This window comes from Clytia hemisphaerica, unplaced genomic scaffold (assembly GCF_902728285.1).
Source record: "Clytia hemisphaerica strain Z4C2 unplaced genomic scaffold, Clytia hemisphaerica genome assembly, whole genome shotgun sequence".
Classification (NCBI taxonomy): Eukaryota; Metazoa; Cnidaria; class Hydrozoa; order Leptothecata; family Clytiidae; genus Clytia; species Clytia hemisphaerica.
Window position 1 is genome coordinate 392,805 of NW_027104420.1, and position 142,571 is coordinate 535,375.

The following is a 142,571-nucleotide window of genomic DNA, read 5'->3' on the forward strand; positions in this document are numbered from 1 at the left end:
TTCTTCTCCATGGCTGTTAACTCTCACTAATTTTTGAGTGTGGGAGACTCTTCCAATGCTAAGAATGGGCAGTGACCCTGCTGGACACCACCGTACATTGTCCAGTGGGCAGAGTCTTGGTGTACAGTGGGATTTTTAGGTTAGAACCGAAACACCGTACATAATTCCACTTTTTTTCCACGCTTTTGTCTGCGTCTTCGAACGATCAGACATTGCCAATAGATAAAATCGATTATCGGAAATAGGCGTATATCAATAATATGTTCTTTTCGCGTCATAAAACATCCCAAAATCCAGTCGGTCGGTCGGTCGGTAGCAAATTTTGTCGGATTTTTCTAACTTAGTAAATCCCGAAGAATCCAGTCGGCAAAAAACAGAATCCCTTGCCACCCTGTTTAGATTCGCTAAAATAAATCCAGTGAAATGCGTTAACCTTAAAACCGGACCCAATTTTTGGCCCTCGGGGGTACCGGCTCTACAGTGTCACTGAACTTCAACTTGAAATTATTGAAATTATGAGGGTGCACGGAAAAAAACTAAAACGGGACTCAATGTGGGTAAAGTAAACAAAAACTTGAAGCGATAGGTGATGTAGAAAAGGGCTTTAGCTATCGAAAAAAATTCCCGACATTATTGCGACTGGGCTGACTCGGCTGACTCGGGATTTATGTTTTGAAGGTGAGTCGTTCGGGCGACGCGAACAGAACATATTATTGATGGTCGCCATAGACCTTTTGCAGATTGCGACGGTCTATTGAATAATTAAAATACTCCAGCATATATTTAAATACTCCAGCATAAATCAAACACTCCAGCGCGCCATCTTGAATTATATGCAACTTTCGCTTTCGATATCGCTGGATACGCGCACGCACGCTATCTATACTTTCGATATCGCCTACAGCGCGCGTGCGCGTATCCAGCGATATCGAAAGCGAAAGTTTGCATACAATTCAAGATGGCGCGCTGGAGTGTTTGATTTATGCTGGACATAGTGGGAACCCCCGTAACTTTAGGGGGGGTTGTAGGTTTTCAGAAAAATTTAAGCAGGCGGGGGTTAGCCTGCTCACAAATCTTAGGTGGGGGTTACCCTATACAGGTGGGGGGTGACTTTTTTCAGGTGGGGGTTGGAGAGTTTATTTACTAGTTTTCTTATTTTGACTCAAAAACTTTCTTTCAACCTAGCTCATCATAAACATATACATTGACAGTAAAAATCTATTTCTTCTCAAGTCTAATAATTATAACAAAAGATGTATGAAGTATAAAAAGCATAGAAATTATTTTCAAGTGATTAACCTTGCTTACCCTCAAAATTGTTAAAACAGTCAAAAACCTTTTTCAGGTGGGTGTTGGAAACTTTGGAAACTTTTCAGAATTTAGGTGGGGGTGGTTCAAGAAGGTGGGGGTTGGGATGGTAGCATTTTTTAGGTGGGGGTTACCCTATGCAGGTGGGGGTGACTTTATTCAGGTGGGGGTTGGAGGGGTGCTGCCCACTATGCTGGAGTATTTAAATTTATGCTGGAGTATTTTAATTATTCAATAGACCGTCGTGATCTGCAAAAGGTCTATAATCAATAATCGCTTGCTCCAGACGAAATTAATCGAACGAAATCGAATTCGATTTATTCATCGAATCTAATCCAATTTTATCATTTGATTAATGTTCGATTAATCGAAGCTATCGAATTTTCCAACTTTTTTCTCAACTTCAATCACTTGCGTTGACTTCGAATTTTTCGCTTGACATCCCCATTCAATACATAATTTTTTAATGTTCCTAAATAGGTCCCAATAGTTGTAGACAATTAGTATTATGTTGATCCTTTGAGGTATAGAGCAGATTTTATTTGTAATTTTATTCTCTTAGAAAATGGTAAAAAAGACTCTGATCTCCTGGAATGGACATATAAGGAATTCAAAGAATTTTTGATCACATTTCCAGTATTAGAAAGAGGAGAAATTTGGGATATCGTGCAGGTATGATACATTCAAATAGAGAGATTACTTAAAGGGAAGAAACTTTTGTGAATCGAACTTTTCAAATAATTTTTCGAGAAAAACTTTCACGATCACATTTCCAGTACTTTTACTTGTTATTCCAAATTTACACAAATTTTTGTGGGACAAAGGGCTAAAACCTGAGTTTTTTCATATCTCTTAGGTAGAATTTCAGGGAAACAGTTTTTGCCCAAAATTTGCAAAAATCGCGAAAGTTTCTTCCCCTAAAGTAGATTCAAGTACCTTAAGGGAACTTGACGAGTGGCCAAAATCGGAATTTTTTAAAATTTTGGCGAGCTGGCCAATATTTCTAATTTGGCGAGAACTAATTTTGGCGAAATACCCAAACGTCAAGTTGTAAAATGTGGACTCAAGTGAAGGAAAATGAAATTTGGCGAGAACTAATTTTGGTGAATGACTGATTTTTTTTTTATTTTGGCTCAAGAACTTTATAAAGCTTGCCAAAATAAGTTCCTTTAAGGTAAATCGTAAATTATTGGTACTATAGAAAGTTTTGTATTTGAGGAAGCCATTTTTTGAATTTTTTTGCAGATGAGGCCTTTTAATATTTTCAATGGGACTTGTGTGACACCCAAAACTGAAAAATCAAAACTTAATCACATTGAAGTAGACTGTTGAAAAACGAATTTCAATTCATGCAGCTATTTCAGGATTAATTTTCTTGAAAATTAACTGCCGTTACAGGAATGGGAGTTATATTGTGACACACCACCATTATCACCATCTGTGCAATCATGTCCTACCTCTCAGCTTCCAACCAATTTGCAATCTTTGACCAAGCTGCAAGCGTCAACCACCCTGCAATCCATGACCAAGCCACAACCGTCAAACACCCTGCAATCCATGACCAAGCCGCGACTGTCAATCACCCTACAATCCATGACCAAGCCGCAACCGTCAAACACCCTGCAATCCATGACCAAGCCGCAAACGTCCCCACAATCTGCAACTGAGGCTCGAGACCCACTAGAATCACATGAATCACCAAAATCAATCTTGAAAAAAGAAAGTGATGAGAACATTTGTAAGCTGACTTATCCAAATCAGCCTGATTTTCTCGTTATAAGACCACCAAAGTTCATCATATACAAGGATGTTGAACTTTTAAACACAGAAAGAGCTGGCGGGCTTAATTCTAATCAAGCCAAACGTCTCAGAAGAACAACCATTACCACTATGCAATCAGAGCTAACCCGTTGTGAACATGTTCGAACACCATCAGATGAAGAACTGACAGAAATGGCGAAGGCTTTGTGTATTCAGTACCCATCTTTGCTTGATGAGCGAGATTCTCATGTGAGTACTTCTATTGACATTTCCAATTTTTGGACCTACCTGGAGGCCCTATAAATTAACCGATGTCCATCCGTTCGTTCGTCTGTTACCAGCTTTTCTTGGGATCAGGCCGGCCCTAAAAATAGGTTCGTTTCTGGTCCACCGGCCGGGTGAATTTTTTTTTTTCATTGTCAGCCGGGCGCAAATGTTCTTGTACTTTTTTGTTCAGTCCACAATGGGCTTTCTTGCGTTAAACTTTTGTTTACTTGTTTACACCTTTGATTTTTCTTCTGAAACGTTCGATTCACGGTGAGTTTATAATCACGTTATTTTTGTTTACGAGATCAGTAGCGTTGGGATCAAAGTTTAGAAAAAAAGTTTTTGCGGTCGTCCGTGTGAGTTTTTTTTCGTCACCCGGTGGACTGGAAACAAAAACATTTTTAGGGCCGGCCTCAGCTCCTTAGTTCTTTCTGATTTTTTGCACAATGATGCAAAATGGTAACGCCCAAAATGTGACGGAGCCTGATTTTTGAAAAAGAAATTTTCTGGTCAATGTCAATGTCCCGAAGAAAGTTTTTGGATTTTCTCAAGATTTTGTCATTAATTTTTTCTGATTTTTGGCACATTGAAAAATTTCTGGCCTGTAGAACCGGAAATATGCTGGAAATCGCCGTTTTTTCCTATTTTCGTGACATTTTTTCAACTTATTTAATTGTTTATTTACAAAAAAGGTTCTTAATAGTGATGCCAAAATTTAGCATGACTTAATTTTTATTATATGAATTTGTTTATCCTGAACTGTGTCAAAATCGCATGAGAAGCCGGAAACTGCCATAAACCGAATTGTCGTCATTTTTACAAATTGCAGTCTGTATTTTATTACTATCGTTGTCATTTTTCCTACTTTCATCTAACCTTAACTATAAGGTAGGTCCATTCAGCATGTTGCTTGTTTTGTTTTATTTGTCTTACACCTTACCAAACATTTGAAGTTCTCTTTGTCTAGTGGTTATCACAGTGACTTTAGAAAGAAAGTTTTCCAAAATGGTTTACAAAAACATTGTTGTGTAGATAGAACAGCTAAATAACATAATCATTTTATTTTTTAGGACGATCTTCTTACGAAGCTTACAAAAAGAACCTATAACGATCCGAATTGCAAAGGTATTAATGTCTGTCCACGTTAAGTGTCTTATTAATAACCTCTAAAGGAAAATATTTCAATATATGCTGTTTTTGTAAGAATTAAGTGTTTTTTGCCAAGTGTAAAGTATTCTAAGGAATTTGCTACTAAAGGTTTTTTTGTTCTGATTTAATGTGTTGTTACATGGTCTTTACGTGAAATCCCGAAAACCGTGAAAATTTGTCCACTTCAATCTCACATTTGCTTATTTTAGCCATCAGTGAAATGGAAGCAGAAATAAAAAGGAAAAGGAAGGCAAATACAACCTTGGTATCCCCCCAAGCTCCAACCAAGAAAATCCGTTTTGCTCCTGAATCAGGTAATCTACTCTTCTGTGCTTAATTGTAGGGGAGGGGGTAATTTTCCATTTTTTCGATTTTTTCACCCCCAAAATCACTTTATTATGACCCCCCCCCCATTTTATGACTTTTGCCCCAAAAATGTCAAAAACCTTCATTTTCCTAGGCAAAATCACTCAAATATCACTTAATTATGACCCCCCCCCATTTTATGATTTTTTTCCGGAGTGTCGAACAGGGTAGAAACACTTCTCCAGGCCGAATAAAACATCTATGGAAAGCATTACTCTTCTGTGCTTAATTGTAGGGGCCATAAAATAAGCAGGGTGTGGACATTTGGAAGTTAAATCATAAAATGGGGGGGGGGGTCACAATAAGGGATATATCGAGTGATTTAGCAATTTTCCCTAGAAAATTTTTTGACACTTTTGGGGCCAAAGTCATAAATGGTGGGTCATTATAAAGCGATTTTGAAGTGAAAAAAATCGAAAGAATGTTATTTGCAATCTATATTTTAGGGAAAAGTGGAAGTGACTTGCCTTGGGGTGGGGTTAGACAACACTTCTCTCCAGGCCAAGTCGATTAAAAATTCACAAAAAGCATTAAGTTAATAATGCCTCTCGTTCATTTTAAAAGTTCGTTCATTATGCTAAATTTGATATAACTTTAGGAAACAAAGAAAACAAGCCTCAATCAGCCTCCAACAAGCCTCCAACAAGCCTCAATCAGCCTCCAACGAGCCTCCATCTCCATCAGAATCAAGTGATGCAGCAATGAGAGACGCAGCAATGAGTGACGCAGCAATGAGTGACGCAGCAATGAATGGCGCAACAATAAGTGATGCAGCAATAAGTCATGGAACTGATGGAGCAATTAGTGATGTAGCCCTCGATAATGAATCTGAATGTGAATCTGAATTAGTGTTACATAAACGATTCAAAACTCTGCTCGATAAAGAGCAAAAGAAAAACAAACCAAACTATTCAACCATCAACTTTTATCTCAACAAGACCTTTGAAGGAAGAAGATCATTTCTCCAGAAACTGAAAAAGAATAAAGTTATCAATTTCAATGAAACCTTCTTGAAAGAATATCCCTCGCTGAAAGACCCTATTGAGGTTGAAGAAATTTTGGCGAATGAGCCAATTCGCCAATTTGGCGAATGGCCTGTTATTTGTTAGATATTACCTGAAAAAAGAAGTAAAATGGTATTTTTAGATAAAATGGAGGCAAATGTCAGAAAATCAAATTTGGCAAGAATTAATTTTGGCAAATAACCTAGAAATTTAATTTCTTCTCTTAAGGACCAATGTTTTGTTTTGTATCCTCATAAAATGCTCTAATTTGGGAAATATGTACAGTATATCAAATTTTAGTCTCTGGGAAATTTTGCCCCATAGAGAATGCTACATCAATATTCTTCTTTTTTATGTTATAGATAACCAATGAGGTAAGAAGAGTAATTGTAAAATGCCATTGGACACTTACATGGGTTTATTAACAGTTGCAATTACAATCTTCTGAAAAAATCTAGATAGTATGCTGTTTTTTGGGGCCACCAAAAGCCTGAAGCCTCCAAAATCAAACACAACAAGTAAATTTATAGATTTTTGATATTGAATAGCAAACAATTCTTTCTCAGTTACCTCATCAAAAAGAGAGCCACTGTGTTCTTGGTGTGCACAAACTAACATTTTAATGATCAGTTGGGTCCTAAAGCAGGGTGGGCATGCAAGCTGGAAAAACTGGAATAACTATTTTCAAGATTTTCGTAGCTGAATTAGCTAGTTTGAGATTATTGAGTTTAAAAAATTGGTGGGTCCTCCAAAAATCACTTTGGATTGCTTTAAAGGTCAAAAATAACGAAAATTTTCAATAAAAAGGTACTTATTCCAACCAATTCCAACACGTTTTGGCAAAAATAGCTGGATTTTTACCTCAAAAAATGTGCGGCCACCATGTAAAGATCACAAAGTGATGGTGAACCCAATTCCCCAAATTTGGCCTGCCATCATGACATCATGACATCATCACTTTTGCTGGGAGTTAAAAATTAAAGTGAAAATTAGAAGATTGGATACTCTTCTGTGCGTAATTGTAGGGGGGGGTTATTTTGCATTTTTTCAATTTTTCACCCCAAAATCATTTTATAATGATCCCCTCCCCATTTTATGAATTTTTCCTGAAAACTTGCCAATAAAGGGGGGGGGGTTGGAGGTATTTTCAAAAGCTGATTGCTGGGGGCTTGCAATAAAAATGGAAAATCACTAAAAAAGGCACTGATATAGAAGAATTCAGACAAGAGAAAGAAGTTTTAAGAATATTCTTTGCAAAAGTTAATAAGCGGGGGAGGGTTGGAGTAGAAATGTCCCGGATGGAAAATTTTCAAAAAATTAATTAGCCAGGCGGCGTTTTTAGAGACCTAAGAATAAGGATTCAAAAACATCACAACATATATCTGATTATACGGCCATTATTAGTAAACGTCCCGGGGGGGCCACTCGATTTCGAAACGACAGTATGTGCCGCGCAAAATCTGCTTTTCAAAATCGTACCCTTATAGTGCAGTTCAATATGCCTGAAAAGGTACCCTTTCAGTGCATTTTCTCTTGATTTACCCAACCCTTATAGTACACTGTATTTCTCAGCTGTAAATCTGCGTGAAAGAAAAAGCTTGGGAAATTTTCTGTTTCTAAGAAAAACTGGGAAAATTATTCTTGTCAGTTGTAATTATCAGACAATAGAAGCTTTTTCAAACAAACGAGAAGTATAAACCTTTCTTTTTAACAATTATTTTGAATTTTTTTTTTAATTCGACCCTTGCAGTGCCATCTCACAGAAACACACCCTTACAGTGCATTTTGGGATGCTGAAAAACCCCACCCTTAAGCGTGGTACATGACGTAGGCCAGATCATATGAGTGCCCCCCCCCCCCGGGGTAAACGTCAACCAGAATTGGAACCGCCTCTATGGGTGCTATTAAATGGTGCATGGGTCGTGGCGTGACGTAACATAATTTATAAGACCATTTTTGATCAAACGTGTTTTGTCTGAAGTCTCATTATTTCTGGTTTCTGGGCCTGCCTGGGGCTCCAAGCTTATTGGCAAATTTTATAAGGAACAATTTTAGTTTCCAGGGGCTAATACCCACAGATTCAAGATTTTCCATAGTAAAACTTGTTCAAATAAACCAAAATTTTTTGGTTTAGACAATTTTTTAATTACTTAAGACGTCATTTTTGGATCTTTTATCTGCTTTGGCGCTTAAAAATTGATTTTTAGATATATGTCGTGGTGTTTTTTGAATCCTTAGGTGAAAAATCTTTTATTTTGAACCATATCTGAGCTTTTAATTTTCACTTTCATTTTCAAGTCCCAGCAAAAGTGATGACGTCACTTGGGGAAAACCCAGTTCACCATCTTCAGGATCCAATTGATCTTTTGAAATAGTTTGCTTCTAACAAATCTGTGCACACGAAGGATGTTTTTTGAACAGTAGGTCATAACTAAAGGAAATTTAAAATTTTGAAGAAGACAAGAAACTCCTATAATGAATAGAATGAAGCATTTGAAAATTGTCACCCTCAGAGCTTTGTAGTGAATTGAGATAAAAGAATCTCAATGTTCAGGGTTCTATTTCCTTAACACTATTCGGATTAAACTTATATCTATACCTTATTCGTACAAATTTTGATGGGAAGAAGATGTGGTCGTTGTGGCAAAATTACCTAATTGCAGATCTGCCAAATTAAATCTTCGCCAAGATTTTTACGAATAAGGTCATATGATGTTTAAAAGCAGATTATTCAGACGATGACTTTGTTTAAGACTTATTATTACTTTTCTTTTTCCACAGATGAAAAAATCCTGTTCCTGTTGCAAAATGCCCCAAAGATTTTCCAACAAAAAAAAGACAGCTAAGAAGCAGCTTTACCTAGACATCGATGTAAGTTAATCACTCATTTTTTCTTCTAGATTCAACATAGTCCCATTTCAAAAGTGTAGAGTCCATTTATTTAAGTAAGGCTTTTTATAGGTTAGAGAATCATAAAATATATGCCTTTTCCTTTATAAGAATAACGTCTACTCTCTGGTCTCTAATAGACGCTAATTAATTTTTCGAAAATTTTCCACCCAGGACATTCTTATTCCAACCCCCCCCCCCCCCCCCTTATTAATTTTTGGGAAAATGTTTTTGAAAGTTCCTTCTTTTGCCCTAATTCTTCTGTATAGCCTTTTCTTTTCCACCCAGGACATTTTTATTCCAACCACCCCGGCAATTAAGTTTTACATTTTTTTCCAACCCCCACGGCAATTCCAACCCCCCCTTCTATTAGAGACCAGAGAGTAAGAATATCAGGGTGAAAATTCAGGTTAAAAACAACAGGCTTATTGTTTCAGCATTTCTGATGCTTGTCAAAATAAGTTCCCTTAGGCGAGATCATTTTAATTTGATTCAGATTCAGATTCAGATTTGAATCAGATTCTCATAAAATGTGGGCCGGTCGGGATAATAAATAAAATATTTTTTTGATTTTTTGATTTTCTTGAGCTGTTTCAGACGGTCCAGCTTCCTGACTGATAAGACTGCTATGTGACATGCCAAGTGATATATATTCTTTATTGCAAATTTTCTCATTTACAGACCCAGGAAGATCCAGAAAAGGCGGTAGCCAAGACATCGTCGTCTTTTCCGATACTCCTCGTGGAGAAAAGTATGTTTACACTATACTACAACAAAGCAATGATTTATACAGAAAAAGACATTGGTAATGCTGTGATTGGAATGCTGGCATCTTACTATGTCTTCAATCTCGACTACCCATCAGATCTGGAGTTGCCGTTGACCATCTTGCAATTTTTGGTGTTTGAGCACTTCGAGGCTGCACCCAAACTTGTAAAGTCAGTAAACGCCATGCTGCAGCAATACAGGGACTATGCTGATTAATGTCAGAAGCAGCCACCGAGGCAAAACACGAAAAAGCCGTTCCTTTTTGCCAGCCAGGAGAAAATTTCTATAAAATGAACATAATCGGGTTGTCCGGAACGGCTCCAAATTTCCAGCTGGAAAAGAAAAATATGCCAGGAAAATGGAACAAATTGCACGGGAACAGCTCTCAAAAAAAAAGTTTCGAACTTTTCCTTAAAATAGCCGTTCACATTTGCCAGGAGGAGATATACAAATTTATAGGAACGGCTCTTTATTTCCAGCTGGAGATGAAAAAGGAAAATAAATGTAGCAAACGTCAGAGCAATATAGATATTTTATGGGAACGGCTCTCTATTTCCAGCTGGAGATAAAAAAGGAAAAATGCTAGAGCAATATAGATATTTTATGGGAACGGCTCTCTATTTCCAGCTGGAAATAAAAATGCAAAAATAACTGTCCCAAAATTGCCTAGAATGATTACAGTATTTAATGGGAACGGCACTGTATTTCCAGCTGAAAAGAGGTGAAAATGTAGCACTTTTAGCTCAGGCATTTGGCAGTCCTTCAAGTGACGATAGGCCGGGGTGGGGGGTACTTAGGCAAAAATGGATGATGGGTATGTGCGAACGGTAAGGGTCGGTTTTTTCACCTTTCAAAGTCTCTTTAAGGGTCGGAAAAATCAGAAAGTTTTAAATTAGTCTCTCTAAGGGTTGGAAAATTCAAGATTTTTAGGAAATTTTTTGATTTCCAGAGAAAAAATTGTAATAAAGTCTCTCTAAGGGTATCACTTTTTTCAAAAATCTAAAAAAAAGCAAAAATCAGTCTCTCTAAGGGTCGGTTTTCGGAGGTCCCGTCCGCACATACCCCTCGTTCACCAACCCTAGTACCCTCCCCCCCGGGACGATAGTTGCAGAGTATAACGCCATGATAATCTATCACAGGCGTATACTTATTCAAAGGTCGAAAATCAAATAGAAAGTTCGCAAAAGGCCCTTCTGCGGAGAAAACACTACTTTAAAAGTCTATTTAAATTCTCCAAATCCGAATGTTCTGGATATTGGGAATTTTGAAGGCACTATTCGAACATTTTGATAGCATAGCAAAAGAGCCCACCGGGTACACTTGATCAAAACAGGAGACGGGTATGTGCGAGCCATAAGGATATCTTTTTTCACGCCTCAAAAGTCTCTCGAATGGGGTGTAGATTTAAAAGTTAGTCTCTGAAAGAGAAGTTCCAAAATCACGAAAATCGGGTTCCCAAAAAAGAAAATTTTACCTCTCTAAGGGTTTATTTTCGGTTAGACTAATTAAGGTTTATCTTTTCCATGTATTGGGCTCTTCCAGAAAAAAATTGTACATTAGGGGGTGGAGGATATAACAATTTTTAGTGATTTATCCCCCGAACAGGGTGACTTTTGGCCTTCCGGACAATAGGTTTTACCCCCCGGACAAGCATCTGCTGACCCCCCGGACACCCCAAATTACCCCCGGACAGAGCAAATTTACCCCCCAGACAAGGCAAATTTTGATGATTTTTTGCTACCCCCGGACAAAATATCCTCCACCCCCCATGTACAATTTTTTTCTGGGAGAGCCCATTTTTACAAAATAATCATAGAATTATATTGATCTAATAAGAGTACAATAAATTGAAAAATATCTAGGCGTCGAGAGTTTATGATGCATTACTTCCTTCATGAAATAGTCTGCATTGAATCAGGGGGGGGGGCACGCAGTTACTACAAGACATGATGTGTAGTAAGTGCTTTTTCAACATATTTTTTCAGGACCACAACCCTTTGCAGTTACTACACCCTGGTAGTAACTGTTTTCAGAAAAGATTTCCAGGTACCACCCCTGTTTTTGAGTGATATCATCAAAAACATGCTCGAAATTACCCTAAATTGCGATTATTTTTCAACCTAAAGCCATTTTTGTGCTAGATTTTCTTTTAATTTACTTGGTTAACAGCTGTTGAGAACATTTTAATGATAATTAGGGAAAGCATGATTTCAAAGTTGGGTCTGAGAAAAATTTCAAATTTTTTTTCGTCCATTTATAACAAAAATATTTTTTTTAACAAAGAATTTTTTCACAAAAAAATTCATTTTTTGTGAAAAATTTTGAAAGTTCTTTAAAAAGAATTAAAATATAAGCACTTACTACACCAAAAGTGCTAGTTTTAGTGTTTGGCACCACCCCCAAACAGCAGTTACTACACTGTGTAGTAACTGTTTTCATAACTTCTGAATACAGTACCACCACGGTAGTAAGTGTCATACTGTCTTGTAGTAACTGCGTGCCCCCCCCTGCTTACAGTTTGTTAAGTTGGCAAAAATGTAGCTTAAGCAAGGGAAATAGAGGTAAATAGGTGAATAAAGGCGAATAGGTGAAATATTGGTAAAATTCTATGTTTCACATTTTTTAAGTTTTTGGCACTCAATCATTGAAGTATAACACCAGTAGGTGTAAAAATTACAAAAATTTTGTTGTAAGTACAATTTTGTGGCTTACAAAGTCACATTAAAAATTATCGAAAAGTAAGCCTTAAAAAAGTACATTTTTAAAAGCTAGAAAGTAGGTACATTTAACATTTTTCAAAAAATTCAACCTTTCCTCTGTCAAGTTAAGAAAGTCCCATTCTAAGACCTCTTATCTAATTTGTGTGGCTTACAATTCTAAAAAAGATACAAATTTTGAGTTGAAGCCACATTTTTAGCCCAATTAACGAAAAAAATTCTTATTCATAATATCTTAGTATTTCCAACAACGTTGTAAAATTTCAAGACTTATCAATTAGGACTTCATCAGCTATGACAAAAAGTTGTTTTTGGGCATTTTTCAAAATGTCACACTATTTTTGATTGGGATCTACCATTCAAAATCAGGATATTCTAGAAGGTCTAAAAGGCTGATCTAAAACTGATTTTCAAGTACTTTAAATTGCTTGAGGAGTCACACGGTTTTATTTCACCGCTACTACCGTAGATTCATCTAATATCAACATGCCTCCTCTAAAATCTTGCAACTGGATCTATAAAATAGTCTGTAATCAACCTTTAATGAAATTCTTGGTATTATCCATCAAACAAGAAGTTCAGTTAACATTTGCAATTCTTTCAATAAAAAAGCATTAAAATGGAAAAAATAGGAAATGTATGTAATGTGAAATATAGAAACACTATTCCATCTACAATATTCATATAATCTAGGTCCCAAATTTTGGTTTGTAAACGTTTTTTTATAAGAAACAAACGACTAATTTTAATAGATCGTCACTATTTGTGTTCTGAATGATTGTTTAATGCATAATGGTTACGTCACGTAGATATTAATTATAAATGGAAAGATGGTCAAAGGACTGGCTACTCAGATTCCACCCAGATAAATGCCACGTGCTAACACTAGGAAAATTTTGGAACATCAAACATGCCCATCCATACAACATAGACGGGTTAATCCTGGAGCATGTGGATCAAGAAAAAGATCTCGGAGTGATTATCGTTGGGGAACTGAATTTTGAAGAACACATCTTTGGTAAAATCAAGAAAGCTAACTCAATCGTTGGTCTGATCAGCAGAAGTTTTGACTTTCTTTCACCAGAAATGCTCCGCACTCTTTTTATAGCGTTCGTCCGACCTCATCTTGAGTACGCTCAAGCCGTTTGGTCTCCACGACTCATCAAACACATCGATGTCATCGAGAGTGTTCAGCGAAGGGCCACGAGACTGGTTAGCGGGTACAAGAACAAATCTTACGAATACCGTCTCCGTAAGATTAACCTTCCGACACTGAAAATCAGACGTAAAATTGGCGATATGGTTGAAGTATATAAACATCTTCACGTTTATGATAAATCATCGGCCTGTCAAAAGTTTGTCCTTCGCGAACGCCCGAAACGTCAGCACGATTACGAACTACAAAGAAACTTTGCAAATGATGGTGTCAGAGGGTATCAAACAAATTCGTTGTTCTACAGAAGTATTGACATATGGAATGGTCTTGGAGTTGATGTTGTAGCTGCAACATCTGTCGCCAACTTCAAAGAAAAATTGCTCGCAGAATGGGAAAAAGATCTCCATAAATTGTAAAATGTTAAGCATGATTATTTCATAGAGGTCGATAGACCTGGGAAATATATTACTGTAAATAAATAAATAAAAAAAATGTGTTAAATGCATAACCAGGTAGGTCAATAAAAGTATCACTTGTTTTAATTACAATTAATCTATATATTAATAGCCGTAGTCTGTATGTGTGTTTGTTTGTGTGTCACTTTCGTTTTCGAACGCAATGTTTTGTTCTTTTAAAAGATGACTTTTGCTTCTTGCTCCACAAATGTGTTAAATCAGATTCGCGCCGTTTTATAAAGACTTTGAGTTGTTCGATAAGTTTGTTTTGATTGATAGATTATAATTTCTGCCCAGACGTGCCCGAGGCCGCCTCTTATGTTTTTTTCTTTTTTTCTCTCTATTCTTTTGTTTTGTGTTTTCGAATGTAATTAACGACCTTATTTGATTTGAGACATTCAAATTCGTTTCAAAACAAAACAAAACAAAACAAAACAAAACAAAAGAAAATCTTTCAAACAAAATCTGTTTTAGAAAAGAACAAATTTAAAACATTTAAAACATAAGAATCACAAGACAAGTTTGTTGGAACAACTAAACAGCAACATTAACAATACATTCGAAAGGCGGTAAAAACAAGAGATCTATCTTCGTAAAAAGGGACTTATAAACATCTATGTCGATAATTATATTGCTGTAAATCTAAGTCATTTATTGTTGAATTCGAAAAGTTATGACGAAGGTGCCTAGCTGCCTGACTTTCGGCCCTCGGACCCTTAGCGAGACTAGAGAGAAGAAGAAACAAGCGAAATTTTGTGAAGTTTACTTCCCTTATTGGGACTAATTTGATTAAATTTCTATCTTTCTGGGGGTAAAAAGTTGAATTTTTTTCCCTATTTTTTCCGACTCTTAGTGGGACTGAAGTTTGATTTTCTGATTTTTCCAACCCTTACAGGGACTGCCATTTTTAAAAAGGCATCCTTAAGAACGGCTCATGCCCGTATCCTTCTCTTACCTAAGTACCCACGGGCTGCCTTTTTTCGACGAATCTCGTGTCATGTCTATAATTTCACTCCTCTTATCTTAACATCAAAGTTTTCCTAATTCATCAACAAGTACGGCAAATGTAAAGCAAGCGAAGCGAGAAAAAAATCTAATTGCAAAGCCTTTCCGGACGTTGCAGGTTGCCGGTATGGTATAGTTTGAATAACGTCCTTTCTGATCATTTTTGCAACAATTTAAAAATCTTTTTCAAAATATGGTTAAAAGATACGTGACCTGGGAGGGATAGAGTCAAACTTTGAAGAGAATTTTTTCCCTTTAATTTTGACTTCATCGTATTTTAAGCCAGCTTCCCAACATCCAAAGGACTTTAAAATGCGTTCAGCAACAGCTAAACCGGCGTGCGACGCCGGGTACCGGCTAGTTTGTTTATAATAATATAGTGAAAGTCATAAAGCTACAAAGTCACAAAGTGAATAAAGACATTCAATCAAATGGTTGAAAAAGACCAAAAATGACATAATACTCTTAAATTAAACACTTTCCCTTTTCTCTAGTGAATAGATGGTTTTGTCTATTTCAAAAATAAGTGACTAAAAGCCACACACATCTTAAAAATATGATTTATAGCTTTTTTTGTTTAAAGTGATAATGTACATCTTTATATAACAAGAGGGATCTTTATCAGATCTTGAATTAATGAATGGGTAATGATTTTTTCATTATTTTTTTATATCTGTCCAATTTTTGCAATTTTGTGATAAAGTAACAAGCATTAGATAAAGGTTGTCATATTCTGACATGTATTTGAGTTTCCAAGCTATTATGTGTACACTATTTTGAAGGTAATTAATCCCTCAATATTGTAATTGTTTTTGAAAGCTTTTTAATTAGTCTCATTTAGCACCAAAATGCCCGGAAATTAAAGAAAGAGACATACAAGCATTTTTTCGGTTCCAAATTTCAAAATTATATTGGTTGCGACTGTTATTTGACTGTTGAGCTATTAAAATGCTATGAGAAAGAAGGCTGTTTTATGATTAAAAAGTTTTGTACATTTTTTTGGTTGTGATATTTATTTACAAATGAATATGTTTTGATTCAAGGTAAAGTTTTTGCTTGTGCTTTTTAAAAGCACTGGTTTGGTTTCAATAACGTCATGTATTTTAACCAAACGCTTCATTGAACTGGCTATAAAGGTATGGTTTGGAGGGAGGGGATCCTATCTCTTATAACCTGTGTAACTAAATTCTATATGTGTGAAATCAAGTGCATATTACTTATAGGTAATGAATCAACGGATCCTGCACTAATGTACTTCCCAGTTTTCTCAAATTCAATGATGTGTCTTAAGTATTATTTCTCTCTTTTATTACTATTCAAAACAAACTTTCTTTGTATTCATAAAAGAAGTCTTGGAATTTGTCAAATAGTTTTGTTTCAAAGGAATGTTTTGGAGATTATGTCTTGTAGACTTTGTTTTGAGTAGCACCTGAGAGTTGTATTTTTATGTCTCTTTTGATATTGAATTAAAAAGATCGTTTAATAGTAACAAGATATCAGAAAAAAGTGTATGTCCGTCTATGTACATAAAAAAATTTTTTACTAATAGTTATAAGCTAATGTAATTGTGCATTTAATCACTTGATGAGAGGCTGTTAAGCCACTGCTTTCTTTCTATTTAGTAGAGCTTGTCATCTTATTAGTTACGTGTTTTTGAATGGAGTTTTGAAAATTTTCAAAACAAAAGGAAAAAAATGATGATCTAAAACACACAACACACATACAATGATAAGACTGACTTTAAGGCTATCTTCAGTAGAGAGCTTTAACAACTCATTCTTTTTTTAAATTTTGTTATGAAATTTTGTTTGAAAAGTTATCTGACAGTTTTTCCCATAATAATAATAAAAACTTCTTTTAATAAAGAGTAGTTTGGAATGTGCAGTTTTCTCAATAAAATATCTATAAATATTAGCTAACTTTTAAATATACCATTTAGTGTTTTCAGCTTGAAACAGTTTTGACCATGTCTAGAACAACTTTATAATAGGCATTCTATATATATTAGTGTATATAGCACGAACTCTTAGACATATGTTTTGACTTTCCTTTTATGTATTGAGCTCTTGTTTCATCATGGCTATTTTTCTATTGCATTTGCTATTTGAATTTGTACTATCATTTTTATAGTTGATTTATTATAGTAAAACTTGTCTGGCTGTATATTCTAACAGCAACTTTGTTAACATAATCAATGTTTACTATATCATTTCGTATTGAAAAAAAGAATAAGTTTCGTTACATTTTTTTCCGCAAAACTGTCTTATGAGTTTAGTCCTTTACAGTATCAGATCTAAGAAAAAACTCAAAAAAATTTTTTTTTCATAAACTCTTTTAAATCTCTTTTTATTAATGTATTATCTTTTTTTTTTAGTAAATAAAATAAAGTCTTTAAAAACATGAGAAGGAGTGATGGCAAGTGTAACAGAAACTACAGTGGATACAACAAATCTGGATGATCATATACGTTCACCGTTCCAACTTTCAACAAAATCAAAAGACAAATCTGTCAAGCTCGTATCATTACCACAGAATTTGGCAACATCCCCAACTCAGAATAATAATGAATCTGGCAGTGGCAGTCGTGACCTGCTTAGCTCTGTCTCTTCCACAGATAGCCTTGAAGCTGGATCACCAAGAACATCATCCTTTGGCGCAAGTCCATTTTCCTTGAACATTAAAAAAGTGTCAAAGTCAAGCGTGGGTTCTACTACACCACTCAGTCCAATACTTTCACCGTCAAGTCTATCTTCAGCAACTACCCTAACAAATTCACAAGACAAAATTATAGAAATACAAAAAGAAGTCAACTCCTTAAAAAAGGAAAATGAAGCAAAAGACGCTAAACTGAGTTCAAGTCTCAAAAGTATAAAACAATTTTGGAGCCCTGAACTGAAAAAGGAAAGAGCAGCTCGTAAAGAAGAGACTGAGAAATGTTTAATCTTGAAAGAAAAATATCAAATTGCAAACTCACAAATTGAAGTAAGTCTTTAAACATATACTGGAACTGGGCTTTGAAAACAAGATCATGTTTTTATTAAAACCTTAGTTATGGAGATTTTATTGCTGGAATATTTGAGTTTTTTCTTGGTCTCTTGTGTCTTGATTCAACTTTTCAATGATTCATGAAAGTATCAAGCTGGTCAAAATCAGGATTGTTTTTTGGAATTCATGCTATTTTTGCATTTGAACTTGTATTTTGTCATCTATTTCACAGCTAAGGCTTATATTTGTTTACAAGTTGAGTTGTTGTTAAGGTTTTTCTGGACCTCTGTTGTTGTTCACAGATATTTAAAAACAGATTTAAGTTTTTTTTGATCTTGATAAAGATTTTTGATTGTTCCAGAATTACTGGTCACCGGTCAAATTAGTTTGTTCTAAACATGTTCAGCTTTAGCTCGCACAAGATGTATAACGTATGACACTCTCGGGTTGACAACTTGGAAGACTTATTACATTACAATAAATTGCAATAAAATGAGTTTTTAAAGGCAAAATAAAACTCATTGAATGATATTTTGTAAAAAATCAATTAGTAGCATAATAATAGCAAATAACAAAAAGTCTCATAATTTTAAACATAATTGCCAAAAGTCAATCTTATCCTGACCATAGTGCTTCTGTGATGAGCTTAGATAATGTTTTCTTTTTACGATTCTTCAGTGTTGGTGTTTGAAAACAGCTTTAAGGCCACACCAGAGTAGGTTGTTTTATACTAGCATATTTACTTAAGAAACATAAAAACAGTTAGCCTGATCATTACTAAATTTACAGTAGACTGATAATAATCAACACTGTTTTAAAAGTTTGTTTATATTGTGATGAGTTTGACTGTCCATTATCAATAGAGACGTTCTATATGAAAGAAGTTATTATTTATTTAATGACTTTTGGCCAATTCATTAGCTCCTTGATGACACCTTTTATTATGATGGTGACGATGATATAACAATGTCTGAAGAGGATTTTTATAGGTTTTTGTATGAGGAACAGGAATATCAAATTACGAAACAAATTTTTTGAGAGCTAGTTACTTTTGTCTTTGAGTTCATATCAAAATTGAAAAAAAATATTCTTGATTCATTGGGAAAGTGAAAAAAAAAAAATTCTTGGGTGGTATAGTTAATGAATTTTGTTTGGTTTGTTAGTGATCATTGCTTTATTGTTGTCGCTGAAAAATATATTTTGGGTGTTATATAGTTGATGAAAGATTGTTTGGTTTTATTGACATTTTCTTGTTTAATTTGCTGTTCCTTTTTGGATTATTTGAAAGTTGATAAGAATGACTAGATCCAGTGTTCGAATCACCATCAAAAAACCACTTTCTGCTGATGAAGTATGGAGTAGTTAATTATATTCTATCTAATTTTCTTTGAGATATTTTTGAATAATTAAATTTGATTTTTAGAGACCTAACCCTTTGTTTCAGGTAGCTTTTCCTTTATAGTGAAGGACCTTTTCCTCATAACACGCAAGTTGAATCTTTGACGTTAGCTTAGCTTATTACCATTGATATGGCTTCATATTTTGACCAATTTTATTTTCATTCTTATAACTTCAGGAATACAAGAACGCACTAGAAGATTTGGAATCCGAATTCAAATCACAACAGAAAAACATACAAGACCTCAACGAAAAAGTGAAAAACAATCATGAGGAAACAACGAAAGACCATCAAGACCAATTAGAAAAACTACGGACGGAAGTCAGGACGAAAGAAGATGAAATTTTCGTATTAACCAAAACATTAGAAGACCTTGAAAATGAGTATAATTCACAGGAGGACCAATTGAAAGAGAAAAATAAATGTGTAGCAGAGCTAGAACATATTTTAACAGACTATGAACAGAAATTGGAGGATTATGATCATTGTAAGAGAGACTTGGAGAAAGCTGTCAATGCAGTTCAAGAACAAGAAATTGATTACCAAATGCTCAAGAAGGAGTATGATGAAATGAAATCGGTATATTGTGAACGCATGTTTAAAAAAAATGATGTCACCCCGTCAAGAACGGAAAGACCGGCCTTTCACCTTTTTCTATAACACCAAACCATACCTTTTCTCGTGATTTCTTTTTTGAGGCAATAAATTGGTTTCAGGGCGCCTCATTGCACAGTGACAAAAAAGATCTTAAAAAAGACCTAGTTTGCTAGTCTATACAAAAACTTTATTTGGGTTTTCTTGTAACACGGGTGACTTGAGTCAGTTTTCTTTTCAATTTAGTGCAACTTTTCTATGCAACCAATAAAAGCTGATGGTGGCTATTTTCCCATTGTTCAAATTTTAATCCCTAGCTCATTTTGTTTTAACAACTAAATTTGTTTTCTTTTTATATTGAAGGTGCATTCTGAATCACAAGCTAACGAAGAAGAAGTGCAACGCCTTCAAATAAAGGTATCTAATGTCATTAAAACCCTAAAATTTGTGATTCTTTTTATTGCATTTAATAGGGTAACAGAATAAATCGTAATTGTTTGGAGTAATGATTAATGGCTTAATGAAAACCTGCCTAACCTACCTATCATGATATCTTCACCAAGATTTTGACCTTTAAAAACTTCTCCGAAACTCTTTATTTTATACAGTAATAACTATGAATATGGAATCTTAACACTTAGTTTTTGGAATAAATTTTGAAATAGAGCAATTATTATGAACATCAAACCTGATGATTAAAAACCTTCCTATCAAATACATTTTCAAAATCACTCTCACGTCTAAACTACCTTAAGTGGATAAATTTCTGCGTGTACTAATTTTTGCGAGAAGAGAATTTAAAGATTTCGCGTGGATTAAATTTTGCGAAAATGGCCTTCTTTATTTAATTTCGCGACTATATAAATTGTAACTAGAAAAGAGATGTGTTTTTTAATCGAACAAAGACAAAGACAAAGTCACTCAAAAACTTTCAAAAAACTTAAAAAATTTTATTTTCGCGATTGTAAAATTCAAATAATTTCGCGTGGACTAATTTTCGCGAATCAAAGGCCTTCAAAATTTTTGCGTGGACTAAATTTCGCGAAAATGGCCAAAATTCGCGAAAACCGCGAAAATTTATCCACTTAAGGTATAATGTATTTCTTAAGATCGACGAACTGGAGCGAGACTTGACAGATCAAACCAAACTGGTGGACGCTTCTGACGAGGAATTGAAAAGGCTGGAGAAAGTTAATGAAGAAAAAGAGGTGCGGATTCATAGACTCGAAGAAGAACTGAATAAAAATGAAAAAGAATACGATGATGTCAAAGAACAAGTACTTACGTTTCTTCATTCACTATTTTTGGTCCCCATTTAACTTTAGTTTGTCATAAATCAAAAGGTGGCATTAATGATACTAATGATAACATAGCCCGAAGGGTCTCTTCATGGTAGAAAAGTGAAGGTAATTCTTGGTAGGATTTCCTACTAAGAAAGTAACGCCCCATCATCTAGAAATTAGAAGACGCGTTCGTAGCCTACTTTTCTTAATTTGTAAGCTTTAAAATGCTAAATTCAATCCATATCGTCTCGAAATCTTTTGTATCAAATTGTCTTCACTTCATTTGGCAAGGAAAGCTTCAAAACTGCTGTTTCTTCGAGTTTCACAGATATCTTTGCTTTATCCATGTTTGTTACCTTTTGAACTCGAACCAAAAAGTTCCCCTACATTTAATGAGTTTTCGCTGATTGTATTTTCTCATTTTTAGTTATCGACGCTTCAAACGGCACTTGAAGAAATTGAGACGGAAAACAAAACGCTGCAAGAAAAGATACAAGAAGGAACGATATCATCCGATTCTCTCGAGCAAAAAGATCGCGAAATACGAAACCTCAACACAAAGGTTTGACTTTGTTCTAAAATTTTATTAATCAACTTTCTCTGCGTCTAGTAGTTCTGGAAAACCAATTTCTCTCTTAATTGACCTGACTGATTCGATTATAAGTGCTCTCGATAAAAAAATGTTTAAATGATTTTTTGATTGGTTGTTAAGCTTGGAGATCCTACCTGTTTATGGATCTTGTAGTTTGTTTGGTTCTTTGTCAGACTTTTGGTCGCATTTCATTGTGTTGATAGTTTAAAAGTTTTGTCAGTTGTTTTGTGTTCTGGAAAGCATTCAATTCATGACTTATTGGGTTGGACGGAGCTAAAATTCAGCATGTTCTTTGCATTTTCTATTAAAAAAATTTGAAACTGACCTGGAAAAAAATCATACTTTCATGTATATCATTAATATCATAAAATCTTGTAGACGAAAGAAATGTTCTGTTGGAAGACTTCTCCAAAACTATATTCACTCAGTTTACCTACCTTTCTCGTCGCGCTCGTTCTCAAAATACTTTGACCATCCTTGCAATGATGTTTCTTCAACAACTACATTAACACCGGACAGATTGGCCTATTTAACTTTATGCTCCCCGAAACCTTTGACGGAAACTCGAAACACAATGGAATGAGCATAAAACATTACAAGATGATAGATAACAATCCATCTTGATCAGGAACGTACCAACATGTTAAGTCGATTATAAATTCATGTTTTCCTTAGTTTCTCAAGAGAAACAAATCATACACCGCTAATCGGATCTGCTGAAAAAATTGATAAAATTTCTGCTCGTGTACCCACCAAACTTAATTTTTCGTCGTTGAACATCAATAAAAATCGAAAGTAATGTGTTTCATTTTGTTAGTACACAAACCATTTACCTTTGTCTCTTGTAGAGAAACATGCTAACGAGGTGGCAATTTAGTAAATTATATGATGCACGCTATTTAATGGTCCTTTTAATTTGGTATTCGAAAATTGTTTGGTATTCTCTGGTATATTATATCACTGTCGTTTATGCTTCATTCAAGTAGATTATGGAGATATAGCGTAGTTGAATTGATGATAGCAAGTGTATAAAATATTAATCATGGCGGGATAATTTTATTTGACTGATACATACTTCCACATTATAATAGACATTCTTTTATGATTTAAAGTCTCCTTTTGCGCTGTCTTTAATCGTGTAGATTAGCTTTGAGATAAATGGTTTACATCACTTAAAGAACGACAACATCACCATTTTTAAATATCAAAATCATATACAATTTTGTTATTATAAATCATCATATAAAATTCATCATGCCGATTTTATACTATCATCGTTTTACTCGACATTAATTTGTTTTTTCCTATCCGCAATACATATGGCATTCGATGAGTCTTTTAGCTACACTTGTACGTGTTTTCAGGTGTATTTGATGGAGCGGAGTGGATTTTTTGTCGGGTCTCTATTATATTTGGTATTTTATGGAAGTGTGAATTGAAGGCTTGCCTCTCTTACCTCAAGATTGGATGACTCGCTGATCTCACAAAGTTGTTACTAAAGCTTTTTACCTTATAAAAATTTAGTGTGTTAGACAAAAATAGTTGTTGTAAAAATGCCATATCGTGGTTTGTTGTTCAACAGTTGTCAGTCGCCGAGAAGCAGATATAAAACTTGTTGCCAACAGATCGTTGACAGGGTACTGACCACTGAATTCATTATTTTGACAGTACTAGCACTATATGTTCATGTTGAATTGCACGAAAGTGTTTGATCCATCACCCTTCAACCCTAGAAAATCTCTTAAAAACTCTATGATATGAATCTCGCTAAACTTGGACGAGTTTCAATCCCTTCATCGAGCGTTCAAATTATAGTAGAGTGTATAAAAAGTTTCATTTTTCTCACTTTATAGTCGTTATGCAATTTGGTCTTATGCTAGGATATTTCAAGATAAATATATTTCCTCTAAAAAAGCTAAAAAGGTACTAAAAAAATCGTTCTCACAAAAATTGTTGAAGTACTACTTACGAATGCTTGTAATCACAGGAATTTTGCAAGGGGTTGACACCAAATATGAATGTTCTCTTTCTTCCTTCAGTACGAGAAGCTGGACAAGTATCTTACCGAACGTGAAAACGCATTAGAGTTATGTCGTGATGAACTGAAAGGGGTGAAGAACGCCAACCGTGATCTGAGGATGGAAAAAGATAATTTAGAGAATCAACTGTTCGAACACAAGTCAACTGTGGACCGATTGGAAAAACAGAAGGACAGGTTTACGAGACCGAAAGAAGACGTTGCTTTAGTTTCTGCACATAACGAACTGAAAGCTAAACACGAGGAAACGACCAAACAGATTCAAGAATTAAGGGTATGTTGAAATGTTTTTGATTTGTTGTTGAATATGCAACACACATTAATTACCCTTTTCCTTAACAAGTTTTTGAATCGTTCGCTGAATGATCTTAAACGCGTAGCTTTTTAAACTTCAACTGAATCTTCTGCCCTAAGATACTTTACTTTTTTATTCATTCAGAATTTCCTTTTAAACTGCAGATTGCTTTCACAATAAGCGGGTTGGGTAGAGTAGGAATAAATTATACATTTTCTCCACTCAGTCACGCTTGTGCGTATGTCTGTACGAGATTTTCGGTGCAGCTAGAAGACTTAAAAGAATTTCTTCACACTAACTTCTTTACTCGAGAAAACAAAATAGTGAAAGCCTTTTAATATTGCTCCCTAAAAATTTATTTAAAGTCGATTTAATATTTCCAGGGAAAACTCTCTCAATACGATGATACGATGAAAACGAAAGACAATTCCATATCAGCACTCGAGAGTAGTCAATCCGAACAAAATGAAATTATATTTGGCCTTGAAAAACAACTCGAAGAAAGCAACGCCAAAACAGAACAAAATCAAAAGAATATCGAAGAGGTATTAGATATTGGAAATTTTTGATATGCTTACTGCTTGCTCATGGGAAAATAAAGATAGTAGGAATAGGGGTTACCTATCAGAAAATAAAGTACAATCACCATACGAAGTTGAAAGTTTCGAGGCCCTATTTCCAAAAGTTTATTTCCCAAATTTTCAAAGGAATTAGAGTGGAGGTAGCAAATACAAGCTCTTTATATGAAATTTCACTTTTTTCCTCTACGCAACACTTTCCTTTTTGGACCTACCCCGGTGTAGGTCCTATAAATTAACCTCTGTCCGTTTGTTCGTCCATCCGTTCGTTACCAACTTTTCTCGAGATTGGCTAAATAGTTTTTTCGGATTTTTTGCACAAAGATGTGTAACTATAAACCCTTGAATGTGACGGAGCCCGATTTTCGAAAGAAAATCTTTTTGGGCAAATTTGGGCCAAAAAACGGCTAAAAAACGGGTTTCTTGGACTTTGAAAAATTGGATCATTAATTTTTTCTGATTTTTTGCATGAAAGTAGGGTACCATCATAGGTAAAAGATGGCTCAAAAAACGCATGTTTATCTATAAGAATCACTATTAATAAGCATACATCAATGTTCTTAGTCAAATCACTCAATTTTTTTATGAGATAGATGATTTTTTTGCTCATGAGGGCTTACTTTTGAAGAATATGTGTGTTTAGACAGGAAATTTTGGTTGCTTGGCGTGTTTTTTTTATAGAAAAACTGGCCAAATTCGATATTTTTTTATAAGAACATTATCAATTACTTAGGTATATATTAGTTTTTCTCGATATTGGCTCTTTTATTCTTTATGACTTTTTGCACAAAGATGTATAACTGTAAACCCTCGAATGTGACGGAGCTTAAGGGACTTTGTGAAGTATTGGATCATCGTTTTTCTCTGATTTTTTGCATGAAAGTAGGTAAAAGATGGCTCAAGCAGATTTTTGTAAAAGCTCAAAAAACGTATCTTTATCTATAAGAACCACTATTAATAAGCATATATCAATGTTCTTAGCCAAATTACTCATTTTTTTGATGAGAAAGATGTTTTTTTTGCTCACGAAGTCTTGAATATGAAAGAATATTTCAAGAGCATGGAATTTTGGTTTCTAAACGTTTTTTTATAAGAAACAAATGACTAATTTTAATAGATCGTCACTATTTGTGTTCTGAATGATTGTTTAATGGTCACGTCATGTAGATATCAATTATAATTGTGTTAAATGCATAACCAGGTAGGTCCATAAAAGTATCACTTGTTGCAACATGGATTTGACTTTTCTCAACTTAATTTCTTCAGCTGGAGAAAGAGAAAACAACGTTAAATGATGAACTGACAAAACTGAAGCAACAAAATGTCACGTTGAAGAAACCGGTAGAAGATATTGCTGCGTCAGCACTTTCAAAGAATGGTAAACAAGGTAAAAAGATGTGGGATGAAATGGCGAAGAAAGATGAAAGGATAGAAGAACTTGAAAGGTATATGACAAAGCCAGTTTTAAGCTAATAATAATTACATCTCTCCCAGCTAAGGAAAATCTTCCTCATAGCTTCTTTGATGCAAGTAACCATTGAAATAGTATTTATTTGACATATTTTGAGTTTTGTTTAGAAATATTTCGCGGATGAGGCCGTTCCAAATTTCCATTGGGACTTAATTTCGCGGATTTTCGCGGATGACACCCAAATCCGCGAAATCCGCGAAATTTAATCCCCACGAAAGTTTATCCCATTAAAGTAAATACACCTATAATTTTCCAGAAAAGCCTATTGCTTAGTTTCCCTGTAATAAGTCAAATGGTGAAATGGTTTTGTTTAGAAATATTTCTCTCATTTGATTCTCAGACAATTGAAAGAGAAGACGAAACAACTTGGTTTGTTGAAGAAGAATCAAACAGCTGAGCGAGAAAAACAACATCAGCTCGTCAACGAGTCCAAAAAAGTTGAACAAGAAATACAACAGCTGGAGGTATAACTTATTTCTTTTAGAGTACTGCGACGTACAGACAACGCAACACGTGAGCCTTGTCAAGCTAAACAAAATCCGTTGAGACTCAATTTGTTACGTTATGCTTTTATGTAATTGAGTTACAAAATAAATGTATTTTTTATAATTTGAGATCTATTGAAATTTGATCAACTAAGGCTCAACATGAATGTGTTGTATGCTTTTTTCAACATTTGAGCCTGGCTATGGTTCTAAGTTTCATGCTTACTGCTTGCTGTACCCTTACTAGTTACTTCGCTCAACATGAATGTGTTGTATGCTTTTTTCAACATTTGAGCCTGGCTATGGTTCTAAGTTTCATGCTTACTGCTTGCTGTACCCTTACTAGTTACTTCGCTCAACATGAATGTGTTGTATGCTTTTTTCAACATTTGAGCCTGGTTATGGTTCTAAGTTTCATGCTTACTGCTTGCTGTACCCTTACTAGTTACTTCGCAATACCAGAAATTATGGCTCGTTTACAGTAGTTTCGATGCAATCATTTTCAAACTGTTGGTACTAAATTGAAATTGTCATATTTTTTGAATCACTTGGTTGACTTGTTTAACCATGCAAATTCACTTTTGTATAATCTCCAATAGGACGAAAAAGATAAGCGAGACAAACGTATCATCATGTTAGAAGATGCATTACGTGAAAGCGTCACTATAGCTGTTGAACGTGAAGATCTTCTGGCAAGTCACAAAGAAATGTACGAAAACGCTGTCAATAAGATGAACTCAACCAATAGCGAATATGAGAGAGTTGAACTGGAAAAGAAAATCACAAACATCAAGAATGCATTCCTTATTTTATCTCTCAGTGAGAAAGACGCACTGATTGCATCGATGGAAGCGACCAGGAAAAGACAGAACGAAGAACTGTTTAATATCAAGTATGTCTATATTATACACCTTTAAGTCTTACGCCTCTGCCGGTGATCGGGCTCAAGATTACGTGGGTTGAATAATGTCAAATGTTTTTATCCTCAATGCAATGACTTCAATCCTTATCTCTAACCCCCTCTCATGCAGCTTTTAGAAGCAAGAATTGATTGATGTATTGTATAAATTCCAGTCTTTGGTTTAAGGAACGACCCTCTACCAAACCGGGGAAATACAAGGTTATGGTGTGAAGAATTTATGATTAAAAGTTTTAACTGAAATTCAAGCTCGTTCATGCATTCAAACTTTCCACCTGTACTTAACTTATTGCCTTTCTTTCAGACAAGAAACCTTACTAGCATCTATTAGTGAGAAAGACAATCAAATCGCACACTTGGAATTACAATCGTCAAAAACCAAGAAACAAGATATCAAACAATTGAAACTTGAAAAAGAAAAATTCGTTGAACAATTAAAAGCACAGGTAAAGCTTTGACCACCATTCAAATATTTGAGCAGTACCTTCCTACTATCACCTATCTTCACCTAAATCGCACTAATGAGCCTCACGAAGTAACAAAAAACACAAATCATTAGAGGATACAAGCAGCCTAACAATCATCATTTATTTACCATTACTTTATGGAATTGATCATCCGAAATTCCTAGGTTTTAACTGAAATATCTAAGTCTTAACCTTAGTAAGCTTATAGACATGACCTCTTTTTCCTCTCTTCTACAGAATAACAATCGAATGACGATCTTAAGTAACGGTGAAAATGAGAACAATCTGTTAATCAACGAACTTGAAAGTGCTCCGCCAGAACAGGTACAATATCTTGCAATTCTTTTGCTGTTCTTTTTTGACTTCTCATATCAACACATTATACTTATGTTGTTCAATCAAGCTGAATCTTTTATTTTAAAAGGGTAAAAAACATCTCCCAGGGTCGGGTTTTTCTTATCAGTGAGTCAAAAAAAGCCAGCAATGCTAGAAGGTATTTCAGTCGCTCTAAGGGTCATCTTTTTTTAGCAAAAAATCGTCTCCCTAAGGAGACCCAGAATCCCCAAAATCTAGTACCCCGGGGTCTAATCTTTGAACCACTCTTTTTTTTGTGTTTTCATGGACTATAAACCGAACTTATCTTTTGATAACCAACAGTTTCACTTTACGTTCTTCCATCTTCAGGTTTACGAAGCTATCCGTCATCTCCACAATAGTACAAGTAAACTAGAGTTCTACATTGAAGAATTTCTATCCTATTCTAATGAACAATACAAAAAGGTTTTAGATGACCTGCCAACTATACCGAAAACCAAATGCAAATCCATAGACTCGTTAAAGAAACTGTCGAAACCAGAGGTACGATTTGATCCGATTTAGTTTTGGTTTTTTTAAGTGGTGACACCGATGTTTTCACGGAGGCTTTCCTTGGTCTTACCATGTTTTCTTTCACTCGTCCAATTGAGGGGAGAAAGGTCAGGCATTCGTATTTTATCTTCAACCATCTGGTTCTGGAAAACAAGCTTCAAACTTTAAAATATGAAGATTCTTGAATCAAATCAGTTTTCTTTTTAAAGAAACCGTGACATATCTAGGGGTTCGTTTAGGTGCTGTTAGACTTAAAATATCCATTAAGTTTATTTATATCTGACCTCTCAGTTTCATACTCACTAATTTCCATTTTCACTTTTAGTTATTGAAAGAACTGAAAGTCGTGGATGTGGATTGTAACCAATTAAAAGGTTTCGTTCATTCATTACTTGATAAGCTGGAAGGTGTTGCTTAACATTGGTTCACAAAAAGTGATTTGATTAGTTGGTGAAAACGAATCTTTCGTTTGGAGAAATCAAGATATAGAGGGATAGTTAGGCATTCCCTCAAGCTTTTAAAAGTGGCGTTATGTTCTGATCTAGGCTGGCAAAAACATCAAAAGAATCTTCATATGAACGTAAATTTATAATGTTAGATGGTGTTCCAGCTGGATTAAAAGGTTGCTTTGGTTGGTTTCGACCCCATTGAATATGCAAGTGTCACAATTGATAGAAAATGGAAAATCTTCATTTCGTGGATTCGACGGATTTTAGTTTTTATCAGTTAGAATTGCAATGACAGAAGAAGTATTCATTTTGGATATTCATTTTTAAAGGAAAAGTGACATTTTTGACGTTGCGTTTTGTTCAATATTTTTCAGTTTTGTTGCGTTCATATGTGCAGAAAAAAAAGAATTTTATATTAATGTTTTGTCGTGTTAAAATTGTACAATTTGTATAAAAATGATTTTTTCTAAGTTACGAAAATAATTTTTCTTTACTACTCTCCCTTTTAATGAAGATTATATCGTCCATATAAACAATCTATTGTATTATTCAGAAAAAAACACAGCAATGACTTTTATCAACTTCCTTGATAAAAAAACGAGGTTACAGACATTCATTCTACAGTGACGAAAGCCCTACCTACATTCCAATTTAAAAATTATTCTTTACAGTGGGTACGAAAAATGAACGGAAACTTTTTGTTGGTATGAAGTAAAAATCATAGCACATAATTGTGTAAATTCGTCCTTCTTTTTTCCGGACACACTGTAGTGATCCCGTTACCGGGTTGACTTTTAGTTAGATCCTTCCACAAACATTTTAAGAAAATGCATTATTAATGACAAAAAATATTTTTTTCAATTTTCATTTATTTCTATTTCTTTGTACTTTTTCTTTAAATATTACTTTTTAGAAATATTTTTTTCATGCATTTTTTTATATTATACAAACAAGACTGAAGAAAGATTAGCCTTTTTTATTTATATAATTTTGTTTCAGATGCGTTATTTAAGGTCAAAAGGTATAAATCATTACTCTTGAAGGGTATAATTTCATACCCAAACGAGTTTCGATACTTCATTATGATTGTGATCATTGCGTTTTGCCTTTGTAGTGAAAATAAACTAACTTGAAACATATTGAGTCCTTTTTTCGATAGTACAACCTGCTATAAATATTCTATTTTTTTAGCAGATTCAGTCGCGAAATTGAAGCATTTTATCTAAAGTTCGTTTTATTGACCTTTAGCTTTCAGAAATGTTGTAAAATACTTTTTTAGTAACTTTATATTCAAAATTTGTAAAAAGATATCAAATGATGAACAATGAAAAGTAGAAAACTATGTTCCATTTTTGGATCACTTGACCCCTGGTCTATTTCAAATTTGTTGGAAGTATTTTATTAAGTGTCATAACTTTTGAACCAGTTGAAAAAATCTCCACCTTTATTATTCTCTCTAAAGTATAATGTATAACTTTCTTAAAATGTTCGTTACAGCAGTCCGGTCGGTAAATTATCAAATAAACAAATGAAAATCTTGAACACTAAAGACTTAGGAACACGAGAAGTTTTTTTCGCGTTGGTGCAAATGCAACATGCTCCATCCCACCAACCTGAAACGCTTTCTCGTGTCTCCACCCCATTTTTCTTTCTACTAATAAAAGTGAAATCTCACTTTTGTCCTTGGAACAATTTTGCTCCATTGTCCAAGGGGGGTTGTATGAAAATTTAATGGAAGGGCCCAATGCCAAATTATTTTCGTTTTCTATTTGGACATAAAAGAAGGTCTTTTACTATTCCTTCGTGGTTGTTTTTAAGCAAATTTAGAAATCATTAACAAGTTGGTTTAGAAATGTTTAAAGATTATTTCGATATTTCTCAATTTAAGTATGATAATTATTTTTGTACACTATTTACAATATAAGATTTCTTTAAAATCTGGTAGATTTATATGTGGCTAATTTGAATTCTTTTCTCATGTTATCAGCATCGATTTGTCGAAAACTTAATGTATCCTGCTCGTTTATTAATTGCTCTTGGATGGTTTGAATATCACCTTCCATCTTCTTTCGCATATCGTTCCGCATTTTATGGAGAAGCTGTAAAAATAAAAGATTAAATTCGTGATTTTTATGATGTAATGTTTTAAAGGAAGTGCACAAAATAATTTTGAGTTTAATCAATAAAACTATTAGTGGGAAACGTCCGGCCTATTCAGGGTGCTTCCGTATAAAACATTACGTCAAAATAGCTTGAATAGGAGAGCACATGTAGCGATCATAAATTTGTCTCCTTGATAGGGCTTCAACTTTTTCAGTTGTTGAAGCACGGACCCTTGAAAATAAACTCGATGCATTAAATCACAATTAATCTTCCAGGTTCAATTTTCCCTCCGTTTAAACACGCTCGCTGCCAACTTCGAGTATTCTCGCGGTAGAGGGTTTAAAATATCGATGGTACTTCTTTCACATGCGTCTGTCTGATTTGACACCACTCCCCGAACGTTATCCTTAAATTTCAATTTGAAAGAAAAACAAATTACACAATCACCTGGTTCTGAGCTTTCTGTCGGATTTGAATTTCACTTTTCTCCTGAGCGATCGTGTCTGCAAGCAAAGAAAACTGTCCGCGATAACTGTTAGTGTTAAAAGACGGTCAAGGAAAATCCGAAAATCGGTTAAATTCTCGACATAAGCACTTAACAGTACAGAAGTACAAAGCACAGTATTTTCTAAAAGTTAACAAAAATGATCCTTGAATCCACTTGAACCCTCTCGAATATTCAACAATATAGAGAACTTATAAAGCCGATTCGTCGGCGTTGCTTTGTAGCAGTGCATTGCCGCGCTTTTCAAATAAGGTCAAAAGAGAGGACTTTCACTTTATGTCTTAGAGATTTTTAAAGATAAGAACATCAGCATGCTTAAAATGTGATAGATCTTATCGGAGTTTTTGATTTTTCTAAAAAAGCGATGCATCGTGGGATTGTTTCGGGGGTATTACAATAGAAATCTCTTAGGAATTCCTCGAGGGAATTCTATTGTAACACCCCCGAAATAATCCCACAATGCATCGCTGTTTTAGAAATATCAAAAACTCCGATAAGGTCTATTGAATCTTGAGATCATTTTTCTGAAAAGGATACTAGTTTTCCATGGATTCAATTTCGTTTCGTTGTTTGGTATCATTCTTCTCTCGTTGCTCATGAGCATATTTCTTCAACTCTCGCAAACGTTCACGCTGGATTTCCAAACCATCCTCGAAAAGTTGCTTGAATATCTAAAAAGAACGAAATGATATTTGAGAAAAAGTAGTTTTGTGACAATTAGTTTTTCGAATATAGTGGAAAAATAAATGGTTTTAGCAACCACCAGTTAACTGGTGTACAAACGACATTTACTTCAGTGACTACAATAGTTTGAAATTAAGTACGATCGAATTCTTGTATCGAAAACAGAGACATCATTCAGTATATATCAAGCTCATCTTTCATATAATGTGCAAAGCGCTGCGCGTCATTATATTGAATTGCGACGAAAAGAAAACGCGGAGTTTTTCACCTATTTCCACATTATTAAAACCATTTAGAACATTCGAAAAAGATTTATTCACATTACCTTTTCTTCTTTAGATTTCTTGTTCAACATTCTCGACTTGTTTCGGACAGCATATTCGTTGTAATATTTGCGCGCGCAGGCGGACCGTTGACGTCTCTCAGCCAATTTCTTCTTTACTAAACCTTCTTGAAATTTCTGGTCCTTGTAGTCTTTCTAAAAAACAATAACATTTGAAGAATACAAATTATGAAAGTCATTTTTATAAAGCAGTGAAGTCGCAAAGAAAAATTCGGGGTAGGAGTATATATAAAGCAAAGATAAAAACTGGGGGCGTATCAACAGACTCCAAAGATCCTGCTCTCGGACATCGATCAAATTAACTTTTAGAGAATGCTCTTTTAAACTTCGTGACCTATGTTCTCCTATTGAAAGACAGCATGATTGGCTTGCTTTCGGTTTTACAGCACAGAATTTCATTGAATGTGAAAGTATTGCAGATCTACTAACTTAAAATTACAAATCTCCAGCTCATCAGGATTACATGCACCCCTTTTGAGCAAAAAAAAAGTGACGTTTCAAAAAATTTGTAACGTCAAATAATAGCTGAAATAATTGACGTCAAATATACAATGTTTTGAAGTGAAAGGAGATTTAATTTCGATTGAGAATTCATCCGGTATAGAGAGTTTCTTTGTATCGGAATCGAAATATTGTGAATTGTGCGATTATTTTATTGTCAAAATGATAAAGTAAGTGTTCAAAACTTTAAACATCTTATTCAGTACGTTCGGTTTTATCACTGTATAACTTTTTGTGAAGAATCGCGCGAAAGGAAGTCAGATATGAATGTTTTCCGTGGTAATGAAAATAACAACGTTTGTTGCTTGTGTAGACTTGAATATTGAACGATAACATTATCCAGAACTTACCATAGTGTGGCAACATACGTATATGCGTGCGCATTGGCTCTCAGTTTGGTAGCTTAATAGTGAACTGAGGACTGGAGTGAGATTCGAACTCGCAAATTTCGTATTACAAGTGCAACTGCTGTTACGTGTTGGTACTAGACTTGAAAACATACTCAAACTAGAAACAAAAAATGCTAAGGAAGACTGTCTACTAGTCTGCCGATATACTTAAATAGTGTTTCGTGTACTTTCCGTTGTTTTGTAGCAATTTGAATTCAGAATAGCCCAGTAGTCTACATAAAAGAATTTGCAGACATTCGGCCTGGTACAGACTACTTCATTTAAGTAGATTAAATGTTTAGAATTCGAATTAAGAATATTAGTTTTTCGACAGATTAGTTAAAAGTATTTCATATGTAAGTGTACAAACTCAGGGAAATTTAAACCAGTGACATTACGACTCACAAGTTTTTACGGCTAAGAGATCCACTCAACGAGTCCAATTGCAACCAATATTTCACAACAGTTTTCTTATTTCCTATCTCTCTCTCTTTTTCTTCAGTTGTTTCAAGTTAAAACCTTCAGAAATGAAGAAACCCGTATTGAATCAAGCAACGTTGAATGTTGCTCTCAAATCAATACAAACACTCATCAACGAACTTCATGGAAAACGGCTCGATCTTGAGAAAACCAAAATCGAATTACGCGTCTTCAAAGATGATTACGAATCTACATCAAAGAAGAATGTCGAAATTGAAGAGAAGATTCAAGTGTTGGAAAAAAAGCTCGGTGAACGAGATCAACAGATTCAACAGCTTGATCAAAATCTACAAACGATGCTCAGAGATGACCAGAAAAGTTTTGAAGAAGTTGAAGAAGCAAAAGTGAAAGTCCGATTCATGGAAAGTGAAGTTGAAAGTTTGAAAGAAGAATGTAGACAGAAAGAACATTCGAATGATATAAATCGTAGTGAGTTGATGATTAGTGCTCAAGAGAAGAGATCCTTACAGAAAAAGTATCGACAGATTGAAGAACTAATTGCTAAGAAAGACGAAAAGAATGTCGAATTAAATAAAACCCTGGCTTTAAAAATCGAACATGAAGGACAAATGGAAAGTTTATTGGCAAGACAAGACCAACATTGCCATGCGCTTAAATCCAAGATTGGAGAATTGAACGATGAAATTCTCCGTAAGGAGAACACTATTGAAGAAATGGACTTGCAGTATACTGAACTCAGAAATCATAAATTGGTAGATACTGAAACCAGCACTCTGTTCTTGGATCAAGAAAATCGAGCATTGAAATTTAAAGTCCAAGAGTACGAGGAAAGTTATAATGAGTTGAGATTACGTTGTGAAAAACGTGAAGAAAAGCTTCACGAGAAAATCGAGTATTTACAAGATGAACTACAAAGACTAGATGGTGCTTATGAGGAATTATCTCAGAAACCTGTTCATGAGACGGTTGAAAAGTCTTGCCAGAGCGATATTTACGATGCTCAAATGGTCAAAGGATTTTCACCAGTAGATGAGCCTTTGGTTATCGATGAATTAGAAATTTCTCGAAAAGAGTTCCAAGAAAGCCTCCGAGGTTTGTCGAAGCGATCGAAACAAGAACGTCAAATGACTGAATGTCTAAAATCTAAGAAAATGTCTCGAACTGAAGAATTGCTTCAAGCTAAATACGATATCAACAGCGAGTCGGCGAGGACGGATCGAAAATTAAATAAAATGGTGATTGCAAATGATAATCGAAAAAATCTACTTACTCGATTGGAAAGACTGCAGGAAGAAAATAAACAACTTTTAGCTGATAGTAAAGATTCATACGAAATAAGAATTTGCAAAGGTGAAAATACAAAGTTGGCGGAGAAGGTTCGAACTTACGAAGAAGAGATTCGGTTCTTGACTAAGAAGTTGGCAGATGGAGCTACTTGCCGTGAAGAAAATACAAAACTGGTCGAACGCATGAAAAATTACGATCAAAAACTGAAAACCTTCAACGTGGAAGCTACAGCTATGGAAAAGCTAAACCAACAAAATAAAACACTTCAAACTGATTTAATGGAATCAGAATTCAAATCTAAGAGTTTGACAAAGGAGAATGAATCATTGGAAAGAATGGTTGACAAGTTGACACAAGATGTGGAGTATTTTCGTACAAATTCCATGAAGTTTGGAACCACGTCCTGTTGTATGGAGCTTAAAGTCAATATTGCATATCTTGAGAAGCAAGTTGGCCATTTAGAAAAGACGAACGAACTCTTAGATGAGAAAATGAAAGCTTCTATTGGAGCTGAAGAAAAATTGAAAGTGATTGAACAAGCTCTTGTTGATAAAGAACGTGATTTGAAAGATACCCGACGTGAGTTAAACGAATCGAAAGCGAGGCTACAAAAAGTGGAAGCGAAGTATATTGAGAAAAAAGCTGAAGATGAGAGACGTCCTCAACAACAGGTGGCAGAGCAACCAAACGTCAATGTTCATGTTCATCTAGATCCGCAACAGTACTTATCGAATGAAAAGTGTGCAAATGAAGCTCCTCTGGTCACCAGAGAACAAGCCAGCTCTGGTGAAGCCTCCACTAAGACAGGTTCTAAAAACTCCGAACAAGTGATTAGACAATTGCAACGCGAGATTCGCTCGTTGGATAGTCAGAATAAGAAATTGAAAACTCAGCTTCTTAATGTAGTCAATAACAGATCTAAAATTGAGGCTGGATCAACGGTTGACAGGAATTCCGATGAAAAAGCATCGATTGCTTCTGAAGAATTGCAGACTTTGAAGACTTTGAATCAAGATCTAGATGAAAGGAATTCAGACTTGGATGAAAGAAATTCAGAGCTAGAATCCATGAACATGGATTTAGAATCCAAACTCGAAGAATCCAACAGGCTCATTACTACTCTAAAGCAATCTGAAAATTCGATGAAGAAAACGATCGAAGAGTTGAAATCTTCATCAAAGAGTTTACGAGAAGAATCGAAGTTGAAAGATGACGAACACAAAAAGACCGTTCGCGATTTCAAGAAACAAATCCAGTCTCTTTCAGAGTTGGAGAATGATGACGTCATATCGCTTCGTCGTCGCATCCAAGATTTGACCAGTAAGAAAGAAAAACATGAAGACATAATTGACAAAATGAAAGAAGAAAAATCAGATCTGAAGATGAATATTCAACGCTTGGAAAGAGAACTGGAAAAATGTAAAGATGCATTATTGCAATCTTACGATGCTGTTGCAGAAAGGTATATACGATTCTATTGGATTACTATATAACTTCATTTAAATTCCTTTTTTAAGTACATAGAGGTCGAGTCCTCCACATTTCGAAATAAAAATATCCATAGTAAAATTCAATAACAAGTTGATTTTTGGACAATTTAACTGAATTTAGAGCTTAGTAGAGCTGCTTTCTTAAAATACTGTTTAAATCAAATTCAAATTAAAGAACTTGATTCAAAGGCTAATTCAAATCAAAATGTCGAGATTTGATGCTTCGTATATAAATGTTACTTATCAATGTTCACCTATTTAATTTTAAAATATTCATTTAAATAAACATTTTTCAATTCAGCAAACAAAAAGCAGTATTGAAGAAGACCAAAAAAAGTAAACCAGTACAACCTGTTGTGGAAAGTGAAAGTGAAAGTGGATCAGAGAAAGAAGAAGAGGAGGCACTACCTTCACCGCCCCAACCAAAGCAAAAAGTGACCAAAAAATCAGCTAAATCCACCAAAGCTACTGGTTTGCAATGGTTAAACGACGCTGATACCACCACCAATACCAATACAAAGACCGAGGAGGTGGGTACATAATTTTTATGCGCTCTTTGCTGAAGACCTGCTATGCTTATAAAACATGTATAATTTTTGTGTTTGTGTGTTCGTTATAATCGATATCAAAGTGATTTATTTTGTAAGGTCTTGCACTGATGATGCCAAAGAGTTTTGGCTGGACAAAGAAGATTATTGTTGACTTTCTTTAAATTTAAAGTGATTTGTCATCAAATTGACGCATTACACGCTTGCTTTTTTATAAGAATTGGATTGTGAAATGGGATTGTGCTTAAATTTCTATTGTTCCATAACAAAAGAGCTATTGTTCTGGGGGCCTAAATTATCGCATGATGCATCGCTACTTTACTCCTTTTCGCTTCATTGTAGAGACTTTATTCAAATTTATTCATTGTTTCTTTTATTTAAATATAGGTTGAGACCAAGCAGAAATCACCACCAAAACAAAAAGGAAAATCAAAACCTCTTTGGCTCGACAACAGTTCTGATACTGATGAAGATGAACCGCAAATACCATCACCACAAAATAAAAAATCATCAAAACCTCTCTGGTTGAAAAGTGAGGCATCTGCTAACAACGATGGTTCAAACACATCATCTTCATCAAAGAAATCAACACCACAAAACAAGAAATCATCAGGACCTATTTGGTTGAGCAATGCAGCCGCTGATGACAATGATGGTTCAAAAACATATGCCCCATCAAAGAAATCACCACAAAACAAAAAATCGTCAGGCCCTGTTTGGTTGAGCAAAGCAGCTGCTAATGACAATGATGGTTTAAAAACATCTACCTCATCAAAGAAATCACCACAAAACAAAGAATCGTCAGAACCCATCTGGCTGACCAATAATAGTGGATCGAAAACATCGTCACAAAACACATCGACATCACAAAATAAAAAGTTGTCAGGCCCTGCCTGGTTAACATCCTCATCAACATCATCGAGACGTAACAACCAAGCAGAAGCTGCCAGCGATGCGAGTGACTCTGAAGACGATTTCTTGGGCATCAAAGCTGCATCTAAAAAACGGAACGCTGTTGACCGAAAACAAAACAAAGAGCAAACCGTGTTCGGTAGTTTAGACATCTCCAACAGACGCCACGTTGCTAAGCGCTCAAACACACCAGACGCTAACAACGATGGTAATATGAAAAATGCTGTGTCAGCATCTGAAGACGGATTTGATGCTATTTTCGGACGCCGTGGTCCACCAGTCCGTAAACAACAACCATCGGAACCACCTGCAAAGGTGAAACCGGCACCTGTTGTCCGAAAAACGTCCGAGGAGCAAATGCTTGATAACTTCTTCAAAAAACCACAAAAGAAGAAGGAAAATGATGAAGATCTCAGCTTTTTAACGCTTGATGATATCTAAATGTAAACAAACATTCGTAACGTATGTCATCATACCATACTGAACACCGAACCTCATGTAATATGGAACAATTGAACACAAAATATAAATACTTGTATGCTTTATAATAAAAACAATAGTGTCAGTTTTTTTCTGGAGGTCTTGGACAAAGGCTTTTCGACGATCAAACTCGAAGTTTTGTCGTATAAGATGGGCTTCAAGTGATGAAACTAGAGTTGCCATAGACACAACAATGTCCTAATTTCTAATTGTTAACCCTATTCGGCCTGGGGGGGGCTGTTTCTGTTCGGAGGTCAAATTATTAGTAATATCTCCTGAAATATTAGAGCTTTTGCCATGAAATTTTCTGTAAATTCCTAACTTTTATTTTGCTTCAAAAAAAAATAATTTTGACACCTAAAAATTTTCACACCTTGAACATGATGACATTTTTTCAAATTTATTTTTTATGTTAAATATATCGTTTAAACCGTAATTTATTGAATATTTAGGATAAAATAAGCAATTTAAACTCAGGCAACTTTTTTCTATAAAGCCTTTGTTAGAATACAATAGCTATTATATATAAGAACAAAGGAAATTTTCGGTGTTTGCTCACTTTGCGCATGATAAGTGACGCCATCAGAAAACATTTTTGTCAAAAGTTACCTTACGTGACAAGGATCTTGTGTGCCAAATTTCTTCCAAAAAAAACCACTAGATCAAAAGTTAGGGGTTGTTCCGGAAAAGCCCCCTCTAGTTCTGAACCGCCCCTAAAAGCCTAGGTAGAATAGAGTTAAATGAAGATTTTCGGAAAATATCTGAAAAAGAAAATTAAGAACCTCATAAATGGTTAGGAAAATACTAATGTGTCAGAATGCTTGATTGTAGAGAGTAAGCATAATTAGAAACATATGACTGACGATCACGATAAAATAAGAACAGCTGGGAGCTCAACCATGATTTCCTGGTTTACCCCCAGTACATTTAACATTTAACAATAATCTTAGTTAAGTTGGCTACGTTACTCGGCATATTCGGTGGTTTTAAATAGAAATGAGTCAAAGTAAGACATGATAACGCAGGATCAAACTAGGAATGTAAGCATGTCTACAGAGGGGTCTCCATTTAACTCAAACACTCACGGGAAACTGAAATTTGTCCAGGTTGTGGATAATTTGAGTCCTTAAAACCTCTCGGACCTCTTTAAGGGCGTTACCTAAATGAGCCCAGAAAACTTACAGGAGGAGATATTCAAGTTAAAGAGACTCCTTCACTGAGACTGTTAATCAAGGATGTTTCACTGTCAAAATGAGTATCTTGGGTGATCAAGACCACCACAATATGGTAACGACTGTTCGTCTAAAGCTTGGAGGTTTTATTGCGTCCAACAAACGGAAGCCATTATGTGGGAACAATCAGTCCTGACTAACCACGATTCATTTCGACCGTGAAATGGCTTATGCTGTATAAGACTTACCATTCTTTGGTTATGGCTGATTTCCTTTTGAATGATTCTCGCTAACATCTCCTGTTTCTTTTGGGCGTCTTCAATTTGTTGTTGCGCCTTAGAAGGGCGGTTTAAACGGGCGGATTTGCAAAGGGTGTTGACTTGTCTCATTTGTTTTTGCCACATTAGTTTAGCAGTGTGAGGTGAGAGTTGTAGGAAGGGGAATTCCTCTTGCATCACGGGTAGTATCTCATCTTCATATAGTACAACTATTTGAGAAAAATAAAAGGAATTCTTTCATTTATTGTAAGTAATGAAGTAAAACAGAAGGAAAGGAGAATAAGGCTGCACGATCAATAATTTTGAGAAAATTATATAATCATTTGCAAGGACGTTGAAGAACTGGGATTTGAATCTTACGCCTTGATTTCAATCTTCTCCGACCAACAGGACTTGACGATGCGCTTCTTTTTCGACATTTCTTTGTGATTTCACTACGACCTCTGCTTGGAACGTTGTGATTGTTCGTTTTGTAAATGTTGGCTAGGCGTAAAGCGTAATCTTTGTCCGGTGTCATTTTTCGTTGCAAACCCTTCTTGGATTTACTCTGTAAGCAAGAAGATAAATATGACAGTATTTAAGTCACTAATGGGTTGAAAAGTGTTGCTTTCAGGTTTTATTAGCAAATTTATTTATGTGTTTGTTTTTCTGCGAAGGAGACGGTTAGCTTCTGATTTGTGTAGATCTTGACTGACTGAGGACGACGGTAAATCAGCACTTTTATATTGTCCTCTATTTTGCAGGTTAAAACTGCGTGTTATTGCAAATCGCTTCAATCCGGCGGGGACCGTCCTCAAAAGTGCAATTATACATAAACTCGCTAGCGTTAAATGGAGCACGAAAAAGAAAGGTTGTCGGGGAATCTTTTAAAAATGGAAAACCGATAAAAATAATTTTTCAAAAGCTAAAAGGGAAAGGGTTACACATATCAATTTCATAAGTTAAGGATTAAGATTTCAATCCCGTTCAGCGGGAAATTAAATAACACAAATTCTAACCCTTGTTTCGTAACGTTTTTTAGATAGGTTGCTCTGTTTTTCTTTCTCTACGGTCGCTTTACGTTGAACTAACAAGTTTCTTTGCTGTGAATAATCTTGCCGTAAGTTTTTTAACTGACGTTCTTCGTTAAGTCTATTGCATTCGTTTTCGAGTTGAAGTTCTCTTAGCCGTTGATCACTGTGGAGCCAATGGACATCCTTCTTTTTGGGTATTGCTTGTGATTTGGATACAGGTTTGGTCGAAGAAAAACAATGACCTATTGATAAGATAGATATTGTTGATATTTTTAGTTACGTTGATAGCCTAGTACTTTAGGAATTTCAAAGGGACTTTAATTATTTTCATGGGGTTCAATGCCAACCGGCTGGACTAAGAAGAACAGGGGTTCGAGTCGGTAATTCTTGGATATTGGCGCTGCCGCCTTTATCAGAAAGCTTATGGAATTTATAATTTCGCGAATCGAAAAATAAATAACCTAAACGGGGATTAGGAAGCGAGTTTTCGTTTCACTATCGAAAACCCAAAAATATATCCAAAAAGGAGAAAAATGACTGATTCGAATCAATTATTTAATTATTTCGAAATTACTTATTCTCAGAATAAATATATTCAACATTAAAGTACTGTCTCCCCAAACCACAAAAAAGCTTCCGTAAAATGTTTGATGCTTGAATAATCTATCATTTACTGGTGGCCGAATGCCCTTTTTCTCGTCACGATATCAGGTTCTTTTTTTCCCGCTTTACCGGGGGACCTAAATGGGTAAACGTGTCTCCCTAAAAAAATTCTTTTGAAGAAGAAAAAAACACAAAGTATTAATACTATGAGCGATTCATAGAGGTCCATGTGTCCGCACGGTGGCCTACGAATTTGTAAAACTATATTATTATTTAATACCGAACCCCCTTATAAAGGTTTTTGTTAGTGAAAATAAAACAAAAATATCTTGTTGCTTACGTGCAAGGCGTTCAAATTGATTATCCTTCTTTGATGTATTGGTTGTCGTTGGTCGTGTTTTCCGTTTGGTAATCTTCACTCGCATTGGAGAAGAATAATCTGTTTCAAAAATGAACCATTAAAATGAAGCTGTGAAAACTGCGACCAAATCAGAATTCTAAATATTATTTGGGTAGAAATGCTACAGAATATAACTTGAAAAGAAAATAGAAGAATATCCTCTGTAGACATGCTGATTAATGTTTCTCGTGTACGTTATAGTTGAATGTGCGAGTAACTTCACTATTAAGCTTAATCTCCTTTTACGTTGACTTTTCACTGAGTTCGTCCACAGATCCAGAAATATCGAAATTATCAAGAAAAATAAAAAAATAAAGCCATATTTATCACTGAAATCTGACAACTGTTGGAGTCCCAAGGCCTAAAATGTTTTGAAAATTTTGAAACGGGTATCAAATAAAGAGCTCACACTTACGATGTTCCGAATCATTGTGCATACATACATACTTTACAAGACTCTGGAAATTCACTAAGCTTAATTTAGCCCTTAAACAAACGAAGATATACTATTACCTATTTCGGTGTCACTGGAACAGCTCGGTATAAGAGGGCGTCTCGAGTATACATCAGAAGCAAAAGAGACTTTAGTATGATGATCCTTTGTTTTTCTACTTTTGCCATTTTCCTTGTCACCGTATGCATGGGAAGGAGTAGTTTGTGTCATGGTTTCATTTGTTGATCGTGATGGGCGAAGCTCTTGACGCAAATTCTATATTTGAAAAGTTAAAGTAGAAAGTAATACTTTTTCTTGTACCTTGGGATAGTAAAGTCCAATTTTCTATTCTCTACAGTAAAGAAAATAACGAGCTTGACGAAAAGGTTATAGTTACAATCCTTTATAGATAGAGTTTAAAGTTTAGTTTAGCTATAATTTTATAGTTTAACTATATTTCAAATTTTCAATATTTTCGTTCAAAAAGATATTACAAAAACAAATTGATAATTAGGGTTTCTTTAGATCGAACACTGACGGGGACTTTGTTTAAACCATACAAAGGTTCTTCAGTACTTGTTAGGGTCTGTAAACGGTAAGGAAAAAGATTTTACCAATTGCTATGATTACCTGCAAACGTGAATTCAACTCTGACAATTGCCGGGAACGGGTTAGTGTACTATCTGAAATGAAACACAACAAGAAGGTTGATTATGTAGAACAGGTTCAATCACTCTCAAGTAAAAATTTAGGGTTAGGTTGTGGATACGGAGCATCCGGTGCTTGGGCTCCGGTGTTGTTTAGAGATTGACAATAACCATGATAATTTCTTTCCATAGAGTCATTGTTTCAGAGCATCACGTGGTTCATTCAACCAGAGAACTCAATCTCTTCATTAATTGTCATATCATCAAATTTTGTCTAATTATTAGAAAGCCGGATACACACCTGTCATTGAGGAGTCGTGTAGAGATTTGAGGAATTCTTTATGAGAAGGTAACGTTGTATCGGCGCCTACGTCCGTCTGAACCCACGAATCAACGTAATTTGTATCCCTACTGTAATATTTTGACAAAACAAAAACTGTTTTAAGTTAATTAACATGCTTGCATTAGGATAATGACTATTGAACCCATCCGCTCGACAATGAGCGGTTATATGGTACCAGATGTGTAAAAATGCTACGACAGGCTTTGCTCTGAAGGTCGGGCATATTTTAACATCTGGAAGGTTAGGGTAACGGAATTTGACTTGCATCACTAAGGACCCATACGATACGAGAGATATAAGTAAATAATATGACTTACCCGACTTTTTTGTTTTTCTTCTCATAATCGAATTTGAAAGAAGAAGAAGATGAGGATGTAGTTGGTTGCCCTTTGTCATCATGTAATGTTTTATTATAGTTTTTGTCTTCCGTATTAATTTTGTTGGATGATTTTGTGGAATCGTTTGATGAACTTGTTGAAGATGGAGATTTGGATGTTGCAGAAGAAACATCAGCTGTTGATGATGAGTTGCCTGAATATGAATTATCATTTTTGAAGATATTCTTTGTTATGATATAGAAAGGAGGCTGACAAAGCAATATAAAAAAAGTATTTCTCAAAATGCTGAGTAAGCAAATGGTAGGATATACGTTAAATGGTGTCCTTTAAACAAAATAAAATTAGATTGGTTCATTATCGATTCAAATATGATAAGAAGAAGTGATAGCATCCAAACCATTACATATACCTTACTTTGAAAAGTAGTTGTTCTCGAAAAAAAAATTTAAACTCAAGCCTTATTATCCCAATTTTGAAAATAAGTGACCAATAGCAATAAACTTCAGAGTTTACAGTTTTCAGTTTTGTTTACTGGTTATCGATGAAGTTTCTTTAAATGAAAACATTATCATCCGTTGATTTTTATCCGTTGAGTTTTATCCGTTAAATATGTCACCCTTACTATTGAACTTATGATGATAATGATGATGGGTGTGTTTATGTTGGATAACACTCCCTCCTCCTTGGTTCTCTTTACTCTCTTCTTCGTGTTGTTTCTTCTCTACATCTAATTGACGGCGTGGTCGTTTCCCAATCTCTTGAGCATCAGCAAACGAGTCAACAGCTGAATTGGTTTGGACTAAAATATCTGACCAATTATTGACTTCACTGTCATTTCCAGCTTTTTCATCGTTGGTTGTCGTAGTATTGCTGCGTCCTTCTCTCCTCCTGAAAAGAAAATTAATGATAAAATGGCCGAATGGTTGATTATGGCTTGGTTAAATCAGATTCAGAAGTTTTTGCGAGATGCAGTATACGTTTTAACTTTTAAAGCTTGAGGAGATTTAGTTTGAGTCTATCAGGAAGAAACGACATCAAAATCTCTGCATTTGTAGAAACCAATCAAACGACTTTATACATTTAACGCCAATTCTTCCTGCGAAATTTTAGCCCAGTCCATTAAAATTTTAAGATTTAATAGGTGATAACCCATGTCTATGTTACTTAAAAATTTTGTCTTAAGGATGGCACAAAAGTTCCAACAGTAGAACGAAGATTAGTCTTCTGAATAAGCAGAAATTTACCTCTTTTCGATGAGTTCAGCTTCATGTATGAGTTCATTGGTGGAATTCCCTTCGCGAGTGGAATCCATCAAGAACATTTTACCATTGCGATGTACATATTTTTCTGTGACGAAGGCTCTTTTGTCTGGTGATAAAGGCTTCTCTGCAACACCTTGATCAGCCTAAAAATCATTCATATTTACTTCTTGATTTACACTTTTTGATTTAATTAAAAGGGTTCGAATATACTTCTGAAACTAGAGTTAAATTACCAAAGCGAGAGCATATCTCGCTCTGAATGGTCGATCTGTATGGTGCGTGAACAACGTACAAATAGCTTGTTCTTGAGCACCATTTCCCATTGACTAAAATTTTGCTGATTTTTTCAGCAATTAAAAATTTCTCTAAAATTGCCCTCGTCAATGTGTAATAGCTGCTACAATGTCAGTTCTAACATTTTATAAATTTGAAAAATATTAAAATCAATAGAACTGTGAATATACCTACAATATATTTTGATGAAGTTGCACCACCAAACTCTTCTTGGAAAACATCCGATAGAACTTCATGATCGTCAGCAATGACGTTCGAATCATCCAAATCTGAGAAGGGATAACAAAGAAATATTAGATGAAAATACCATATACATCTTCACTAAAAATACCTATTCATCCAAAGTTTTCTTCGCGATTTGCCGAAAATAGTCTTCCAATATTCTAATTTTAGTGAGGGACGGATATTGTTAAGTGTATTTAGATTTAAACCATCAAAATTATAGGAATTTAGTGGAACAACTTTTCTAGGTTAATCACTGAAATTACTAAACTAAAACTCAAAGTTATTTAACTATTAACTATCGCTTTCTGATAAATTAGTTGGCTTTTTCGATTGTTTGACTGGAAGTTTAGGGTAGGCGGAAAACTTAATGATCTGTGACATTTTTTGTAGGAGAACCACATGAATTTTTTTGCAAAAGTTTAATATATTTGTAGTTATTTTCCCGAGAGAAAGTTTCTGCTACTAGGGACTGGTTTTTTTAAAGGGTCGAAGACAGGCAAATTGTAAAGGCTTAAAAATTGAAAATCGTATTCAACGGAAACGATTGATACAAACGGATAACGCAAGATATATTGGTTATAAATTTATCGTACTGAAAAAATCACGTACTTAAAACACACAAAGACATGCGTGGCCGTTTGAAGTTCCAAATACAGGATTTAAAGGTAAATTTGACGTCAATAATGTCAATCGTATTCAAACAGGCTTCCTGTAATTTATTATTAATTTGTGTGACTACGTTGTGATGATCCAAATAACATTCAAACACAAATATGGGCTATGTTACTGAGGTTTTCCTGCCTCATTGTAATATTTCAGGAAAAGAATTAACTTTCATCATGATGAGAAAGTCGTTTCGGAAAGATCAACTAGATTTTCACCGAAATTTCAGACACCTTCATGGATTATTAAAATATTGTTTGTTTGTTTCCATGTTTTTTAAGAAACGTCCCTGGATTTTTCACTTAAGTTACCACAAACTCGCCACAGGGGGTAGAATTTTTGTATTTAGTTATACTATATATAGTATCATAAAAAATGCATATTTTTCGGCTATTCATAAAAAATGACAGAAAAGGTTTATTCATCAATTGTTAAAAAAAAAATTCGATTAAAAAATTTTCAAAATAAAGTTTGAATTAAAAAACAACCACTACAAAATCTTTATCACGAATTTTCGATTTCTTTGACAGAGGGTCAAACACTTAAACATGGCGCCAGTGTACAGTTTGTCTTGAAAAAATCAAAAGTAAAAATGATGTTGACAATTATACTGTTTCATCTCATCTTTACCATCAATGGGAACAATGCTGTTCAATTTGACCAATGTAGTCAGAAAGATTCATACTTTGCCAAATCAACAGAAAGCTGGGAAGTAGAGGTAGAATCGTGGAGTGATTCGTTCCAAGTCAACACTGAAATACAATGCCCAAAAGCATGTCATGACAATACAAAATGCCAATCAGCTGCTTTTTACTTGGACACAAACAAGTGTCTATTGAAGGATACCAGCCGAATGACTGTCAATGCTACTTTGAGGCGTATCCCTGACAGAGTGTCATTTTACGAGAGAAAACAGTGTCCAGTTAAATGGCATTACATCGCTTTCGTACCGAAAGTCAATGATTGTAAAGGGATCCAAGAGGCTGGTTGGGGAAGGAGTGGTGTGTATACTATCGAAGGTGCAAATGGTGAAATTTCATCAATCTTATGCGACATGACACTACTTGGTGGTGGTTGGACTACCATACAACAAAGAGTGGATGGATCAGTGAGTTTTGCACGAAATTGGACCGCCTATAAAGAAGGCTTTGGATCTACTGCTGGCAATTTTTGGTATGGAAATGAAAGAATCCATAACTTGACATGGGCATCCGAGAATAATAATGAAATCATTTTGGAGATGGGACTCACTAATGGCAACACTTATTACCTTTCCTACAATGAATTCAAAATTGGTGACGAAGAAGATTTTTACCAACTTCATATCGGTCAATATCAAGCATTAGGTATTGGAGCGTCACTGACTGGTTCACCTGATTACAGGGGTTTGTTAGAACTTAACGGGAAGAAATTCAGCACCATGGATAACGATCAGGATGGTTCAAGCGGAAATTGTGCAGATGACTTCCAAAGTGGTTTTTGGCTTCATTCTTGTGGTCCTATGAATCCAAATGGAAAATTCGGCGAAGAATATGTTAGATCATACCAAGGCTTAGTATGGGATCAATTTTATGATGAATACCACCCTATCAAATATACAGCATATATGATTTCATCAAGATGGCTTGTGCGAAGAAAATAAGCAATATGATTTTTCTTTAGTTCAGATCCTTGGATTTGGGTATTATCAACACTAAAGTAAGAATACTAAGTGGATAAATTTTTGAAAATTTGGCCGGGATTTAATTTGGCGAAAGACAAAAAAAGGTTTTTTATCAAGGTGTTTTGTTGAAGCTCAGAATAGAAAAAATAATACGTAACACAAGATCGGTTATAAAGGTAAAAATAGTTTGTTAAAATGTATACGGTTAATACACGATCGGCTTAAGAAACGCAAAAATAGTTTTCTGAAATTTCTCGATAAAAAACATGATTTTCTTTTAATTTTTGCAGGGATTCAATTTGGCGAAAGGGAAATTTCGAAAAATTTGGCGAACTACCGAATTTGGAAATTTTGGCGAGGATTTAATTTCCCCCGCCAAAATTTATCCACTTAAGGTATTCTGAAAGAAAATCGTCCCAGACAACCTCTGGATTTGAGTTACAATGTGGAAGGTTTTCTTTGCCTTGTGACTGGAAGACATTCTATAGTTATAAAAGTATAATGCAATGACATTTTTTAAAACTTTTTTTTTCAACTTTTAAAATGTAAGAAATTTTTTTTGTGTTGGACCTAAAAATAGAATATCAATTTTTCCATGGGTACGCATTAACAACTCATGTTTGAATAGCATTGAACATTTTAACAGTCTTGAAAGAAAGCAAAAACAATGAATCGGTTAATGCCATGACAACATTTTGGAAAATATCGCCGTTGTCAATGTACAATATTAAAAATACTTTCTTATAAATCAAACACCTCACCATGAATACTTGCGGTTATAAAAAGTTGACGAAAAGGGAAACTTTAGAGACATGCATTTATCTAAAATTACTTGGTAACTTATTGTAAAGTTTTGATTTAAAATATATTATTACAGAAACTTTTGTTAAAAAATAAATACCTTAATGTAGTTGATTTTATACTTTTTTGTGAACTACTTTCCTCATTTTTTTCACAAATTTTAATCACTTTAACAAAGAAATCACATCTGTAATAAAACATTCACTCTTGAGAATTATACTTCTTTTATGCTACTTAAGGAATTGTGTCTATTGAACGAATCTCAAAATAATCAACACAATTTTACTATGCGGTGTACAACAAAGGAACTTAAATTTGTTATCCATTCTGTTCCAAAGTGAACTGTTTGAGAACGTTTTCTCTAGGGGAGTACGTTCTGTTCACTTTCGTTCTCTTTTTGAGAACAAACAAGTCCTCTATAAAGAGAACAAAGCGAGTTTTATTAATTACCCTATTTGTTTCCTTTGCGCGTAACATAAACTGTTCATATTGATCAGGGAACAGTTTATTATCACCGCGGAGAAAGATTTGTTCTTCTTAATGAGCAGAATAAATCGTTCCTTTTGGCATGGGTCGCATTTGTACACTTTTATCAAGGAATAATTAATACCTTAATGCGGGTTTCGATATGTACAATAGAAAAATGATCAAATTTGTTATTGCCGTTGGGAAAAGAGTATTCTTTTCATGTAAGGTATAATTTGATTCCTTGGGCATTGGAAGATTATGTACCTAATTTAATTGTTATCAAAAGAACAGTTTTATCGTTTATTTTTACTACAGTTTAATGTATTTGTAGGAACAAAAAGTTTTTATTTTAAGGAATCATTTTCTTTCTTACTAAAAGGTCCTTTTCGACACTAACAGTCTAAATCATAGTAATCCTTTATTGTTCGTAAATACTCCAAAGTTTAAGAACAAAAAGGGTTATGGTTCACATTATGTTGAATTCCTTAGAGAAGGAAAAGGCGGTAAAATGATAAAATGCTTACTTCCCCCGGTTAATGAAAGAGCCAATGAAAAAGCAAATTTTCTAAAGGTTCCAAAATAATTTGGATCGAATATAAAAGATGACCCCCTGCATTTAGTAATCAAAGCAAAATCTAAATGATATAAAAAGGTCCTCTTATTAAACTTATTCATCAAGGGCGAGAATGGCTCGCAGAAGAGTGCTCTTCGTAGACTGGCATTCGATCAATGGTTCAGCTAACGGGAAAAGAAAGTTGTCATTCGATGAAAACGAAAAAGGTAAATTCACTTGTCCAGCAAAGCTATGCCTACATTCAGACTTTGAAAGTAAAAGAGGTTTACGAAAACATATAGACAACAAACATCCCTGGTACTATTATTTTGACGAGCAACCAGAGGTGAAAAGGGAAGAAGTTGAACTAAACCAGCCTGCTGTCCAGAGAAAGGCTTCAACCAGTTCAAAGCCATACTATTCAATTGACGAAGGAATAGGAAATGCGTTTTATAAATGGCTAACCACTACTTGTGGAGGAGGTAAAAATGATAGAGAAGCGAAACAGGTAGCTAAACGCGCTATGAAGTTTTTGATGAACAGTACTGGTGACAACGAGTCACTAGCTCCTTTATCTTATGAACTTGTTGATTGTTGTTTAGGCTCGACAACTATAATACTAAAGTTTTTGACTGTTTTAGAAGAAGAATGGAAAATGTCTTCTTCAGGAGCATTGAACTACGTAAAAGCTCTTTCTGATTTAATGGATTATAGAAAAGCATTTGGGATCAACGATAACAAATTGAGATGTTTCACAATCACCGAAGTCTACTTAAGAAGAGCTAAAGAGAACTTGAGAAAGAAAAAACGACTCGACAGCACCCGAAACTTTGATTTGGAAAATTTGATTGGTCGAGATAGTTGGGCGAGCCTTGAAGAAATGGAAAGAGTAATCCCGTATCACATCATGCACTACAGAGATATCATCAATAAATGCAAAGTCCAAGAACCCCTACCAAACAAGCAGGACTTGACATTTTGTACTCGTTTCATCACTACGTTTTTTGTTCCTGAGAGTGAAGTGCAGCCGACCTATGACATTTCAGTATTTAACCTTGCAAATGATCGAAAAAGCCAAGAAAACAGACGGGTTTGTTGATCAAAGAGAATTCAAGACTGCAGGTAAATACCTTTTTGACACCCTCATCTTAACCGAGGACGTATTCACCGTACTCGACACGTATATAGACTTCGTACGACCCCTAATGAGTCCAACTTGTGATTATCTGCTAGTATCTACGACAGGACACCAATACAAATCTTTAACTACTGCCATGACTCTACTTGTACATAAAGCTATAGGAAAGTACATTCATCCAACTCGATATCGACAGATCGTTGAGACTGCAAGTGCAGATAGATTATCGAAATCAGAACAAGAAATCATTTCTGAAGACCAAAAACACAGTTCAGATGTTGCGAAGGTACACTACAAAAAGAAGCAATCGAGAATAGTGGCAACACAAGGACAAAAGTGCATGGAGAAAATGCTAGGAGCAGCACGAACAGATCAACAAGAGGCAATTTCTGAGGTAATTAGAGATTTAACATCAATATCGAAATCTTCTTCCCCTATGAATCCCAACCAAATGGCCGGACCTTCTTCTTCGAACAATGCTAATAGTAGTGCTACCCCTTTCATTGTTGAAACGGACGAAGAAAACTTTGAATCCAACAACTTAGATGCCCAATGTAGAGAGGTAAACAATATTATGCAGCGTGTACAAAATATGTGTTCTTCAGTTGGTAATTCAAACGCCAGTCCTGATGATTCTACTGACGTTCAAATGGAAATTATTAGCTCAGTTAAAGCATCGACACCTGTTCGCTCTCAAAAACGACCCATGTATGACAAGACAAAGATTAGCAATAGTGTCACTGTCAAAAGGGAGATCGCCTCGAAGGAGGCTGGTAACAAGAAAGTTAAGTTCTCGCCAATGGAAGATAATATGCTTTTAAAAGGTATCAAAAGACATGGTGACAAGAACTGGGCTGCCATTATTCGAGATAAGGCTTTTGATTTCCACCAATCAAGAACCCGTGATTCGTTGAGGGTACGTGCTGATTCTGCTGCTTTTAAAAAACTCCTCAAAAAATGAATTTTTTCATTTTTGTTTTAATTTATGAATTTTTATGGTTGCTTCACTCTTGTATTGTATAATAGCGTTCTTTGTAGTACGTAAAACATTGTAAAAAAATATTTTGAGGTCAAAATCTTATATGTTTTCAATTCGATATTAAATTTTCAAACACTAGGAATCAATGCTGTGTTAAATTCATTTCTGCATTTTTTTTTTAAGAAAACTAAATAAAAATGGAATACAGTTCTACGTCGTCTAGTGAGTCTGACTCGACTTTGTGTGAAAAGTTAAATAGAGGTGACAAACGGAAAAGAAAATTTAGAAGAGCAATTTTGAAAAGGGATCCACGAGAGGGAATGTGTCTTTTATCAAGTGACGAAAAATCTTCGACAGAAAACAAAAATACAAACATTATTGAAATTAGCACTGACAATGAATTGGAAAATATTTCAATTGAAGTCTTATCGACTTCAACCACAAGCTTGGTACCATTGGATAACAATGAGGATGAGCTTGAAAAGTCGATGTTGGAAATAGATTTGGAAAAGATATTAAATGATATTGCAAAATCGAAAAAGAAAAAAAAATGAAAAGCCAACCATGACCTATTTATATTCTTCTTTTTTTCCTTTTGCATTATGAAAGTGGGCGTTTTCATTTTTAAATTTAGCTACTTCTAATTCTTCTTACCCGTTGTTACTTGTTATTTCCTGTTGTTACATTTTTTCTCGAACTAAGTCAAATAAGCCGAAAAAGTTTAAGTCCAGAATCGAAAGTGGCTCTTGTTACTCGTTGTTACCCGTTGTTACTCGTTGTTACCTGTTGTTACACTTTTTCTCGAACTAAGTCGAATAGGTCTAAAAAGTTTAAGTCCAGAATCGAAAGTGCCTCTTGTTACTCGTTGTTACCCGTTGTTACTCGTTGTTACCTGTTGTTACACTTTTTCTCGAACTAAGTCGAATAGGTCTAAAAATATTAAGTCCAGAATCGAAAGTGCCTCTTGTTACTCGTTGTTACCCGTTGTTACCCGTTATTACCTGTTGTTACACTTTTTCTCGAACTAAGTCAAAAAGGCCGAAAAAGTTTAAGTCCAGAATCGAAAGTGCCTCTTGTTACTCGTTGTTACCCGTTGTTACTCGTTGTTACCTGTTGTTACACTTTTTCTCGAACTAAGTCGAATAGGTCTAAAAAGTTTAAGTCCAGAATCGAAAGTGCCTCTTGTTACTCGTTGTTACCCGTTGTTACTCGTTGTTACCTGTTGTTACACTTTTTCTCGAAACTAAGTCGAATAGGTCTAAAAAGTTTAAGTCCAGAATCGAAAGTGCCTCTTGTTACTCGTTGTTACCCGTTGTTACCCGTTATTACCTGTTGTTACACTTTTTCTCGAACTAAGTCGAAAAGGCCGAAAAAGTTTAAGTCCAGAATCGAAAGTGCCTCTTGTTACTCGTTGTTACCCGTTGTTACTCGTTGTTACCTGTTGTTACACTTTTTCTCGAACTAAGTCGAATAGGCCTAAAAAGTTTAAGTCCAGAATCGAAAGTGCCTCTTGTTACTCGTTGTTACCCGTTGTTACTCGTTGTTACCTGTTGTTACACTTTTTCTCGAACTAAGTCGAATAGGTCTAAAAAGTTTAAGTCCAGAATCGAAAGTGCCTCTTGTTACTCGTTGTTACCCGTTGTTACCCGTTATTACCTGTTGTTACACTTTTTCTCGAACTAAGTCAAAAAGGCCGAAAAAGTTTAAGTCCAGAATCGAAAGTGCCTCTTGTTACTCGTTGTTACCCGTTGTTACTCGTTGTTACCTGTTGTTACACTTTTTCTCGAACTAAGTCGAATAGGTCTAAAAAGTTTAAGTCCAGAATCGAAAGTGCCTCTTGTTACTCGTTGTTACCCGTTGTTACTCGTTGTTACCTGTTGTTACACTTTTTCTCGAACTAAGTCGAATAGGCCGAAAAAGTTTAAGTCCAGAATCGAAAGTGCCTCTTGTTACTCGTTGTTACCCGTTGTTACTCGTTGTTACCTGTTGTTACACTTTTTTACAATCAATTTGACTTAGTTCGAGAAAAAGTGTAACAACAGGTAATAACGGGTAACAACGGGTAACAACGAGTAACAAGAGGCACTTTCGATTCTGGACTTAAACTTTTTCGGCCTTTTTGACTTAGTTCGAGAAAAAGTGTAACAACAGGTAATAACGGGTAACAACGGGTAACAACGAGTAACAAGAGGCACTTTCGATTCTGGACTTAAACTTTTTCGGCCTTTTTGACTTAGTTCGAGAAAAAGTGTAACAACAGGTAATAACGGGTAACAACGGGTAACAACGAGTAACAAGAGGCACTTTCGATTCTGGACTTAAACTTTTTCGGCCTTTTTGACTTAGTTCGAGAAAAAGTGTAACAACAGGTAATAACGGGTAACAACGGGTAACAACGAGTAACAAGAGGCACTTTCGATTCTGGACTTAAACTTTTTCGGCCTTTTTCACTTAGTTCGAGAAAAAGTGTAACAACAGGTAATAACGGGTAACAACGGGTAACAACGAGTAACAAGAGGCACTTTCGATTCTGGACTTAAACTTTTTCGGCCTTTTTGACTTAGTTCGAGAAAAAGTGTAACAACAGGTAATAACGGGTAACAACGGGTAACAACGAGTAACAAGAGGCACTTTCGATTCTGGACTTAAACTTTTTCGGCCTTTTTCACTTAGTTCGAGAAAAAGTGTAACAACAGGTAATAACGGGTAACAACGGGTAACAACGAGTAACAAGAGGCACTTTCGATTCTGGACTTAAACTTTTTCGGCCTTTTTGACTTAGTTCGAGAAAAAGTGTAACAACAGGTAATAACGGGTAACAACGGGTAACAACGAGTAACAAGAGGCACTTTCGATTCTGGACTTAAACTTTTTCGGCCTTTTGACTTAGTTCGAGAAAAAAGTGTAACAACAGTAATAACGGGTAACACGGGTAACAACGAGTAACAAGAGGCACTTTCGACTTAAACTTTTCGGCCTTTTTCACTTAGTTCGAGAAAAAGTGTAACAACAGGTAACAACGGGTGACAACGGGTAACAACGAGTAACAACTGTAGAAATTGACAAAGCCTATCGTTAAAGTCAGTTGGGAAAAGGGAAAAAAGAATTAAGCGAACACTGAATTTTTCAATTAGTATTTTCTTCGTCAGAGGATGATATAAGCAGAGCCTCTTCATATGGTACGCTAACGTTAGCACTGAACAATTTTGGAACTTTGGATTTATCATCTTCTTCATCTGTAGATATTGTTACCACTTCTTTGTCCATATTTGCTTGTTTGAATCGTAGAAGAGGCTTTACATCAATTGAATCGTGTGATGAACTATCAGTAAAGTCACTGAGCTCGACGCTAGGTCGGTCCAATATTTCTGCTAAATAGCGTTTGGTTATTGCGTTTGGTGTTTCGCTCTCAGAATCGGTGATTTGAATCGCTGTTGGCGATTTTCAATCTCTTTTTCTTTGGTTGTGTGAGTGCTTCTTCGAGGTCACTGCTATCAGAAGAACGGTGCTGGTCTAGTATTCCATCTTCTTGAAGACGACGCTTGAGTGGACAATCTTTATCATTACGTTTGTCAGTTGATGTGGTTTTTGACGATCCTCCGGCACTCTGACGTCTGAGCCATTCAGTGTAAAAGCTGTCGATTCCATCCCAATTGTTGGCTTTTCTGATATTGTAGCTAAAAGTGAAAATGGTAAAGTCTTTTAGAATGTTTATTCTTTTGATATTCTAGGTATTTACCAGGGCCATAGCAGAATCCCGGAATACGGGCTGTCCGTTTTTATCTATTAAATGTAATTAGCTATTTTGTCAAACACGGTGGCTCGATTTTGTATTGTGAAAAAATTCCTGAGATTAATTGAAGCCATCTTACCGTGTTAAATCTTGACAATTTATTGGAATTTTTTTCCACTCCTCCTCAGACAGCTTTCGAAGTTGGTATAGTGCTTCGTCAATGCGATCTGGATGTGTGGTGAAAAGTGGATGTTTCTTTTCCCATCTCTGAGGGTCGTTTTCATCAGCTCCCAAGAAATACAAATCCATCTCGTGTTCTGTGAATGTCAACTCAGCTTCAGACGTCGTTTCAGATGAAGTTGATTCGCCGGCACTCTCACTTTCGAAGTCGGAATCTGCCAGTAATTGATCGACTAAACCATCGTAATCGTTGAAGACGGCGCCTGTGCGAAGTTCCTCTCGCTTTAATCTAAATAGCTCTTCGTTCGTGCACGATTCGAAAAGAGGCATTTCTTTTAGGACTTCTGCACAGTAATGGAATACTTCCATACAGTTATTTCTCAGCCAGGCTAGAAAAAATAAAGGAAAATGCATTTTAGAATTAAACAAACGATTATGTAAAGCTGAAGTCACCATTGCACTAGACCTATCCAACCGTTCAATATTCAGAAATAATCTATTACAAACCAAAAAAGTTCTGAATGCATAATTCAAAATGACTCAAACATATGAATAATATTTTTGAGTTCAATTTTACTTACTGGCAACACTGGAATCCTTCACTGGGAGTGGTTTTGTTTTAAAACAACGGAGACGATTATACACTGCATCGTGATCTTTGTTGCGTCTAACGTTGTCATCGTTTTCATCTTCAGAAGAAGAACTGGATGACGACGATGATGAATCGGAATTCGGGTTGTTCGTATTCGTACCAAATTTTGGCCTCTTGTTTGTTGTGATGTAAAAGCCTGACATATATTTCACTTTTCTTGCATCCTTGTGCTTCTGTGATAGCATTACAAGTCCGCCTGAATAGACAAATAATACAATGTCAACAGACAGCAAAACCTTGATAAACAACCTCGTTTTGCCATGAAAAGTCAATAGTTCAATAAATAAATACAGTCAACGAAAAATATATTAATTTGATTGATACCTTGTAAAACTCTCTTGGCGTCTTCACAGCTTAGAGAGTTGGATGTCCACTCATCCATGAACACTACTTCTGTTGAATCTTTTATCATGTGGCCAGCGAATCGGCCTTCTTGCGTGACACCTGCAATGTGTTCAGTTGAAATCAGCCCTAGAAGGTAACGAGTACATCATATGTAATAAATTCTACCACGTATTGTGAAAAATGATTTTACGACATTCGAGAAAACATCTTTAGTTCATGCATTAAAAGGAAAATTTGGTGTTTCTTACCTTGTAATGTGTAGAACCAGGTGGTTTTTCCTGAATTTGATTTTCCGTGTAGTAACAGTTTTCGTTCTTTGATAGGGAACATCTTATGTAACAACAATTGGTAGAATTTTTGAAGAAAGTGCACTCTCGTCTTCTGCTTGGGAAAACTGTTAAATATACCTGAAAAGTCAAGAGATTTGGTTAGAAAAATGACATTCAATTCATCTAATAAAAATTTTATCTTATGAAAGACATTTTCACTTGAGATCGCTTTAGCAAAGAAAAAATGTTGAACCTAGCTTGAAAAAAGGGTTACCTTGGATGAACGGAATTGGATAGGGACAACGGTCAGCCTTATACTCGTATCGAATAAACGTTCTCGGTGTGTGATCTGGTGCAAATTTCTTTATTTTTACAAAACGCTTTTCTGTTATCAAAAAACATGTACCATGTGGCAAAACTTCAATCACGTTGAACAGTCGTGTCATTGGTGTTATCAGTCCGCAATCTGGATCAGACAGCAATTCCGTAACTCTCTCAATATGTGGAGTCAACAGCTCGGCAATCTTTGTAATTTTCAGACATCTCATCAGATACTTCTTGATTTTCGAACACATCACATAAGTAAACTTGCACTCCTTGGGCTTTTTGTAAACCATACCTTCACATATAGCGTATCCCTTTTTCTTCATATGCCTATCGATTTCTGCAATGGCTTGACAAATCTTGTTCTGTGGCTTAGGTTTTGATGGTACAGCGGCTAAAATTTAGTTTTTGAAAGCTTTCAGTTATAAATAACACATAACGTTGTTTCGAAGTCCATCTAACGTTTTTAGGACATTAAGAACGTTCTAAAATTTAGCACTAAATTTGATCTAATTCTAAGGTCCTGGAAATAGTATTTTTGAGCATTTTATTCTTAAATTATGTTATAAAAATATATGTCAAATTCAAAAAAAAACATACCTCTATCAGAAGAATCGTCAACTATAGTGATGGCAAGACGTGTAAATTTGATGTCGTCCATTCCTTTTAACAGCTTCATCTTCACGTCTATGGGTATCGTTGGCCGAATGGTTAGGGATGCTGGTACCTTGTCTTCTCCGACAACGTTCACGTCCACCGGTAGAGAGGACTAAAAATATGAAACAAACATTATAAAAATCTTGAACTTTGAAAACTTGATTGTTTGGAATCAAAGACACAGTGAAATATAGAATTATAGGATTTATTTATAATCAATCAATTGGTTTTAAGATAAATATTTCTTATTAAGGAGAGCCGTGTTGTTTTAGAGTGATGATAAGTTTGAAATTACGTACCTTATGACGCTTCATAGTTGCCTCAGAGAGCTTTAGATTGTAGAATTTGCATGCTTGCTCGATCATCTCTCTACGGTTGTAATCTTTCAATGTCTGAAAGAGCGCTGCGGAGTAATATTCGTTACTTCTGGTTTTGTCTGAAGAGTAAGAATTCAAATGAATACAGTTTTTGAGAATTTATTCACAACCCTACTTTGAAAGAGGTATTTCAATGTTTTTTATAAGAGCAAATAAAGAACATTTTAAAAGCTTTGCAGACTCTAAAAAAACCCAAATGTTTAGAAAAATTGGTAAATATACTCAAAAAATGTGAAAATAAGAAAATTCTTAGGCTCAAAATCAAAAGGTTAAGAACATTTGAATAAGGCTTCAAAAATATTTTTGATGTTCTTATAAAAAAAATGTAAACGGAAATTTCTTTTAAAAAAGAATTTCAATCTGTTAATTGAAAGCAAAATATTTCAAACTACTGGGAAACGAGAAAATAAATCTATATTCTTACTTCTAGGAGTGATAGGCTTGCACGTTGTGACGTCTAGTCCAGCCTTCATGATTTTTTTCTTCAAAGCGAGCTCAATCTTCTCAACTTCGGTTTGCGCACAAACAACACCAATCCAAAAAGAAATTCCTATGAAAAACAATAAATTGTGTAATTCAGAAATCAATTTTTTACATATGATATCTTATATCTAACTCAATTATAAGTATCCTTGTTGAAAAATAGTTTAAAAAACACTCACCAGGAATCAAACATTCGTCTTTGTAATCATCTCCACTATTTTCTGGATCCTCCCTGATAAGCTCTTTTCTCAGCACGGTAGACTCCATTGCACAAAGACAACTAAAATACATCACAATATCCTCGAATTCATTTATTTTGGCTTCGATTTCTTCTTTCTTTTTCATGATGTTGAAACTAGCCTCGGGTAAGTCCTCTTCATTGACATCCCAAACGCAACGCAAAGAGATGATATGGCAGTATTTGATGATAGGAGTAACAACAAAATTTGATAGAGCATCTTTTAATGTCTTACTTCTTATGGTTCTCTGGATGTTCATTTTTCACAAATATTAGCAGCAAACCTCTCGATATCTCTCTTTACGCGAAGAGAACACTATTTGATGATATGCCTTAAGGGAAGAAATTTTCGCGGAATTTAATTTCATGCTTAAAAATCAATTGTGTCCATCAGATGAAAAAAGATTAAATTCCGCGAAACACCAAAATGGCTAAATCGCGAAATTAAATTCCGCGAAATTCGATTTTTTTTCTTAAACCTAGTCAATAACAACAAAATGAAAGAAGAAGTAGACTGGAGTCGTTTATAATGCGTGTAATACTAATAATACCAATACTAATAATAATACGGGATTTAGTTTGTATAAACTAAAATTGTTTCATTCATTACTTTTTGCTTCATTTCTACTATGTATAAATTAGTCGTCTAGCTTGCTAGACTAAAGAAGAAGAGAAAATACGAATTTCGCGGAATTTAATTTCGCGATTTAGCCATTTTGGTGTGTTTCGCGGAATTTAATTTCGCGAATTACGCCCAAATTCGCGAAATTAATCTTCTCGCGATAATTTCTTCCCTTAAGGTAAGCAAGTGTCCTTAGCAGCTCCAGAGCGACACCTGAAATTAGGGATTGCTTGTAAAAACATTGATCCTTAATTTTGAATTTCTAGAACAATCTTTGTTTTTTACTGCTCAAACACATCTAAAAAAACTATAAGATAAAATATCTTCACATTCAGAGCGATCACCATTTCACACAGTCTAGTGAGTGAAAATTAATAAGTTTAAGGATTTATAATAAATATGATATATAATTATAATTTGGAAGTAATCTGTGTATTGTTTAAAGTAATTTGAAAAGATAATTTCAATTCTCAATCATTTTAAACTGACTTTAGCTCCTCGACCCCTCCTGTTTATTGAAAAACCTAACCATAACCAAAAAGTTCGTATTTGTACAATTAGTACTTGATGCTTCTTTGTTGGATTCCCGGTGAGTAAAGAGAAAGATCAAGGGCAAGTGGAGCAATCAAGGAGAAAGAGTAGCGACCTCCCCTACCTTCGGGTAGATAGCTATCGAAAGAGGAACCTTCGTCTTTGACTGCGATCGCAGACTTGCTTGCTTACTTATTAAAAAAATCAATCCTACAAAAAAATCCTTTGTTTACCTTGATTCAAACTGCATTGTTGCTCATCATCTGTCTCTTCCAGAACTAACTCTAACAAGCCATCAAAGATTTCCAACAAATGTTGAATATGTATAGGATTCCTTTGTACTATACTTTGTGCTTCAATATGTGAAAGATCAGTCTCCAGAATTTCCGTAGCTAACTGATCAATAACAACTTGGACGTTATGAATTTGTTCCTCCATTTCGTTTGCGTTACTGATCAAACCTAAAAAAAATAAAACGTTCCCGAATGATAAAATACTGTCTATCTTTTTACACAAGGAGGATGTAAAATTTCAGTTAGTTTTAAAAGCTTAGGCTTGACAAGTTTATAATTTATAGCCTCGTTTTGGTTCAAAAATCTGCTCTCTAGTTTCGAAAACTCCCGGGACATCAGCAGGCGCGTTGGTTTGAAAGCCTTCAACGGATACAAACTACAAAGAGCAACTACACATAGTCAATTGCCAATCAGTTATTGTTGGGAATAAGGAATGACATTGTCTTTGTCTATCACAATCATACCTGGTAGTTTCTCACTGAGCATGTGTTCATACATCTGTACAAAGAATTCATGATCGCAATCACCAAGCTCTTTGATTCGACGTTTATAGCCCAAATGTTTACATAACTTCTCAGCAAGATGGAAAATCATCTCTGAAAAATAGAGAAGATGACATGTACTTACTACAAAGAAGATTTAGTAGGGGAAATTTATTCGTTTTTTTGAGGTCGCTCCATTCTTTTAGTCAAAGCACTTGTTAAATACATTTTTGGAAAGCTAAGGGATAGGGGAATCAAAATAACTTGGGTGCCAATTTTTTTTCGGACACTTTGGTGCGATGTTCGTACAAATACGACTGGCAAAAATCATAGGGTCAAAAATAAATGAAAATTTTAGCTGGAGAAAAGAGAGACCTGTTGTATACTTTTGGAAAGCTCTTAAAAAAATTAAGATTAGAGATATATTGCAAGTATAGGTGATTTCTGTACCTAACTCTGTATAAAACTGTATTTTTCAAATCTCATGCAAGAATGGTGTAAATCATGTAATGGTCAGTATTTTGGCTAGAAACTTCAATGGGTCAAGGACTAACATGGAAAACTAAAAGCCGGTACAGTAGATTGTATTATTATTATTGAGCTTAAAAATAATTGGTAATATATTGATAACTTCGAAAACAACATAATTTGAAACTTGTCAAATTGTAATTCCTGCCTTCTTTAGTTATATTCGAAATTCGAAATAACAAGAGTCGTATATAAGCAGATATAAGTCGTTTACATTTCATATTTTCTTTATTTCATTGACTTTGTTTAAAACAGTAAAGTTCAGAAAGTTTTCTTTTTAATTTTAAGAGTAACTGTAAATAATATCTCCTAATGCTTTTAGACCGTACCATGTACATAATCGAATTCAAAGTAGTATTTGCGACTACTAGAATTCCGAACAACTTGCTCAACGAACTGTGGATAGTTGGTTTATCTAAAATCACTTGGATTGATTTTGGTAACAAACAAATCATATAAAAGAACGTAATTAACAGCAGAGTGTTGACACTTTGAATTTTCTTTTGTTTTGATTTGCTTTCTTCGTTTCTCTGTGAAGTAGATTGATACCAAGATGATCTTGGGTTCTGCCCAGTTCTTTCAGAAAGTTTTCTCATACGGTTATCATATCTTAAAGAATTGCATCTAGTTCCAGGATTTTCGTCAGTTTTTCTTAAATTCCAAAAAGACATGAAATTAATAACCACAATGAAAACAATTACACTGAAATGAAATACACCTCCAAGAGCTGTAAAAAGCCTTTTTTTAAACACATAAACATGTGATAAAATCCAACTAGTCGACAATAAAACAGTAAACACTCCAGCAGCCAAAATTAATTTGTACACAAAGCTAGTTTTCAGTGGTGCTAAAGGTTTAATTAAAGACCTGTACCTCAATACAGTTATTAATAAAAATACCAAGGTATCAAAAACCTGTGAAATATTCCCAATTGTCAAAATCACAAGTCTCAATGCCACGGAATGATATCCAGAATTCGAAGGCTTAGGTGGAATAGATGGAAATACTTGAATAATGAAGTAAAACAGAAGCGATATGATGTCTGCAACACATAAAATCACAAATAACTTTTCAATAATTTTCTTGCTTCGTCTGGTCTGAACTAAAGCAACAATCATGAAAATATTTGGAATTTCCATTAGAGTACAGAGAACAATATAGGAGAAATGAAATCGACGTTGTTCATTTGACAAGTCAGCTGATATGTTATTTCTCTGATGAATTTCGAAAGTGAAATTTTCCATAATAGTAAGGAGCGATAAACAAGTGGCAGAACTAAGGAGTTCTAGTTCGAATTGCCTTGCATCCCAAGTGCCGTTCAGTTCATAAATAGCCGGTGGTGGACCCCGTGGGACAATTGCACGACAGGCTGTTTAAAAGAACTAAGATTACTATGGACTTTCCAGTATTTGAATATATCGTTCAATTCTTAAATCTATATTTCTTACATATTCATGTCTCATCGATCTTGGTTTTCGAGACAAAAACTTTATAAGAGTGCAGAACGGTAATTTCAGAATCCCTAATTTCGAACGTTTTACAAGACTATGTGACAATTGAAATTTACAAAGCGAAAAGCAGAGTAGAAAAAGGTGTGAAAACTTGGTTGTTTACTTAAGGTTTTAGGGAAACATGACTAGGAAATGAGGAGTTTGTTAAGTAATCATGAAAATTCAAAATAAGGCTTCATTCTTTATTAAAACTTTGTAAAAGAGTGGTATCCCAATTATAATGTAAGATTTTTAAACTTTTAATTGGATTTTATTTTTATTTTCTGATTTATATTTAATGTTGATTTTTTAACAAATGTGTCAAATTTTAGTCAAATCCGACCATTCCAAGTCTCCAGGCTGCCCTAAAGTTTGTGACACACAGACGGACAGACACACATAGTCACATTGTCAGATTCTAGCTCAACTGAAGTTGAGAAAATTGCAATTGACTAGAATTTTGAGTAGTGTTATTGTGGCTGACTGGATAAATACGGTTAATTTTTCAAAAGGAAAATGGTTTCTTCAGAATTTTCATCATTGTTATGCCACTTGACTCATGACAATCAAGCTTGTGATAATGTTTTTTAGATGCAGGTGAAAATGAGCGGTTTACATGATAGATAAAGAAATAACTTCTTCACCCCTGGTGACCAATAAAGAAACTAATTGGAAAAATATGAATGTTTTTATTTAGAAACTTTAGAATAGCTGAAGTGAAAGACTGTATGACATTTGTAATTACTGAGATCCAATTGCAAGTAAGCCAGAGATAGTCACTTGCAACATGTGCTTAAACTGCTACAGCCTGAGATTTTTAAGGGTTGAACTCAAATTTCAGTCTATAAAATCAATGCAACCACAATTATCACCCATTATGTAAAAAATTTGAAACAAGTCAAACTATTTTTGACCAAAAAAAACTGAAATGGTGGAAACCATTTCAGTTATTTTTTGAAAAAGTATAGGTGACCCCTAGCTGAGTAGGTGACCCCTAGCTGAGTAGGTGACCCCTAGCTGAATAGGTGACCCCTAGCTGAGTAGGTGACCCCTAGCTGAGTAGGTGACCCCTAGCTGAGTGGGTGACCCCTAGCTGAGTAGGTGACCCCTAGCTGAGTAGGTGGCCCCTAGCTGAGTAGGTGGCCTCTAGCTAGGTGGCCCCTAGCTGAGTAGGTGACCCTAAGCTGAGTAGGTGACCCCTAGCTGAGTAGGTGACCCCTAGCTGAGTAGGTGACCCCTAGCTGAGTAGGTAGCTTCTAGCTGAATAGGTGGCCCCTAGCTGAGTAGGTGACCCTTAGCTGAGTAGGTGACCCCTAGCTGAAAAGGTGACCCCTAGCTGAATAGGTGACCCATAGCTGAGTGGGTGACCCCTAGCTGAGTAGGTGGCCTCTAGCTGAATAGGTGGCCCCTAGCTGAGTAGGTGACCCTTAGCTGAGTAGTTGACCCTTAGCTGAGTAGGTGACCCCTAGCTGAATAGGTGACCACTAGCTGAATAGGTGACCCCTAGCTGAGTGGATGGCCCCTAGCTGAGTAGGTGACCCCTAGATGAATAGGTGACCCCTAGCTGAATAGGTGACCCCTAGCTGAGTGGGTGACCCCTAGCTGAGTAGGTGACCCCTAGCTGAGTAGGTGATCCCTAGCTGAATAGGTGACCCCTAGATGAGTAGGTGACCCCTAGCTGAGTAGGTGACCCCTAGCTGAGTAGGTGACCCCTAGCTGAGTAGGTGACCCCTAGCTGAATAGGTGGCCCCTAGCTGAATAGGTGGCCCCTAGCTGAGTAGGTGGCCCCTAGCCCGGTAGGTGGCCCCTATCTGAATAGGTGGCCCTTGAGTTATGGTTATTTCGAGGTATCAGCTACCATGGAAGCTTTCAGCCATCCCCCTATGGCCAGATGGGGGTGAACAATTTTTCACCATGATTTACAACAACTTCCTTAAAAAATGTTTTGTTTTGTGGAGTATCTATCTACGTCAACCATTGTTGAATTGCTACACTTTTGAAATAGTAGGGGGCCAAGCCTTGGGTCCCGTGACATCTTTTCTAGGACCTAGCCATTTTTAGTCTATTCAAAAGAACAGTATATTACAAGAAATTATTGAGAGGGAGGGCGTGGATTAGGCCCAGGAAAACTTTTTATGACCAAAATAGTGACGCCATAGGCAAAACTGCAAGGGAAAATAGGGGTAGAGAAATAGCTCATTTTCAAAAGTCAAAATAAACGAAAATGATTCGTACCACATCTGAAAGAGCATGAAATTCTGAGCAAAAAAATGTATTACAACAACTCTCTGACTAAAACACACAAAGAAGTACAGCTACTTGAAGTTCAAAAACATACCGACGTCAGTACGATCAAGGTAAGATTTTACATCAAATCACAGTAGAGCTGACAGTTAGTTGGTCTTAAAGCGGCAGTATTCCTTTGTGAGTTTTAGTCAGAGAGTTGTTGTAATACAAGAAAAACACTTGCAGCAAAAAGAATACCCTCACGGCAAAAAAAGGCAAAAAGAACTTTCATGGCAAAAAGAGAACTTTCATGGCAAAAGAAAACTTTCACGGCAAAAAGAAAGTAAGAAGAATCTTACCAAAAGTATACACTCAAAAAAAATAAAAGAAAAAAGAAACAAGTGAAACTTTTAGGGACCTACCTGGTTATCAAACTAATCAATGAACACTTTGCACCTTTATGCCAAAAATCAAAAGATTCCTATGATTCAATCCTGAGAAAAGTTGGAGACGAACGAACGAACGAACGAACAAACGAACAAACCAACGAAAAATCACCCTGCTTTTTTATCCCAACACCCCTCCCAATTGAAACAAAGATTTTGTCCAATTTAATTAGTTTTGGAATAAAGCACTGAATTTGTGTGCAACAATAAAGTATTTATTTCTTCTGAAATTAACGAAAACTACCAGATTTGTTTGGCAATGGTTTGTTTCAATTTGGGTTATCTATTGAGGCAAGCAGCTTGGGAAAAACTGTATGTTTCCATTTTAAGAAATAATGCGCAATCATTTTTTTTATTTTGTCCAATCAAAAAATTGCTGTGTTATTGTTTAAAAAGAAGTATAATCCAATTAAATGAAGGTAAAGCGCTTTTATCCAATCAGGGAGGATACTTTGAAAAAATAACGCTCGCATCAAATTCCCACTTTGGTTTGAGAACTAAAGATTAAAAAGATTCAACCCTTAGAATCAACAATTGAAAAAAATAAAGTTATATGACTGCTTGTCATCCAAGGCAAAGAAAACCCATAAGCACTGAAAATTAGGGCCAGTCGTTAACTTTCAACATTTCAACATGTGTGGCAATCTCATTGGTTGAAATCTAAAAAGACTTTCTGATGGAGCGTCTTACGGAAGCCACTGGGAAGAAGAGACCACTTTCGTTTTTATTGCAGATTTCGATATAAAAATTGCATGGGAAATACGTGTATAATGTGTCAACTATTAATTAAGTATTGTATTATTGTTGGATTAGAACAGAGAAAAGAGGTAAGTCTAGAGTAGCCTAATTTTCGGCTGCCAGCAGGCGTTAAAAGAATATGAGAGCTTCAAGGTGAAGTGTGATACTGCAAATCAAATCTAGTGTTTTGACTAGACTCACCAACCTTTATGATTATAATGGTACAGTCTGTTAATGGCAGCAACTCTTTTCATCTTTTTAAATTCAAAATCCCATGAGTGTGTCAGTGTCATGAAAAAAGGATGGTTCACTCTCATTCTTCATTCTTTTGAAAGACAAGCTATCAATATCATCTTTTGAAGAAAAGGGGTACTGTCAACACTACTCTAAATTGTGACGATTGGTCGAAACATGGCACTGTTTGATATCTGGCCTGTATTTTCACTTACTTTCAAATCTCTTTGACAACAAATTTGTTTTGATAACTCCACCAAGTTTGTCAATCATACATAACATGTCACGATAACTTTCACTGATAGCGCGCCCTTATTAATATTTTTGTTTTCATTCAAAATGACCGGATGCTGATTGAAGAATTAGAGAACACCCGCCGCCTAAAACAGCCTATCACAAACAAGTGTGTAACTTGCTGCGCGAGTGACGTCAAACGCTCCATCGTTTTGCCACTAATTTGGTCTTCTTCGTTCCAGACATTCGCGTGTGTTCCACTACAAATTTTTTTCATATTTCCATATAAAAGCCTTCTCAGTGCAAAAGAGAAATCATGTATTTTTTTAATACGCCGTTCATTAACTCAAATCAAATGACTTTGGAGGTTCGGTGAAATGGTGGCCAAATTGCCTTCCCATGTTTTTGAATATTGAATATTGAATATATTTTCGCTGCAAAGCAGCAGGATAACCCCATACAAAAAAGAAGAAGATAGATTTCTCTAATCAATGGGGAACCTAGAAGAAACTGAAAAAATTGTTACAGAACTAAAGAAAAAAGGAATAAACCAGCTGCGCTGGAAGCTCCGGCTTAAGAGATCAAAAGATGTGAAAGATGAGTTTATTGAGTTAGTTGTGTTAGAACGTTGCCCACAAACTACTAATCAGAACAGATCAGAAAGCAAGAAGTCAATATTTCCAAGTTCTTATAAATTTATTTTTTTCTAAACTTGCCAATAGCAAAGCCATGATGCGCCGTTGATTTGATTGTCCGGATAAAATTTCGGGAGAAAAATACCTTAAGGGAAGAAATTTTCGCAAGAAGAAATTTTCGCGGAATTTAATTTCGCGAATCAGAGTTTCAAAATGGTGAATTTCGCGGAATTTAATTTCGTGAATGAGCCGATTTTAAAAGTTTCACGGAATTTAATTTCGCGATTGGGAAGAATTTATCAACTTAGATTAACTTTTAAGCATCACGGAGTTGTTTATATTTGATAAAAAATACACGTTATAATGCTTAAAAATCAATTGTGTCCATCTTTTTTTGGTAATGCCTGGTCAAAAACAACAAAATAAAAGAAGAAGAATAAAAGAAGAAGAAAAAAAATCGAATTTCGGGGAATTTAATTTCGCGATTTAACAATTTTGGTGTGTTTCGCGGAATTTAATTTCGCGAATTACGCCCAAAGAAGAGGGAATTAAAGGCTCCTAGGCAGGAGCAATAAACGATTATCATAATATTAATAGTAACAACAAATGAATATAAGAAATAAGAAATATTTTTACTTTTGTTTTATGACAATTTCTTTGAGTAGTTTTATTTGAAAAGTTCTTCCTGTTACACCACCCACCCCCTCCCACCCTGGGAAAACACACTAAGTTCACGCACACACATTCGAACAGAAACACACGCACACACACACAAAGATTATTCCTCTTCAGCTTTGTATTTGTCTAAATAGAATTGTGTAGCTTAAGATTATAGTTCATCAGTATCAAGGTTGTGAAAATCAGTATCAGGATGATTTATTAGCAACTCATTCCATTGTTTTGACGAAAGACGAGAGAAAGAGTTAATTCCAAAATTAGCGGTTTTGACCGTTGAAAGTTTTAGACACACTCGGGACACACAGCACACAGGTCAGACAGAGAATAAAGGGGATGGAAGAAACTTATACAAATAAAACTGACACAAAAATAAAATTAAAAAATCTAGATTTTTAAAGAAGAATGAAAAAAAAAACCTCTGACAGGACCGCAAAAAAACCATGGAATTTGAAAAAGCACTGGCTTTGAATGAGAAAAACAACACGAGTGTACAGACCATAGCTAGCACACCATGTTGAATAATCGTATTCGACAAAAAGTGCTTAGCAACTGATTTGTTATGAAAAAATTGTAAACAAGTATGGCGGAGAAGTAAGTAAATTGTTCGAAGATCCGAAGACATGCAAGAAATGTGAAATAAGCTACTCAGTAGTTTCAATATTATTATCTGGGTTGAAAATTTGTTGTAATACTTTAGAAGATGGTCCATGTGAAACTTTGATTTTTGCATTGCTGTTTTCCTTGGCTGTGACAACCAAGGATTCATTTTGAAATTTGTAAGAATAAATAAGGTTTTCTCTTTATAACGAACGACACATCCAAGAGAGTTCTCTAAAATGGTCGTTGAGATTTTCACTGATATAGATTGGCAAATTCGGTAGTTCAAGTTCAGTAAAGTTGACATTTCCATGTTTATTTTTATTTTTTAAACATTTTTCTGAGTTTTTTCTGTTCACAAACCTGACAATTGTTCTTTTTGTTTTGTTGTTTCTTTTCGGTGGAAGTCTGTGGCATGCCTCTATATCGTTCTTTGTTACTTTCACATCAATCTTTTCCAAAATCTTAATTACTTTATCCAGCTTTATCTTCCAGTTTTTCATCTCTTACATCATTGCATGTGCCACTGACTTCCACATTATTTGGCCTTCCATATTGATTTTGCTTTTCTATGAAAAGGATTGTCAGATAGTCCCAAGTTAGAGCAGTTGACGGTATAAAATGATGAGCTTATTTTCTATTTTGTTTTGCTGAAAACAACCTGATATTTCGGGGTAATTTTTGTCTTCATAAGGAATGAAAATGTTATCAAAAGGGATCCCAAAGGGGTGAAACACTGAACACACTTATCTGTACTTGTACATCACGTTTGTTTTTTAGCTGCTCTAGAAAACTCCAGAAGTTTCCGGAGCGCTGGGAGGGTCCTTCTCAGGATTTCCAAGTGAAAAAAAAAAATTCAAAAAACCCTGTCGAATTGAACCCCTGTCTAGGTCCGCAAATTTAAAAATTTCACTTGAATCTTGGAGTATGATATCGCCTGCCAACCAATTGTCAGCTGTCAAGGGGTGTTAAAAGAACATGAGAGCGTCTTAAAGGGTTACTTTTAATAATAGGCAAAACCAAAACATCTAAAGATGATACCACCTTGATATCGTCAACTGCTCTAACTTGGGACAAAAGGTCGAAACATGGGACTGTTGATATTCTGGCCTTTATTTTCACTTACTGTTAAATCTCATTGACAACAAATTTGTTTTAATAACTCCACCAAGTTTATCAACCATACTTTCTGTCATAACAGGTCAAAATAACTAGCGTGTGCTCCACTACTCCACTACGGAACAACTTTCTTATTTCGATTTAAAAGCCTACTCGGTGCCTTGATGAAAACAAGCTCTCAGTATTTGAAAACAATTGTATTCGCTCCATACTGGGGATTAGGGGTGTCTTCTCCTATTCAAAGCAGAATTTTTCTGGATCGTTTTTTGTACTGTTATACAACTTTGTGAATCAAACTGGTATTTGGAACTTTGAATTTGTCTAATGAAAATATTTAACAATGGATGATGATCAGTCAGGACCTCTTTGGTCTTTTTTAACATTAGTTCGGATAGAATAAAAACATACCTGATCAACACAACCGAACCTTCTGTCTTGCGTTTACTCTTTCCTTCACAACAACTTTTGTTTTTGCTTATGTAGGTTTTAAAATCCACAAGTAATGAACCTCTTATAGCTTTATCTGAATAAATCTGGTTGAAAACCTTCTGTCAGGTTTCATTCCGTACGTTTTTTATCCACGGGGTGAACTGGTTTCCCCAATTTCCCGATAACTAAAAATTGGAACTTTCCCGTGGGCGCGATTGGGCGTACCGCCATCGCGAAATATTTTTCGTGAAAATTTACCGTATTCTAACGCTAATATAATCTAGATAGGAAACAAATATTAAATTTGATCTTTTTTTGCTCGTATTACTAAATTTCAAGATAAAAAGAACTATCTACGAATTATTTTCTTTAACGGGCGTTGAATCGACATTGACATATTTAATGATGTCATAATCAATGCCGTGCATATTTTGTCAGCGCCGTGCATATTTTGTCAACATCTTTTTCATTGGATAAATACCACTAAAATATACAAGATAAGTAAACATAAATTTATCGCCCGCGAGCACGGCTTACCTAAGCGCACCTCTCTTATTCATTATCTAAGAATTGAATCGGGCAAAGACATAGTAAGGGGGTATTTTTTAGTGCTTTATACGATGATCGATATTTTTTTTAAATTCTATGTTTAGATTTTTCTACCCAGCCCCGTTGCTATGTATGCGCGCCCTGTTGCTAAGACCTTTGCTTGAAATTGAAAGCGAAACCAAGATTATTTAGCGCACACTACTGTTTGCGTAATATCGATAAAGTGAAATGAGGTCCTGACTGATGATGATAAACCAGGAAAGGTAAATAAAATTAAATTCAATTGTAAATACATGGCCCAAACATGGAGGACCCTCCCGGCGCTCCGGAAACGTCCGGAGCAAAAAGTGCCGTTTTTCTTGTGCTCCGAAATACCGGAAGATTCCGGAGCACTTCCGGTGTTCCGGAGAACGATTTTTAGCAATTGATCTGCACCGGAACTCTGGAGCTGTGTTTAGAATCACTTGCTCCGGAAGCACCGAAGAGGTCCGAAACTTTCCGGAGATAAAAATAGTGTTTTTTTAGCTGCTCTGGAAAACTCTGGAAGTTTCCGGAGCGCCGGGAGAGTCCTGAACATGGTCCGAACAAAATGTTCGGGACGATTCAATAATACTTTTTTGTGGCCAAAGCATGGTCCGAACAGGCCCGAACATGTTCGGGCCATGCTGTGGGTCGTTGTCGATATTAAACGACTCTACGGTATGTTGTTTACCTGTTTTTCTGACTTTTTTTGTGCTGGGAAACGGATCTTAGGGGTAGAGTTTTATGTTCGAAATTTTCCTTGGGGACAACCATGACATGCTCTGAAAACTGGGAGAAGAGGTAGAGACCTGCAAAAAGATGGCATGGCAAGATAAAATCAGAGGGATGGAAGACACAGGTCTTCCTTTCCTTTAGCAACGGCAACGGCCGAACGATACGCACGTGATAGAATCAGATGGCGAGAGAAACTGAGAAAGTACACAAGTGGGCGAAGCCTCAACCAGAGGTGTGTTGATCAACTCAAGTAGTCAAGGCAAAACACCAAAACACTCAATTTCGCCCTGCCCTGGTGAAACTGTGTGGTGGAAGAAAAATACTTAAAATACAAAAAATCTAAAAAAACATTGTCATACCATTTGCATTCATTGGATCAGTCTATCTTCGCATCTTGCAAAGGTTTTGGAAACCAATAATGGTGTACAGTTTGTGGATGAAATTACTGAACTCTAGAAAACCGACTTTACGCTGCTTTTGCCGCCATTTATTTTGACTTTTTCAAAATAGTGCGATTAAAAGTAAATACGATATAGTACCAAAAAAAAGATGTAAAAGAAACATTTGATTGTGAAAAAAGCTTCATTTTAGAGCCTTAGACTTTTTTTAAAGTTATTTTTTGAAAATGAATTTCAAATTTAAAAACAATTAAACCAATTTTTTTTTAAAGAGATCACCCTCTAGAGACCCCTTAGAATACGCCCAAACTATCGGGCGGTTTTAAAAATGAAGGGAACTGGCACCAGTTTCATTTCGCGAAGAAAACATTCAATCCAACATGGCCGCCGCAAGCTGGGCTAGTCTTGTGACTTTGCTTACTCTTTCCATCTCATTTTCCTGCTCGTCTTTTGTTCCAGTGATCAGTTGGTGGGATAACAATGGGTAAGATCTTTTCATATCATTTTAACTCTTTAATCACCGACAAATTCTAGAAGCTTGAAAGTTAGTCTTTTAAATGGTTCCCTTTTAAATAAATAGATCTCCTTTTTGAAAATCTGTAGCGTATCAGTCTGTTCCTCTAAAGGATCCTGCATTGTAACACGCATGCGTAATTTGTCGTTCTTTTAGACCACATGTAGTTATTTCCCGTGATAAACAAAGAGGAATGAATCTCTAGGGGTGGTACAGTCACTTTCGGTCGGGGTTGTGGACGGCGAAATATGTCGTTTTTTATGAAATTTGTCGTTCTTTTTGTCTATTTTTAGAAATGCAGGATTCTTTAGTTAAACCCCCTCTATAGTCCCATGCCCAGGCCAGTTGGCGATTGAACGTCTTTGAACCCAGAAAAGTCATACAAAAACAAACCTCTGGAGGATTTCTTTTGGTAGTTATCTGCCTATTCTAGAAAAGAACGAGTAGAATCTGAAAGATCCAACTCTTTGCACAGAAGCACACTTTTAATACGACCCTGCCTATGCCCCGGACAGTCCGGGGCAAATGTCTGGGGTCTGAAAAAAATAACTTTTTCCCCGGACCTATGTCCGGGGCTCCAATTTTTGCGCCATAAATTTACCCCGGAAGTATATCGTCGAGCACACTTTAAACCCCCGGACATAAACTAGGCAAGGTTAATAAATTAATTAAAAATAAAAAAACTAACTTTACTTACCTTTCTCTGTCTGATCAGGATCCATTTTTCAGCTTTCGGTTAGATTTTAGAGTTTGATTGCTGAACAAACCACGCTTGAGATTTAAGGTTCAAATACAGGCCTCACACACGAAACGCCAAAATCAGGACATTACAAGATCTTTTGGAAGACGGCGTTTGTCCACGGAAGAATATTTCAATGAATTAGAAAAAAGCCCGCTCGGTCAGCGATTCTATAAAAAGCGACCGCGCGGGCTGTCTGGGGCGTCTGGGGTAGTCTCTCAAAAACAAATAATACGGACCCCGGGAACGCATCAAAAAAACCCCGGACTGTCCGGGGCATAGGCAGGGTCGTCTTTTAATACGAAAAAACCGGATTTTTCTAAAAGAAATAAAAAATAGCTACTGTGGACAAAAAAACCTCGTTAGAAAAACACTTCAACTGCCGCTCCAAAAAATACTTGTTCAAAACGATGAGTATGTTAGAAAGCATTTCTATGAAAATCAGCTCATACAGTTTCCTTTGTCCAGACGATCTCAATTGAACGCACATGCGTTTGGTTTGGGAACGCGAAACACCAACGCGAACTACCCATGTATTAACTTTTCAATATATCTCCAGAGCTAACAGATTTTCTGAAATTCTGTAAAAAGGTCGAAGTTCCTGAATAGTTTTACTATGTTCTGTGAAAAAATCATAATCATCAGTCAAATACTTGTTCATCTATTGAATACAAAAATTTGCGAAGAAAAATCAACCTTGAGCACAAAAAATGCTTTTTTAAACACTTTTTTCTATCTACCGAAAAACAAATAACTTTTATAGACTCGCCTTCCCCAAACATTGAAGAAGCCGCTATAAGGTGGTTGTTAACAAACTTTTTTTAAAAGTCCAAAAAATTTCAAAATGGAATATCTCAAAAACTATTCAATATATATTGTGGAAACTTTGTATGATGGTACTTCATTATTATGTTGTTCTAAAAATAGTAAAAATATTTAAAAATATCAAAGACGGGGGTCATGACGTCACTTCTAAAAATAGATTCGAAAATCTCTTGGCAGAAAAATCTCAGCAACCAGAAGGATTTAGCTTTTGATATTTGGCAGATATGTTAACCTAGTGACCTTCTGTGATCTGAGTGAAAAAAAAAATTTGAAAAAATTAAATCAGGGGGTAACAACCCAAAAAACTGTTTTTTATAATTATGAAATCAACAAATCATTTTTTTTAAGAACTGTTTCACTCAGATCACGCCTTTCCATGAGGGGAAGCTGTGTTGAAAATTTCATGCCAATCGGACCATCCAATCCTGAGATATTTCCGCCAAGAGATCCAAAACCCCCGGTTTTGCTGTTTTGCGTAAACTGGCCTTAAAACTATTTATTGCTGTAAAAAGAGGAAAAAAAAGCTTTTAATATGGGATTTTTGACATATTTCAGTTGAACTTGATGCACTAATCCAATTTTCAATATAAAAAAGAAAGTAAAGCCATTTTTTTGCATGTGTCAGCAAATTCATGGCTTCGCGTAGAACCCTGAGATTTACCGCAAACATGCAAAAAAGTTGCGTAAACCGTTGCAAACCTTACTTTTGCCTGCGAAAAAGCTAAAAGTTGGTGAAAAGTGATTGAAAGTATTCCCTGACCTTTTCATTTGTTAAAGTAACACATTTTATTGTAGAAAAGCAAACTTCCATCCCTGTTACTTGAAATACAAGCTGCGCTCAAGTCTAGTAAAGAGCACTTTTTCTTTCACTTTTGCAAAAACCCCGAAATGCACCAAAATCAACTATATCACTATCAAAGCCCAACTAAAGGTGTATGGATAGTTTCAAGAAGATATTATGGACGTTTTTAGAAGTAAATTATTAATTAAATAACTTAAAAAGAGAGAGAAAACCTGGGAAAACAGAAGAAACGTTTCACGTACCAGTCACACATTTGTGGTGCTGAAATTTGATGTTTTTGGTTTATGTTTTTACATAAAGCGTGCAAAATATTTTATTTTAAACTTAGGACTGAACACAATTCACATTGTTTTTACTGGATCAATTTTTTTAAAGTGTCTAGGGTGGCTAACAAAAAATTCATAAATCTTTTAAGTCCCCTTAAAACTCAGGGGTGACCTAATTTTTGCCTGGGACCTAAACCCAGGCTGACGATATTCTACATTTGAGATCAAAACATTCAAGGGGCATGTCCGCAGTCTTCAACTTGACAGCTCCAATGTGAAGTTTCTAGCACCGGTTTGAAATAACAAAGGAAACCGGTATATTAAAATCCACCTCTCAAAATTTCATTTCCGGGGAAGATAGGCCCAAAATCTGGAAAGATCATTTCCAAAAACTTTTAAACAACACTCCCGATGTGGCAGAGAACATCGAAATCGTAAGAGTCTTTGATAGTCTGGGAGCAAAATTACAAAATAGCAATTTTGCTTAACCCAGAAGGTGAATGGGGTTGTTATACATCGTTGGAACGGAAATTTTATGCTGATTATGGAAACCCGGGTCTTAAAAAGTCTATCCTGGACAAAATTGCAAACGAGGCTGGAGTTTGCACTCCGTCGTGGTGTTTTTTCGATTTTACCTGTTCTAGAAAATTACTTACTGTCAGCAAAGTTAAAGGTTTTAGAATTTCATTTTTCATGCAAAATGCTGTCAATAGAATGGGTTAATAGAAAAAAATTCAAAAATGTCGAAAAAAATTTTTTCTGCACTCCATCTTGGAGGATTTTGGCGAAAAATCAATGTTTTTTCTTAAAATTCGTCAAAAACTAGTCTATAAACCACTGAAATTATGTCAAAATAAGTCCAAAAATACTTTCCTGCTAAAAATACTATAAAAGAATAAGAAAGTATAAAAATAAGGAAAAATCGGCTCAAAACGCTATTTTGCACTCCATCGTTGGTGTTTTTAATGAAAAAACGTGATTTTTGGTGTTTTTGAAAAAAATATAACATTTTCTAGCTTTTTCTTTGATCAACGACTGGAAATCCTTTCTTTCTCTTAGAATCATTTTTATCCAACACAAAATGCTAAAATATTCTGAAAAATGACCCTCCTTCGCTGGGGTTTTAAGTCAAATTCAGTATTTTGTAAGCGAAAATTCAGTATTTTTACCTACAATTCGTCAAAAACTAGTCTATAAACCACTGAAATTGTGTCAAAGTAAGTCCAAAAATACTTTCCTGCAAAAAATACTATAAAAGAATAAGAAATTATAACAAAATAAAGAAAAATCGGCTTAAAACGCTATTTTGCACTCCCCCGTTGGTGTTTTTATTGAAAAAATGAGATTTTTGGTGTTTTTGAAAAAAATATAACATTTTCTAGCTTTTCCTTTGATCTACGACTGGAAATCCTATCTTTCTCCTATCTTTCTCTTGGCATCATTTTTATCCAACTCAAAATGCTAAAATTTTCTGAAAAATGACCCTCCTTCGCTGGGGTTTTAAGTAAAAATTCAGTAATTTTAAGTCAAAATTCAGTAATTTTAAATCAAATTTCAGTATTTTTACTAAAAAATTCATCAAAAACTAGTCCACTGAAATTGTCTCAAAATAAGTCCAAAAATACTTCCCTGTTAAATGTTTATAAACGAATGAAGTATAGGAAATAGAAAAGAGGGCTCCAAACGCTATTTTGCACTCCTCCGTTGGCGTTTTCATTGAAAAACAGGATTTTTGGTGTTTTTGAAGAAAATATAACATTATTATTTAGGTTTTCCTTTGATTTACGAAGCTGGAAATCCTGTGTTTTCTCCTAGAATCATTTTTTCCAAAACATATGCAAAAAGAATCTGAATAAATCACCCTCCTTCGCTGGGTGCTAGGCCAAAGTTTAGTATCTTTGCTTAAATTTCATTAAAAACTAGTTATTATCCATTGAAATCGTGCTTAAGTGAGCTTTTTAAAGTCACAGAGGTTCAAAATGTTCCAACTTGGACCGGCTGCCGGAAAATTTTGCCACTGAAACTGTCTTCTCCAACAATCATCGGGAATAGTCGTTCACTCCCTGCATCACTGACTGATGCTGATGAAGTCTACAATATCTTGATCAATGTGGGGAAGATCCTACGTAATCTAGGACAACAAGATCAATGTGTTACCGTTGACCGTTGACGAGCTCTTGTAAAATATGTATGGTATTTATATTCAAAATGCTGCTAGTGATGGTAATATACCCATAAAACTTCAGCCTTTCGGTATTTTACCTATGGAATCTAGGTATTATTTCGGTAACACTTTCTGAACTATATTCTTCATGAAGAGTTTTCCAAAAATAGCCTGCGGCGCTAAACTATCTTCAAATTTAAAAATTTACTAGTACACCCCTGTTTCAAATACATTTGGCACTTGCCCGCACGTCCCCGTTGTATACTTATCCAACCGTCATAGTCCTTAAACACGTGAAAGCTTTGTTGTTTTGCCAAGTTTTTGTACTAACTTTAACGAAGGTGATGGCATGCGTAATGCCTCATTTCCCCCAATAAACTTAACTGAGAACTTAGGCATAGATATCCATAAAAAGTAGCGTTTGAGGTACTTAGTTTTCATAAAAAAATCAGTCCAAAACATGGTGTAAAAATCGAAATTTTCTCCTGTCCCCGAAAACTACGGTTGCGACTCCTCTGTCACGAAAACCTCAGTTCCTCGATACTAATTGTACGTCGAAATTAAGTCATTCTTTTACTATATGCTGTGATCGGAAAATGTAAACTAAAACTACTACTACTACGTTTGAGTTACGACATTACGTCATTCAGATCCCGCATTCATTCGTTTTGAAAGTCTCAGCAGTTAATAATGCTCAAAACTTATTTCAACAATATTTTTTGCAGCTTAAACGCCTTATTTCCTCCATTAAGCGCCACCATACCACCCTCTTGTAAGCACCGTAACTAAGGTTTAAGTTTCGAAATAAGCGTCGCACCTCCCAATGCGGCTGGAAAGTGAAGAATCTTCAATAGCAATTTCGTCCTAAAAACCCAGGCGAAGGAGAGCAATTTTTCATGGAGGAGTGCAAAATAGCGTTTTGGGCCCACGTTTCTTTTTTCTATACTTCATTCTTTTAAAAACATTTAACAGGGAAATATTTTTGGACTTACTTTGACACAATTTCAGTGGTTTATAGACTAGTTTTTGATGAATTTTAAGTAAAAACACTGAATTTTGACTTAAAACCCCAGCAAAGGAGGGTCATTTTTCAGAATATTTTAGCATTTTGTGTTGGATAAAAATGATTCTAAGAGAAAGAAAGGATTTCCAGTCGTAGATCAAAGGAAAAGCTAGAAAATTTTATATATTTTTCAAAAGCACCAAAAATCTCGTTTTTTCAATAAAAACATTAACGGGGGAGTGCAAAATAGCGTTTTAAGCCGATTTTTCTTTATTTTGTTATACTTTCTTATTCTTTTATAGTATTTTTAGCAGGAAAGTATTTTTGGACTTATTTTGACATAATTTCAGTGGTTTATAGACTAGTTTTTGATGAATTTTTTAGTAAAAATACTGAAATTTGACTTAAAATTACTGAATTTTGACTTAAAACCCCAGCGAAGGAGGGTCATTTTTCAGAATATTTTAGCATTTTGTGTTGGATAAAAATGATTCCAAGAGAAAGATAGGATTTCCAGTCGTATCAAAGGAAAAGCTAGAAAATGTTATATCTTTTTCAAAAAAAACAAAAATCTCGTTTTTTCAATAAAAACACCAACGGGGGAGTGCAAAATAGCGTTTTAAGCCAATTTTTCTTTATTTTGTTATACTTTCTTATTCTTTTATAGTATTTTTAGCAGGAAAGTATTTTTGGACTTATTTTGACATAATTTCAGTGGTTTATACTTATAGACTAGTTTTTGATGAATTTTAAGAAAAAGCATCGATTTTTCGCCAAAATCCTTCAAGATGGAGTGCAAAAAAAATGTTTTTCGACATTTTAGAATTTTTTTCTATTAACCCATTCTATTGACAGCATTTTGCACAAAAAATGAAATTCTAAAACCCTTTACTTTGCTGAGAGTAAGCATTTTTCTAAAACAGGTAAAATCGAAAAAACACCACGACTGAGTGCAAACTCCAGCCTCGTTTGCAATTTTGTCCAGGATAGACTTTTTAAGACCCGGGTTTCCATAATCAGCATAAAATTTCCGTTCCAACGATGTATAACAATCCCATTCACCTGCTGGGTTAAGCAAAGTCTTCTATAACTCGACATATTGAATTCTGCTCCCAGACTATGAAGAATTGAAAGATATACGGAAAGGTGACTTTGATATTAACAAGCTAACAAAAGCAATAAAACAAATGAATTCCTGTTGAATTCTGGAAAATTGAGAACCTCAATCAAATCATGTTACAGTTTTGCAATTCTGCTTTACCACAGTGACAGACCAACTGAATGGGGACTTCTTAAACTGATTCCTGTACCAAAAAGGTGATTTATCTAAACCCGACAATTATCGCGGAATCTCTCTTGCACAGACAGCATCAAAGATTTTTAATCGACTTATTCTAAATCGTATAAGTTTTGAGACCCAACCAAAACGGGTTTCGTGAAAATCGATCGACTTCATCCCATCTACTCGCCCTTCGTAGACTTATAGAAGAACTAAAAAATCGCAAACAAGAAGCTGTCCTTATATTCATCGATTTATAAAAAAAGGTTTTTGATTCGATCATTAGAGATAAGATGTTCTCTATATTAGAGGCCTATGGTATACCACTTGAAACTGTCAACGCAATAAGGACTTCTTACAGAGATACATCATGTTACGTTTCCACCCCTGAGGCCAAAAAAAAAAGTAGTCTTGTTTCCGGAAATCGGCCGGGTGAACTTTTTTTTGGAAAAAAATATATCTCACCCGGCCGCAAATAGAAAAAAACTTTTTTTTTTGTGCAATCGAAGAAATTCAGACTAGTAAGCTAAAGAACGCAAAACGTTTTCTCAACATTATTTAGTTCTTCGTAGTAACAATATGTATTAGTTGTGCACGTGCGTTTGTGTATATCACTTGTGTTTTGAAAAAGAAAATCTTCTGTCACAAATGTTTTCTACTTTCCTGTTTTATGTTGTTGTGAATAGAATTACCTTAGAGTACAGCTTCTTCTTAAAATTTTGTTTTTTCAAGTAAAGAGACATCGAACCTGGATTATTTTTTCGTACACGTCAATTAGAGTTTTTCTAGGAAAATTAAAAAAAAAAAAATATTTTCTGGCCGCCCGGGTGAGATTTTTTTTCGTCACCCGCATTTCCGGAAACAAAACTACTTTTTTTTTTGGCCTGATGGCGACTCAGATCCTTTTAAAATGGTGACTGGAGTTTTGCAAGGTAATCCATTGGCACCCTTTTTATTCATCATTTGTCTGGACTACGCTATGAGATCTGCAATCCTTGATGCAGACAGAATAGTTTTGAAACGTAGGAGAAGCAGAAGACATCCTCCACTACTTCTTAGTGATTTAGACTTCACTGACAACATCGCATTGATCGAAGAAAATATCAAAAAGGCAGAAGATCTCCTACACCGAGTTGAAACTGATTGCCAGCGGGTTGGTCTTTATCTGAGTCCAAAGAAAACAAAGTATATGCTTGTGAACTCGAATGATTCTACCCCTTTAAAAAACTTCAACCGATAGTATCATTGAAAAAGTCAATGATTTTACCTACCTGGGTGGTCTGACAAACACTGCTAACGACATGAATGTACGAATTGGAAAAGCTTGGGGCGCAGTAAATGCCCTGACTAAAGTATGGAAGTCTCCAGTTAAAAAGAAAACACAAATAAAGGTTTTCAGACAAACAGCTGAATCAATATTGCTCTATGGATCTGATTCTTGGACCTTGACAAAGACCCTTGCAAAATCCCTTGACGGAAAATACACAAAAATGCTGAGAGTTGTCTGCAACATACCTCCAACGACACGTATGTCTAACAAAGTTCTTTATGGAAACATTCCTCCAATCTCTGCAACAATACGAAAACGTCGACTTGCTCTCGCCGGTCACATAGCACGTCGAGAAGAGCCCGACTCACAGCTATTGATGTGGTCACCCGACTCGAAGAGAAAGGCTGGAAGACCTTTCACTACCTTGAAAAGTGTCATACTTGAGGATACTGGATTAACAAAGGAAGAAGCAATCAACATCATGAAAGACAGAGAAGCTTGGAGAAAATTTGTCGTAGCTTCACCCTCTCGCTGAGAGGGATGAAGTTATGTATGTATGTAGGGGATACAGCCATTCTAATTTGCTTGGGCATTTGCATAGTGTCCTTCAGGGTCTCTTCCCCCCCCCATACCTAGAATGAAAATTTTCCATTCCCTCCCTCATTTTTCCCCACCCTGCCTCCAAAAATTTCTCTGTCACCCCCCCCCCTCAAGCATAAAAAGCTGTAATTTGATGAATTTAACGCTTATTGTTTTCCCTAAGGTAGTTCTAATTCAAGAATAAATGGAAAGGATGGTTGTTTTTAAACCGTAATATTGCTGGTTGAAATAAATGAAAGAAAAACTAAGCATATGCTATACACCCAATTGAGTGATAGTAAAACCACGGATGTTTTTCAATTTTGAATTGATTTTGGTGAGTCCCCCCCCCCCCACAATGCCTAGAATGAAAATTTTCCATTCCCCCCCCCTCGTTTTCCCCCACCTTTGCTTCAAAAAAATTCTTTCCCCCCTATACGTCCTTTTGACCTCAAAACCCATTCCCCCTGAATCCAGGGGGGGAGGACACTATGATTGGCTGCTGTTGACGCAAAATGCCAAAGTAAATTTGGCTTTTTTGCCGCATAATAGTGCTTACTGTATCTTAGAACCCAGATTTTTTGGTGCGGCAAATTAATCTGGATTAGCAAGGCTGTTTAAAAATATTGAAATTATTAAAAGCTTGAAATTAACGAAAGCTTTTACAAAAACAGGGAACAAAACAAAGAACGAAGCTAGGAATAGTAATAGCTTCCCTTTTCATTGAAGTATTTGTGATTTGATATAAAAAATCCAAAATTGCAACACTCAAGAACTGAAGAAGCTACCACTCAAAATTAAGTTCCATAGTAATTTTGAAGGGTTTTTGGTTTGCGCTGAGGTGTGTGTAGCATCGTATTACACTAGCTTTAATTCAAATCTATTGTCTTTTTTAGAATCAAAGCACCAAGTGTTTATGCTGGACACTCAATCTACAAAAAGGAATTTCAATCTCTTATTCAGCCAATTTTGTCAAAGACTAATGTGTTAGTTCTGTTTCTCCAAGATGAGGTATACTTAAAAAATGATAGTCATTTTATTATTCTTTGTCTTAGTTTATGTTTACTTATGAAACGCTGTTCTGTTTTTATTTTAAAATATTCTTTTAACATTTAAAATTCTTGCCTTTTAGTTAAGCATTGATGACTTCACCAGACACAGCCAATCTTTTGTATTTGTCAAGAGAAGTTTGGCTAATAGCAACCATGTGACTCTTCCATCTGTCAATATAGAAGATGAATCAGTTCTTGACTACATCAAAACTTTGAGGGATGTAAACATTATTGATATTCCTCTGGGAAGTGACAATGATTTTGAAGTCTTGAAGAAACAATTCAAAGACAACACTCTTAATATTGTTGTTGTCAAATTAGAACCTTTGAGGGATGGAAATATGGAATCTAAAGATGTCATTTTGAAAAGAAATGATGCAACTATGGATTCAATGACTCAAGCATTTTCAAAACTCTCCAAAAAAATTACCTATTTATACACATCTGAAGATCTATCAATGGTAAGGATTTACTTCTTTACATTTTAGGGTTGATACTAGTTGTGTTATTATAATATTGCAGAATAAAAAAGTTAAGCATGGTTTCTCTTTGAAAATGCATAGTATGTAGCAAACAGCTTATTATTTTGTTTTATCCCAATTTTTAGGACATTCAAAACATCTTGGTCAATGAAGAATTAGACAATAGTCATAACATTAAATCAAGACATATCTTGGAAGATGACAAAAGCAAAGTAGATAATTCGTCAAAATTCATACAATCTAATTGTGTTATGATGAACCTTTATGGATTAAGTGCTAGAAATGCTGATGGCAAAAACTTTACTAATCTTTTGGATGCTTTTCCTACAAATGCTAGTGGAAAATGCCAAAACGGATCATCAGAGTATGTTTTTTTCTTTGATGGTTGAGAAATTTGAATGTTACAGTAACTGTAGTCTACACAATAGACAGATCCAGGCTTTTAGGCCTTACTCTTGGCCTATAGGCACTGCTATAGGCGGACACTAGTGACCCCCGTCGGGAATTGCTTATTAATAGGTTTAAACATATAGACAACATTCACAAAAGATGTTTATCAATAGAGATTTTAAATAAAAGAATGTTTAAAACACAGCTGATTGGCTTAGGTTTCGAAACTCTCTATTGTTCCATTATAACCTCAGTGCGCATGCGGTTTATCTGGAGAATTTCAATATTCAAAACAAGAGCAGTGCTCATAGCCCGAAGAGTAGGAGTTTTACGCTCGAAACGAAGGAAGATATGACGTAACCTACAGTAACTGCAACCCTTGCACATTTTGGCATTCTTTTGTCTCAGTTTTTTTTTTTTTTTTAACACCATAATTTGTATAATCATTTTATTCTTTTGACAGAATTGTTATGAAGTTTACTAGAAAAGCTGTGAATGTGACTGGAATAGATTTGATTGTGACGTAAGTAACCCTTTATTAATGCAATCATAGGTCAATACTAAGATTCAAGATAACATGGCGTTCAGTTACATAATGGAATATCAAGGATCTCAAAAATTATCTTAGGAGCCATGAAGTATTGGTCTCAAATTGGTGACAAAATGTCCCAAAATTTCATCAGTTCTCATATGTCAGAGATTGTATTACTGACCCCCCCCCCAATGATGCAACTTATTTCGCTATGTGTGCCAAGTTTTTCTTTGCTGTGATATGATATGACACGTTAAGTGGGGGAAACTAATCACTTCCAAAACATAAATTATATGTAAACCTGATTTAACCAAATCATTATCGAGATCAACTAGATAGTATTTTCCCTTCCCATTCGAAATAATTCAATCCCATTGTTAGAAAGTATATCAATTTTAAAACTTCTAGGGAAAAATACCATATCTGAACAAAATGCAATATTGAATTTTCTTTTGCATAAATACCTATTTATACAGAGAGAGAAAACAAGATTTTTCTATTTCCATGTCAAATCTAAACAATCCTCAACAAGCTCAGGCCTTTACCCGGCATCTGAAAGAGGCTTCAAAGAATAAAAGGAGAAGAAAATGTCTGCCTTTTTTTACCATAAAGAATAAAGCAGTTGGATCAAATCATGTTGATTTATCTTTTACAGAGTGACATTAGTTACTATCAATGGCACTGGAGAGTGGGCTTGTGATTCGATTAAAGCAAATGGTTCAATCGGAAAATCATCAATCAATTCTAGCTTTACTTGTGGTAACCACAAAGTGCCATGGATTGGAACAACCCAGAATACCATTATGGCACCTCATCAATTTTCTTTTGCATGCAACGATATGGTGTTTACTGACGGAAATTTCACTGTTATGTTCCAGGGTTTACAGCTACAGGTACTTTTAACTTAAGAGAGATATTATTTTGCAACATAGGTGTACAGTCTTACCTTAGCTCATTTGTCTTTGGGTATAAAGTAATTTCAAATATTTATAACTTAGTTATAATTTTGGAGGCAATAAGGCAACCTTTTTTTCAGTGTGCATGCCCTTTTTATTTTAAAACTAGTAAATTATACTAGTTTTGAAGGCTTGGAAGTTGTTTTTACTTGATTTATTATTGAAAAATGGGCTCAAAATAAGTTAATATTGCTTAATCAATATTACTTTACTTATTACTCTCTGAAATCTCAGGGACAGTTTATTCTTAAATTGCACTAAGGTTTTGGTGAAGAAAAGAATTGTTAAGTATTAAAATTGTGTATTATTATGATTCTATAGATTCGACCATTTAATTCATCCTCGGCCAGATTCTTAGACGCTTACCACTGTGAAGGATTCTTTACGTTGGAAATTCTTACTGGATTATTGGTGGGTGCTTTATTGATTGCCAGTTTGTATCTTGGTACCATGATGATGATGAATATCCAAACACAAGATCGCTTCGATGATCCTAAAGGAAAAACCATTCAGGTAGCAGTCCAGGAGTAATACGCTTCCTGTTAGATTGTGTGAAGAAGAATCCAACCTATTTCATCATAGAGACACCTATATATTTTTACGATATTCTCACATTAGACAATTTTTCAAATACCATATTCTTGGAGCATGATTTCAAGAAGCAACAGATTCAACTTACTAGCTTTGCGGGTATTATATTATTTACAGCAGATTTTTTTTACATTTAACTTAATTATTTTTTAATGAATTTCATGACTTGTTTTTATGACTCTCTCTTTTTTTGGATTATTTTGTTTTGTGAGGGTTTCTTACGTCAACTTTGCTTACCTTTTTATTGTTAAATCTAATGTCAAAATATCTCTAATGTCAACCTTGAAAGATTTGTTGAATAGTTTTTGGGATAGCCTTTAACCCTAGATAGAGACACAACTAACCAAAAACGCAACATTGCACATTTACCGAAAACATTATTACATAGATTATTAAATTATTTTGATTTTATAGTGCATGTCATTTAAAAATTGCATAATTATTGTTAAAATTGAAATATTTTTTCTGTTACCATTTCAAAAAATTGTCTTTTTAATCTTTTTAACCACCAGACCACATCTTTTGGAAACTCAATATGAATTATGATATAAAACTCACCAAAGGACAAACACTTTCTAACTAGTTGTTGACATATTTTCAACAGTTTGCTAACTAATCTTTCTCAAATAGCCTGTGAAACGTGAACACTTGTAAATGCCTTCCTACTTTGTCAAATTTTGTTAAGCTTACTTTCATTGTTGCCTTATACAAGACAACCTTTTTATTTAGATCAAAAATATTGAAAATTTGAAAAGAAAATCTAAAAATAAATGGTTTGATGAAATTGCATTGGATTGATTTTGCTGGAACAATCTTATGTTATTTTGAAAAGAGTTAAATGATACATGGAAGAGGGTAGTAAGGTACAGGTTGGTAAAATGTCACATAGCTTCAGCCAGGTTTCAGCTCCCCCCAACAAAGTAAGGTCCCCCCAACAACTTAGCTCCCCCCAAAAAATTGCCTTGTGCTAGGTCCCCTAATACTTAGTCAGCAAGATAAACAAAAACAAAAACATTGTTCTCCCGCCCCGTAGAGAGAAGTCAATAAAAAATATATGCGGGTACAGTACTGATAAATGAAAACTAAATTTTACTTGTATTAATATTTATGTTTACAAATCTTTTGCTTTTTATATTTGATTTAATAGTAAGATAAGAGATCTTTTGAAATTAGCTGAACAGCCCCCAAGTCTCAGTCAGATCATCTATGCCCCCCCCCCAACAATCTAGGTCCCCCCAAATATTTTGGTAATTTTAGCCCCCAGGCTCTTTAAAGGCCAAAATATTTCTTAGCCCCCCCCCCAAAAAAAAAGTAAGGGGGGCTGAAGCTATGATGTCATATTTATTTTTGTTATTATTTGCTTTTTCTTAAATGTTTTGTTTTTAAATAAGTTGATATCGTTTGCTAACTCATCAATTTTGCTTTTTCACATTGAATTGACACGAATGTGGAGCAAGATTTGTCAGAAAGAGGGGAATAGAAACAATTTTTTGCTTATTCAGCACAACACAATATAACAATAGGGAACACTGGCCTGATACATTATGAAATAGGAACACTAATATAAAAACCAAAACCTTTAACCATGAACTCTTCTTAGAACTTACTTTAATAATGCTTAAAAATTAAAATGGTATAAGTTCATATAAAGTACTCTAACTGCATCTTTTTAGGAGAAAGTAGATGTATCATTACAGTGGTTGGATTTCATACATGCATTCAAAGATGTTCAATATAATTATACACATAAAAAACAAGACAGGTTTGATCTTCATCTCAATTTTACTTTGAGACTTTGGGAAGGTTTTTAGAAATTATTTTGGAAATATTCAGAATAAACTTTTTCTACTACAAGAGATTGAGGCCTGATACACTATATGTTAGGCTATACAGTTACTCCACCTCGCTAACAAGAGTAACTGTCATTTTACTGTTAAATTTTAACTGAAAATTCGTCTACTATGGAAGAACTGTTTTGATTGTTGTGTTTTTTCACCACTTTACCCCTAACCCAAGCTAACTCATTTAAAGGAAATCATTTAAAATATCTTCTATTATTTGCTATTTTATACCCACTCCTGTGAGCACAAATTTTGGAACAAAATGAAAAATTGTACAGATTGTACACGTAACCCCACGCTACTACTTTATTAAATGTACTCTTCTATGATATATAATCTTTTCCGCCTCTACGCTGACAAAGCTGAAAAAGTTGCTCTTTCTTTTGTGTAAAAATTCTGTGTAAGCAAATCAATAGTAAGAGATACATTATTTAAGTAATTAAGCGTTCGTTCTATGTTACGTATTTTATTTCTCAGAGATTGGTTTCGGTTGAATTCAATTGATATTTTTCTTCTGGGATGTGAGACGTTAGTTGACAATGAGCAGCGAAAATCCAAGGTAAGTAAGTCTGTGGCCGCATTCTTTCTCCCTGGACTGCTCCACTTTTCCTTGATTATCTTCTATTCAATTGCTGACAACCAAAACATGGAGGGTCAAGTACCATTTTGTCCTTAGTACTAAGTCTTTTACATGACTAGGTCGAGGTGACCTTGTGCACCGTAGCCAAATACTCTACCTACCTTTGCACTCTAGTGCAAACTATCGTTCACTTTCGTCCAATTTCTTTTTGGACCTACCCCGGTGGGGTAGAGGTCCTATAAATTAACCGATGTCCGTCCGTCCGTCCGTTCGTTCGTCCGTCCGTCTGTTACCAGCTTTTCTCAGGATTGGCTCATTAGTTTTTTCTGATTTTTGGCACAATGATGCAAAATGGTAATGCCCAAAATGTGACGGAGCCCGATTTTCGAAAAAAAATCATTTCCGGCCGAAAATGCCGGAAATATGCCGGAAAAACCGGTTTTTTGGCATTTTCTCAAGATTTCATCATTAGTTTTTTCAGATTTTTTGCACAAAGATGCGTATTAGCAATGCCTAAAAAACATGGCAGAGTCCGATTTTTGAGAAAAATTCTTTTCCGCCGGCCGAAAATGCCGGAAATATGCCGGAAATCGCCGTTTTTGCAGATTTTCATCGGACTTTTTCCTTATATTTCGTTGTTTTTTTCACACAAAAACATTATTAATAGCAATGTCCACGATCAAGCATGGTTCAATTGTCGATAAAACTGATTTTTGAAGCCGGAACTTTCTAAAAATCGCCGGAACAGCTGATTTTCTCCGGAAAAACGGTATTTCTTGAATTTCTCGAGCTGTACTTTATATTTTTTTATGAAATTTTTCACACTAATGTAAAATGACAATACCTAAAAAGTGACGGAGCCCGATTTTCGAAAAACATTTTTTTCCGGCCGAAAGTGCCGGAAATATGCCGGAAAAACTGGTTTTTTGGCATTTTCTCGAGATTTTATCATTAGTTTTTTCTGATTTTTTGCTCTAAGATGCGTATTAATATTGCCCAAAACATGGCTGAGTTCGATTTTTGAGAAATTTTTTTTTTTCCGGTTGAAAATGCCGGAAATCGCCGTTTTTGCAGATTTTCATTAGATTTTTTCCTTGTATTTCTATGTTTTTGACACAAAAACATTATTGATAACAATGCTCACCATCAAGCATGATTCAATTGTCAATAAAACTGATTTTTGCGACCAGAACTTTCTATTAATTTTTTCCCTACAACCCTTCCCTCTCCCCTTATCAACAATCAATGATGAATTTATTGCTTTATGCATTTTCGCTAAACGCTATGTTTACTGACTGATTTTTTTTCATTTTTCTCCTTGCATTGCTATCTAAGTTTCATCATCAGGTAGGTCCATTCAGCATCTAGCTTGTTTTTTTTTATTTCTTTTATTTTTTATAAAAAAAATACTTATCATTCCACAACTCAGAGTTCAGACTATTTTATTAATTTCCAAGTTTTACTGTCCATAGCTTAATAATATTATCATTTCGATGGTGAATTTGCAACCACTGCTTCTGGAGAAACCATCCATGTTAGAAGACGTTACCATCTGTTTGTTTGATCTCATTCAATTCGAAAGTCATGTCAATTCTAAAACAGCGAATTTTAAGGTATTTTGGTAAAGTATTCTCTTTTTTCACTCAAAGTCACTTTAAATCAAATTTGATAGATTTCATAAACGTGTTTTTTAAGCATCATTTCTATTCCTTTCACTCTAACAAAGGGGTTCACTGTACTTTTTTTACTCAGATATGATTCTTTGCTAAATGAACAAGTTTTTTCTTTAACAGAGACTTTCCACTTTGATTTCTGGCATCATTGGTACAAGCAGAGACAGGTACACTTATTTTTCAGTTGTACAATTTGGTTGATTTGGTAAAATTTGCTAATTTCAATATTTTCATGCCTCTAATTTGAAATAACATTGTGGCTTTTTAGCCGACATTTGAAAAATCTTCTTTATTTTCTATTCATCGATTTTATAGGCTGCAGCTTTTGATACATCCATTGGTTTACAGACTTCTGAAAAATAACCAAGAATTCGTTCAGTTGTAAGGTTCATTTCATAATTGGCATACATGATACTAGAATAGCATATCGAGTGTCTTCCACCGGCATGTATTGACACTGCATAGACTGTGGTTTAGATTATTCTTAACGCAATAAACGTGGTTTTTGTAAATTAGACTGAATGAGATTTTTCTATGCTAAGGCTACCATGAAAATGAGGAAATTATTAAACTAACTATTACTATAATGAGGAAATACTAGGCAAGTTTTCGTCTGCGAAAAACCTTGCTGGTCAACTTTAAGGGAGTTATGACGATTATTTTCACAAAAGTGTTTTGCCGAGGAAAAGTTTTCCCATCTAAGGTATTTCATATCATTATCTCGCATGATAATTGAACTTTCATCATCTTTCTATACTCTTCAGAGAATGCATCGCAAAATGGCTCAAAGAAGTTGGCCAGTCACTTACGAAAGGTTTTCCTAGCAAAAGCAGCCCTGATCCTGCATTAGTAGAAGTCAACTATCTACGATATTTGTTTCAAAGACTCCATAGTAACGAATCACAGATTCTGAAATATGATTGGGTAGAGGAACTCTTGACTTCAAATGTATCTGCCGAAAGTTTGAAATATTTGTTCAGACTCATTGACACAATAGTAATTTTTCATGAAAAGATTGACGAAGAATCCAGTGAAACACCTGAATTAGACGATGACTTTCTTTTTGCATACGGTGAATGGTTGCTGGCGCTGGTAAAAGATTCTGTTGATGATGATTCTAGTTTTGAGTGGCTACTCAAATTCCTATACATGGATTTGACAAGTCGAATTCGGAAAGTTGAATCAATGGAAGGATTTTTAGATCTAGAAAATACTAAAATGGTCATTGAAATCTTATTTGATTATGCGAAAGGTATTTTAAGCAATACTACCATATGTTTTTTGTTTTGCGTAACAATAACCGATACTGCATTTCCACGATATAGACTCGACCTCCAATACACCCCTTCTCACAGACCTACCCTTTCTTACTGGAAAAATTGACTAAAATATCCTCCTCGGTGGAAAATTATCTTCAATTTTTTTACCCACTATCCACGCAACTCCAATAAATGTTCTGACTTGAAAACAAAAGCATCGAAATCTTCAGCCATAAAAGATATGGGAATAACAATCGAGTTTCAGTCTGAGTTATTTTTAGCCCCACTGGCTGAAAAAATGCTATCAGGTTTGTGATAAGGGGATGTTCTAATCGAACTGAAAAGAGTACGGCGGATTACAAACTTGCTAATCTACCAAAATTTGATGTATTAATAATAGAAATTTCACCATTTCGATCTTTTGGCAAGAAAATCGACGCTCTAAAGAGCGGCACATATAAAATCTAGAAAATTTGACTAGCGCCACTGCATTAGTTTAGAAAACTTCCTAACCCTACCTTTCTATGTTATTTTGTTTCAGTTTTTGAAGATGGAATGAAGAGCAAAGTATTGCAAGAGATCTTTAACTTTCTATGTAGTGGACTTGAAACGAACGTGGAAAGAAATATTCTACTTAGTGTCCATTTACCAAATATCACTGCTATGGGTACGTACGTTCACATCACTGATTTTTATATATCCCCGGACCAAGCTATATCCGCCATCTTTGATTGAAGTTTTTATTTTAAGTACCCGCAAAGAAGCCATTGTAGTGTTGTTGTTTTTTTTGTTTTTTTATTGAAACAAAGACACGTGTACACTACTAGTGCAGTCTAAATGTGCCAAAAGTCATTAACATTGTGCACAAAGACGTACAAGCATGAGACTTTGCACAATTGTAGCTTAGGGGTCAAAAATGGATTTAAATCTCAGACCCAAAAAATTGGCACCTGTTTGTGTATTTTACAGACCAGAACAGGTTCCCAGGCTAAAATGAACTCTTTTTTTTCTCCAAAGTATGTCATATTACATACCGTTGGAAAGCATTTTTCATGCTCATTTAGAAAAAACATTACAACCCATATCTGAAAATGAAGCCAAAAAAGTTATTGTGGAAGGCTTTTTGAAAAATGCAGAAAAATAACGTAATTGCTGACGTCATCAAAAACTCCAGGACCACTCAAAGACATTTGTTTTTGTGAAATTCGATAATGCACCTCTCGGGTACTAAATACGATTAATAAGATGCAAACTTATTTTACAATAACTTTTCGAGTATGGTTAGGGTGGGAAATTTTGCCTTAGAAGTGCTTATCATGGGCATGCCCGATGCAACCCATTTAGCCTAAGGCTTGTGAAGGGTCATAAAAACGCGATATTCAATGTCAAGTAAGTCTAACTCTCAACCAAAGCTATCCATTTAGACATTGAAAGGTCCTCTATTTAATTTGATAGAAATAAACTTTTTCGGGGGGTCCTTGAATTTTTGCTGACGTCAGCAATTACGTAATTTTTCTGCGTCTTTTGAAAAGCTTTCCTCAATAACTTTTTTTGGCTTCATTTTCAGATATGGGTTGTACTGTTTTTCTTAATGAGCATGAAAAATGCTTTCCAACGGTATGAAACATGACATACTGGTCGCTATATTAGAATTATTAAAGGAGATTACTGGAGCATTAGGAGGAGTGAGTCTACAGGTAAAATAAACTTCAATGGCTTGCTTAGATGGGTCAGGTTTAAAAGACATCTTCCATCGATGAGCCCAGTCAGTTATCCTGGAGAGATCTCTGTACATCAAGTACATCAAGGCTCAAGAGTTGATCAGTCACAAGAGAGAATAAAGAGGTATCGTCAGCAAAGATCTTGGGTTTTGACTCAAGGTTTTTTGGAAGATCATTAATATAAATCAAGAAAAACAAGAAGCCGAAGCGGCGTGAAGGCCCAGCTGACGTGGCAATAACCAAATGTCGTTTTTATCGGGTAACTTAAGAGAATCAATGTTTGCGGAATCGTATTTTTGCAATTTTAGGGTTTAAAGGAAACATCGAGTCTTAGAATCCTAATGCACATTTTCGGCAGAGATTGAAATACGGAACATTCAAAAAGTTAAAAAAGTTCGAAAATTGGCTGGATGAAAAAAAAGGAAAGAAACCAGCTGGGCTGGAAGGTCAGGGGAAGGTCAGCAATGATAAATGATACGCAATATATGTATATAATAGATTTGCTTTATGTTTTTGTTACTATACACAAACTTCAAATGTCAAATGTTGACCGTCAAAGTTCAGAAATATCCATTTAACCCGTAGCATCATGAAAAACATTCCAAACTTATTCAAATTTACACATGAGCTGTATTTTAGTATCATTTAATGATTACAACATAAGTTTACTTGAAAAAATTCTCTGTCAGGTTTGAAAAATCAACCACCGACCGTTTAGAGCGATAGATCCAAAATTGTCCATTTTCACGGGTTGCACCATGAAAAACATTCCAAACTTATTCAAATTTACACATGAGCTGTATTCTATTATCGTTTAATGAGTTACAGCATAAGTTTACTTGAAAAAATTCTCTGTCAGGTTTGAAAATTCAACCACCGACCGTTTTAGTTTAGAGTAATAAATCCAAAATTGACCATTTTCACGGGTAGCATCATGAAAAACATTCCAAACTTATTCAAATTTACACTTGAGCTGCATTTTAGCATCCTTTAATGAGTTGCAGCATAAATTTACTTGAAAAAAATTCTCTGTCAGGTTTAAAAAATCCAGCCACCGACTGTTTAGAGCGATAAATCCAAAACTGACCATCTTCACGGGTAGCATCATGAAAAACATTCCAAACTTATTCAAATTTACACATTAGCTGCATTCTATTATCGTTTAATGAATTACAACATAAGTTTACTTGAAAAAATTCTCTGTCAGGTTTGAAAAATCCAGCCACCGGCCGTTTAGAGCGATAGATCCAAAATTGTCCATTTTCACGGGTTGCACCATGAAAAACATTCCAAACTTATTCAAATTTACACATGAGCTGTATTTTAGTATCCTTTAATGAGTTGCAGCATAAGTTTACTTGAAAAAATTCTCTGTCAGGTTTGAAAAATCCAACCACCGTCCGTTTTAGTGTAGAGTAATAAATCCAAAATTGACCATTTTCACGGGTAGCATCATGAAAAACATTCCAAACTTATTCAAATTTACACTTGAGCTGCATTTTAGCATCCTTTAATGAGTTGCAGCATAAATTTACTTGAAAAAAATTCTCTGTCAGGTTTAAAAAATCCAGCCACCGACTGTTTAGAGCGATAAATCCAAAACTGACCATCTTCACGGGTAGCATCATGAAAAACATTCCAAACTTATTCAAATTTACACATTAGCTGCATTCTATTATCGTTTAATGAATTACAACATAAGTTTACTTGAAAAAAGTCTCTGTCAAGCTTGAAATATAAAACTCCAACAATCAAATGCTCCCACTTGTCCCTGACCTGACTCCATCCATCTTGATAACCTTAAAAAATACTTTGCCATAAAGAGAATGAAATTTGACTTTACTACCAATTCTATCCAATATATAAGAGTAGGTCAAACATCGTGCGGGTAGGCGAGGCAAAAATTCTAAATCGGCCGCTGGTTTAGCCTGGACTACTGGACTTGTTAATCTATTGCGCGCACAGGCCCCGACAAAACCAAAATCTTTTCGTTCAGTTGCTTTTTAAAGGCCCACTTGCGCTGCGTGGTTGGGCCAACAAGCTTTGAGGTATCCCAGCATTGAATCGCTACCACTCAGATGTTTTCCCATTCAACACAACTCTCTGATGCCTATCGTCAAGAAAGCTGCGAATTAAGGAAAACAACGGTCCAGTCACCCTGTGAGATTTGAGTTTAAAGAGTAAGCCATCATGCCACACCCGATTGAATGCCTTTGAAATATCTAGAAACATCCCCTGGTATCTAGAGAAGGATCTTTTTCAAACCCTGTATAAATATCATGCGTTATGGATAACAACTGAGAAATGCAGGAATCCCCCTCCCGAAAACCAGACTGACAAGGAGAAAATAAGTTATTGTTTTCAAAATACCTGTAAAGTGTATCGTAAATACCTGTAAAGTGTATCGTAAATACACTTTTCATATATTTTTCCAAACACAGGAAGAAGAGACACTGATCTGTAGTTTTTGGCTATGCTCCTGTCTCCCTTTTTATAGACAGGAACCACGTTTCCTTTCTTCCACTGTGATGGGAAGATGCAAGAGTTGATCGAAAGATTGAATATGCTAAGCAAAGGTTTTACTAGAGACTTACCACAGATTCTGACCATACGAGTAGAAATATTATCCCACCCAATAGACTCGATTTTTTCTTCTTCAAAGACAAGATTATTCAGTCTAGAGTTAGTAAGAAATTGTTCAGGTGGCAAATAATTCGAATAGGTGGAAATTTCGGGGTTTTACGTACGTTCAGAAACTGCTTCAGAGTAGACCAGTATTTCTTACTTCCTATGTTTGGACTATTAAAGAGTTGCCAAGACGAGAAAAATAGTTATCCTTGGCAGTCTTGATGGCCACAAACTGCACCTGTCAACCATGTCATCAAGTGTCTAACTATCTGAAAGATTTCCCTATTTTCTCCAACGACGATATATCTTAGCCTTATCCAAAAGCATCTGCTAAAATCTCAGGAGTCATCCATAACGCTTCTTTGTCTCTGATGGTGATAGTAGTGTTTGAAACTTTATCTAACGACAAACGCCACTACATCATTAGTGTACAAGCGAAACTAGATATAGTTCTCTTTCCGTGGGTACCAATTTCAAAAAAACTCCGATGAAATATTTTGCTTGACCGGCATTGAGTAAGTTGGTCCAGGGATATATAAAGGTCAGTGGTTCACATATATTTAAGATGTCGGTCTTAGATGGTCGATCCGGTAGAATTTCAACAAAAGGTGCTCTTTACTTTTTAAACGCCTTTTTCTTCTTTTTTAGGTGTTGAAAAAATGATGGGGTTTTACTATAGTCGTACAAACTTTCGCGAGCAAAAACTTTCGCGATTTTTGCGAATTTTGGCCCTTTTCAAGAATATAAATGTATTTAAAAGTTCTAGGGAGGGCCATTCGCGAAAGTTTATGCTCGCGAAAAATGCTTGACAAAATAGAAAATCTGTAAAACTTCAAACTTTGAATAAAATGTAACATTTATGGCACTTTTTAGGCTGCTAAAAGACTAATAAGTCGAAGGACAAAAGTTTCAAGCCAATCCAAAAAATATTTGTCCTTCTAAGTCATTTTTTTAATGTGAAAATTCTCATCTTTACGTCTTGACTCGCGAAAGTTTAGGCTCGCGAAAAAGATTTTTCCGTCAAATTCGCGAAAGTAAATGTCGTAAATTTCGTGATTTTTCGTCTTCGTGAAAGTTTGTACGCCTAAAGTATTCCTTTCTCTTCCCTTATGAAATTGTAAGGAAAATTCTACTTTCGAATTTTATAGGTTTTGGTTTCAAAGATGGAGAGCTAACTTGTCTTCTATTGCAATATGGAGCGCTTTCGTTTTCTTCCAAACATCAGAAAAATCTTCTTAAATCGAGCTTATCATTTATCAAATCGGTACATAGTTTATTTGAAACTGAGGATAAAATCAGGTAGGTATCAGTTCACATTTATAAAAATATTGTGTCTGAATAGATTCTAGTCTCGTGGTTATTGAATCGTAGCTTCTACATGGAGAAAAAGGAACTTTACCTAAAGCAGCAGCAACAGGGATATCATCTTGCGTTTAAACAGTACGGCTTCCACAAAAAAAGGGATATTTTTTTCTTACAAGTTACACAGAATTAAAGCAATCAACTAATTCCAGATATGTGTTTTAATTAGAAAGAAGCGGCTGTTGGAGAGAAATTACCCGATAGCATAGTTTCATTTTTCGAAAAGTAGAAAACGGTTTAGATGCAAACTTAAAATTCTTTCATTCTATTTTAGAAAGGAGAACGATCTCATCAAGACACGGATGGAGTCAATATCAGTTGTTTTACAAAGCTGCGATCAAATCATTATGAATGTTCTTTCGAAGGATAAAGGGCAATACCTCGAGGCACCAAGACTCACTGAAGTTACCGAAGATGAAAAACTTACATCGAACGTTGAAAGTTTATCGACAAAGATTACAACTGATTCTACAGCTATCACATCGTCACTAGTTAATTCAAATTCTTCAAGTATTACCCATGAATCATCAGCAGATACCCTTAATTCAACACGGGAGATGTATTCAGATTCCAAGGATTACTTAACACTACTCAAACTATTGGTCAATCTTGCTTGTATCATGATCAAGAGAGGAGAAAATATAAATTACTGTTTTGCCAGCATTTTACCAAAGCTGTTTTATCGGTCGGACTTTCCAGTCATACCAGCTCATCTCCCATTAAAATATTTCCCGAGATCGGTAACTAGAAGCACGACGTTACCTTGGAAAGTACCAAAACACATGCTGGCTTTAGATACGTTACGACTATGCGTATTGTGTTATGATCGCCAACTCGGTGGTTCGAATATGGTTTTTCAAATTTGCAGTGTTATGATTCCAAAACTGATCAGAAATTTGGACCGAACAGGGCTGAAAGACGATGTCAAGTTTTCCATACTAAAAGGTTAGTTACTCTGCTAAATTTTTTTATTTTGACTTCTATTGTTTCTTTGAACTTTAGTAGTTATGCTAATTACGAAGCTTGATTCCTTATACAAGGTACAAGTAAGTGAATATAGTAGCCTACTATATTTTGATATTTTGAGGCTAACCTAAGATAGTATCTATCATGTTATTTTCTTGATCACAGACGCAAGGTCAATTAATGGGTCTATTTATATTAAATTTGGTACTCTAAAATGGGGATTCGCCAATAACATCCCTTGATTGATTCATTTCTTAGAGTTTATCGTGTTTTGTAAAGAGCGAATGGAAACCAGTCAGCAACCAAACATAAGCACTCTCGTCACACATGGCTTGGACCTGGTTTCTATGTTGATGCCTGATGAAAAAGCTGAGAAGAAGACGTTGAAACAATTTTTAATTTCTGTTTCACAATCTGTTGAGAAACTCAGTGGATCATCAAGTTTGTTGCTGTTGAAAACCTCATGTGAATTGTTGATGCAACATTTACCTTCAGAGAGTCAACAAATCAAGGTTTGTCGTTTAGTTAACAGTCTTAATATCCAAATACCGTTTTAGTATGATTTGCAATCGATAATTCTCCCATAGCAAACTTTGTTTATGCGAGAATATCTTGATAATCTCAGTCCATTTTTTGTGTTTTATTTCAGAGTTTCTTCCTGTTCCTGGTGAAACGTTGCAACCGTAATGACATCCGAAACGTCTTTCTGATGTCACGTGACTGGCTTGCTCAACAACCATTGGCTCATATCCGACAGCTGATGTACTCGTATTGTGACAAGAAAATCAATGCTAAAGCGTTGCAAACACTTTCAGAGGTATTGTATGGTCGCTTTATAAAAAAATTTATGACGACATTTTAGTACTTTAGGTTTGCTCTTTCCGAGGTCCCACTGCAACGCTAAACCCAGGTTTTTTTTTAGAGGAAATCCGGAGTAGAAGTAGAAGCCCTTTTTCTAGCAATGAAGTATAAGCCCGAAGGGCTAGAAGCGAATCCCCTTGGTAGGATTTGAAGCCAATAAATCATACAAATCATACAAAAGTTGCGTGCCCTAGCGCGCGGCCCGCCTAGTTCTTGCACAAATGCCAGATTGAAGCTAACATATACCGGTAAATTTCGAAAAAATAATTTGAGGCTTCACTTTTTCTTGCCTGAGAAAGGTTAAAGATTCGTTTCTAGCCCTTCCGGCTTAATACTTAATTGACACAGAGGCATTGAGCATCATAGACCTAATGAGACAGTTTATCGATCCCGGCTAATCTGACTACACTGATGGTACCACTACTTAATGTAGTATTGAACCAAGTTGCCAAGTTGATGAGTACCTTTAGCATACCACTTTTCAACTTCGATCAAAGTGACGGATATAGCTTACCTTAAGGGTTTTTGCGGATTTGGCCCGAAACCGCAAAATTTAGTTCCTGCAAAAATTTTGTCGCCCTACGGACCGCAAAAATTAATTCCCGCAAAATTTTTCAAAATTGGTCATCCGCAAAAATAAATTTAACGATAAATAAGCACAACTGCTCTTACTTTCTCTCTTTGAGCCTTTCTTCTGTACTGAACGACTCAAGATCTATTTTTGTTGAAGCTCTTTTGGTGAAATTTAAAAGGAAAATTAATTTTTCATTGAAAACTAACAAGAATTTTAGACCCATTTAATGAATTTCTTTCGAAGCACACTAATCGATGTCTGCCATTCTTGTAAAAACGTATCAACAGAATTTTGGTTCATGAAAATTTTTATTTCATGCTAGCTGACCGCAAAATTTAATTCCCGTAAATATTAAGATAATTTAACGACCGCAAAAATTAATTCCGCAAAAGAAATTTTTTTGATGGTCCGCAAAAGTTAGTTCCCGCAAAAATTAGTTCCCTTAAGATAGTTCAGGGTTTGGAATGCAGGTCAGTGGATTTGGGGCCAACATTTAAATAAAAAAATCAATACTATGATCTTGTGATATTTTTTTATAACAGGTGATGACAACATTAATATCGGTCGAAAACTTGTTAAAGACAGCATATCCACAGCTAAAGGATCATATCTCATTGCTGCCGATTGTTTCAGACTTTGATCATTCTAATACCAAAACACGGAATCAAGCTTTGAAGAAAATTCTCAGAATATCGCTATACCAATCCTTAGTACCAGAGAAGCTGGAGAAATGTTTGGGTGTTGATAGTAGTTCAGTGTTTTGTTTGATGGATGATCTAGAATGTGAATTTCCTGGTGAAATTGCCAGAGATGATGGGACGATGTCTTGGCTTCAGATGTGCACCAGAAGAATTAACCAAATGCAAATTCCAAGGTATTTACTTCAGAGCCAGTGGCGGATCTAAGGGGAGTTCAAAATATATGACGGAAAATGTTTCTTTTATTAATACTCCTTTTAAGACTTTCTGTCATAGTTTTATTTTAGAATTATATCATTTCTTTAGATATATCAAGTTGCAAGAACTCCTAAACGATCTAATGAAAAAGTTCATATCCAAAGATTTGACTGTATCACTGGATAAAATAGAAATATCATATGAATCTGACCAGGATTTGAAAGAACTTCTCAACCAACGTCATCAAATCTTCCAAGACCATATCGACAATCTACCGTGGAATGTTGAGAAACGAAACAATCTAATTGAAAAATATGAGTACCATAACTCGTTTTGGGATACGGAAAATCACCATGAGCTAGAAGTATCAACGGATGGTGAGTTAAACTTGGAAGAGAATCTAAGACAATCGTTGCTATCATGTTATACTGAATATGTAGAGATATTGAATTCGCTGGATATTGCATCGATCGTTGTGGATGGTGAAACAGTCAAATGTAGCGACATCTTTTCGGATGAATTGTCATTGGTGAATTTGAAAGGGCGACGCTCTATTGTGGTAAAGGTGCGACCTTCAACTTTACTCTGCTTTATCGCCTGCACCAGTAACTCGGTTAGACACATTTTTAGGATAGATGTCATCCACGAAATTAAGTCCCCCGTTCTTAGAATATCGTAGTTAAGCTAGACTGGGGTCGTTCAATCAGCTTAAAACAATATATATTGGTGTTATATAATGATATAATAATTGTAAGTAAGTCTGCGACCGCTGTCGGAAGCAACCCGAAGATAGGGGAGGGCGCCACTATTTCTCCCTTAATTGCTCCACTTACCCTTGACTAGAGTCTACTTCTGACTTTGCTTTTTGATGATTTTGTTGGCGCTGAGTCCAGTGAAGTAGACTAGAGGATTTCGCCATCTTGAAATTTTTCACTTTATTCGTTTTTAAAAATTAAATGAAAACAGCAAAACAATAAACTATGTTCAAAAATCCCGTCAAAGTTTATGAAACGATAATACAGAAATGATAATAAAAATACCAAAATTCCCCTCCAAACTTTGAAAACAGTTGATCCCTTGGTTATAGTTTTCAATTTGTTTTTCGCCAAAGGGGACTGGATCTTGTGGTCTGGATTTGGTACCACCAAAAAATCAAGTTGGCCAAATTACACCGGGTCACTTAGCAGCGCTATCCAGTCTATCAAAAAGCTATAAGTGGCCTCCGGGTTACACTTACCCTTGATCCTTCTCTTGATTGCTAAGCATCAATTAGAGAGACATCAAGTACCATTTTTGTAATAAGTACGAAGTCGTTGGTATGACCTGGCTGAGGTTTGAACCCACGACCTCACGCACTACGGTCGCTGATTGTAACGAGATAATTTTGAATCAGTTTGTATAAACATATAGACTACATGTTAGATATCCCTTCACTTTTTTATAATCTGAATTAGTCGTCTAGTATGCTTGACTACTTGGTGTCCTTAGAAATTTGATGCCGTTATGCTATACCCCTTTCACTCATTCATACTACACACTTTTTTCCGACCAATAGACTATCGACAAACAGATTAACGGTATGCGACGAAACTTGTTGGACAAGAAATTCGCTCTTCAAATGCAAGAAGAGAAAATCGAAGAAGACCTAAAGACAATGGCGAGTAAACCAAAAACGAAGCAGCTTTTTCAAATCCAATTACAAACCTCTTTCTTTGATTGTTCCAAATGCTGTGGAGCGAACATTATTGGATGTTATTCGCCCGCTGGTGGTGAACATTGTGAACGACCTCTTGAAATAGGTAAGTTTGTTTGAAAGATTTTATAGTTACGTTCATGAATGAGCGTTTCGTTTTGGACTTTTCATACAAAAGAACGACATTTACGAAATTTATTCTCTTAATCAAGACTTATGTCACCAACCCTTATTGACCAGGCGGAAGTTTTGATTGGGTAAAATCTCAGTCTTAAATCAATTTAAGTAAATTCATTGGTTGATTTGAGCTTCAAATGGTTTTTGGTTCATTCAATGTTCTTTCAATTTTTTGCAGGATTTCGAAATGACAGTGGATTTATCAGTATTTACCATAAAGATGTTGAAATAGAGAATTGTGAATTCTTATTGACCAATCAAGGATTGTTATTGTACAAAGCTTATTCTTCTGGCCATCCCTACGACACATCAGAGGTAAAGTAGCACCCCTGTCTCACAGCCCCGGTGGAACTTTTTTTCTCATCGGGGATAAATTCTATTGAAATACAGATGGGGATAGAAATTCTATTGTTCCAAGGTTAAAAAATTCAGTGGGGATGGTTTTTAAACACTGAATTTCGAATAAGGAAGAAATGAAAGTCAATCTCGCAGTAGGGCTAAAATTCTAGGGTATTTTCCCACCGGGGACGAAATTTTTGCCAAATTTTCCAGTAGGGCTGGGGTCCCAGTGGGTCTATGACACAGGGTTGTAAAGTAATATGTTTCTCTATGATGTTCAGGGGTTTTTAGGCTGGATTTCGCTTCCATTTAAATACACGGTATTTCATATAAAACAATTTTATAAGAATATTATAGTTGTGGCCAAAACCTAAGTACAGATTGAGAACGATTTGGATTTCAAATATGACTAAGAAAATTTTAATCTAAGCTAACAATTTAACATGATAACATATTTTAAGAACATTTTAAGAAATCTTACAGACAAAAACGGATTTTTCTTTCAGTTTATTGCGTTTTAACAAATTTTTATTCACGTGTTCCTAAAAGTCTTTTGAATTGGTTCAAAAATGACCCTAACCTTGAAAAGAATATTCACAGAAAATTTAAATTCATTCTTTGAGTTGTGTTAATAGGGAGGGGATATTTGACGTGTAAAGATTGAAATTTTTCATGAATCTTTAATTTGTTAGAGCTGACGATGATACATAAAGTATCGAAACATATTGTCAAAAATAAAATAAAATGATACCACATTATCGATACAATGTTTTTACCAAGCGGACCTGAAAAAAATGGTGTGTGCAATTTTCCGTAACTGGAAAAAAGTCGAGAGATGCATTTTGATTGTCAATTGTACGACCATTGTACTTGCAATAGCCCGGGACCACTTAATAAAGCTTTTTTTATAGACTGGATTTCGCGATCAAGTGGCCCGGTAATCCGGTAGTATATGGTAATATCCTTTTGCTTAGGCGGTTAAAAGTTCGCCAGATTTTAGTTGTTTTGGAGAGTAAAAATAGGATAAAGCTATGTTTTTATTTGAGAATAAGGTATTGAAAATCTATTATTGATGTTCGTTTCTCATTCTTAATTATATTTTTCAACTCTAAGTAGATTTTTTGTTATTTGGATTTTTAACATTTTCTTACAAAATGGCGACATCATCAAATGCTCCTAGTCTACTTCACTGGACTCAGCGTCCTAAAAAATTATCAAAAAGCAAAGTTCAGCCAGATGAAGACTCTAGTCTATACTTGCAATAATAGTTTGTTATTGCCATTGACTAAAGTTGTGTTTACACTGCAGCCTTAATTCAATGTCATAGTTAATGATGGTTAATGACAGTTAATGATAGTTAACTGGCACACAACGTTGTTTTAACGTTCAAATAACGTTATTTGGACGTTATGAATGTCACGTGGACGTTGATTTGACGTTGTGTGCCGTCTGAGATAGAATCTTTTTTCGGAGTTTCATAAAATATACTGTCTTTACCTTACAGTAAAGACCTTATCCGGCTGCGGTCATAACAAAAACTAAAAGAATACAAAGAGGACTGTAATATGTAATAGTTATCGAATGACTTTGAGTGCAATACGAGAAATATTTTATGAGGATTTTTCCGTAATATTATTTTACTCGGTAAATCACGGAAAAATCTCGGAACGAGTAAAATATCGAGTTTTGTACAAGAAGTCATGTGATAACTCATTTACTGTCCACTCAGAAAATTGTTCTGATAAATTTTCTTTTTGTTTTCGTTTTCAAACTACCTTTTCTGCTGTAGTTTCGAATATTTTTGTTCGGCTTGTTTCATTATTTGGCATAGAAAAAAACTCCAGGCGAGCAAGATTTGAAGATATCGAAGATATCGGGAAAAAAGGCTAAAAACAAGGGTATCGATTTATGAGAGAAGTATGAGAGAAAGGATTTCTTTTACCAAAACATTAAAGTACAAAATCTCTCCTTTATGTTTTCTTTATCTCTATTGTTGTTTTTTTACTTTGGTTTTCCCTTGGCTTTAAACAAGATGCAGAATGCTTCAACCCCACAATATTTTCAAGATCCATAGTGTACAGAGGGGTCTGAACATTCCCCCCCTCCAATTTTTATTTAACCCCCCTATATGTATTTCCCCCCTATCTTAAAGAAATTTCAAACCCGCGCTATTTACAGCAGCAGTCCACCAGTTATTCAAAACCAAAAACATTGAAATTTTTCCCCCCTATTTTTACTTGACCCCCCCCAAATCTCAAACACCCCATTTTATTCGGAAAATCTCCTATCCCCCTATAAAGCAATTTTGGAAAAGTAAAAAAAGTAAAAAAGGGGGTTCACACAAAGATTTTCTGCGTGTGTATCATCGTTGAGAAAGGTGGAGAAAGTGAAAGAAAATAGTGAAAATGCCTCGTTTGAACTGTTGCAGCTCATCTCGATTCACAGATGATAGAATGTATTTACAGGGATGCCTAACCTTGTAAGTGCTTTTTACATAATGATTTCCTGATGCATAAAATCGTTTTGTGTCTCTATTCCCCGGGGGGGGTACTAGGATTGATGGGTGTCGGGTATGTGCGTGCCAGACATCTGGACCCTTACCCTTAGAGAGACTGAATTTTGGTGAAAAGGTGACCCTTAGAGAGACTCAGTGTAGAAAAACCCAACCCTTAGAGAGACTTTTTCACAAAAAATTTCTATAATGGGCCAAAGAAATTCGATTTTTAAAAGAATTTTTCCAATTTTCGAAAAATTTCTCTAATTTTTGAAAAATTTTCTCACTTTTTTTAAAAATGTTCTCACTTTTTTGACTTTTCACTTTTCTTTGACCCGAGTTTGTGAAAAAACCGACCCTTAGAGAGACTGATTTTGACTTTTGTTGTTTTGGTAACCCTTAGAGAGACTTTGGGAGGGTGAAAAACCCTACCCTTAAGGCACGCACATACCCAGCACCGATTTTTGCCTAAGTACCCCCCCCGGGCTCTATTCATTACAATCAATTTAATACTCTCGTTTTTCTCTTTTTTTGACATTTTTTTTTTAAATTGACTTTACTCAAAAAGTAATACACCAAATTTTAAGTTAGGCTTTCCTCTGAATGATTCTTTGAAAAACCTTAAGTTTATTTCTGGCACACCTGGTGATGCAAATAAGCATATTTATAATCATACTTTCTAATGCGCTTCAAGAGAACAAAGATGTTCAAGAGAGATTAATTGCAAAGAAACAAAAGCCTGCATTTCATATAAACATACAGCCCTTTTTACAAATATTTCATTAGAATTCGTTTAAGTGTAGATCTTAAGTCGATGATGGCGCAGATAGGAGTTGCTTTCAGCTACAAGCAATGGCTCAAAAAACGTCAAATAACTACCAAATTATTTTACTTTATTGCTCTTATCCTTGGAATTGAGTATACTCATTTACATTTGCAACTTTGCTCGTTTACTTAAAAGATTTCCTTCAAGTCAAAAATAATTCGTTGAATATCTTTTATAGTTGCATTTCTAGAATATACATCCTGTCTATGATTATATCATCAGTTTTCGTTGGAAAGATATTTGACAGAACTCGGCGAACGCGTCTGATATTCAGTTTCGTCTTAACGCTGGTGACTATTGGCAATGTCCTGTATACGATACCGATTTCGCCTTATTTGTTATTATTTGGAAGATTACTGTCCGGTTTAGGGGATTGTCTTCGAGCAATCATTGTGGCTGAAGTTGCCCGCTCTTTCGCACCGGACGAAGTCGTCTCACAAATATCCGCTGTGTCTTGTACATATGTTGTGGGATTTACTCTTGGACCATGTATAAATTCAGCTTTTGTTAGAGCAGATTTTTGGTTTTTGGGTGTGCATGTAGAATACTCAAACGGAGCTAGTTTAGTGACCTGCTTTCTTTACATGATTGCCTTCTTTTTATCGTTGTTTTTTGTCAGTGATTTATCGAGAGAATTTGACTTAAAAGAAGCTTTAAAAAGCTTTTCAGCAGAAGAATTGGAAGAAGTTTCGTTGGATTCAGAGCAAAAACTCATCACCAATGAACGTTTTGAATCAGCTCAAGAAGAGCAGTCAACTCCTATGATCAAGAATAAGTCATCATTTACAAACTTGGATATAAATCTTATTTATCTGACAAATGGAACCATATGCTTGTTATTTCTCCTTATATGCATTTTCAAACCACCCAAAACTGATAAGATGATTTACTTAGGTTATGCTGCTTTTCCATCAATCATGATTATATTCGGAGCATTCTTTTTCTTTAAGTTTGACACTTGGCATATAATATGGTTGGATGCCTTTTTATGGTTTGTTACATGTCCCTGTTTAGGCATTGTTCTTCTAGCAGAGGAGCTGTTTCTGATCAACATCCTGGCCAAAATGGTACCATCTCGAGCTCAATCTATTTCAGAAGGAATACGTCAAGCATCTGCACGCCTTGGAAGCGCCCTAGGTCTGTTTACCGCCGCCTTCACCTTTCAGCACTTGAATTATTTTTGTCCATTAGTATTTTTTATATGTATTTTATTAATGTTGTTTTTGATCATTAGAAGAAGGCAGTTTTATGAGCCATTACCAATATTTTAATTGAAAAACTTTGAGTAGGGTATTCTTGCATATTGTTGTTTTTCTTGAAGGGGATATTTTAATTCTTGGCCAGGGAAAGTTGCATGACCTTCGCAATCACGCACTCACGAAAAGTCTTCCATTTTGAAATTTGGGAAAACAAAACAACTACAAGCTAGATTTTGCAGGCAGAACCGGCAACACGAAAACATAGCGATTAGCATTAGCGATTTTCAATTGCTTTTTTATATCTTTTTAAATTTGGTTATTAGAATTCTGTGAAAGTACTTAACAATTACTGACAATTACACTCTTTTTTTATAAGAAAGAGTAAAATTTTTTCGAGGCTCGGCTGTTCTTATTTTTTGCACTTTGAGCAGCCTCGTATTGTTCTTGTCCTGTTCTTATTTTTAAGGTAGTAAAGTTTAGGTAGATTTCGGCAATTTCAGGCTCAGCATTTCTCATATTGTTTTTTGTTTTTGTTTTTGTTTTTCTAATCAAATTGTTTTTATATAAAAAGAGAATGTATTTAAACTTGCTTACATTGGTTTTTCATTACTGTTGCTCTGTATTCCCTTTAGGAGAAATCAGCTCATTTTTTGATCAAATCTTTCCCATTTTTTTTCATTCTATAGATTTGGATCGAGTTTTTCCTTGAAATAATTGAACGAAAAGAATTGTTGCCAGCTATCATTTTACCTTATCACTTCCCGAACAAAGCATCATGGGAAAGATTACGTCATTTCGTTTCGCCAAATATCGTTGGTAAGTTGTATATTATTTTTCACAGTTTACACGTACATGCGAGGGGTAAATCACTTGAAGAAAAGTGTACGATACCTTTGACTTTTTTTGACTTTTTTGATTTTTTTGACTTTTTATTTTTTATTTTTTGTATAGGTGTACGATAGTTTTTCCAGTGATTTACCCCTCGCGTGCGTGGGGTGTTATCGTCCGTAAACAATCGATTTTCCTTTTTTCCATGTCAACCTTCTCTGGCTTTAAACTCAGTACATAGAAATTCCTTTGTCACCGAGGTTTTCAACTTGAATTAGCCTATTTCACATAGGATTTGTGTTTATTACATGATTTCTTTTCTACCTCATACCTACAATAATCAACTTTTTATAATTGAGTACTCTATTTCCGAATTAAGATTAATATTTACAAAGACAACAACAATAGAAAAGAGATCTTGAATTCTCAATCCAATTGAATGATGACGAAATTTCAACGTCTTCCTTGAAGGGAAATGTCCATAAATGCATTTTCCTCTGTAAATTGAATAGAAAATAGTTTGTGACAGTTGCACGAATCCTATGAAATAGTTTGTGACAGTTGCACGAATCCTATGAAATAGTTTGTGACAGTTGCACGAATCCTATGAAATAGGCTTAGTGGTATACTTAAAACTATCAGTATTTTGTCATCAAATCTCTGTGAAATACAATTGTTCTTATTACTATGTAATCCTTCTTCTTAAACGTTTAGGGAGTTTCATTTCGTGTGATTACGACTACAGTACGGAATGGCGTACGTATTACGATTCACGTCCCGAAACGTTCGGAAATGGGAAAGATATTTACTTGACAAAGGGTTTCATGAACAGAGAACGAAAAGCCAGTTTCTCATTTCAACGACAAATCTCCATCAATACGGACAAAGATCTTGGTGGAATACTTTCGGAAAGGATCATGTCAAAATTAGTGAATGATAAAGAGTTACAAGCTTTCAGGTTAGTTCAAATCTAGCAAAAGTTCTGTTTAGGTTTAAGAAATATTGAGTGTGGGATAAAAATTCATTGATTTCACGAGATTGCTTAGTACTCGATCGACTTCGATGAATTTATAGGTGATTCAAACAAAACGGCCAAATAGCCTCTTTAGGTTTAATTTTACGTTGTATTATTCAAGCACAATTAACCATCAATTAAACCTAGTGACTGAAACAAGCTTATATTTATAGGCTAGCAGGAGTTTCTTTTTTTGGACCTACCTCTGGGTACCCCGGTGGAGGTTCTATAAATTAACCCATGTCCGTCCGTTCGTTCGTTCGTCCGTCCGTCTGTTACCAGCTTTTCTCAGGATTGGCTCATTAGTTTTTTCTGATTTTTTGCACAATGATGCAAAATGACAATGCCCAGAACGTGACGGAGCCCGATTTTTGAGAAAAAATTTATTTGGGCAAATTTGGGCCAAAAACAGCTTAAAAGGTTTTTTGGGCCTGAATGGTTTAAGTGATTTTCGTATTTGGGGAAATTCCTTTTTACCATTTTACATTATTCAACACACAAGCTTTATTTTTCCATTCTGAATTTTTTTACAATTATTGTCACTTTTTTCTTATTTTCATCTGATGTTAATCATTAGGTAGGTCCATTCAGCATGTTGCTTGTTCTCCTTTTATTCAGGTTTCTTGGCAAGCAATTTGTGTTGTTATTGAATCATCTTCTTGAATGTGGTGGATGGGAGATTGGATTACTTTCTGATCAATTTCATTTCGATCGATGGAAAGAAAGAAATTCTTCAACGGTATGATATACTTAATACTTTTTCTTTTGTTATAACAATTTTATAAGAACAATTAGGCTCAAAAATGCTTATTACACAAACTTGAGCCTTGAATGGCAAATTGTAGAAATAGGGAACAAAGAATGGCATGCTTTTTATGAATAAAGAAATGGACGAGAACAAAGTGCATCAAAAAGTAAGAACAGCCGAACCAACACATGAGAGAAGCAGCCGATTCTTTAAAGGCACTATTAACAATTAAGCAACAGCGCATGTTTTGCTAGATTTGATTGAAGTTTCAAATCGCGATCAAACAATGATGATAATCTCTGCATTTACAATATTTCTATTTTAGAATTTTACATCAAAGGATGACGTCATCAATGCATTAAACCATTTCTTGTTGGTCACAGTGAAAGAGTACATCAGCTCCTTGGATTTCGAAAAGATGTTATTTCTCCAGAAAAGACAGTTTCATCAACTTCGATCAATGCTGATGAAAAATTCGAAAACTGTGAAGCTCATTTTCGACGAAGTACCCTCGTATCTTTTTAAAATGAATACAGCTATTCAAAGGTAGATAACCAACTGACTTATAGCCTGAAAAAATATGCTCAAATATTCACAACACCGCTTATTCAGTGACCCAGTGGAAGCATAGTCTAGTCATGGCCGTAGCCTTGAAAAAATAATATACGGCTGAAATTTATAACAGAGGCTCATAATGGGTCCTAGATTCACCAGAAAAAAATCCGCAGTCGAACCCCTTTTTGGTCATTTTATGCCAACGTTAATTTTCAGTAGAAAGTTCAAAAATAAATTTCAGCTTATTCTACGAAAAGATTCTAGGACAATTGCTCCCTGTGACAATTGCCCCCCGGATAATTACCCCCCGGACAATTACCCCTAGGACAATTGCCCCTTAGACAATTACCCCTAGGACAATTGCCCCTCAGACAATTACCCCCAGGACAAATGCCCCCCCCCATAAAAAAAATAAATTCCCAAACAATTACCTTCGAGACAATTCTTGATCGTTACAGTTATGTAGTCCTTTTTGCTACTTCTCTCATTATTCTTTAAAACTGCATTTAAGAATGCTGTATGAAAGGATGTTGTTAATAGTATGATTTTTCCAAAAGCCACTTTTTATTTGAACCGCTAATTTACAGGAGAAAATAGTCTGCATCAACTGTAAAACAAACATGTGTGACCAAAAATTAATTTTCATTCACAAAACTTCCAAATATCTTCAAAAAAAATCTATTTATAGATATTTATAAAGATATTTTGGTTTTAAGATCTTAAGATCAATCATTTTTTTCCGAGTCAGATTTGACGAGTCACTAAAATTTGAAACCAAAATATCTCGTGAGGTGGCCATTCAAACCCTATAAACCATTCTATTTTTAGTTAGTAAGAACAGAACAATCAAGCCCCCCATGCCACATAGATTCTTTTATCTTTTAAAACAATCTCGTGATTTTAAAAACTTTAATTTGACTTGATTTTTCAGTCATCTTTCATACGTTCGGATGGACTCATTATCAGATGCAATGCAAGATGAAGTGATGTATTGGATCTTCGAGAATGAGGATCGAGTGTGGAGATTCCGTGGTGGTCGAGATTTTGAAACCATCTCACAATTCCTGAGTTTTTTACCAAGACATAGTGGAGAAAAAAGGTGTGAGCCTTTTCATAATATATAAACTCTTTTAAAAAATAAAACTCTGCTAAAAACTAAGATCAACAAAAATTAAACCTACAAATTAATGTTCGAATCTGATTATCCGTAAGAGTCTCTGTAAAATGAGCTCTCATAAACTTGGTATTGCTGTATATTTCTGTTCTAAAACATTGGTTTTGGTTTTAAACCTATCATATCATATCATATTTTTCTTTTTTTTTCTTTTTAGATGTTTTCCAGGTGTTTTGATCTATCTCCATCAAGACAATCCGTTGTTAAACACGGACACTATTCAGGTCAGTTTCGTCGTGTTCGGGTTGTCGTCCCAAGATCCGGGGGTACTAGGTTTGCGAAATGACGGGGAAAGGGTGCCACCTGATTTTTGAAAATCGGAAATTTTAAGGTCTACAATAGAGGAGAAAAATCTAAATTTTGTGAATTTTGGGACCCTTACCGGGACTTTTTTTCTTAAAAAATAGCTTTTTTAGGTAAAAATATTGGATTATTTGGTCTTTTTGAAACTTTTTACGACCCTATGGAGGGACTTTGAAGGTCCAAAAAGAGCCTAAGATTTAGGATAGGATTCAAAATGGGTATACTGTATACAACGTATTAGGTTGAGACATTAAACCATTTAAAACTGCTCAAAAATATACAGATCCCGACTGGCTTACATAGCTGATGCCAGAACCTTTAGAAGCCTTTATACTTCACGATTCCATAATTCTACTCCGGTAAAATATATTTTCTGTAGAATTATTGAACATAGAACTACTTTTTATATTTTCATTTCTAAATAAATTCAAATGCCATCGTTTCTTAGATTTCGAACATCGTTGGATATGCCATTGGCGAGTACGTGGCTGAAAATGATGATGAGGATGAAAAGGAAAATGTAAATCAGAAAGTGATAGATGAAGATGTGTATGAAATTGTCACCGCATGGATACACCCAAAGTATGTAAATTTCCCTTTCCATTTTTTCCTTATGTGTTTTCAAGGCTTTGTAATAAAAAGGCTGTTTAAAGAGGCTTTCCAACAATATCTTTTGAAACAGATTTTTGACGTTTTTTTAACGTGAAGAATTAAATAAATTACTAACTAACTAATTTGAATCTTAAACGTGTAACCGGACAGAATAGTAAGAGATTTTGATCTGTGACCCTAAATAATTTTTGTCCAACTCAAAACTTCTTGACTTCTAGCAATTGAAAATATGATTTTTACGTATAAAGAACCAATTTTTCGATATCAAAATAATATCGACTTGGAAAAATTAGTTGAACATAAAGGCTATAATCAGGACCATAAGAATTTTACATGTCAAAAATCGCAGACTATATGCTTATCATATAAGTAATTTACATTGGCATTTCTCCAATATTACAGCTATCGTGGATTGGCCCTCAGCACCGAAGTATACCTTCAAATCTTCCGAAATACCACTTCCAATTACGTCATATTCGATTTATTACGTCATCGTATAGAACATGTCATCAAATCTTCCAAAGTTTTAAAAATGCTTGCAAAAGGATTGACAAATTGTTTCACTGTAGAAAAATCTTATGAGGTGAATACTGCAAATGGTTTGGAACGATTTGAAAAAGTTACGGTATCGAGGTATCCAGTTGCGTTGGTATTGCAAATGAGTGATTTTTGGGTTGCTAATAAATTGTTTGCTTTGAGTATTTTCGTGTTGTTGATTAGTTTCCTATTTTATCTTATTTTGTCAATTTTGTATTGAGGGGGGGCGTACGGGGTTTAGTGGGGTCGTTTAGCATAATTTACGGGAAAACAATAAGATCTAGCTGAAACTTTCTCCAGACCTTCTCTATAGGATGGTTATGCCTCAGGAAAAATTTCCCTAAAATCCCACTGGTGGAACATCCCTTTTTTGGGACATTTCTTTTTTCCCCAGGCAAAATCCTAATGGCGAAATTTTTTGAAAATTTCAAACTCATTTTCAGACATTATCAAGTATACCATTCGAAAGCTCTCGAAAAACTATATAGAAGACTTTTAAACGGGTATAGCCGATTTCATTACCTAACTCAAGATAATTTACGCAGAAGATGCTATTTATGGTCAATTTTGACCAAAGTGTGGTGAAAAGTGGAACTTCCGCATGAAATATCTCGAGTTAGGTAAGGAAATCAGCTATGGCCGTTTAAAAGTCTTCTATATAGTTTTTCGAGAGCTTTCGAATGGTATACATGATGTTGTCTGGAAATAAGTTTGAAATTTTCAAAAAATTTCGCCCTTAGGATTTTGCCTGGGGAAAATAGAAATGTCCCAAAAAAGGGATGTTCCACCATTGGGATTTTAGGGGAATTTTTCCTGAGGTATAAGCATCCTATAGAGAAGGTCTGGAGAAAGTTTCAGCTAGATCTTATTTTTTTCCTACAAACAGCCTGTATTTTTGTAACACGACCACACTAGTTTGCAATTTCCGAAATACCACATAATTTAGCCAAAATTTCCGAAATTCAGTAAAAAAATACTTGCAATTCCGATACCAATTTTTTGGGTATTTTTCCTCGTTTTGACTAATTTTATATCAAATTTGATTTTTCATGTATGAATTCCGAAAAAGGGGGATAAAAACTTTATAATACTGAAATTTCGAAGCAAAAATTCATGGATTTCCGATACCGAAACAATTTCAGAATTCCGAAATACCGAAGGAATTTGGGGCAAAGTTTAGATATTTTAGGTTTTGTATAATAAATAACCTTTAGACTACTTAAAATTCAGCAATACAGAGCTTGGCTTTGTTCTTAATTTGCTTTTATTTTTTATGATTATTTTTTATCTAATAATAAATAATCGTAACTTTCATGCGACTTTCAAAAATTGTCAATTGTAATCATTTGATAATTAATTTTATTATTAATGAAATTTTGTATTCATGAAATTATTTGTAAATTTTGCATTCTATTTGTATTACGTTAATTATTCTGTTAATTATTTATCCCAATTGACTCTTCTTCGTACATAGAAGGGGATGGAGGATATATTGAATATATTGTTCGGGGGGTAGTGAAAAGTCTACAAAATTTGCCTTGTTTGGGGGCAAAACTGCTCTGGGGTAATTATGCATATCCGGGTGATTAACTGATGCTTCTTCGGGGGGTTAGATCTATTGTCCGCGGAGTAAATTTTATAAAAATGTTATATCCTCCCCCCCCCCATATATGCAAATTTTTCTGGAGGAGCCCGATGTATCTGTTTTGGCTATTCGATATCATAGTCATGTAAAAGTACAAAAACTAACCCCACTTTTGAGGATAATGAACTTTCAATGTACAGTCCTCTGGAAATTATTTGCTCAAAGGTTCTCAACTCATGGATATATCGTATCTTATTAAGTTGCTTATCGCCAAGATTTAAAATCTACGGTGAATTGAACCCTTAGATCATATCCCTTTATTATTGAACAAATTATCAAAGCCTGGGTATCCTTTCCGCAACTGTGAGGTAAATTTAATAGGACAATTTTGCAGACTGGAGAAAAAAACCAATTGAATGTAGCAATTTATATTTGTTTAACTAAAATAATTAGCAGTTGTCATTTTACATATATAATTAGAATAAAAAAATATAAAATCATTTCGAGACCTTAATCTAATTTAGCCTGATGTTCATTGCTTTGGGTTTAAATTGGAAAGCTTTTTTTGTAAAATTTAAAATTTCTCAAATATTTTTCACAAGTCAAGAGTCAAGTTAAAAAAGAGGTCAAAAGAGGCAACACATACTAATAAACTTCTTCTTATACTTCGCATATGTTGTTTGAAATTGCATTCGATTGATTTGTTCCATAAAAACAGTGATGACAATACCTAAGAGGGTTGGTATTTCAACCCAACCCCTCCTTAACAACACGAAGCCAATCATTTTCTAACTATAAACATATATGAGGTGTGTATGTTGTTTTGGCGTAACATGCAAGTAAAATATTTAAGTATAATTACATTTACATATGATACAGGAAAATATATAATTTTTACGTTTAATATAATAAAAAAATCTGAAAAATATATCAAAAATTGTCAAAATTCTAAATTTAGTTCGTTTTTTGTTTAAATAATTGAAAATTCCCGAATCTTTATATCTCACATATGGAAATTACCTCCTTGAGGTGAAAATGTGTGCGTTGGAGTGCGAGGTGATAGTGAAATCGGGGAAACTAAATCATTATCCCTATTCCCGATTTGTGGTGTTGATACAGTTTGTTGTGGGCAAGTCGATAAATAATTGTTCCGAATCGGATCTTGATAATTATAGAGTCCGCCAGTCGGGTTGTAAGGTGGACTGTGTCGTTGCGAGAGGCCTGGACCCGACAAATTATGATTGGCCGAGTGATCAGGAGAATTATACCAAGAGTGACTTGATTGTTGATAATTGTGTGGTAGGGGCGGAGATCTTGATGATGACGCCCCAATCAAAGGCGGAGTATGTGTTGGATAAGTGGGTGTGTACGAAGGCATAGGAACGCGACGATCGTAGATACTGGGCGGTTCTAAGCGATAAGGGGAACTGAAATCGGGGAACATATCGGGACGCTGTTCCAAGTGACGTTCTTTCTTTCTCCATTTTGCACGACGATTTTTAAACCAAATCTAAGATTGGAAAATGATAAAAAGATTTGACAATAGTAATTACACATCAATACAAAAAGGATGGTGCTACCGCCAAAAAGTCTTTCAGTTCTTGACATTTGGTAGAACTATTATGAGTCAAAGGATGGAAAAATGGTCTTAGGTGTTTTGAGGCAATTTCTCTGTTGTTTAGACTGTCTTGAGAAAGCACTTGCCCTTTTTCACCTTCAATGTTTTATCTCACGGCTACTTTTATTCGTCCTTTCCCATCCCACCTTATATAACCTGTTGAATGAAACCAAAATTAGCGGAAGGAAAAATGTTGAAGTATCACTCATACTAAATCAAGGAGCAAACAGAGTTTAGTCTCAGTCAAAAAGTTTATTTTTCTCATAAAGTATTTTGTGGTTTTTAAGATGTCAAATAGTAACAGTTATATTGGTTTGAGCTATTTTGGTGTTCAAATTTTGACTTTACTTGCTGTCAAAAGTTTCTAATATAGAACAACTGCACTATAAATATAGCATATAAAGTCAACTCAATGCTATACACGTCTTTTTTTTTTAAGAAACACACTTTTAAGAAACATGAGGCTCAGAATGCCTAAAAACTAAGAAACATCTAAGAAACATGCTGAGGCTGAGAATGAGAAAATAACATTTTTTAATTCGGTTTTTTATAAGAACCTTCCAATCAAGACTAATTATGTCAAAAAGTTAGAAACATGTAAGAAACATTTAAGGCTCAAAAGGCCGATTTCTTAAGTAACATTGAGGCTGCTTGGTAAAACTAGTTTCTTAAAAAAAAAAAGACGTGTAAAGGTTATTAGTGGAGATGAAAGTGTCCTTTAATCTGATCTACCGTCCGTGTGACGTGCGATAACATTCTAACACCTATATACCGTTAGATGAGTACCTATTTCAAGGTCTTTTATGAATTATGAACGTCGGTCTATGACGAACATCAAACTTCTATTTAACGCTGGACAAGCATCTAACTTTGATTAACTAGCTACATAACCTATCCTGTCAAGACTTGACATCGATAAAATCGACTTACTCTGACTCTCGATTCAGTTAGTGAACACCATTGAGCGATATCTTCTCTCATCGCCATATCAGGATATCGATTGCGCGCGAAAAATGATTCCAGTTTCTGTAGCTGTGTGACCGTGAAATGTGTTCGTTGGCGTCGTATCCGGTGATCAATGTTTCCGCAATCTGAACCGTCCACATCATTGCTCTTTTGTTTGTCTGAAGGAAACAAATTTTGAGATGATATGAAAAGATAATACTCTTAAAAACTATAACTCCCATTTAATATTTGTAGGAAATTTTAAAATTTGGCAAATATTTTTTAGGAGAATAATTTTTTTTTCAGTTTTACAGTTTCCTTGAGGCAAGACTTGATCTGTCATGATAAATTCAAAATAAGAATATCGATAGTTTGGTTAAAAAATAATGTCCTAATAATAGTCCCGTATCAAAGAAATTATATATGAATTACCCAAATAAGCAACCATCTCGTTTGAGAAAATATGTAAGTAAAGATAACCAATCAAAATTGTGCACACATCTGCGCACAAAACAATTCTCAATTTAAATCTTCTAAGCTTATTCTGGTTTTTTAAATTTGCAACTCAAAACGTTCCACCAAATTAAGACGTCCCACGCACACTACTGTAGCAACCGTTAAAGTCCCTGACGTTTTACAGAGACAGACTAATCATCAAAAATTGGGATAATCCTATCAGTTAATAACAACTCTATCAAATTTTAACACACAAATTACAAAAAATCATCCATGAATAACATTGTAAATCAGGGGACAAAAAACCATGGATTAACATACACTTAGAAGTTAGGATTAGATGGCTAATGTTGAAATGGAAAAAAGTTTCAACAAACCAGAAATTTATAAGGAGCCTAATTCGTAACATTTCCTTTTGTTCTGTGTCCTCTTATTATTGACACTCTGACTATGGAATTTCTTTTGTCCATCCAGAGGTCTTGAATGGGATAACTTTCAAACTTTTTTTTTGCGAGAATTATCACACCAGGGTCATAATACTTGACTTGTCGCCAACTACTGAACGGAAATTAAAATGTAAGATAAAATCTTGATTGTAGTTTGTGACAAAAACAAATCTTAATGGACATCCAAAATAATTTCCACAATTTGCCCTTATTTTTAAAAAAGGTATTTTTATAATGCCCGACTCTTTCTTTAGGCTTGGCAGTATATAGTATATAGGTGACCTTCTTGGAAGTCATGCTATAATTGGTCAATATAGAAATAAGAATAGTACTTCATAAACAATATTCCAAGAAATGAATACTGGATTAAGGTCAAGATTTTTCTTTTTATTGTCTGCTGTTCAAAGGAAAAACAAGTCCGAAATTTTACCGCGCGGCAAAAGTTTGACGGTAATTGTCGTGACACTAATTATCCAAGGACCTTTAACCGTGTATCCCCACCATAACGCACTTAAGGATCATTTTTGAAACACAAAAATGACGTCATCAAAGTTAGAGTATACACGTCTCAAACATGCGAAAACGATACTTCACTTTTAAAACAAAAATACAACAATGATATTGAAAACACGGTTTAGAGCAAACAACAGTGTTTATTTGTGTTTATTTATTGATCAATATTACCTCTAAAAGAGGATTAATGGAATAGAGGATTGCCGCAAATAATCATTGACTATATTTGTACAATCACAGTTTTTCAACAAGTTTTGAGGTATTATGCGCCAATCGATTACCGTTTACTTTTTGTGTGCCTTCAATCTTAAAATATAGGCTAAGAATCCAACAAGTATTCAAAAGTCTACTAATCTCTCGGTAAATGACGCTTCCAATTCAGCCTTTGGATGAAAACCACACGCTTCAAATTCTAAATAGATTATTCAAATCTAGTCTTCGGCCACAGTTAACCGTATCGGAGTAATCTTCAACAAAAATGTCATAAACAACTCTATTATTGGGCAGGATCTGGAAAAACCCTCCCATCTTAATCCCCGTTTAGACTACCACTTAGGAAAAAAGTACGAAATCCGTCCTTAATTTTTAAAGGTATTCACAATTCACTTCCCATTGGGAGTACAAACCAAAACCTAAGACATCTATCTAAACCTAACCCCATTGCAAAATTAGAAATTTTCAAGTTTTGACACTTAATCAGCGAGAAAAAAAATTCAGAATCATGCATTTGTATGGTGCAAATGTACCAAAAACAAAGACGGCCGCGGTAAACGATTTTCGAGTTGATTTACCACCATAAGCTAAATTTATTGGTCAATTTAGACATTTGAACGATCAGACCGATTGGCCAATTATTCGGAAAGATCAGTATGGTGTGAGATTTGGGTCCAAATTCAGAAAATGTTTTGGGCAGAGTATAAAAAACCCGCAGTCCCGCCTTTTAATTAGTTTCGGCCAATCAGAGGCGTCAATGCTTTTTCGCAAAGTATGCAGAAAAAATCAAAACATTAGTTGGGAGGAGGAAAGATGGCGAACGAAGAGAGTGATTCTTTGTATGAAGAAAGTGAAACAGATTTAGATGAAACCCTTAGTGGTAATGATGATATGAATACACCTTTTCGACCATAGCCGCGCGGTCAGGCTAAACTCGATCCAATCCTTTTTTACACCTTTTTGCTATTGTCTATAGGTTCGAAAAAAAAAACTGGGACGGTTTTAGGGTGGTAAAAGGGACAAAAGAATGCCCACGCGGTAATTGACGGCTACGGTCGAGAAAAACCTTTGATTGTAAACGAAGAAGATCTTATACTATAATTTGGGTGGTCAGTAATTTTTCGCTTTCCATTGCAAAACAATACATCTTTGTCCATCATTACTCATTAAGCAACTGCCTCCAAACACATCTCATTTATCAAGTTTTTCCACTCACAGGCATTCTCATTATGACGCCGGAAGGCTATCAAAGGTATTCATTTCCAAAAATATTAAATTTCAATTTAAAAGACGAGTTCATTTACTATACACAAAAACTTTTAAAAGTTGTAAAAAGTTGTGATCAAGTTACTGATGCTTAAGTATCAACAACAGGGAAAAAGTAATCGCGAAACACAAATCATATGAGGCTAAATGGTTTCACTCCAGAAAAGACTTGTGTGCGGATTCAAAAATATATCATATTATAAAAATAATCAGGAAATTGAAGTTTATATTTCCGTTAAAATTCGGTGGAATGGTTGTATGCAGTGTCGTTTACACTCTTTAAAATCCCGATTCTCTTTCGATTAAAATGACTTAACTTCAATTACAAAAAACTTTGGTCAAAAAGAACAAATTAAGTCAAGTTGAAAAATTTCTAGTAGCCTTAATTATTACCAAATTTGAATTTGAAAGAATAAAGTGCAATTTATAATTAAATGATATTTCGATGTACTTAAAATACAAGAAAAAACCCAAAGCAAAGATGATGGACTGAAAGAATTGAATAGGGCGTTCAAGTCATCCAATTATTTGTCCTTTATTTTGTTAGATAAGTAGAGAAATAGTTATTCTTAGAATTCCAAAAAGAAAAACTTCCAAAAAACTCTAAAAATCCATTTTAACTTTACCATCCAACTAACCATTCCATTGTCAACGTAAAACTAAATCTTCAAAGCGAATTAATTTCACCATTTATAATCATCGCAAAAAAAATTCAAAATTTAAATCCTGTGTGCTGAAGTATTTCGCAAAATCTCTTAAATGCATCTCATCACAAACAAATTTGAAATAGAAATCTCCAAAAAATCTTCAATCAAACATCAATAAGTCTGACTAAGTATTCCCTCTCACACATCATAGAAATCTTATTTATACAAGCATACAAGTTAATACATTTAACCTTAAAGGTCTTACCTTAAATCCCATAAATCAAGACAATTCACGCTTAAATCTCTTGTGTGAGGGATAACAAAAAATAATATAAAGATTAACTTATCGAAAAGATTAACAATATATGAATGAATACCTATTTCATTTTGTTGGTGTATATTTTCCATTTTCTTTAGATTCTGCAATGAGCTGGTAATGCTTGGTGTGGACCCACCGGCTGTTGTGCCGCACATTTTGAAAACTCCATTATTATTTTCATCCGATGGAACCACCAAGGGTGGCACACCGATGGGTGGCACATTAGCACCATGCAGTGGCGGGTATTGCGGTCCACCGGCGCTACCACCGCTACCACCACTTAAATTACCAGAAATCATATTGAACGCTTGAAGTCTTTCAGGCATCATTATAATAGATGGTGAAGGACCAAAAGACATAACTATTATCTAATTTCAAAAAAAAATATTTTATAAATCCTCTCTCCGTCCGTCAAAAACAAAAGTTTTCTCGAAGAGGTCGCGGATTGGCTGTTGAAATGTCAAAGATTAAATCCACCTTATTTGCTAATACTCTGTATATAAGTATATATAACAAAAATAAAAAAAATTATCAAGAAGTCAAGAGAGGAGTCATGTACACACATATAAACAATGAGAAAAACAAGAGAACAAATGAATTCTAATGTTTGCTTTGTTTTTTGTTTTGATTTCTTTTTTTCAATTACCCTTTGTCATCACCTAGAAACTTCGATTCAGTCAATCAAACAAATTTTCGGCGAATTTGAAACAAACATATACTTTTTATATATGGGGCAGACGGTCAATAAAAGAATTTGAGCTCTTCAAAGTTGATCTAACGCAGTCGGAGACATACACATTCCTCCTTAAAAAAATCAATTCAAATATTTTCCATTGTTTGAAACCACCCTCTTGTATGTACTTTTTGATGAACAAACTTTTCACTCTTACATGCAATGTTGACTTTAGTCATTCACGGCACACGAAAAATTTTGCGCGCCAATTAATGTTTCACACTTTTAACCGCTAGCGTCAACTTAGAATTTACCGGCCGCCAAAGAAACATTTCGGAAGGAAACATTCTCGGATGCACTTAGATATGAAACAACGTGATTTCAATTCCTTGTATTTGCATGGAAATACAACGCATTCATAGTATACCCCCTTTTGCAGCGTATGAATTTATTAATCTTTATTATTATTTTTGAGCAAATAAACTTTAGTGTATCGCAGAAAAGGCACTTGTCACTTTTTTGCATGACAATGGCGGAATTTTTAATCATTTCTCGACAACACTCACCTCTCTTTTTCTTTTACACAATTTCAATTTCATATTTGTATGATAGAATTTTTTTTGATATTATTCAAGAGGTTTAATTGATGGCAATGAGACTTCACCTTTTTGAAGTACCCTGTGCAAATACTCTCAAAAGTAAATCAGTTGACAAAAATTTCTACCTTTTTTCAAAAAGGGGTTACCGAGAGAGAAGTATAAGCGTATGAAATATCTAAATATTTTTCCCAGGATTTTGTATTACTGGCGGAAGGGCAGGATCCGGGAAATCGACTTAAGTTTGCGATATAAACCTCTACACCGCCTCTCCTATCATATGGCGGTACCGCCCAACATTTCAACAGATTTCGTCCCCTACTATTAGCAGAATACTACACGGTTCGAGGACCATCATTTATTGAAAAACCTTCCCAAGATCAAATTACCAAATGTATTCACAATTTTATAATTTGATTAACATTATAACACCCCTGTGTCAGAGACTCGCTGGGACCTCAACGCCACTGGAATTTTTAACCCCGCTGATGAAAAAAGTTCCGGCGGGGCTGTGAGACAGGGGTGTATTATAAGAAGAAATTCAAACTCTTTACTGTACTAAAGATTTTTTTATTCAATTTTATTTGGAATTTTAAGTTTTAGCTCTAGCATTGAAGTTCCAATAGGTACACACCCTTTAAATATAGCAAGCACGTCTGAATTTGGGCTGAACTTGGATGTGCTTATTATTTTTTTTACAATTTTAAGCCTAAATTGTTCTTATTTGGCGTTCTTGAAATTAATTTACTCAAACTAATTTAAATTTTCTAATTTAAAGTTTTGGAAGTAGAAGAATTACTTATATTACGATAGTTTCTTATGATTTCAAATTTGGGAAATCTTCAGTATTCAGTATGGTCATGTTATTACGATGTTTTTATTTTTCCCCAAATTTCAACCTTTTTTTATTTTTGTTCTTATAAACTGGGTTCTAATAAAAAAGTCTGATTATCTCCCTCTAATTGTAATTCATTAAGAAAGCACTAAGAACGACTGAAAATGTTACCAATGGGAGGGGTAGCTTATACTTAGCACGTTTCTATCAAAAGTTGAATAAGAAAAAAAAAGGTTGATCATTTGAACAATTCGTGTTAATCTTGACAGGGAAATTTATGATGTGCTTGTTGTTTCAATGTCAAAACTTTTAGCATCTAGTTTACAAAAAAATAAATTTTTAAGACTCTAATCCCCGGGACCCTTATCAATTAATTCAGTTTCTTTTCTGACACACGAGTCATAAATCTATGTGATAAGACTTATAGTAAAGTAGTGGGATCAACGTATGTAGGAAGTAGCAATGCGCTACTTTTTACTTTTTTTTCTGCATCGTTGCAAAAGTATTTTAAGAATCTTATTTTGCAAATAAAAACTTCCTCCCAAGACAGCAGGGGTTTACTAATTCTAAATGGTCCGTTTTCTCTGGAAACGAGAACTACTTTTTGAAAATATCTCAAAGTCTGAGAAGCAATCTTTTAAGGACATGTTTTTTTTTGACTGTACCAAAATGCCGATTTTCAACCAACCCGGTTCAAATCGGCACTAACAGAGACAGCTGAACCCTTTCTTATCCTTATTCAAAAATAAGAAAATAGATTAGTAGCTCTGTCCGATACTTTTTGTCCGATCTTAATAGCTTTTATGGAACTTAAGATATCACTTGTTGAATCCGGAGTATTTCAGGATGAAAAAAATCATAGTCTATTTCGGATTTATAAAGTCGGCTCTATATTTGGCTTTTGTCGTGTCCAATTTATATACGAAACTTATATCAAGGTGTAGCTAAAGGGTTGAATTTTCACATCGACCTCTTTTTTTTGGAAAAAACCGGAGGAAAATGGGATCAAATTGATCATTTTTGAAATCTAGGTGCTAATTCTAATCGTATATATTTTCCTGACAAGTCTATCTATCGGGGAAGTGATTTGAGATTTTTGTTTAGTTGAAAGAAAGGAACGAACTAAAGAAAACGGGAATTGTTAAAATGAGTGAAAAATTATTAAAAAAGTCGTGATGATTGTTTTGATCATAACTCACTCCGGCCTTTTAAAAAATTACTCCTCAGGCTATCTTATGATTTTAGGCTACCTCAGGAATGCATAGAAACCTCCTCAGGACCGAATAATGACTCATGGAGTGAGATATGATCCAAAACACTCCATGATTAATTAATCCTGAAATACTCCGAATTTTGAAGTTTCAAATAGCTCATTTTAAAGCCCTTCCCAAATTTCAATACATATCAAAATTTTGGCAAAATTCATCATGCGAATGACGAAATAATTAAAATAAAGTGATTTTCACGATTTTCGAAAACCTGGTTTTGGTACAGTCAAAAAAAAACATGTCCTTAAATGGTCACGGGGATTAAAATGAGATATAAAATTTGAGAAAGAGCGGCGCAAACTCTTTAACCAATCCCTAGGAATAAATAAGCCAAAAAGGTCGCTAATGTATGGGAAAAATGTCAATAACGAAAATTAGGCTGAGATTCCCTTTTTGTCGGGAAAAAATTGAATGCTGAGTTGCCCTTTAAACAGACAATATTCTTAAGTTGAAATTTGATCATGAAAGCATCATCGATATCCTAATCTAATAAGATCAATGATTTTTGCTGATAAAACCCAAATATCTCCGAATCTGGCCATCGAAATAACACAGAGCGTGGTGCTGGTAGAAAAGGTGATCTGTTATGGATGTACTGTATCTGGCTGGATGGTGAAGCATCACGATGAAGTACATAAATTGAGAAAAGAGAAATTTATAAAGTCAGATCGGTGTCAAAATCAAAACGTCGGGTCGTAATATCAAACCGTCAGATCGTCGGGCCGAACCGTCAGGCCGCAATGTCAAACTGTCAGATCGTCGGGTCGAACCGCCGGGTCGTAATGTCAAAAGGTCAGGTCGTCGGGTCGAACCGTCGGTTCGTAATGTCAAAAGGTCAGGTCGTCGGGTCGAACCGTCGGGTCGTAATGTCAAAAGGTCAGGTCATAATATCAAAGGTTCAGCTCGTAATATCAAAAGGTCGGGTCGTGATGTCGAACGGCCGGGTCGTAGCGTCGAACCAGACTGCCGGGTTAAACTGCCGGGATACAATGCCGGATTATCGGGTTTATCGGGCTTATCAGATTAGTTAAAATCTCGTTCCGCAGAATACTATAAACTAAATACTATAATACTAAGAACAAAAGTGGAAGCAAAATGGAGGCGAAATAATTTGAGCAGTGAAATGTTTATATTTTTACCACTGATTAAATATACTTTCAGGTGTCTATAACATGTTTATATTATCAAAATCATGAAGTGTTCTTATTCAACTATCTTTGTGCAAAGTTTCAATGTTTATTTTTCTATGATGCTGAAGATACAAGAAGATATTTCCAACAAGGCTGAATTCTTTTGCTAACCAATTTATACAGAACTATCTCTTCTCTATTGCTTCTCTCAGTTAAATAACAATGTAGTCAATTTTGAACACTCAAGAGGGGAAAGAGATTTCTATTTTCTCTCGAAAGTGTGCATATGGATCTGAGAAGTGAATGAAACTCATCAAGACAAGAAAGCCTTTTTCAAAGAAGATTTTCATGGTTCGTACTTCAAAATATGGGACATTTTTGTTCATCCAATGACTTGAAAAATCAACTCTGGAGACTGTAGTCTACATAACTTCAGAATACTTCGATAGAATAATGGAACGGGGATATTAAGGACCCTGACGACGCACCGGACTGTCCGGTGTATTTGTCCGGTGGCAAAAAGTATCCTTTCGCTACACCGGACGCAATAAGTCTAGTGTCAGTCCGGTTTTGCATACAGGGAATTTTGGACGCCGGACATTTATGAAACAAAAAATTAAGAAACACCGGACGCACCGGACTGGTCATGTCCGGTGTTTTGATTGTCCGGTGGGAAAAAATATCCTTCTCCGACACCGGACATCCGACTCCCTTAAGTCCGGTGTAGAAATTGTCCGGTGGTAAAAAAAATTCTCATTTTACACCGGACTTTCGCGTGTCCGGTGTTCGTTAAGTCCGGTGCGTCGGCAGGGTGCTGGATATTATTTTCTCGATAAAAGCACTGTATCATGAGATTTTGCACGAACCAAATAAAATGAAGTGAAAAGTAACTCTACGATGAACGAAGAACTCTGGTTCTGAGCATCATATTGTACTGATTTGGATTTTATGAAATAATGTTGAGGAAGTAGCAGTAGGACACATTGATTTGATTAAATTTAAAATCCTGTGACTATCATTGAAAATTAAGATCAAACCATCGATCAAGGGACTTTGTCGTCTTGTGCTTCTGGCATGGTTCGACTACATATCTCTGCACCCTTTTTGAAAGTCCTCGTGCATGCTATGATTTGGGAACAGTTGAACATATTTTTCATGTACCAGTTTGTTTCGTGATGGATAGACATAGCTGCATTTCTTACAGTGGTATGGATACAGTATGCTGCTGTAAGAAGAACTGTTTACATTTTATTTACGTTGTTAACTTGAGTGAATGTGGAATATTGTGACTGATGTTGTATGAAGTAACAATAAATACATATACTCAACGATAAAATTTTAAGATATTAAAAACATTTTCTGCCAAAAAAAGGAAGTATTTTTTCACCAACAGTTTTGATAAAATTTTATTTACTAGGCAACTTTTTTCCCTATGAAGTGCTACTGTGTGAAAAATTCTGAGGGTGCTTTTATTGAGAATTTTTTTTTGAATGGAAAGAAATATTTTGGAAGGCAACTTCAAAGAGGAGGTCATATTATTATTCAAATACATTTGCATCACTCTTGTTAAAAGTGAAGCCATAAAGTATTTGTAAATACTTTATATAGTTTTCAAAATCCAAATGTATATACAGGAATTTTGTAATGTGATGTTATTTTTTTCAAAAAATGTTTTATGCTTTATTTACTATTTGTTATTTTGTTCATCTGCTCTTGATGAAACACAAAGAACACAGGAAAACAAAAAAGAACTGTTTATATCTTCTCATCTCACAATCTCTTTGTGTATAGAAAAACTTTTGTGTAGTATTTACATTTGTGAATCAATTTTGGCATAGCAAAACAGAAGATTTCCTTCATATAAGTATGATACAAGACAGAAGAAATTACACGAAAGATTTTTCATTCCTCTCCCAACTTCGAACTTTTTTATGTCGCAAAGTATTTTTCGTTTTGTTTAGATTACGAAAACGAAAGTGAAAATCCCGTTCGACCAATCAAATTCCAGACACGTGACCATAATATTTTGATTGGCGTAGTATTGGATTATCCCTTTAAAAAATGATATTTTACAGAACAATGTTAAATATCCCGATAAACCGGCATTGGATCCCGGCGGTCTGGCTCAACGCTTCGATCCGACCGTTCGATATTACGACCCGACCTTTTGACATCACGACCTGACCCTTTGATATTACGACCCGACCCTTTGATATTACGACCCGACCCTTTGATATTACGACCTGACCTTTTGAATTACGACCTTTTGACTTTGACCCGACCCTTTGATATTACGACCCGACGGTTCGACCCGACGACCTGACCTTTTGACATTACGACCCGACGGTTCGACCCGACGATCTGACAGTTTGACATTACGGCCCGACGTTTTGATTTTGACACCGATCTGACTTTATAGAAATTCTTGAAATCAAATCAGATTGATGTTAAAAACTTTCTATTTAATCGTCACAGTCGAGAATATCAAATGTTTTCGGAATCAATATTAACATTTAGGATCGCAACCCAAAATTCTTTCAATCTTGAAGATTCTTAAAGAGTTAGAGTTAGAGTGTTCAAAAACAGGAAGAGCTTATTCGCTGAGAGGGGCTGGCAAGCGGATATTAACTAGCAAATATGCAAATATCTTTGAGCCTATTTTAAGCCCTTGTTAACCTAAAAAAGCAAAAAATGTAGGTCAAATATGTGCATTTTGTTTCTAAGTATAGTTTTTGATATTCAAACAGTTTAATTGCCCCAGGAAGCTGATGAGATATACAATGTAATTTTTGATCTATGAACACTAAAAATAACATTTTACACACGAGTCTGACACAGCTTAGCTAAAAAGGTTCTCAAACGCGGGTCAGTGGAGCCTGCATAGCTTGATTTGAGACGATCATCTCATGATTCAGAAAACCTACTAATGAAAATAACATTCCTTGGCTGATTACCGTATAATCGACGCTAATTTTAATTTTGTAAAATAAATTAACAGGACTAAATTTCATTCTCATCGGAAAACGGGACTGCAGTCTTTTCACCACCACCGGGAAAACACTTCCTATCGTAATATTTGAGCTGAAAACAATACCATTTAAAATCCCAACTAACTTCACTGATAGTGGGTCGGGTTGGTTCAGTGAGACAAGGATGTAAGATAGAGTGCAACTTGGAGATATTGTTGCTCGCACTTATCGTTCAGATGCAGGGACTCAAAAGGAGTCTTGATCTTGGTCTATATTTCTCAGGCTTTTCTATTGACAATCCATCAATCTACGATGGAAAGTAACCTGTTAATGTTAACAAAATATGGTACTTAACTAGATGTAAAACCCTGAGCCCAGGTCTTGGAAAGTTTTCTTTATGCTTGCGTGTATAGTTGCAGTCGTTTAATATATCGGATTCTGGCTTACCTCTTGTATAGCAGGGTGATTATTTTTTGCATGCAGTGCTCTGTATCATTTGACCGTAAGTGTAGAAAAAAATCTTATTCCAAGGCATAAAAAGCGAAAATAATTTCGAAAGATTTTTAAGTAATGACATTGCATGGCGACAGACTTTATACAAGACATTGAATCTTTTGAAAGCGACCTTTCATTTAGACAACAGTTCCAAAACTTGACCTTTTCGGTGATTACAAGTGTCCAAATACTTATGTTTGGAGTTCTCGAAATATATTTGTCTCATAAACCTATTCTACTGCTTTCTACACGCAATTTGAAAAAGCACAGACACTACAGACTGTATAACAAATGTTTCGTTACAACGTGTACAGTTTCATGAATGAGAAGTCCCGATTGAGGTCCAAGCCTCCTCTAGCACGAGGTCCAATAGTCGACATCCTAAACACCTTCCTCTCTATAGCACTCACACACGAGTTCAGGTAGTAGACAGGTTTAGAAGCTCACCAATTAGGATAAAGATGTTTTAGCCGAAGGAGAGCAAGAGTAATGGGGGTTTGAACAGACGATCACCACATTCAACAAAAGCTCCCGGCTAGCACAAATCTTCAAGATAAAGTCTATCGAACACCGATGGCGGATAGTTCAGAGCATTACAAAGACGAATTAGAACCATTTGAGGTTTAATGTTCCATAAAGTCGAGAAGAGGATTCATAAAAGAAGGCCGCAGACAAGATTCATACGTGCTATTATCAAACAAAACACAGCGCAGTAGACCAATGTAGAATTGCGTGTCTCTTAAAAATGGTTCACTCTCAGGATATCCTTGCATGGCAGCCAAAAAGATGATAACACAAATAAAAGCATTGCACATTAAAAAAAAAAAAGAGAGAGAAATTGCTTTAAAACCACTTGACGCTCACTTGTCACCATTTAGGATAAAGTCGAGGCGAACTTCCTTGTATTTTTGGGTGTTGTGTGAAAAAGCGGTATACATTTGTTGCGGTTTGTAAGCTTATTTTTTAACAAATTGTATTGAAAAAATGAGAAGATCTGGTGTCGAGATGTCAGTCAAACAGTCAACACCAGACATAAAATGTGGCTAACATAATCGATTACGTGTTGTTTTATTTCATGTAGTAGAGGTAGCAGTAACTTTACTACCGCAGTCACAGTCGACCCGAAGGTTCCCTTTTCCCTAGCTGACTACCCGAAGGTAGGGAGAGGGCGCTTTTCCCCCGGATTACCCCCTAACCCTTGATCCTTTTCTTTGGTTGCTGGGCATTTAATGAAGAGAGGCATCGAGTATCATTTTAGGAATGTTTGGTATGATCCGGTTGGGGGATTGAGCCCACAACCTTGCATACCTTAGCCTGAGCTCTACCTTTAGAAGAACTATTGGCTAGCAGTCAGCGATTTCTATCAGGAAGAACTGTATACTTCTGACTCGATAACGTTGTCAAATATCTTAAGTAATTTACTTATACACGGCCACATTTAGAGATTTATTTCACTTGAAGCCAGGCCTCTTGTGACTTTAGGGTTGTTTGGAGTTTTTAAATCAAGTTTCAAAAGTTTGGAGGTCTCTTCTCCAGGCTCGTAGGAAAGGTGAAAGTGTCAGACAGTTATTAATAAACTAATTCCCACACTTCAAACGATATTCAATTCTAAAATACTTAAGATATTTAAATAAAACGTTAAGTCACTCAAATGCCTTTTTAATCTATAGCTATAAAGGGTTACTAGGCACATAGCCTCTATCAAATCAAGGATTTACAAAAAAGGATGATAAAAAAGTCCGTGTCAAGTCCAGGATTTAGCGTTAAGCGCAATAATCGTTTTAAAATTGATGTCAAAGAATTAAAAGTGACTTAACACCTAATCTTACGCCTTGTTTTCTTTGAAAGTGACTTTGGGGTCGGATAAACAGCTTTGTTTAAATATGGCTTTGGTTAATGACCACTAATGGGTTGACCTCTTATCGTTTTAATGAGTTATCTTTTCTTGGTTTCGTCAAGTTTTTTGTTTTGATAAACAGATGACGTCATCTTGATTGGTCCTAACTACGCGGGAAGCTTCAGATCCGCCGACAAAAATTCTTAATCGATTAGAATAGTGAAGAAGAAAGTGTTAGTGGCCAGTTTTGTTTTTTATACCGCGTTAAAATACTGATCAAATATAATTTCCAAGTGAAAAACAAGGAATCGAGGGGATTTTCCTCAAAAAACTGCTAAGCACGTTTGTTTTTTTATAAGATTATCCAAAATTATTGAAGCCTTTGGATGTTTTTAACTTTTTTGGGTTTTGAGCCTAAAAATGTTCTAAACATGTTCTTATCTTAATCAATTTTTTACCATTTTTACCCTTTTTCCTAAGGAATCGAGTGTTTTTGAGTCCATAAAGCCTTAAAATGTTCTTAACTTGTTCTTAACATTTTGGCCGTCGAAGCCTTATGCTCTTATATAGTTTGTTCATATAAAATACGTGTACATTCTTAATTACTTGGCCAATTTAACCATGAATAATCTTATAAAGTACATTATAAGAATAAAAAGCCTGCTGTCGTATGTACCATTTTTACCCTTTTTCCTAAGGAATCGAGTGTTTTAGAATCCATAAAGCCTTAAAATGTTCTTAACTTGTCCTTAACATTTTGACCGTCGAAGCCATATGTTTTTATATAGTTTGTTCTTACAAAAAAAACGTGTAGTTCAGAAAAAATCTTAATTTTAGCTTTTATGTTTAGAACATAATCCCAAAATTACAGAATTGTTCTCTTCATGCAGAACTATCATTATTGGACTTACCGAACATTTTTTTAACCACCGTGAATTCAAAAGACTTGCTACCATTGGCTACAAGCAAAACCTTCGCTGATTTTGGATGAATTTTTGGAGTACACGTTTTTTTTTTATTAGAACACTTAAAATTTGGCTGAGCCTGGATGTGCTTATTTTTTTAGCAATTTTCAGCCTAAATTGTTCTTAGATGCGTTCTTAAATCTTCAGACTACTCTAAATCGACAATATCATGCAAAATACTTGTATTTGATATTCAAGATATTTCCCTTTTACCTCAATCACGAAGTTTTTGATTGACATTTCTCTGTTGATATTTCTTTGTGATTTTACACAATGAAAGAACTTTACCCCTCTTTAATTAAAATTAGGTGCAAAATTAAAACATTTCTAAGTAACCCAACAGTTTTGGATGGGCATATATTTCACGGTGATAAACTGTTACTTTTTCCTTTTGCCAAAGCATGTTTAATAGATTGTTCTCGGGCTGTTCTTTATTGCTTCAGATTTTTGTTTTACAGAGCCTTCTTTAACGGATTATAAGTGCTGACTGTGGCAACAGAATGTTTCCTTTTTTCGGGTAAAAATTTCTTTAAAAACACCTTATCAAAACCTTAACATTCCTCTCTGACTAACTCGTCCCTAACAAAGGCTGTAGATATTTCCTTTGGATTGACGAGGATAATTTCCATATAGGCTGTTTTTGGATGAGCTAAGGTAAAAATATTAAGATGTTAATCAGATCATTCTGAAATCTATGAAAAAAGTTCACCTTGAAGAGTTAAGACGATTCTTTCACTGTCAGTATCAGGTTTCCGTTACTTTACTGCACGACCAATGGTACCTCCATTACTTTCACCGGTACTTTGACATTTCTTCTATCTTTCCGATGGGATGAAACAAATCTATATCTTCTGCTGATTAATGGTGACACTGAAACATGTGTCTAGGTTGCCTAAAAGCGGAAAAACGAAAGAATACACTCTTCTCGAGATGCATAAATTTATTGTTGTCCTCGTTTTCAAACAAATTTCATTGCTATGAAAATATACATTTAAACCAAGTTAAATTCCCAAAAGGGTACTCTAAAACAAAAGTACTTGAAATTCAAAATGTCTCATGAGGTGTAAACAACACAATCATCATTGTGAATATGTAATTTTATAGCAATGAAATCTGTTTGAAAACGAGGACAACAATAAATTTATGCATCTCGAGAAGAGTGTATTCATGAATTGGTGTATTTAAAAGATTTTTCAATTGGAAAATCTGAAATATATGTGAAAAAGTTTGAATTGTTGCCATTTTTTTCATGGATGTTACCCTGGTTTTTCAGCATAAAGTACTTTGGTAAATCAGTGGGTAGACAGCATTCGACAAAATAAAAAGAAAAGAAGGAAAACAATTCTATACTCACTGAAAAAAATGTCTACCTTTAAGAATGACGTTGTAGGCTGGCATGCTTCAAAATCAATGGTCAAATAAGCCAATAATATTAGTTTCATTATTTTCATTTTGTTTTTTTGCTGAAATGAAAACTATAAACCATTACATTTGAGCCTGACATACATATTGCCTTTCAATGAGGGCATTTTTGACTTGTTGTTGAATATTTACAAATCAATGGAAATAAATCAATTGTAAATTTATATGGTTAAAGCTTCTTTACAGAACTTCTTAATCTGGAAAGTTTTTCAAAATTTTCAACCGTCAGACCAGGCTTTTTCTATCCTTTGTAGATTATGTATTCAGATTCATCAAGTAAATTGAAGCAAAATATATCCCCTAAAGTTTCCCAGTTTCCCGGGCTATGTATGAGATATAAGAAAGAAAATCTCAACAATAATTTTGTTTCATTTTTATTTATTTCAAAATAATTAAGAATTTTTCTAACCTATAAGTATGTGTATGTGTAAAAATTTTAATTTGTAAAAAAAATTAATAATGACTTTGTAATAATAACTAAAGTAAAAAAATGAGTAGAAAATTTCTTGCTCATCAACATAAAAATGGGTAAAATTCGTAAAAATTAATCAAAAATCATAAATTTTTATTTGGTTTGTTAACCACCTTGGGCACACTCTGAAAGCTACTTACTGAGAGGAGAGTAATATTAAAATTCCAATCAAGGGCAATCAAGGGCAATCAAATATTGTATATGTTATATATTAAATAATTATCACAATTTATTACATTATGCATGTATAAAATTTTTAAGCATCATTTTTGGAATAAAATATCATAAAATTTAAAGGCTTTTTTCTGACTTTGAAAACATTATTACCCTTCAAAGTCTCTCGAATATTAAACGCCCCTCCTTAAAGGAAAAGTTTTCAATAAACGCACCCTCAAATAAACGTTAGGGAAAATCATATCGAAGAAAACTTTAATAATTGAATTATTTCAGTACTCAAACAGTAAAATGAATAATTTGAGCTGAAAGATATCGAAAAGGCTAAGCAAGGTTCCCTTATTAAAGTGACCTAGGTTGAAGATTATTCAATAAACGCCCAGGGCGTTTATTCGAAGGAATACGATAACCATGGTAGTATGGATTCTTCAAGCTGAATCAATGCATTCTTATAATCAAAATCTGAGAGAAATACATTAAAACTGTCACTTTACGAATGGGAGGACCTTAAAATTAGTCACTAACTCTTTGGGTCCTGCTACGATTTACAAATGTCGTATTACAAAAAAAACAGAATGAAAAATCAATATCTACTTTTAAAAATTCAAATTTAATGTTAATTCCTAGGTTTAATCTTAAGCATTGGACCGTTCTCACAGCCATGAGTCAAATCAAAAGTTTCCTTCAATTCACTTTCATCTTGAAGTGAAATCAACTCTAAATGTTTCACCAAATGGAAGACCGCTGCTTTCAACTCACTGAGTGCAAATTTTTGACCGATGCAATTACGAGGACCAGCTGAAAAAGGAACGTAGAGGAACGGATTTCGTTTGCTTTGCTTGTCAAAGGTTTCAAACCGTTCAGGATTGAAAGTTAGTGGATCCTCCCAGACATCAGGATTCCGATTCATAGCAACGATATCAATAACCAAAGTACAGTCGGGGAAAACTTTACCACCAAGCACAGTCCCATCTGCTATTTGTCGACCGAATCTTGTGATTGCTGGATGCAGACGTAATGATTCTTTCACAACTAAATCCAGGTAAGGCAATTCTTTAAAATCTTCCATTTGCAATTTTTTATCTTTCTCAAAACGGATTATTTCATTGTAGAGCTTTTCTTGTACTCTCTGGTTCCTTCCCAGACAGTACAAAGTCCACGCAAGTGATGTCGAGGTTGTCTCGTATCCGGCATTGACAAAGGTATTGACTTCGTTAAGGATCCCATCGACATCAATATCACCTTTTTCGTAAGAATCTAACAAAGTATCGATGAAAATCCTTCGTTTAGTATGTTTCATCTCTTCAGCTTTGTCAGGATTCCGTTGAACTTCGATCCGTTTTTCAATGACTTCTTTAACAAATGCAGTAATTTCTTTAAACGCAGCATAGAAAGCTTTGCCATCAGCTGTCATCGAATAAAGCCAATCGTTTTTCATCAAAGGATTAAGTTGTCGTCGAAATAAAACATGAATGAGTCTTTCGTACATTTTCTTGAATCTTCCACTTGAGGTTTCCTCGATTGAGAGATTAATCCCCATCGAAGTTTCACAAATAATACTCAACGAAAACGGTTTAGTGATATCAAAAGCGTTAAAAGATTCATCTTTCTCGTGAAACTTTTTCAACATTTCAATCAATTCCAAAGTCCGATTTTCCATGATGGAAACGAACTCGTTCAAAATTTCAAAATGAAAAGCAGGCGTAATCATTCGTCGACGCTTTTTCCATAAATCTCCAGTGCTTGTCACTAAACCATTACCAAGGAATTTCTCAAGAATCCAATACCCTTGTCCTTTATCTAAATACTTTTGACTGGATAACAAGTCTTCCCAGACTTTTAAATCCATTGATAACAATATACGATCTAGTAATAAATAAACGCCGTAAGTCCCTTTAGATTCTCGATACCAACCATCCTTGAGCTCATGATATTTCTTACGATTTTGTAAAACAAAGACATGTCCAATCAAAGGTAGCCCACCAGGAAGATAGTAAATCCAACCTTTGTCAGTCCATTTCACACGAAGCCAAGAAAAAACCAAATATGACGCCAATATGACAAAGATCGATCCGAGAATTGTCAAAAACATTTTTATTATGTTTAACCTGGGGTTATCTCCTTTTCACCTTGTAATTTTATATTTTCGTCATTTTTTCCCTAAAATTGAGAAAACAGCCTTACAGAAAAGCTCTCCGTAATACGTATCCTTGTTAAATATGCAGAAAATTCAGGACCTTGAAGATCAATTAAAATAACTACCAACTTTTGGAACAATCGAGTTGTAAAAGAGCAGTGTTTGCTAAGACTGAAATCAATAGACAGAAACTTTCGGTGGTAATTTCCAGTGTTTCCAGCTATATGATAGGACATGTCAGCCAAAGAAAAATACTTTAGAAATCAATTCACCAAATTAGTAGTTTAATTTTCTTTGTTAGGTTAGTTCTATTAAAACAAAAATTAAATTTTATTAAAATCTTGGTAAGGTTATCTACTTTCGAGGTTTCACTTTCATCATTGGCCCGTTCTCACAGCCATGAATCAAGTCCAATGTCTCTATCAATTCACTTTCATCTTGAAGAGAGATGAACTCTAAATGTTTCACCAAATGAAAGACCGCTGCTTTCAACTCACTGAGTGCAAATTTTTGTCCGATGCAATTACGAGGACCAGCTGAGAAAGGGACGAAAAGAAATGGGTTTCGTTTATTGCCTTTCAATTTAAAATCTTCAAACCGTTCAGGATTGAAAGTTAGTGGATCTTCCCATACTTCAGGATTTCGATTCATTTCAATAAGATCAATTATTAGCGTACAATAAGGGAAAACTTTTCCTCCGAGAAGAGTACCATCGGGAATGCGTCGGCTGAAACGTGGAACCGCAGGATGTAAACGTAACGATTCTTTAATTACGAGATCAAGATAAGGTAATTCCTTAAAGTCTTCCATTTGCAATTTTTTATCTTTCTCAAAACGGATTATTTCATTGTAGAGCTTTTCTTGTACTCTCTGGTTCCTTCCCAGACAGTACAAAGTCCACGCAAGAGATGTCGAGGTTGTCTCGTAGCCTGCATTGACAAAGGTATTGACTTCGTTAAGGATCCCATCCACATCAATGTCACCTTTCTCATACGAATTTAACAAAGAATCGATAAAAATCCTACGTTTAGTGTGTGTCATTTCTCCAGCTTTGTCAGGATTTCGTCGAACTTCGATTCGCTTTTCAATAATTTCTTTAACGAAGGATGCAATGTCAGCATAAGTCGCGTTAAAAGCTTTCCCATTGCTTGTAAGAGAATATATCCAATCATTTTTCATCAAAGGATTTAAACATCTCTTGAATAGAATTCTGAATAGCCGCTCATACAGTTTCTTAAATCGACCATCGGAGGTTTCTTCAATGGTTAAATCGATCCCCATCGAAGTTTCACAAATAATACTCAACGAAAACGGTTTAGTGATATCAAAAGCGTTAAAAGATTCATCTTTCTCGTGAAACTTTTTCAACATTTCAATCAATTCCAAAGTCCGATTTTCCATGATGGAAACAAACTCGTTCAAAATTTCAAAATGAAAAGCAGGGATAATCATTCGTCGACGCTTTTTCCATAAATCTCCAGTGCTTGTCACTAAGCCATTACCAAGGAATTTCTCAAGAATCCAATACCCTTGTCCTTTATCTAGATACTTTTGACTAGAAAGCATATCTTCCCACACTTTCAAATCAATAGAGAGTATTATTCTCTGAAAGAGAAAATAAACACCGTACGTCCCTTTAGATTTGCGATACCAAGTGTCTTTGAGCTTGTGATATTTCTTTCGATCTTGTAGCAACAATAAATGACCAATTACAGGTAGTGCGCCTTGTGGGTAATAAATCCAGTCTTTGTCACTCCATTTCATGCGAAGCCAAGAATAAAACAAAAATGACACCAATAGGATGAATAGTGTTCCCAAAATACTGATAAACATCTTTGTGTTTATTATTCAAAAAACATTTCAACAAATATTTTTCAGCATAAGCTTTTCGTTTTATTAAAAAACATCATCAGTGCATATACAAGTAAAACGTTCAAAATAAAATGTGAATGTTGACCTACATCGAGCAAAGAATATTGCATCAGATTTTTCAATGGAAAAGGAAATTGTAGTTGATAAGTTTGAAAGAGCTGGTTTCCCTTCAAGATTTGTAGCAAGTGTTGTTAAGATTTTTCGTGAAAAAGAGCAGAATGATATAATCATACCCGAAAACATGTTCGAATTACCCAAAAAGTTTGTTGCCGTAAACATTCCGTTCTGCCAGAAAAATGAAGAACTTTCGAAAAAGTTTATGGAAAAGTTTCACAGCTTCACAAATGAAAAATTTCGTCTCATGATAAAATGGCAAACAAGGAAAGTTAAAAGTTTGTTTAAAGTCAAAAGTCAAAATCCTCACCCATCTTGTAAAATTTATTTCGGCGAATGCAGCTGTGGTGAGACATATGTGGGGGAAACTGTTCGAAATGTTGAAATTAGATGGGCCGAGCATGATTCATCAAACGGAAAATCTGAACCGTCAAAACACTTGAAAAGTAACAATGACCACGCATTTACTTGGAAAATTCTCTCATCAGCTCCAAAGCATACCCGAGAGAGAAAGAATCTTGAAGCTTCAATTATAGCAATTAAAAACCCGTCATTAAACAATCAAATTGAAACGAAAATTTTACAACTTTTTAGACATGGAATTACCTAGAGATATTTGCAACAATACCTTGTATACTCTCATGAGTATTAGTGCAATTATCTCTACTTTTAGCTTTTTTTATAAATTTGATAACATTTTATTTTGAACGTTTTACTTGTATATGCACTGATGATGTTTTTTAATAAAACGAAAAGCTTATGCTGAAAAATATTTGTTGAAATGTTTTTTGAATAATAATTAATTTTCTGGCTATTTTATTACAACAATCTTTGTGTTTATACATGTACTTTTTATTTTTTTATTTTTGTAAAATTTTAATTTTCACCTATGAGTAATAGGAAGGAAATATAATTAAAGCTATTTTAGACCCTTCGACTGACTTGAAGCCGTATCATATCAGTTAAAAAAAGTAAATCAGCTAAAAGAGGAATTGTATTAATCTAAGGAATAAAAGTTGGTAACTCCATCCGTACACTAATTAAAGGTTCCTAATTATGCCTATATTATGCGTTTCTTTTATAGGAAATTTCCAAATTTATTGCTAGAGAGGGACTAGACGGATATTTTTGGGTCAAGAAGAAGCACTGGTCATATTTAAAATTAATGCAATTCTGAGAAAATTTAGAGATTTTCCAGCAGCTTTTGAGGATAAGGAGATGGATTTAAACATTTACGGTGAAAATCAGTGAAGAAGGTTAATAGGTGTTACGAAATTTTTAAAAATATTTCAATTTTACGAATATGCAGGTTATCCAAAGATTACACAAAATGTTTATACGGATTACAATGAAAACTAAAAAATTAATAAGAAAGAATTACACTTACAAAATAATTCACTTACTCTAATACTCAAAAATCCCAGCTATGATGCACATATTTCGGATTAATATTTTTGGCCCTCTTTGACCCCGTGTGGTTTTCAAAAACAACAATCGAAGTACTGTCTAAAACTCCTAGGTTATTGGGCTATCCGTAATGACCCAATCTATCTATCGATTTCTGTTTGTGCAAAATCAACCCGTTTATTGGTGGACAAAGGCGGGATACTTTGTGTACAGTATATCAATTTTAAAGTCTGGGGAAATTTCCGGAAATGACATATAAGAACCTTCACACAACCAATCGGCAGAATGTTAGTGAGATACAGTTCGAATCTGGATAAGGCTATCACTGTATCTCATTAACATTCTGCCGATTGGTAGTGTGAAGGTTTCGATCACAGACTTTCACCGCAATGGACTGTGTTAGAATCCCAACCTCTTCCAGGCAGGGTGTTAGGTAAAAATGGTGATAGACTCTCTACCTTCACTAACTTGACATATAAGAACATAGCTCATGCGCTAAAAAATCAAGAAGTCTCTAGAATTCATAAAAAAGTACTTTATTGAAAATAAAATCCCAGAAATAAATAAAAAAAAAGAAGATAATATCCTTAAAACAAGTGATACTTTTATGGACCTACCTGATTATGCATTTAACACATTTATAATTGATATCTACGTGACGTGACCATTAAACAATCATTCAGAACACAAAAAATAGTGAAGATCTATTAAATTAGTCGTTTGTTTCTTATAAAAAAAACGTTTAGAAACCTAATTTTCATGCTCTTGAAATATTCTTTCATATTCAAGACTTTGTGAGCAAAAAAACATCTATCTCATCAAAAAATTGAGTAATTTGACTAAAAAAATTGATGAATGCTTTTATTAATAGTGATTCTTATATAGATAAACATGCGTTTTTTGAGCTGAAAAATTCTTTTTTTCCAAAAATCTGCTTGAGCCATCTTTTACCTACTTTCATGCAAAAAAACAATGATCCAATATTTCACAAGTCCAAAGAACCCTTTTTTTGGCTGTTTCTTAGCTGAAATTTACCCCCAAAATTTTTTTTCCAAAAATCGAGCTCCGTCACATTCGAGGGTTTATAGTTACGCATCTTTGTGCAAAAAATCTCAAGAAAAGCTAATACCTAAGTAATTGATAATGTGCTTATAAAAAAATATCGAATTTAGCCAGTTGTTTTATGAAAACACGCCAAGCAACCAAAATTTCATGTCTAAACACACATATTCTTCAAAAGTAAGCCCTCATGAGCAAAAAAAACATCCATCTCATAAAAAAATTGAGTAATTTGACTAAGAACATTGATGTATGCTTATTAATTAATAGTGATTCTTATAGATAAACATGCGTTTTTTGAGCCAACAAAATTTTTTTGCAAAAATCTGCCTAAGTTATCTTTTACCTATGATGGTACCCTACTTTCATGCAAAAAATCAGAAAAAATCAATGATCCAATTTCTCACAAAGTCCCAAAAAGCGTTTTTTAGCCGTTTTTTGGCCCAAATTTGCCCAAAAATTTTTTTTTTCGAAAATCGGGCTCCGTCACATTTTGCCCAACACCATTTTGCACCTTTGTACCAAAAATCAAAAGATTCCTATGATTCAATCCTGAGAAAAGTTGGTAACAGACGAACGAACGAGCGAACGAACGAACGAACGAACGAACGAACGAACGAACGGACGGACGGACGGACGGACGGACGGACGGACGGACGGACGGACGGACGGACGGACGGACGGACGGACGGACGGACGAACACAAGTTAATTTATAGGACCTCCACCGGGGTAGGTCCAAAAAATTAAATATTCCTAAATGTCTAAATATTTTTTTAAATTTTGAGTAGAATAGAGATTTATTGAAACTGCCTATCTATCACTCAGTAGGTTCATAACTTCTATTAAAATCTTGGTAAGGTTATCTACTTTCGAGGTTTCACTTTCATCATTGGCCCGTTCTCACAACCATGTGTAAGATCCATTGTCTCTATCAATTCACTTTCATCTTGAAGTGAAATCAACTCCAAATGTTTCACCAAATGAAAGACCGCTGCTTTCAACTCACTGAGTGCAAATTTTTGACCGATGCAATTACGAGGACCAGCTGAAAAAGGAACGAAAAGAAATGGGTTTCGCTTGCCTTTTAATTCAAAATCTTCAAACCGTTCAGGATTGAAAGTCAGTGGATTTTCCCATACTTCAGGATTCCGATTCATCCCAGGGATATCAACAACCAGACCACAATCAGGAAATTCCCTTCCAGCCAATATGGTACCATTTTTGATTTGGCGCCCAAAACGTACAACTGGTGGATGAAGACGCAATGATTCCTTCACAACCATGTCAAGGTAAGGCATTTCTTTGAAATCTTCGATTTGAAGATCACCAGATTTCTTAAAGCTTATAATCTCCTTGTAAAGCTTGTCTTGGATTCTCTGGTTTCTTCCCAGACAGTACAAAGTCCAGGCTAAAGCAGTAGAGGTGGTCTCATAACCAGCGAAAACGAAAGTATTGACTTCATCCAGGATCCCATCGAGGTCAATGTCACCTTTCTCATATGAATCTAACAAAGTATCGATGAAAATCCTTCGTTTAGTGTGTTTCATTTCTTCAGCTTTGTCAAGATTCCTTCGAACTTCGATCCTTTTTTCAAGAATTTCTTTAACAAAGCCGCGCAGCTGGGTAAGTGTTGAGTAGTAACTTTTACCGTTTTTGGTTTGCGAATAAAGCCAATCGTTTTTATAAAGAGGATTAAGTAACCTTTTGAAAAGGATTTGAACTAGACTCTCAAACATAGCTTTAAAGCGTCCTGCATTAGTCTCGTCAATGGTTAAATCAATCCCCATCGAAGTTTCACAAATAATACTCAACGAAAACGGTTTAGTGATATCAAAAGCGTTAAAAGATTCATCTTTTTCATGAAACTTTTTCAACATTTCAATCAATTCTAAAGTCCGATTTTCCATGATGGAAACAAACTCGTTCAAAATTTCAAAATGAAAAGCAGGGGTAATCATTCGTCTATGTTTCTTCCAAACATCTCCGGAACTTGTTACAAGGCCATTACCAAGGAATTTCTTAAAAATCCAATACCCTTGTCCTTTATCTAGATACTTTTGACTGGACAAAAGAGCTTCCCAAATGGTCACATCAATTGTAATGATTATACGTTTTGAAAACATTTGCGTAACAAAAGTTCCGTTACCGTTTCGATACCAATTCGGTTTTTCTTGGTGAAACCACTTGCGGTCATGTAAAGACAGAATATGTCCAAAGAACGGTTTGCAGCGAGGAGCATAGTACAACCAACTTTTATCGGTCCATTGAAAATGAAGCCATTGGAATAAAATATACGATAAGATTGCAACGCATATTGTCCCAAATATAGTCAAAAACATTGTGGTGAATGATTATTGTTGTGTTA

The 142,571-nt window shown here is 35.0% G+C and overlaps 11 protein-coding genes across 17 annotated transcripts in view; 5 read left to right on the forward strand and 6 right to left on the reverse strand.

The window, feature by feature from the left end:
* Positions 1–17,219: 17,219 nt before the first annotated feature.
* Positions 17,220–29,686, forward strand: LOC136820298 (ELKS/Rab6-interacting/CAST family member 1-like). Of its 2 annotated transcripts, none has more exons than XM_067076492.1 (14): positions 17,220–17,827; positions 19,407–19,808; positions 20,187–20,240; positions 20,933–21,100; positions 21,534–21,668; positions 23,738–24,010; positions 24,415–24,576; positions 25,876–26,054; positions 26,421–26,544; positions 27,165–27,457; positions 27,789–27,930; positions 28,189–28,275; positions 28,636–28,809; positions 29,144–29,686. In XM_067076492.1, the coding sequence occupies exons 1-14, from the start codon at positions 17,258–17,260 to the stop codon at positions 29,234–29,236; spliced, it is 2,856 nt and encodes a 951-aa protein (XP_066932593.1). In that variant the 5' UTR covers positions 17,220–17,257; the 3' UTR covers positions 29,237–29,686. The 2 variants fall into 2 exon arrangements, with proteins under 2 accessions (XP_066932593.1, XP_066932594.1); XM_067076493.1 differs by lacking the exon at positions 17,220–17,827 and adding an exon at positions 18,869–19,181 and having other exon boundaries at positions 29,144–29,326.
* A 1,436-nt stretch (positions 29,687–31,122) lies between these two features.
* LOC136820300 (centrosomal protein of 95 kDa-like) lies at positions 31,123–72,567 on the reverse strand. 3 transcript variants are annotated; one of them, XM_067076495.1, is made up of 19 exons: positions 72,428–72,552; positions 72,025–72,142; positions 61,392–61,523; positions 60,868–61,095; positions 45,908–46,002; positions 45,422–45,582; positions 44,800–45,065; positions 44,157–44,370; positions 43,798–43,907; positions 43,480–43,532; positions 42,930–43,125; positions 42,357–42,455; positions 41,399–41,655; positions 40,761–40,947; positions 40,371–40,609; positions 32,885–33,037; positions 32,413–32,546; positions 31,818–31,902; positions 31,123–31,366 (listed from the first exon to the last, which is right to left on the reverse strand). In XM_067076495.1, exons 3-19 carry the CDS (start codon positions 61,519–61,521, stop codon positions 31,199–31,201), a joined length of 2,775 nt encoding a protein of 924 aa, XP_066932596.1. In that variant the 5' UTR covers positions 61,522–61,523; positions 72,025–72,142; positions 72,428–72,552; the 3' UTR covers positions 31,123–31,198. The 3 variants fall into 3 exon arrangements, with proteins under 3 accessions (XP_066932596.1, XP_066932595.1, XP_066932597.1); XM_067076494.1 differs by lacking the exon at positions 72,025–72,142 and having other exon boundaries at positions 72,428–72,567; XM_067076496.1 differs by lacking the exons at positions 72,025–72,142; positions 72,428–72,552 and adding an exon at positions 62,267–63,276.
* LOC136820292 (putative leucine-rich repeat-containing protein DDB_G0290503) lies at positions 33,337–39,000 on the forward strand. The gene is made up of 4 exons (XM_067076484.1): positions 33,337–33,573; positions 34,295–36,982; positions 37,312–37,540; positions 37,946–39,000. The coding sequence occupies exons 1-4, from the start codon at positions 33,566–33,568 to the stop codon at positions 38,909–38,911; spliced, it is 3,891 nt and encodes a 1,296-aa protein (XP_066932585.1). The 5' UTR covers positions 33,337–33,565; the 3' UTR covers positions 38,912–39,000.
* On the forward strand, positions 47,145–60,158 carry LOC136820303 (fibrinogen-like protein 1). 2 transcript variants are annotated; one of them, XM_067076501.1, is made up of 3 exons: positions 47,145–48,319; positions 48,575–49,191; positions 59,820–60,158. In XM_067076501.1, the coding sequence occupies exon 1, from the start codon at positions 47,214–47,216 to the stop codon at positions 48,261–48,263; it is 1,050 nt and encodes a 349-aa protein (XP_066932602.1). In that variant the 5' UTR covers positions 47,145–47,213; the 3' UTR covers positions 48,264–48,319; positions 48,575–49,191; positions 59,820–60,158. The 2 variants fall into 2 exon arrangements, with proteins under 2 accessions (XP_066932602.1, XP_066932601.1); XM_067076500.1 differs by having other exon boundaries at positions 47,145–49,191.
* Positions 55,363–59,784, reverse strand: LOC136820301 (uncharacterized). The gene is made up of 10 exons (XM_067076498.1): positions 59,423–59,784; positions 59,185–59,310; positions 58,683–58,819; positions 58,327–58,495; positions 57,677–58,120; positions 57,382–57,540; positions 57,113–57,259; positions 56,718–56,984; positions 56,096–56,525; positions 55,363–55,900 (listed from the first exon to the last, which is right to left on the reverse strand). Exons 1-10 carry the CDS (start codon positions 59,739–59,741, stop codon positions 55,633–55,635), a joined length of 2,466 nt encoding a protein of 821 aa, XP_066932599.1. The 5' UTR covers positions 59,742–59,784; the 3' UTR covers positions 55,363–55,632.
* A 237-nt stretch (positions 72,568–72,804) lies between the features above and the next one.
* Positions 72,805–86,067, forward strand: LOC136820302 (V-type proton ATPase subunit S1-like). The gene is made up of 7 exons (XM_067076499.1): positions 72,805–72,950; positions 82,804–82,918; positions 83,040–83,420; positions 83,567–83,805; positions 84,295–84,354; positions 85,019–85,256; positions 85,641–86,067. The coding sequence occupies exons 1-7, from the start codon at positions 72,847–72,849 to the stop codon at positions 85,848–85,850; spliced, it is 1,347 nt and encodes a 448-aa protein (XP_066932600.1). The 5' UTR covers positions 72,805–72,846; the 3' UTR covers positions 85,851–86,067.
* Positions 86,068–86,637: 570 nt separating this feature from the next.
* LOC136820296 (uncharacterized) lies at positions 86,638–113,015 on the forward strand. 2 transcript variants are annotated; one of them, XM_067076488.1, is made up of 24 exons: positions 86,638–86,779; positions 87,584–87,672; positions 88,229–88,310; positions 89,804–89,944; positions 90,125–90,171; positions 90,320–90,385; positions 90,769–91,256; positions 91,805–91,930; positions 96,761–96,911; positions 97,249–97,919; positions 98,199–98,452; positions 98,590–98,757; positions 99,918–100,249; positions 100,380–100,836; positions 101,827–102,070; positions 102,320–102,456; positions 107,686–107,815; positions 108,542–108,785; positions 109,461–109,581; positions 109,916–110,136; positions 111,077–111,244; positions 111,477–111,543; positions 112,071–112,204; positions 112,637–113,015. In XM_067076488.1, the coding sequence occupies exons 1-24, from the start codon at positions 86,756–86,758 to the stop codon at positions 112,989–112,991; spliced, it is 4,917 nt and encodes a 1,638-aa protein (XP_066932589.1). In that variant the 5' UTR covers positions 86,638–86,755; the 3' UTR covers positions 112,992–113,015. The 2 variants fall into 2 exon arrangements, with proteins under 2 accessions (XP_066932589.1, XP_066932590.1); XM_067076489.1 differs by having other exon boundaries at positions 86,668–86,773.
* A 2,225-nt stretch (positions 113,016–115,240) lies between these two features.
* Positions 115,241–121,259, reverse strand: LOC136820297 (pituitary homeobox 2-like). Of its 2 annotated transcripts, none has more exons than XM_067076490.1 (3): positions 120,838–121,259; positions 116,905–117,098; positions 115,241–115,866 (listed from the first exon to the last, which is right to left on the reverse strand). In XM_067076490.1, exons 1-3 carry the CDS (start codon positions 121,136–121,138, stop codon positions 115,360–115,362), a joined length of 1,002 nt encoding a protein of 333 aa, XP_066932591.1. In that variant the 5' UTR covers positions 121,139–121,259; the 3' UTR covers positions 115,241–115,359. The 2 variants fall into 2 exon arrangements, with proteins under 2 accessions (XP_066932591.1, XP_066932592.1); XM_067076491.1 differs by lacking the exon at positions 120,838–121,259 and adding an exon at positions 117,352–118,012.
* A 12,091-nt stretch (positions 121,260–133,350) lies between these two features.
* LOC136820331 (cytochrome P450 4V2-like) lies at positions 133,351–135,919 on the reverse strand. Its single transcript, XM_067076526.1, has one exon. It carries the CDS (start codon positions 135,705–135,707, stop codon positions 134,232–134,234), a length of 1,476 nt encoding a protein of 491 aa, XP_066932627.1. The 5' UTR covers positions 135,708–135,919; the 3' UTR covers positions 133,351–134,231.
* A 96-nt stretch (positions 135,920–136,015) lies between these two features.
* Positions 136,016–137,592, reverse strand: LOC136820329 (cytochrome P450 4V2-like). The gene has a single exon (XM_067076524.1). It carries the CDS (start codon positions 137,583–137,585, stop codon positions 136,107–136,109), a length of 1,479 nt encoding a protein of 492 aa, XP_066932625.1. The 5' UTR covers positions 137,586–137,592; the 3' UTR covers positions 136,016–136,106.
* A 2,422-nt stretch (positions 137,593–140,014) lies between these two features.
* LOC136820330 (cytochrome P450 4c21-like) overlaps positions 140,015–142,571 on the reverse strand; it is a 3,196-nt gene continuing 639 nt past the window's right edge. The window contains exon 1 of the mRNA XM_067076525.1: positions 140,015–142,571. This exon is cut by the window's right edge and continues 639 nt beyond it. Within this exon, the coding sequence (XP_066932626.1) occupies positions 141,070–142,545 (1,476 nt within the window). The 5' untranslated portion in view covers positions 142,546–142,571 and the 3' untranslated portion in view covers positions 140,015–141,069.

Coding starts and splice junctions, on each gene's coding strand:
- LOC136820303 (XM_067076500.1), top strand. CDS start 47,214: ATGATGTTGACAATTATACTGTTTCATCTCATCTTTACCATCAATGGG.
- LOC136820296 (XM_067076488.1), top strand. CDS start 86,756: ATGGAAGAGGGTAGTAAGGTACAG. Junction 97,920..98,198: donor CAAGTTTTCCATACTAAAAG/GTTAGTTACTCT, acceptor TTCATTTCTTAG/AGTTTATCGTGTTTTGTAAA. Junction 110,137..111,076: donor ATGAATACAGCTATTCAAAG/GTAGATAACCAA, acceptor TTGATTTTTCAG/TCATCTTTCATACGTTCGGA.
- LOC136820331 (XM_067076526.1), bottom strand. CDS start 135,707: ATGTTTTTGACAATTCTCGGATCGATCTTTGTCATATTGGCGTCATAT.
- LOC136820302 (XM_067076499.1), top strand. CDS start 72,847: ATGGCCGCCGCAAGCTGGGCTAGTCTTGTGACTTTGCTTACTCTTTCC. Junction 83,421..83,566: donor CATCTGAAGATCTATCAATG/GTAAGGATTTAC, acceptor CCCAATTTTTAG/GACATTCAAAACATCTTGGT. Junction 85,257..85,640: donor TCCAGGGTTTACAGCTACAG/GTACTTTTAACT, acceptor ATGATTCTATAG/ATTCGACCATTTAATTCATC.
- LOC136820292 (XM_067076484.1), top strand. Junction 36,983..37,311: donor TACGATGCTGTTGCAGAAAG/GTATATACGATT, acceptor TTTTCAATTCAG/CAAACAAAAAGCAGTATTGA. Junction 37,541..37,945: donor CCAATACAAAGACCGAGGAG/GTGGGTACATAA, acceptor ATTTAAATATAG/GTTGAGACCAAGCAGAAATC.
- LOC136820297 (XM_067076490.1), bottom strand. CDS start 121,138: ATGTCTTTTGGTCCTTCACCATCTATTATAATGATGCCTGAAAGACTT. Junction 117,099..120,837: donor ACACCAACAAAATGAAATAG/GTATTCATTCAT, acceptor TGTTTCCTTCAG/ACAAACAAAAGAGCAATGAT. Junction 115,867..116,904: donor TAACTGAATCGAGAGTCAGA/GTAAGTCGATTT, acceptor TTCCAATCTTAG/ATTTGGTTTAAAAATCGTCG.
- LOC136820329 (XM_067076524.1), bottom strand. CDS start 137,585: ATGTTTATCAGTATTTTGGGAACACTATTCATCCTATTGGTGTCATTT.
- LOC136820301 (XM_067076498.1), bottom strand. CDS start 59,741: ATGAACATCCAGAGAACCATAAGAAGTAAGACATTAAAAGATGCTCTA. Junction 58,121..58,326: donor TGACGATTCTTCTGATAGAG/GTATGTTTTTTT, acceptor ACTAAATTTTAG/CCGCTGTACCATCAAAACCT. Junction 56,526..56,717: donor GAAGGATTCCAGTGTTGCCA/GTAAGTAAAATT, acceptor TATTTTTTCTAG/CCTGGCTGAGAAATAACTGT.
- LOC136820300 (XM_067076494.1), bottom strand. Junction 45,583..45,907: donor CAACTTCATCAAAATATATT/GTAGGTATATTC, acceptor AATGATTTTTAG/GCTGATCAAGGTGTTGCAGA. Junction 43,533..43,797: donor ACACGACTCCTCAATGACAG/GTGTGTATCCGG, acceptor GTTTCATTTCAG/ATAGTACACTAACCCGTTCC.
- LOC136820298 (XM_067076492.1), top strand. CDS start 17,258: ATGGCAAGTGTAACAGAAACTACAGTGGATACAACAAATCTGGATGAT. Junction 20,241..20,932: donor TGCAACGCCTTCAAATAAAG/GTATCTAATGTC, acceptor GTATTTCTTAAG/ATCGACGAACTGGAGCGAGA. Junction 28,810..29,143: donor AGAAACTGTCGAAACCAGAG/GTACGATTTGAT, acceptor TTTCACTTTTAG/TTATTGAAAGAACTGAAAGT.